The following is a 121,896-nucleotide window of genomic DNA, read 5'->3' on the forward strand; positions in this document are numbered from 1 at the left end:
CTTTAACTGAAGCAGGAAGAGTCTCCCCTGCTCAGTTCCATTGTTCAGTATGACAGGAGGGAAATAGCGTATTTTTTTATACATTAAACCCCGAATATTTTCTACTTTTTTCCTGGAATTGACACCGATTTTTCTCGATCCCAACACAGGCAAATTCCCTTTTTCCATACCAGATTTCATGTTATTATGGACGATTATTACCCGGCCACGTGGGCCATTGCGCTTATAGGAATATTCTCACTCTTACTGGCTCGCATACACATTCTTGTCTTCAATGAGTGTAATAGGGCTCAGCGCCAGGCTTCATTACGTGTCTGTAACACTGACCAGGATCAATAAGAGACAAGTCCTGACCTCAACCCCTTTCCTATTAGGAGGTCAATTTTAGGCCTCGTGGCCTGACGCTTGCTGGGCACCCTACCTGCACAGAAACGCAATAATCCCCCAACACGGGATGATGCCTGACCCCCATCTAATGAGCAGTGTGTGCTCCTGCGCAACCAACCTTTGATGTGTACATCTGACACGGCGACATGAAAGCTGCTACACGTCTATGCATCAAAGCTGGACATCCCTGTAATTATTATACATATTGGTGTCTAGGTATTTGCTTGCAGCTTTATTTTCAAGGTGGCCGTCCTAGTTAGTGCACAGCAGAGGTGCCTTTAGGGGGTTACAAAGAGCCAGGACCCTGCAGAATAAGAGTGGGGTATATGATACAGAATTACAGCTGCTCAACAGTTTGGGGTCATATGGGATACAATGGATGCCCCAGTGTTGGTGATTATTGACTTATAAGGAACAATTTATTGATCCAGTGAAACTTTGTGTTTTAGAATCACTTGATTTAACTGAAATTGTGGCTACTGAGATAAAGACAGAAGTGGTTAAGGCTGAGGTAGAGAAACCTCATGTGGTTGAAATAGACAATAACCCAGTGACCATTAAGGAGAAACAGGAGGATCGTCAAGAAGAAAGTAAGGAAGAGGAACGTCCCATCTCAATTTAAAAAGCAAAAAAACTGAAATAGAAGGAAAATAAAAATAGAAAGAAGAAAACAAAGCAGTAAAGAAATGAATGGAAATGATCCTTCCTAAAACAATGCTGAGGAAGTGAAGGAATACGGCACACTTAATATTTCCTATGCTGCTATTTGTGCCTGAGATCCAAAAGCCACTGCCTGCCCCAGATCATTTCCTATTCAGTTGAATGGGAAGCGGGGGTATCAGTCACCTATGCAGGGGACTGGGGTGGGTGCTAATTGGGGCATCTGGGGTGGGCAGTGGCTCTTTCGTTGCCCCCATGAGTAATGCTGATCAAAATGCAGTGTGTGCCATTGCACTGAGAAAGAAGTGAGGAAGGGGACAAAGAAGATCTAATGAACCCAAACATCACAGGAGCTTCCCCCAAACTCCTACAGAAAATTCTAATGTTATTCTTGGAATGAAAAGAAAGAACTCTGCCTTCTTTGGTTTATGCAATGGCGGAGGCAGATCTGTTAAACATGCTGATCTTCAGCCAAAAACTGAAATCTATCTTAATAAAGTAGTAAATTAGAGACCGAGTTATCAAGTCTCACCCCTAATTTCTACAACAGCCCCCTCCTTTTCTCTCACCCCTCCCTCTCTTTCCTTATATTATTTCATTTGTAATAACATTTATTTAAGTGTGTGTGTTTGATATATTAGATTACATCTTTGTCAATATATCAGATCATGGGAAACAGTGTCTTTTTAGAATATCCAAAAATGTATTTGAATTTCACAGCATCTTATCTACTACTACGTCATTAGATACCAATATAAAAAGATGATGGAAATTTGGTTCCATAATGTGCCCACAATATAGAAATAGCGTTTTCAATATATTAGCAGTTTTTACATCACGAATAGAAGGAATTTGAAACAATAGTGCCACCTGCAGTACATTTTGGACAACTGGAGGAAGGGGCTAGAAAAAGATAATGTTTGTGAGAATATGTCTTGTGACAATGGCTCTGCTCAGAAAATGCAGTCTGTGAGCAGAGAAACAGCCATTTTCCCGCTGAGTGCTGCGCAGAGTTACCTTTCCTCACAAACTCAATTTCCTACCTATCAGCCTGCAGAAATGAGCAGCAGCTGGGGTTTTTGTTTTAAATTCATTCTATTAGCAGTGTGAAAACAGATCAGATTTCACTTGGCCAGGGTTGGGTGGGGTGTCCAGGGACTACCGGGTCTGTCACCACAGGGGCCCCCCATCCCAGTCACAGACTTTCTCCTACCTAGGCACCAACCTCAACCCAACCTCAGCTTATGAGTCAGTGCCCCACAAGGCACAAAACGCGTTATGCTACTCTGTCTCTTTGTCCTAATAAATGGTTATTTGAATTATACTTCACTTTTTTGATAAATTATTTGATGGGCTGCTTTGCCTTTGTATGATTTAAATTGGCATTTTTAACCCCCGACTGAGGGTCTATGCAAACAGCACCATTTATGATCTACAGGTATGGGCCCCTTTATCCAAAATGTGTGGGACCTGGGGTATGCTGGATAAGGGGTCTTTCCGTAATTCAGATCTCCTACCTTAAATCTGCTAAAAACATTATTTAACCATTAAATAAACCCAATAGGGCTGTTCTGCCCCCAATAAGGGGTAATTATATCTTAGTTGGGATCAAGTACAGGTACTGTTTTATTATTACAGAGAAAGGGGAATCATTTAACCATTAAATAAACCCAATAGGGCTGTTCTGCCCCCAATAAGGGGTAATTATATCTTAGTTGGGATCAAGTACAGGTACTGTTTTATTATTATAGAGAAAAGGGAATCATTTAAACATGAAATAAACCCAATAGGGCTGTTCTGCCCCCAATAAGGGGTAATTATATCTTAGTTGGGATCAAGTACAGGTACTGTTTTATTATTACAGAGAAAAGGAAATCATTTAACCATTAAATAAACCCAATAGGGCTGTTCTGCCCCAATAAGGGGTAATTATATCTTAGTTGGGATCAAGTACAGGTACTGTTTTATTATTACAGAGAAAAGGGAATCATTTAACCATGAAATAAACCCAATAGGGCTGTTCTGCCCCCAATAAGGGGTAATTATATCTTAGTTGGGATCAAGTACATGTACTGTTTTATTATTACAGAGAAAAGGGAATCATTTAACCATTAAATAAACCCAATAGGGCTGTTCTGCCCCCAATAAAGGGTAATTATATCTTAGTTGGGATCAAGTACAGGTACTGTTTTATTATTACAGAGAAAAGGAAATCATTTAACCATTAAATAAACCCAATAGGGCTGTTCTGCCCCAATAAGGGGTAATTATATCTTAGTTGGGATCAAGTACATGTACTGTTTTATTATTACAGAGAAAAGGGAATCATTTAACCATTAAATAAACCCAATAGGGCTGTTCTGCCCCCAATAAAGGGTAATTATATCTTAGTTGGGATCAAGTACAGGTACTGTTTTATTATTACAGAGAAAAGGGAATCATTTAACCATTAAATAAACCCAATAGGGCTGTTCTGCCCCAATAAGGGGTAATTATATCTTAGTTGGGATCAAGTACAGGTACTGTTTTATTATTACAGAGAAAGGGGAATCATTTAACCATTAAATAAACCCAATAGGGCTGTTCTGCCCCAATAAGGGGTAATTATATCTTAGTTGGGATCAAGTACAGGTACTGTTTTATTATTATAGAGAAAAGGGAATCATTTAAACATGAAATAAACCCAATAGGGCTGTTCTGCCCCCAATAAGGGGTAATTATATCTTAGTTGGGATCAAGTACAGGTACTGTTTTATTATTACAGAGAAAAGGAAATCATTTAACCATTAAATAAACCCAATAGGGCTGTTCTGCCCCAATAAGGGGTAATTATATCTTAGTTGGGATCAAGTACAGGTACTGTTTTATTATTACAGAGAAAAGGGAATCATTTAACCATGAAATAAACCCAATAGGGCTGTTCTGCCCCCAATAAGGGGTAATTATATCTTAGTTGGGATCAAGTACATGTACTGTTTTATTATTACAGAGAAAAGGGAATCATTTAACCATTAAATAAACCCAATAGGGCTGTTCTGCCCCCAATAAAGGGTAATTATATCTTAGTTGGGATCAAGTACAGGTACTGTTTTATTATTACAGAGAAAAGGAAATCATTTAACCATTAAATAAACCCAATAGGGCTGTTCTGCCCCAATAAGGGGTAATTATATCTTAGTTGGGATCAAGTACAGGTACTGTTTTATTATTATAGAGAAAAGGGAATCATTTAAACATGAAATAAACCCAATAGGGCTGTTCTGCCCCCAATAAGGGGTAATTATATCTTAGTTGGGATCAAGTACAGGTACTGTTTTATTATTACAGAGAAAAGGAAATCATTTAACCATTAAATAAACCCAATAGGGCTGTTCTGCCCCAATAAGGGGTAATTATATCTTAGTTGGGATCAAGTACAGGTACTGTTTTATTATTACAGAGAAAAGGGAATCATTTAACCATGAAATAAACCCAATAGGGCTGTTCTGCCCCCAATAAGGGGTAATTATATCTTAGTTGGGATCAAGTACATGTACTGTTTTATTATTACAGAGAAAAGGGAATCATTTAACCATTAAATAAACCCAATAGGGCTGTTCTGCCCCCAATAAAGGGTAATTATATCTTAGTTGGGATCAAGTACAGGTACTGTTTTATTATTACAGAGAAAAGGGAATCATTTAACCATTAAATAAACCCAATAGGGCTGTTCTGCCCCAATAAGGGGTAATTATATCTTAGTTGGGATCAAGTACAGGTACTGTTTTATTATTACAGAGAAAAGGGAATCATTTAACCATTAAATAAACCCAATAGGGCTGTTCTGCCCCAATAAGGGGTAATTATATCTTAGTTGGGATCAAGTACAGGTACTGTTTTATTATTACAGAGAAAAGGGAATCATTTAACCATTAAATAAACCCAATAGGGCTGTTCTGCCCCCAATAAGGGGTAATTATATCTTAGTTGGGATCAAGTACAGGTACTGTTTTATTATTACAGAGAAAAAGTAAATCATTTTTAAAAACTAGAATCATTTGCTTATAATGGAGTCTATGGGAGATGGCCTTTCCGTAATTCGGAACTTTCTGGATAACGGGTTTCCGGATAACGGATCCCATACCCGCACCATACATGTGTGATATTCATATGAGCGCAGGCAGGGGGCGCTGCTGAGTTGTAGTGAGAAACTCGCCTCCAGTGGAAGTGTCCAGCAAGTTACAGGGGTAGTTCCCCTCTAAGTTAACTTTATAAAATGGATAATTCTAAGTAACTTTTCAAATGGTCTTCGTTATTTAACCTTTATAGTTTTTTAATTATTTGCATTTTTCTTCTGCCTCTTTCCAGCTTTCAAATGGGGGTCACTGACCCCGGCAGCCACAACACTACTGATCTGTGAGGCTACAATTTTATTGTTACTTTTTATTACTTATCTTTCTATTCAGACCCTCTCCTATTCATATATCAGTCACTCTCTCAAACCATTGCCTGGTTACTAAGGTAAATTGGACCTTAGCAACCAGATAACTGCTGAAATTCCAAACTGAAAAGTTGCAGAACAAAGAGTAAAATGATTAAAAAACTACCAATAATAAAAAATGAAGACCAATTGCAAGTTGTCTCAGAATATCACTCTCTACATTATATTAAATGTTAACTCAAAGGTGAACAACTGCTTTAAAGAGCCAAATTCCACTCCAGGTCTCTTTAATCACACAGCCAGTGCAATAGATTGCTAATCGCCCCTTTGATACCCTGCCAGCAACCAGGTGCTTTGCCAGTTTTCATGAAATATTTCCCTACATTCTCTGCTTGATAAAAGTCGATTTTAATTCCATGTTACAGAATCCTGTGTCCATGGTATCCAGCTCAATGCCGAAATCCCTGCTCAAATCTAAGCAGCCTGGTATATAATTATACGGAAAATGATCCATATACACTGATGTACCCACACTAAAGTGCAATATTGCTCTTTGCACTTTCATATAGTGCCGTTGGCGCTGCTACATCCGTCCCACCTCCTGTTCTCAATCGTATGTATTGACCCCTGGGAAGCCATGGCTTCTATAGTGGCCAGTGTCAATACGTGCCTTCAAAATTCCACTTTGCCCATTGCACTTGCAACATTGCTTGCCTTACCCTTTGCTAAGCTTTAGTTCTCCTTTAAATCACTAATGTTATTGCTATCCTAAAGCTTGGAGCCACTTGTCTCCCTTCTAAACACAACGCAGTCATTTTACTTCAGTTAAGGTGGCCGTACAAGGGCCGATTGTAGCTGCAGATATGGGTCCCTTGGACTGATTCGGCCCGTGTAGGGGCAGGAGCGAGGGGCCTGCCCGACCGATATCTGGCCTGAAATTGGCCAGATATTGATCGGGCAGGTTAAAAGATTTAGTCGGATCGGGGAACACATCGGCTCATTGATGCGGTCTCCGAACCGACTGTGCCCATTGCTCCCATTATACGATCGAATTAGCCTACATTTTCCTTATATCGCCCACCCGGTGGGGATATTGGGAGAAGATCCTAACGTGTATGGCCACCTTAAGAATTGGGTCCTCCAGGAGACTCGCCAATATTAAAACACTTTCCAAGTAATCCAAGTAAAGCCCAGGAAAATACCATTTATAAACAAGGTCAGACTGGGGGCCCCGCACCCCCCACAGGGGCCCCCGCCATCCTCCCCTGAGCGTGCGTAAGTAAAACATGTCAGGGGAGGGATACCGGTGGCTGAGGGAGCGCAGACAGGGATCAGGTCTGGGGATCGGTGACTGGTGGCCCAGTCCGACCCTGTTTATAAACGAGTTGATGAACTAGCCCTAAACAACTGCAGAGTTAAAGGGACAGTGTCTTTCTTGCATTAGCCCTAAATTGACTCCAAAGTAATGAAATGGGCTAGTGAATTGGTAATGGTTCTCACCTCCTGTGCACGACTTCACCCCCCATTTAGAAGGCAATGTAGGGGGCCACTGTTTGACTTTCTATTAAGGTGGCCATACACGCACCGATATTATCGTACGAAACCTCGTTTCGTACGATAATCGGTGCGTGTATGGCATGTCGGCGAGTCGACCGATATCGCAGGAAGCTGCCGATATCGGACGACTCGCCGATCGGACAAGTTTGAAAATTTTGATCGGGCGCCATAGAAGGCGCCTGACCAAAATTCTCCCTTCAGAGCTGAATCGGCAGAAGGAGGTAGAAATCCTATTGTTTCTACCTCCTTACCTGCCGATTCAGCCCTGAATGGTGTGTGGCGGATCTTACGATGTTTCGTGCGACCGATGGTCGTACGAAACATCGTCGGATCGCCACGTGTATGGCCACCTTTAGTCTGTATTACTCTGTAGATAAGGTGTAGCGTTCAATGTATTATAGCCTATCCAGCCAATTATAGGAAGGCATAGGCAACCCCCTCTAGTTTTACTTTGGCCTGTTAGACCCCCTACCATGCATTTATCTCAACCCCTAGCCCAGGTAATACGTTTGTGAGAGCTTTCTAGATAACAGGTTCCTGAATTCTAAGTTCCATATCTGTTCAGGTAGCAAGAAAATCATTGAGCCAAGTTGGGGCAGCAAGGTTTGGGCAGAAATAGGGGCAAGGTTAGCTGGATCAGATCATTTACAATAGAACTATCTTCTGGTGGATCCCAATAAGGGATCTTAAAACCAATAATTGCAGGGAACTATTTACCATCTTGGACTATTTACCATCTATATAAAATATCATCAGCCTAAAAGACTAGTTGTAAATCATCTCACACTCCCCCTCCTAACATTGCACTAAAAGCTCAAGGTAAACTGGCCCTTTACTGTTTCCTGCACCCAACTGAAAGTGAAAAACATTGCGTAAATCCCGCCCCATGTGACCGAGGCCTTGTCCATTTAGAAGGCAGCAATTAGTCAATGTTACGCTCGGTGATTGGTGCTATTACTCTAAAGAATGCACCTTTTCCGCACAAACACTAATAAGGGCCTCCTTATGGGAGAGAGAGATAGGGCCACACAAACCCGGCATTCATTGGCCGCTCCTCCTACAAACTGTTTGCCTTCTGCCTTTTTAACTGCATTCGTTTCCTTCACGTCACCAAGAGCTAAATATCGTTATTGTGCACAAAGCCGTATCATTTTAAGGGGAAATGTTCCCTTTGCGGGGGGTGGGGGTTATGTTCTAAATCCCATGGACAGCAACGCGGCTGAAAGCTGATGAACTAACACATGATGTGCGGTCACACATACACACATGGTGCCGTTTAGCCACGCTCCCCTCGCACTATATTCATTTCTTTTATGGTAGCCCAATTCATCATTGTGCCAACGCTATAAAACTCCAAAATAAAGAGGCCAATGTTACCCGCGGGACGTGAACTCTAAACATGAAAAGGTTCATATAGGGAACCGAATGGCTCCATGTGGTAATGATCTCAAGCACTTTCAGCCTGAGCCAGATCAAAACTAGTGTCAACGAATGCTCTCAGCCTTGAGCAACGTCTTTCTTCTGTTAAACCTTTCGCTCCCGGCTGCTCCACAAAAGATCGGGGCTCAGAGACCAAACCAAATGGGCTGACGAACAACTGCGCTAGTGACCTTCTTCTGCCCTCCATACGATGTCTTTGGCTTCACACATATATATAGGGAAAGAGCTGTTTTTATGTGGAACCGTACTGTCACGCTTGGTATCCCAAAACCCAGAACTAATGCTAAGGTCCAGGTCAGAGCTCACTCTTCTGCCTATAAAAACCGCCATTCACTTCGGGAGAAGCCCCACTCTACTGGTGCCAAGGGAGAGAACCAAGGCAGAAGTGGTTAGGCAACAGAGTCGGTGTGAGTTGCAGGAGTATCGGAGAAGAGCAGAGCGTAGTTGAGTAAATAGGCCAAGGTCGATAACCAAACTTGACATGACACCATAGTAGCCAATGGCATAACTAGATGTTGCTAAGGTCCACACCAAATACCTTCTTTTGGAACACCCATCTCTAAAATGATCTGCACAAACAGAAAAGACCTCCGACCTATAGTTCTCCGGCTGTTGTTGACCTCCCACCATCTAACCAGATCCCTGGAGTAAAAGTTCAACCAGAGGGTCAAGGTAGGACATCCCATGAGAGGTGACCCTCCTGGAAACCAATAGATGGACCTGACAGAAGAAGGAGAGAAAGACACAAAAGAGATGAAAAAATCAGTGAGGAAAGAAGGGACAGAAAAGTGAAAAATAGAAAAGAGAGAAAATGGAAAGGAAGGATTTAATGTTGAGTGAAAAGGTAAGAAAAAAAGAGAGCAAGCGAAATGTGTCAAAGACCTAGGCAAAACCTGGGCACAGTGAACCTTGACCCTACACAGTATTCCAAATGGCCATGTATAATAACCCAATATAACACTGCCAGTTATGGTATCATATTTATAATAGAGATACAGGATTCATTATCTGGAAAGTTTTGTGACCTAAAGTTTTTGAGGTAAGGGATCTCTCCATAATATAGATCACATGGTGACTTAAATCTACTAAAAATATTCACAAAAACCCAATAGTATTGTTCCGCCATCACCATAGTTTGATCAGCTTAGTTACAATCAAGTACAAGGTTCTGTCTTTAGTGAAAGGTCACCAGGTTGGGTGATCACCGTCCATTCCTGGCCCTGCTGGATAAGTGTATGGGAAGAGCTCTATGGCATTGAGGAGGAAGGAGAAAAGGCCATATAAATAAAGCTGTAGATTTCAGATCTCCGTTGGGCCACTTCACTGCCAGTAACAGTATCATATTTATTATAAAGATATGGGATTTATTTTGTGACCTTATTTTGTTTTCAAGGTAATATGGGTCACTGTGACCCAGTAGGATCACCATGGATTTAATCAGCTTAGTTACAATCAAGTACAAGGTTCTGTCTTATTATTTGAGAGGAAAAAGTAAATGAGTTGATAATGAAGCATCATTTACTTGATGACATTATGGGCCACACTTTGGTGCTTTCTGGAGAGCGGATTTGCTGACACTGGATCCCACATTATTAGTATTAAAACCAATAAATCAGAGCAATCTGTCTGAACGTCTGGAAGAAGGAGGCTAGGGCTCAGCGCAGAACAGAGATGGGTGGTAAAAACAGTGTACATAACCCCCATCTTGGCCTTGCCCCCACGCTGATCTGGAAACCATCAGGGAGTCATTTGCTTCGGTGGAAAGAGAGGCGGCCAAGAACAAAGCCCTGTTACATAACCGTCATTATTCAGCAGAAGCCCACTCAGCACTATAAGCACAAACTTATAAACTGCAGCCTAAAGAGCAGAACTACAGGCTAACAGGGAACCGCTTGTTTTTGGGGTGGTCTATACAAACAATGATGTGCGTCAGATTCTGTCGGCCTTCTGGTCTTCTGCTTAATGGCGCGGACGGAGAGTAAATAAATACAAGGGAAAGTGTTGAGTATTTCTGATTGTTTGTATTTCATTCATTCTCCGTGTTACACAGATTACTGCACATTCAACAACAACGATCCCACAAAGTCATTAGCAGGGAGTATTCATTAACAGGAGGAAAATGCCTGCAGAATAACAGGCCAAGTTGGCCACAAAGGTCACATAGGATACAAGTTAGATAAATATGTACATGGTGACATTACACTGATTTCATATCTGTTTAGTTACTATGCAGAATGAATGTTTATAAAAGCCAGAATGGGCAAATTGTAAATTGTTTCTATACTGGCCATACGTGGGGAGCTTTGGTGGAAGGTCACCAGATGGGATGATCAGCGCAATATGCCTGGTTCTGTAGGAGTAGTGTATGGGAATCACTCTATGGCCATATAAATAAAGCCAAAGATTTCAGGTCTCAGTTGGATTGAGACCGGGGCTGTGACTGGGACATTTTAGGACAATTAATTCTTCCTTCTGTTTCAACAAGATGCTCAGACCCTGATTATGAAAAGCAGCCCCACAGCATGATGCTACCACCATCCACTGTAGGTATGGGCCAACCTTATAAACACCTCCTGATACCACTAGCCTGTATGGGAGGTTACCACAAAAGAACCCAAGTCTGGAGTCTGTAACCCAGTGCAATGTTAGAAAAATGTTTTGTGCTCAGGAAGTGGGACAACAGAACCATCATTATATATTATGTAGTATAACTGGGTGTGTTCTCTCTGGCCAAACCCAAGTCATGCTAATAGTCTGATAGAGAGGACTATTGTATTGGACTCCAGGAGGCTGCCAATCTATATCCCATAATAATCTGCATGCACCGTGCCATATTATTCCACTAACTCCTTATCTGCACAAAATCCTGCCCATTTTGGGGGCAACTCTGACTGTTGCAGCCTGCTTACCCTCAACTGTTCCAGTACTGAACTGTGTTAATTCGATGCAGACGATGTGGCCAAGCAATGAAGAGTTGCTTCTTCCCTAAAGTACAAGTGCGTGTATTTTGATGCATCAGCTGCCGTTGCGTCAAGCACATTGCCACCTCGAGGCCACAATTATGTTGGAACTATGGACGAAATGCTTAATTGTGGGGAAAACTTGCACTCAAAATTGCACTTTGCACACTGCTCTTGTGTTTATAAATGAGCTTTATAATGCCTAGTTCCTTCCCTGCTATAAATTATGGGGCAATTAGAAAGACTTCTATGACTTGTAGGAAAGCACTTGACCTGTGGCCAGGACCATGGAGCTCTTGGCATAGGGTGCTTTTTTGCCTTCCCACCCAGTGTCTATTCACTCTGCCCCTCTCCATACTGGCAGAAGGCGAGGCGCCGGCGTTGAGCCAGTCCCCGGTGTCAAAACAGCTGCAAACCTTCTAATTATTAAAGCAAGATTTAATGGCGTGCAACACAATGCTACACATTGATCCGCTCCACCAGCCAACCAGGAAATCAGAATTTAAAGCTGTTAATAACCTTGTAATTAAATTGAGAGCCAGATGTTTCAGTGTGTAATCGCCCCATAAACTGACTTTCATAGGTGGACAACATGGGCCCTTTCAACAGCGCCGAGATACATCATTGCCACCGTGTGCGTATGAGGCTTATTTAAACCACATGTTCATAATGAAGTGCTTTGCAATCGCACACAACACACTGCTTGGCACGGCTGAGGGTCGGTAATTATGGGTTGTACCATAATATTTACATCATCACATTATTTGGCAATTTTACCAACATCAGAAGGGGAGGACGGGAAGTCACGTTCCCTTATTAAGTACCCTTAGATATGAGAAGAAACCTACCTACAGGATGAGCTTAAGACTGAACTATCATCTGTGGGAGGGCTGACTTGAGTTTTATAGAAATATATTACTCCCCCCAATGAGGATATACGGAACGGTCAAGATCTTTCCCCACATGGAGAAGAGAAGCGTCTACACCTGGCAGGATAGAGGATTTGGGAAGAGTCTAAAGCTGGAGTTTAGTTGGCCTTACATGGGCAGATTTAAGTTGCAGAGGCCTTCACACCGATCTGACAGCTTATCTGCCCATGTATGGGTCCCTCCAACTGGCCTCCCCAACCGATATATGTCCAAAGTCAGCCAGATGTCGATCTGGTAGACTTGATTTTCTCGTTGGATCAAGGACTGCATTGGCTTATTGATTCTTTCCTCACTCCAATGGCTTCTGTCCTCTTCATTGTTATGCGATCTGATTAGAACGATATTGGCCACCTCAGATGGGCCTATCAGGGGAAAGATCCGCTCATTTGCTGACCTTGCCAAACAAGCGGATCTTATAGTGTATGGGCCCCTTAAGTCAGGGAAACAGGACCCTGTGAATAAATTCAGTGCTCAGTTGCCCCAGGAGCATTAGATATAAAGGGTAAGAAAGCCAATCAGTCACTATAGGATTGGCAGTGGTGTTGGTTGTGGTGTGAGGGATACAGACAGCAGAGAACTTATATGTATTGGTAACACTGAATGGCATTGCTCTGTCATGGGGGTTGTAACTGGAGGGTCCAGGGGGAACCAAGTGCCAGTACCTGGGTTGTATTGGGTACCAATCTCTGTGCTCCCTACTGTGTCTCTGATACTATCTAATGAAGCCTGACTCAGTGATGGATGGATGACAAAATGGGTTCAGATCTCAAGACGTCTGAAAATATATAGTCAGTGATGGGTTCACTATAGCATATCAAAATGAAAAATGGGGGCACAGTAAGCACTGACACTAAACACAACTTTGAGCTTAAAAATATATCTGGGCTGTGCATCTCCACTTTGTCACTCTCTGTCATTGGGACTGAGAGTAAGAACCAGGCATCACTAGATCAGGAATAATAATGGGAATGCTCGAAAGTCACGTGATACATAAAGTGTGTCCGTATTCCGTGTAGTTTGGCAACAGCAGAAGAGAAGATAGCAAGCCTCGTAGGTGCAAAATGCCACCATTCCCCATGTTTTTCCCCCATAATTCCAATGTAACGGCACCCATCAACTTTTGGCTCAAGTAACGCTACAACACATGGTATGTGCATGGCCATAGCTCACAGACACAGTGTTGCACCAACAGACCAGTGAGTCTGATACACTATATGATATGCAGGTTCCTCTGGGCTGCGGGCAGCACAGGGGGAATTGATTTTCCTAGGAACACATTTTTGTAAGTAAAACTCTTTAAATACAGCCACAAATGAAACAGAACAGAATAATATAAAATGTTTTAATTCACAAATGTCATTAATAAAACAAATAGTTATATTACAAAAAGTAACAAAAAGCACATACTGTTGCGCCCCCCCCCCCCCCAAAGCATAATTGTCCAGAACTGAGGCAGAAAATAAAACACACGTACAGGCAAAAACATTAGGGGCTGTGGGTGCAGCAGCTGTGGCCCCCAAACTCAGAAAATACCCCCTAAGCCAGTGATATTTACCTAGTGACCCTCCAGCTGTGTTTGCACTATAACTCCCAGCGCCACTGTTGATGAATGCTGAGAGTTGTAGTTTGATCCCAGCTACAAGACCACAGGTTGTTTATATTAAAAATATAGTCTAGCAGAGTGCAAAAATGTTATCTTTATTGTATTTCTTACAAAATAAAGGTTATTTCTAAAGGGCTCCTGATGCAAATAGGGCCCAGGGCTGAGAGTAAGACTGGGCATACACTATAAGGTGGGTACCTGAATTTGCCTTCAATGTGCTGTGCCTAATTGGAGTATTTAGGCCATGGGTCAACGGGGCCCTTGGGAGACCTGTAGTGAAAGAAAGGGGCCAATGGGAGTCTCTAACCTGTCTCATATCGGGAAGATTATTAGAAAGGGCCTTCAGGAGGGCCCCATATTCCGGCCAATAAGCTGCTGACTGGAGGGACTAAATGTAAGCTTTTATTAAAGCATTTATGGCCACCTTAGCCGAGAGCTACTCATAACGATAGGAAAGATATGGAGTCACCATAGTACCATGATAGGATGGGAGAGAGGGTAATGAGAAGAACAAGAAGGGCAATGAGGGTGGGTTTAACACAAAGAGAGGGGACCAATCTATAGATAACTCTACTTGGCATATTCAGCTGAGTTCTGTGTATAGTTTACCCGCCATCTTAAGGTGGCCATACACTGTATGATCTGCTTGTTTCGCCACAAGATTTCATTACAATGAAGAGCGATAGGAGCGGTTGGAACAAAGACAGCATTAAAAAAGCCAATGCGGCTCTTGATCAGACTTGAAAAATCATTCCTGTCCGACTGACATCCCATACACGGGCAGATAAGCTGCCGAATCAGTCTGAAGGCCCCAAATGAGCAGCTAAAATCTGCCGTGTATGGCCTCCTTTACTTAGGTCTCGCTAATGTCAATCTGCAACTTGGCCTTACAATTATACAGAAGGGGGTAGCGTAAGTTGGGGGGGGATGTGTCTCCGAGGGAGATGTGTCTTGGCTCTGAGATGCTACTGTTGCTGGGCTCTACTGCTCTTTGGGCCAACCTGTGCAAGTTCGGAGGCAGCGCTATAGCAACAAAGATGCACAACTGTAACAACCCACTGGCTACAATAGACTGGAACTCTTCATATAAAATGAGCATCAATGTAGCCCAGCCAGTCAGTTGGCCAAACCAAAAGCCTTTGCTAATTCAGCACAAAAAGGAACGACTGTTCATATTCTCGCAATGCGCAACTATAGTGAAAAATATACTTCTCAGAAATACCTTTATTCGTCAAAGGCAAATTGTAACCTAAAAAAATTCTCTGCTCCCAGACACGGACCATCACGGATCAGGATAAAAACAGTGAATTTGCTGTACAGTGATTGGCCTATTAGATGCCTTATGTACAGTGATTGGCCAATTAGACGCCTCATTACTCATTGGTGACTGATGTGCTGTTGCTCTTGCATAAGCTTTTGTGGGCAGAATGTTCCACCCCTGCATACGTCCATGGCCAGAGATATGAGCTGGGGGCGCCATACTGCTCCCCTTAGTAGATCCTTTGCCCCCCAACACACAGGCCTAAGGAGTAGTATGGCTGCTTCCAATCACATCTAAAACAGCTGCCCTATTGTGTGCCAGTATATAGCCAATGCCTAGTTAAAAAAAAACAATGTAGAATAAAATCTCGTAGACCCCCCTTTTCCCCTGATTTATCCCATTGGGCTTGTAAAGTGAACAGAGTCAGGGGCCATCAGATCCCAGTAATGTACATAATTACACCCATTTACGTTAGGGCTCTACATGAACATTAAAAACACTGTTTGCAGTTTGTTGAACCGATGGCTTAACCAGATGTAATTGGTCCCTCAGAGACAAATCAGCAAACCCTGATGATGATGATCGACTCTGGGTGGTTTATATTCTGGCGTCTCCCACTAGGTGCTGTGTGTGTTACACCCTGTAGGAAGCTGCACTCTATCACACTGGGCGCATACATAGTTAGGGTGCGTATATATAGTTATACCAGTCGTTGGTGCAGGATCAGTCGGACAGCGAGGGGGACTTGATGGAGCGTCCGCTGGCAGGACTATTGGAGAAAGGGAGCAGCTCGCGCTCTTTCTCTTTGCTCTCGTGCTTGTGTTTGTGCTTGTGCTTATGCTTGTGCTTCTTCTTCTTCTTCTTGTGATCGTGATGGTGGTGGTGATGGTGGTCGCTGTGCTTTGAGGAGCTTGATTCCTTCATAAAGGCTGATAAGGGAACAGATGGCAGCGGCAGGTGTGAGTCCAAGCCGGACTGTTCCTTCCCTGGGGTAACAAAGCAGGAGATGTATGTAATACACTGTACCTAAACCTACAGGAGATGTATGTAATACACTGTACCTAAACCTACAGGAGATGTACGTAATACACTGTACCTAAACCTACAGGAGATGTACGTAATACACTGTACCTAAACCTACAGGAGATGTACGTAATACACTGTACCTAAACCTACAGGGGATGTACGTAATACGCCGTACCTAAACCTACAGGAGATGTACGTAATACGCCGTACCTAAACCTACAGGGGATGTACGTTATACGCCGTATCTAAACCTACAGGAGATGTACGTAATACGCCGTACCTAAACCTACAGGAGATGTACGTAATACACCGTACCTAAACCTACAGGGGATGTACGTAATATGCCGTACCTAAACCTACAGGAGATGTACGTAATACGCCGTACCTAAACCTACAGGGGATGTACGTAATACGCCGTACCTAAACCTACAGGGGATGTACGTAATACGCCTTACCTAAACCTACAGGGGATGTACGTAATACGCCGTACCTAAACCTACAGGAGATGTACGTAATACGCTGTACCTAAACCTACTGGGGATGTACGTAATACGCCGTACCTAAACCTACAGGGGATGTACGTAATACGCTGTACCTAAACCTACAGGAGATGTACGTAATACGCCGTTCCTAAACCTACAGGGGATGTACGTAATACACCGTACCTAAACCTACAGGAGATGTACGCAATACGCTGTACCTAAACCTACAGGAGATGTACGTAATATGCCGTACATAAACCTTACTTTTCTTTCTATTCAGGCCCTCTCCTAATCATATTCCAATGTCTCACGCACATCACTGATTGGTTGCCAGGGTAATTTGGACCCTAGCAACCAGATAGCTACTAAAATACTCTCTGCATCTTACTAACAGTTAACACAAAGGTGAACAACCCCTTTAAAGACTCGCTTGGGTGTCTAAGGACAGTAACACTTGTATGTACAGATAAACTCTGCTTGCTAACTTGATTGAGCGACCGACCCAGTAGGCTCTGAGGGACAGTAATTCATCCCTGTCGGCTCTGGGTCACTAACTAAGATGAATGGTGCCATTACTGTGTTTGTACAGGGTTCCTGCTGCAGGCCGACCCGCCAAACCATATTTCATGTACGTTATCAAAACCAGATGCCTCTCTGCACACACAGCTCCAGCGGCTTTTGGAACATCAGTGCAAATGATCTGACAGCAGAAAGGGTTATCAGTGATGCTATGGCGCAGGCCACACACAGACCTATTGTGTGGGCCAAATGGTACGTTGCAGGCCAGACTGGCCCCGTTATCTCTGTGTGTGGTCCAAATCCCTTTGTTTGATACCAATCTGTTAAGAATTGTTCAGATACAGACCTGCCTGGTTTAACAATCTGATTGGCCAATGATCACACTGGCAAATCACAACATCTGGGTATCCAATCAATCAACCAGGAGGCTAAAGAGTGAGATAAAGCTAATGGAATATAGGATATACAGAGCAATGCAGCCACTCAGCTTATTTAGAGAGAGGGGAAAGTAAGAGGAAACTGTATCCCTGTGTCTCTGTAATCCTCATCGGCGCCCCACTAAGGGAGCCCCACAGCTGCTGATGGTGTGTATGTGTCAGGGACGGGAGCCAATAGCTGTGCTGGAAGCCAAACACTGTCTCTTTGCAGCAGCGAATGAATCCAAAGCTTGGCGCACCGAGGCCCCCAGTGCAGAATCTGACTCCTAAATTCAGCTTTGCTGTGTCCTAAAATGTAACTAAATGGACTTCTGTGAGGGTCGGTTTTAGTTCTATTGCGCAGGATTTGGGGGTTACTCCACGCAAGGCGGCATCAGATGAACCACAAGGAATGTATTAATTGTAAGAAGGGCACTACAGGCATACAACTGGACAGGGGACTGCTGTTATCTACTGACTCCATGTCCCATGGGCCCTGATGGTACCTGGTGTCGATGGTCTCTCCAGCATGTTCAGATGGTGATATATGAAAGCCTGGCTGTCATGCACTGTGTCCATATCTATCTCCTCTTCTTCCTGCAAGAAAACTCAGGAATTAGCAAGAAAACACACAAATAGTAACATAATCCCAAGATCTCTGTGGGGGGGAACTGTACCACTCTATATAACAGATACATTATGGGCCTAAAGACACAAGTTCAAGCTACTCATTAGTATTAACTGGGGCAGGCCAAGCAGCTTTGGCATTCAAGGGATGGGTGTCAATCTACCCCCTGTCTAGCTGTGGACTCACCATACAATTAAAGGTGGCCATACACAGGCAGATTTAAGCTGCCAATTTGAGTCCTCTAGATCAATTGGCATCTTATCTGCCCATCTATGGGGCCCCCTTATGGGCCTCCCCAATTGATATTTGGCCAAAAATTAGAAAGGGGTCGATTAAGTTTGATTTTCCAGTCAGATAGGGGACCGCATCGGCTCGTTGATGCAGTCCTCGGTTCGATGGCTACTATTCCCATCCTTTTTATCGGGGGAAAGATCAAGTCAGGCAGATGGGGCGACATAGGAAAGTGAGAAGAAATTAGGAGCTTGTTTACAAATGAGTCTGCTGCTGTGCTGACTGCCTCCAACCAATCGGTACTTGGGTGGCTTGGAAAGGGTATTCCTAAGAGAGGGTTTCAGGTGCAGGTACATTTGGGACACCAGCAGAGATATTTTCATGGACTGCCATGGATTTATTAAGGTGTGTGTTGTCACTATTATGTGTAGTTAATTGGATTGGGACAAAAAAAAAAACAAAAAACATCAATAAACATATTATATGCAACAGTGACCCCCCCCCCCCCCCCACAGAAAAGGAAGCAAGCAGTGCAACAGAATACTGCTTCCCCCAGCCTGCTGCAAAAAAAAAAAACTTCAAACTTTGCACTGGAACAGGGATGTCAGAACTGCAACTCTGTTGAATTCTGTAGCTCATGATAACTGGAGGGCTACAAACCTGACTTACCTGCAAAGATCGTTTGTACCCTCCACAAACATTCAGGGCTGAATCATCAGATATGGTGGTAGAAACAATAGGAATTCTACCTCTATCTGACGATTCATCCCTTAACGCTTGCCTTTGCTCAGGCGCCCAATCAAAATCTTCTGTCCCACCCCATCGACGAGACAACAGATATCCAACGCTTCTGTGATATCGGTTGCCTCGTCAATCCACCATACACCCACAGAATACTGTACGAAACCGCTTACATACAGCATATTCCACTGGCGGCCATTCCAGCAGGGAACTGTATAGCAGAAGAGCTGACTGGCAGAAGCGTGGCCACTCACTCAGCAACAGGCCCTGTGAACCTTACCAAGAGGAGCCAAATAAATACACACTGATCCACGTTTATAATGAGGACTCCCCTTATCCTGATAAGGGAAGCAGAAGCTACATGTCCTTACTCTCATTTTCAGTTTGACTTTATTGCTGTCCTCATTCTTCTCCAGTACCTGCCCAGGCTCCACTGATGAGTCGAAAGATGCCTCCGCTTTCCGTTTCACCCCTAGGGACAGAACACTGGCCACGGCTTCCTTGGAATCTTCCTCCTTGTGAGAAACACAATGTAATGTTACAGTGATGGCCGTGACCAGCGGCAGAACTGGCAACTTGGGCTTCTTATCCGCTCCTACACTGGCTGCCATAAGAAAAGAAACCGATACAAGGTCCTGGTTGATTATAAACATGGAAATTTTTCTATCGGCTCCAAGCAGCAAACCCCTTTAATCAGAAGCCCACTGCAAAGCTGAAAGCCGATTTAGATCCCAGCAGCAGTATAAATAATGGCTTAGTCTTGATGTAGATTATTTCAGTTATTAGAACACAGTGTTATTTGTGCACTAAATTGCTTTTATAATAATCTTACATTGTTTGGAAATGCTGTGACTTGCCCATGCATGCCGGCACTTGGCACCGGGTCTGGGTTACTGGCTGCTGGCTCTGGAATGATGGTGGGGTTCAGCACAGCCTTCTTCTCCTTCAGATTAAGGACTAATCCGAGCTCTGGCAGCGGCAGGCATGAAGGTCGGCTGAGGCCAAAGAGGATGTGGTACAGATCGACAGCCCCGCACCGTAACCTCCAGTCATGGGACGTACCTAGGGATGAAATGAAACATGGCGTCTGATTATGCCAGGAAGGTTCCATAGACTGCAGAAGGTGAGACCCCCTTGCCACAGTGATGTTGCGGATGCCCCCATCTGCGTGGTACAATTAACGTAAACATAGAATAATATACAATATAAACCCAGAGTTAGCAAGCCTGTCCATATCTGTATTTCCCCTTTCACCTTTTCATTTAAGCAACTGTCCCCCCACAGCAGCCCCCTAACGACTCCCATTACATTAATATTCTGCTAACCTCCACTTGACAGGGTTTCTTTTCCATTTGTTTAAACAGTAAACACTGTAATGGCCTCTACAAGCACTTTCTAAGTGTGTCATAAATGGAACATAAGCCAGACACGCCGTTCCTTCACGCCGGAACCACACGGGATAAACAATATATATATATTCTGTGCTTCGGAGGGGACTGAAGGACGGCTCCTCGTAGGGATACAGCACAATCCTCCAGTCCCTTGTTTGAACATCTGGCAGCTTCAAAGCTTGGCAAGCAGGCTCCCCATTCACCCCCACCCCCTAGAGCGTAACAAAAACACATTGAATGGAAAAAAAAATAATCAAGTAACCAGGAGCTCAAATGCACAATAAAATCCTTGTTTCAAAGCTCCATGCTCCATTGCTGTTTTATAGCCGTGTTTCCTCCCAGTGATATTAAATGGCACCCACTCATCGGCCATTCTGCAAGCGCCTTGGGGGGAAGAGAACCAAAATGACTGTTTTTGATTCTAATGACTTACAAAGGTGCTCAGAGAATGAGGGGCACATGAACGTTTCTGTAATAGGCAGGAAGGCAGCTGTTTGTATGGAAATGACTTGCATGCCCTGGTAACCTTCCCCAGCTCTGAAACCCACCAGGATGGTTCCAATGGCGTATATTACCACCATGACACAGGGAAATGTTTGGGTTATCTGACCAATCAGCAAGCTGGTTGAAAAGATAGATATTGTGCCAACCCAAACAGATTTAATAAGCAGATCCCAAGGGAAGTGGGAAGGTGGCACTAGACAAGGAGAAGTAGACTAATGGCCATGTCATTGGACCACAGGGCGTTTCAACATAGCTTGTCCATACCTTAAGATCTCCATACCTTAAGTCTACTAAAAAACATTAATTAAACCAAATAGGATTGCCTATTGGCTATTTTATTACTACAGAGAAGAAGGAAATCATTTTTAAAAACTTTAAATATTTTATTAAAATGGAGGCTATGGGAGATGGCTTTCAAGTAATTTCAGAGCTTCCATCGGGAACCTTTAAACTGCAAGTTATCCATAACTTGCTTCCAGATAACAGATCCCACACCTGTACTAAGATTACAGAACTTTGTTATTATTCCATTCAGGACATAACATATCCTTTTAGATCTGAAAAAGATGACCAGGGAAATGACTGCCCAACTTCCCCTGGATTTAATACGTGGTAACGCCACCATTGCTTTCTACATGTCTCTTCTGACCATCAAACTAATCTTCTTTTGCATGGGACTCTAGTTTTCCCAGATTCTAAGAATTCCTTCTCCCAACTGCAGGTTTCAGATCCAGGCCTGGACTGGGATTCAAAATAGGCCCTGGAATTCCAAGTACCTGTCCATCTACTGGCCTTACTCCCAGAGAGATTCTGGCTTGCTTAGGTGTGTTCTGGTTATCTCCTGTTGGGCTTCCATGTTTCTCTGTTAGCAGCGGAGTATTTCTGGTTCTCATACATAGAGCCCCGTTTCATAGAGTTAGTGACTGATGATGTTGAAAACATTGCTCCTTGTGTCTGTAGGTCATCTTGAATCTGACTGCCAGCTGATCAAGGCTGTTTCACCACCAGACCGGCGAGATTTCCCACAGTGCCATGGGCCTCAAGCTTAACATCATGTACAGTGGGTCATCTTAAATCTGACTGCCAGTTGATCAAGGCTGTTTCACCACCAGACTGGGGAGATTGCCCACAGTGCCATGGGCCTCAAGCTTAACATCATGTACAGTGGGCACAGGAGTATTTAGGTTTCAGTAGTTGGATTTGAGATTGTCTATTCCTTCACTGATATTACTCAGCTGGAAGAGCCTAACTATATACATGTTGTAGGTGGCAGGGCATATCAGGGGCATAAGTTGGCGCCCCCCCTCCCTCCACACACAAAAGAAATTTGGAGGAGCCCTGAGCACAGGCACTCTTACCCAGCACTCCAACCACCCCCTCCCCGCCCCTGTCTGCCCACTTACACGCCCCTGACCAACCCCCGGCCATGTCCCCCCAATTCCTCCCAGCCCATGATCTCAGCTCCCTGCCCGCAGGTAAGAGAGCAGCTGGGAAGGGGGGATTTATTTTATTTTACTATAGTCTAACTTCTTAGCTATAGAGGAAGCAGATTCCCCCCCAACCACAGGGTCTGCTTCCTCTATAGATATGCCACTGATGGGGTTATATTTTACCATAGGACTGTTATGAACAACCTAAAATTGGGAACAGAATATTCATGAGTAAAGTACTTGGCTCCTTGGGGCAAAATGAATCCTGGCTCTCACTATAGCAATATGCTGGCCATGTGGAATCTAAATACACGCAAGCCTCTTATATTTAAAGGCCCTAAATCTCTTTCACACCTTCTGATGGAAATTCGAGTAAAAGAAAAATAACCCCCGAATGGAACCCAAAAGGGATAACACTAGCGCAGTGTGTGGGTGGTATCCGGTGAGATTTATTAACTGTGGCTACACGGAGATTACCCGGCACTTTGCTCGGAGTATAAGGGAACAATGAAGTAATGGGCTGATATTCTGCCTTATTTCATCTGTACACAGTCAGTAGGTTTGCGCCTCGCTAATGAAGGTATCACGTGTTCCAATTAGAGCGCAGGTGCAGGGAGCCCCGTTGTTTACATTTTTTGCAGCAGGAAACCTGGAAAAATTGCCAATAAAGGAGCCTCAATCCATTTAATGAGGAAAATGCTCTGACTAAAATACACTCAAATAGAACATTTTTGATTCGCACAGTGAACCCCTATGGATAACTGCACTGCTAATTTCCAAGAAGCCCAAAGTTCTGCACAAACTCCTATTTGCTCGACACTGAAGAGTCTCAGAATCTCCCAAACCCTGACATTGCTATCCCCTTTTCCTCTAAAAGGAACAGTAAAACCAAAAAATGAAAGTAAAATAAAGTAATTAAAATATAATGTACTGTTGTATTTTAAAAACCCCTAAAATGACTCTGTACAGTCTCCATAACAACATACCTTTCTCTCTGCCTGCAGATTTACTTTGTTATTACAAGCAGAGGAACTGCAGCTTTTACTTCCTTGTCTAGCGTGAATCTCCACCCCCTTTGGCTTTCTGAGTCCCTCCTCCTCTGACTAGGAAGACCTTAGAGAGGCTTTTACTTCCTTGTCTAGCGTGAATCTCCACCCCCTTTGGCTTTCTGAGTCCCTCCTCCTCTGACTAGGAAGACCTTAGAGAGGCTTTTACTTCCTTGTCTAGCGTGAATCTCCACCCCCTTTGGCTTTCTGAGTCCCTCCTCCTCTCTCTGACTAGGAAGACCTTAGAGAGGTGTCAGAGAGCTACAAATGCATTAAAAATTTATTTCAGGATGCTATACAAGGGCTGTGATTGGCTATTTGCCCAATGCCGACTTCCAACCTGCAGGAGGCTCTGCTCTGAGTAAACCTGTGTCTATGCCTCAAAGTCAGGAATGTAAAAATAGGCACCTATTACGTGGCCACTAGGATCAATATCAATGTTAGGGGGTCAGCAAAATGTTGCTTGTGAGCCATTGGTTGAGCACCACTGCTTTACTAGAAGATAGATCATGCATGATGAGTGAGGGCCATGCTTTGGAAACTGGGCACCTAGAGAAGAAGACCATAAAGAGTTATGCAAGCAGGTTACTACCCTGGAGTGGCTGCCCTACCTGAATTCATAAGCTTCCAAAGCTGATCGACTAGAGCTTCATTGCACAGAGGGGACTCCATGTTCTTGGTGAATGGGGGGTTCTTTGAGAGCATGTAGAAGATCTTGTGCCTAGAAAACAAGGACATGGAATGATGGGAGATTATGGCGCTCCAGCAGTTGACAAGACGTTTATTTTACGATAGAGAAATATTATATTTTTAAAACTGAATGGAAACAAAAGGTCAGGGCAAGGAATTGCCAAAGAACAAGCCGCAATAAACATCCTTGGGAATGCAGCTGCGAGATAAACAGACACGCGCAACGATAAGGAAATACGCCTTGCTACAAACACCACAATTACTCATTCTCTGCTATACAGATATTCTTCTTTATTTATAGCATGGCTCAACTGACCGCCAAAGATACTGTCAGATAATATGATTACTAGGGACCCAAAGGGCCTGGTATCTGCCTGAGGGGTGAATGCATCAGAAGAATTAAAGGGCTCTGATAAACTTCAGTCACACTTTACTGCTGCGCTGTGATATCCCCCCCCCCTCCCAGCAGCCAATCAGCAGAACAATGGGAAGGGAGAAACATAGCAGCTCTCAGTAGGTATCAGAATAGCGCTCAATAGTAAGAAATCCAAGTCCGGCTTGGGACTCCTCCAGTTACATGGGAGTAGGAGAAACAATAGGTTAGCTGAAAGCAGTTCTAATGTGTAATGCTGGCTCCTTCTGAAAGCTCAGACTCAGGCACACTTTACTGCTGTGCTGCAAGTTGGAGTGATATCCCCCCTCCCAGCAGCCGATCAGCAGAACAATGGGAAGGGAGCAAGATAGCAGCTCCCAGTAGGTATCAGAATAGCACTCAATAGTAAGAAATCCAAGTCCGGCTTGGGACTTCTCCAGTTACATGGGAGTAGGAGAAACAATAGATTAGCTGAAAGCAGTTCTAATGTGTAGCGCTGGCTCCTTCTGAAAGCTCAGGCACAATGCACTGAGATGGCGCCTACACACCAATATTACAGCTACAAATATATTTGTTGGTTCAATTATTTATAGCCAGAGTAATGGCACCATGCAACAGAACATACATACGTGCATACAAAGGAGACAAGGCAAGTATAACAGCATGGCTTCCCATAAGGGAACGTGGATTGTAATTACTGCCAGGTCAAGGCAAATGGATATTGTTTTTCCATATTATGATGCTACTGGCAGGGCTTCCCGGCACATGGTTTGGGTTTATTACTGGAAGGGGTGGGAGCTGTATGTTTAGAGAGTTGTGTTTGGGAGCATGAAAGGGAGGCACCATGCAGTTACTAGGAAAGTGCTAGCTCTGTGTTCACCTAAGAGACAGTGAGTGCTTTCTGGCAGGTATTTTATACGGTGAAGATCTGTGTTAAAACTTTTTTTTTGCATCACAACTCAGAAGTGTTTCCCTCAGGGTGATGCCACACGGGGCTGTGGAAAAACCCAGGCCAAGAAACAGCTTGGCCAAAAAAAACGATATCAGCTCGAAATGCAAACTCTCCTGTTTTGTTTTTTTTCTGCCAATATTCGCTGTGTGAGCCTGTACCTGGGCGGAAACCTTGCTTCCAGGTAGGCAAGGTAGGAGGCTGATGCTAGTGGCGGGTATGTCTGCAAAAAATGCAGGCCGAGAATCAGCCCTGTGAGGCATCAGCCTTAGCAAAGGTAAGACATTCACAGAGGCAAAAATGACCCATACAGGGGCAGATAAGCTGCTGACTCAGCCGGAATGGGCCAGGAGTGGACACAGAGCACGTGACACAGACCGAGCGAGGGCAGACTAGGAGCCGGCCTATTGACGGGCCACTAAAATACTGTGCTGCTGCACATACCACAACAAATACACTGACTACAACTCACCGACACCCCCATACACACAAACTTTAATGCAACAGAATCATGAAATCACTTTCCTAAATGTGTGGCTACTGGGCCTTTGCTACTGACAGGTTTCTGGGCAGAACCCACTTATCACTGGGGTTTGCCCTGTGCAGGTTTGTGATAGCAGAAATTACCTGTTACCTGTTACCTGTTTGATCTGATCCACTTTACTTCCTCTGTACCAGTTCTCTATGAGGATGATGGCTGCCATCTTTGGCTGCATTGGCGTTTGTCTCTTTAACAGCAACTGCCAACCCTTCATTGTTCTTCTTTAAAATTCTACCCCAGTGTGTGTCTCGCTGGGGTACAATTTGAGAGAAGAATGGAGGGTTGGTATTTGCTGTTGGAAGGAAGACCAATGACAACCAAAATCAGATCACATTCCACTGCTTTAAAAACAGCCACAGAACAACAAAGGGTAAAAAACCTCAAGCACAGCCCCAATGACTTTATATACAGATTTAGCCAATTAAAACACCCAAATGGCCGAGACGTAAAGATGAAAGGAAATCACAACACAAAACATCTGATGCTGTGACCCATCTGCGACTTGGCGTGTATACAGCGAATGCCAGGGATATAAGAGGAAACACACAATGCCCCTAGGCGGCCAATCATAACTCTCCTAGCATTAAGGGGTACTCAGTTACCCCCGGTGGCACCACAGGAAGCTAGCTATAGCAACCTGTATAATCCATGCTTTCTAAGCAAGAGGGAAGTCACAATGAGCCTACAGGTTTATAAAATAGACAAGACTTTTATTCTGATTTATATCATTGGGCTCAATAAGCAATGCCAGTAACAACATGGATTCTGTACTACGGAGACCCATTACAGAAGTTATAAGGAGAGGCTTTCCCTTTAAACCAAGCAATATAGGATGCACAGCATTTTCGACACTAAATACTTTTATAGGGTATAAAATGCAGCCCCCTGCTTTGTGCAATACTGTGCTCAGTTTGTAGCCAAGCGCATACTCCCTCTAGTGGCAGTGACCAGCAGCTGTGAGCCTGGGTGTGAGCTCCTAAACCAAAGCTGGAGCATTCATAGCATCCCCATACTGCACTCACATACAGGGAGCAAACCTGAGCCGCCTAAGCACATTACTAGTAAGCAAAAGGGAACTGAATAGGGGAGGAAAAATAAATAAACATTAAAGGGAGGGTTGCACCCAAAAAATATAATGAAAATGTAACTATAAGCAACTTTCCAATAAACATTAATGAAAAACTTATCATGGTTTTAAAGTCATTTGTAAATGTTATTGCGGGTAAAAGCAGTGTTTGTTTAGCCTTTGTTCTCTGGGTCTGACTCCAGAACCAGTGTAACAGGGGTCAGTTCTCGGCTGCCTTCTGCTACATTAAATCAGGAGGTAGATCCAGCAGGGCAGGCAATACGAACAGACCAATGCTGCTTTCACAAGTAACGTCAAATGTGTAATGAATGTATAATGGATAATTCAGTAAATGGATCCCAATACAAACAGCTGATGTTACTCTATAATAATCAGATCCTATAAAGAGCTAAAATGGATAATTAATGTGCTAATAAGTCAGTCAGTTCATTGGGGGAAGTGGAATTTAACATAGGTTTTTTAATTCATTGGGCGTCAGTGGAGTTTGTCCCAAGTTACGTAAGTTCATAGGCAAGTTATGTAGTTTTCTAGGCAGTTTTTGTAGAAGCTACGTAAATTGCGTAAGTTTTGGCGTAACTTGATGGCGCCCCTATGGAGGCATATAAGGTTGTGATTGGATGATCCATTACGTATATATAATGAATGGGTCACAGGCAACGATGGAGGGGGGGGGGAACTAGTTTAGAAAACAAAAGCAATCATTCTGCCAGTTAGGACTCATGAATCTGGATACCTTTAACTGTAAAGCCACACCCTTTATAAAAGCCTGGGATCTCCCCTATACCAGCCCATACATTTGTGGACATGATACGACCTACCTGCTGTGGATGTAGATAGTCCGATAATCACGAGATACTGTTAATTAAGTGCCAGCTACTACTTATGGAGGAAATGGATTACAAAGACAGAGGAGCAAGTGTCCATTAAAGGAGAAGGAAAGGCTAATAAAAAGTTAATCTCAAGCTGCAGGCATACCTTCAGTTCTCTCAGTAGTGCCCTTAAGTCTCCCCATATTTCTCCCATTCAGATGATAGAAGACAAACAGGAAGAAAAAACGCAGAGCTGTGTAAAGAAAGTTCCCATAATGCCTCACTCCTGCACCAAGAGCAAGACTGGAGTACATGCTCAGTTTGTAAGACTATGAGGAAGCTTCCTGCTGATTGGCTCAGATCCACATTCCTAAGGGGGGGGAGTGAGCTCTTAGCATTCTTGAGGGAGGGGGGAGCAGGAGAGGGGAGAGAGCAGAGAGCTGTGCGTCTCTGGCACAGGAAAACAGACACAACTAATCTTTTGACAGAGAACTCTTTCTGAAAGTGCTTATGGCTGTATTTACACAGACTTTTCTGATAAAGCTTACTTAGTTTTTACCTTTCCTTCTCCTTTAATGAAATGCTGCTGGCAAACATCTGGGCACTGCTTGGTATACCCTAACCCGAGGGGCATCTGTTAATGCAGGAAGAACATCCAGCACGCTCTTAGTTAACAGTTCCAGCCCCAGGCTGGGTGTGCATAAAGGTAATGTGGGCATCAAGCCTGAAGGGTGCATCCCAGCTTCCATACTGTGAGAGTGGCACCAAACATGGCACTGTCCTATCAGCAAGACTAACTAGGCTACTCATATACACGCACACAAACCAGCGCTGTTTTACCGTACTTACCGAATATACGGGACAGGATCATTCTGTGCCATGGTTAGCAGCCATTGCAAGTCCTCACAGCTTCTGTCAACTAACAAAACAATTGACGTTAACAAGGGTTTAATCCCATATTCCGACTGCAATGGTGCTGTTCCAGAGTAAGTGTGCCTTATTTCATGTTACCTTATTTCATATCACCCTTATGGCATGGAGTTATATAGGGGACATCTATCTACAAAGGGAAAGGGCCAGTGCTAAGCAAGAGGGATGTCACAATGAGCCGACAGGTTATAAAATAGACAAGACTTTTATTCTGATTTATATCATTGGGCTCAGTAAGCAATGTCAGTAACAACATGGATTCTGTACTAGATCAATTACAGAAAGCTCTTGCACAGGGATCAACTCCCAATCAACACTAGGCTCTGAAGGGGTGGCGCATTGTCCCTGAGGTTATGCAGACCCCCAAGCACCAATACAGGTATCGGACCCCTTATCCGGAAACCCATTATCCAGAAAGCTCCGAATTACGGAAAGCCTGTCTCCCATAGACTCCATTATAAGCAAATAATTCAGAATTTTAAAACTGATTTCCTTTTTTTATGTAGAAATAAAACAGAACCTTGTAATTGATCCCAACTAAGATAGAAATAATCCTTATTGGATGCAAAACAATCCTATTGGGTTTAATTAATGTTTTATTCATTTTTTAGTAGACTTAAGGTATGGAGATCCAAATTACAGAAAGACCCCTTATTCGGAATACCCTTGGTCCCGAGCATTCTGGATAATGGGTCCTATACCTGTACTATGTTTTTTTATTCTACAAAAATCCCCCACGCACCAATACCATGGTTTCATCTGGTCAAAATCAAACCTGCCCAATCGACATCTGGACAATTTTAGGTCAAGTAGGCCCATCAGTGGTCCCAGATCGGCAGCTGAAATCTGCCCGTGTATGGCCACCTTTACTCAAACATGTATAGCTGGTATCACTACATTTATTACAGATAAAATATATAGAAGACTAGCAGAGCTTAACAGAGATCAAGGGTTCTAACACATCAATCAGTTGTTATTTTACCTTTTGTATAATCGACAACGGCTTCTAATGCGGCCACTCGGACGTCCACAAAGTGTCCGTTCTCTGCATATGACTTAAATAGCGTCGGATCGCTGGGAACATGGCCGTTCTTTTGTAGAATCCGGATGGCTCTCAGGCAGCTATTACAAAAAAAAAGCCTCTTAAAAATGAACCTCCTGAACCTGACATGGATAAACGATTAGAATCTGAATACTGAGTGAGGCTACCATAACCTCTGGGCTAAGCACAAAGAGCCTACCTGACTGTTATAATATGCCTGTAACTGGGCAGAAGCTTCTCCATATTCAGAAAACGAGTAATTTCCTCAAGAATCAGGCGAACGTCGGCGTTCAGATTGTCCAAGGTCCGGGATTCGTTGTTAACACTCACTGCGGGCGTCACAGAGTTGGACAGCGCATCAATCAGCTCGGCTCTGTAGTAGTTGTCTGAAAACTGAAACAGGGACATTTGGATTTAGATCTGGAATAAAACTGCAATCAAATGGTTAAATTGCTTGTTTTTCTCTAACAAAGCAGCAATTCCCTGATGCCTTATGGTCGAGATACCAGCCTTCTTTATATGAGAGAATTCAGACCACTGGAATCTTCATCGGATATGAAATCCATTGTTACTTATAGTGCGGAGTAATGAAGACTAGTTAATTAGTAGAGGCACGGAGATAAGAAAGCTTAGCAGGCCACAGGGCAAACCACTGTAGCAGATTTATGCACATGATATTGAGTTACAGGTATGGGATTCATTATCCGGAAACCTGTTATCCAGAAAAGGGGATTTTGTATTACTCACCGTAAAATCCTTTTCTCTCTGAAGTCTGTGGGACACAGGGACCATGGGGTATAGCATCCACCACTAGGAGGCAGGACACTGTAAGTAAAAAGACTCCTCCCTCCTGTGCTATACCCCTCTGCCTTGCTGCCTAAGGCTCAGTTTTGTCTAGCAACGAGAGGTAACAGGAACTATTGAACTGAATTCAACTATGTACATAAAAAAACCCGGAATCAGGAAAACCAGAAGTTCGCTTCCAGGGAGGGAAGCCCTGTGTCCCACAGACTTCAGAGAGAAAAGGATTTTACGGTGAGTAATACAAAATCCCCTTTTCTCTGTTATGTCTGTGGGACACAGGGACCATGGGGACATACCAAAGCTGTCCCCTATATACTAGGGAGGGAGGAAGCGAGGCTTATTTGTGAGCAACTGCAGCCTGCAGTACCTTCCTTCCAAAATGTGCGCTGTCTGCCGCAAAGACCTCGAAATTGTAAAATTTGGTGAAGGAGTGGATAGAGGACCAGGTGGCGGCTTTGCACAGCTGTTCCGCGGAGGCACGGTTCCTGAATGCCCAGGAGGTGCTGACCGCCCTGGTAGAGTGAGCCCGCACTTGGAGGGGGGAAGGCTTTCCCTTGGCTATGTATGCCCTGCGAATGGCCTCTTTTATCCACCTGGAGATCGTGACCTTGGGTGCAGGGGAGCCTTTGCGTGGGCCTGTTGGTAGGATGAACAGGGACTGTGTGGTACGGATGTGCTTTGTACGTTCAAGATAGAATTTTAGGGCTCTAACTGGGTCTAAGGAGTGAAGTGCTTTCTCCTTAGGGTTTCGTGGATGTGGGCAGAACGTAGGGAGGGTGATCTCTTGGTTTAGATGAAATTCGGTTACCACCTTGGGAAGGAAGGATGGTACCGTGCGGAGGACCGCCCTATCGTTGTGGAAGGTCAGGAAGGGTCGTTGACATGACAGAGCGCTGAGCTCAGAGACCCGTCTGGCTGATGCGATAGCGACGAGGAATATGGTCTTCCACGTCAGCCATAGCAGCGGAATGGTAGCTAGAGGTTCGAACGGTGCCTCCTGCATGGAACGAAGAACCAGGTTGAGGTCCCAGGAGGGTGCTGGTGCTCTGTAGGGAGGAACTATGTGCGCTACTCCCTGAAGAAATGTGCGTACGTCGTGAAGCTCCGCTATCTTAGTTTGGAAAAGCACCGACAGTGCAGATACTTGTGACTTAAGGGAGGCGAGTGAAAGGCCCTTAGTCAGACCTGATTGCAGGAATTCGAGTAAGTATACCGGGGAAAACTGTTCCCAGGGGAGATGTGCCTGGTCGCACCACTCCTGGTACCGCTTCCATACCCGATGATAGTTTCTTGCGGAGGTTGTTTTCCTTGCTGCGATCATGGTGTGTATGACTCTTGGGGAAAAACCTTTCCGGCGAAGGACTAAGGATTCAGTAGCCACGCCGTCAAATGCAGCACTCCCGGATTGGGGTGCAGAATGGGGCCCTGGGAAAGCAGGTCCGGGGACAGCGGTAGAGTCCAGGGTCTCTCTTTGCTCAGACTGACTAGGTCTGAGAACCAGGCCCTTCTGGGCCAGTGTGGGGCTATGAGGATCACTGTGCAGTGTTCCCGTTTGATCTTTTTGATGACCCTGGGTAGTAGTGGGAGAGGTGGAAATACGTATGAAAGGGGGGAGTCCCACGGAGTTGTCATGGCATCCGCTGCCATGGCTAGTGGGTCCCTGTAGCGTGCTATGAAGGATTCCACCTTGCGGTTGTGCCTGAACGCCATGAGGTCCACGTGAGGTTGACCCCACCTTCGTGTGATGCTCTGAAAGACTTGGTGCTTCAGTGACCACTCTCCCGGGTCGAGTGTTTGACGACTGAGATAGTCGGCTTGCCAGTTCTCTAGTCCCGGGATGTAGATTGCTGACAGGGTAACGTTGTGGGTTTCTGCCCAGGACAGTATTAGGCCTACCTCCTTTAGTGCCGCGCGGCTTTTGGTGCCTCCCTGGTGATTTAGGTACGCTACCGTGGTAGCGTTGTCTGATTGTACCCTGATGGCTCGTCCTTGGAGCTGATTCTGCCAGTGGAGGAGTGCCAGGCGGACTGCTCTGATCTCTAATATGTTTATTGGGAGCTTTGTCTCTGAGGGGGACCAAAGTCCCTGGGCTGTCTGTGTTTGGAGGACCGCCCCCCAGCCAAGGAGGCTGGCGTCCGTAGTCAGGATTGTCCAGTGGGGGTCCCGTAGGGACTTGCCGACCGAAAGGTGTGTGTGGTTGAGCCACCAGCGAAGGGACAATTTGGTTCTGGGGCGCAGGGCAATTGGCTGCGCTAGGGACTTGCGTGTCCATTGATCCAGGATATTCCACTGAAGCTCTCTGAGGTGGAACTGAGAGAATGGGCGACCATTGACCCCAGAGCCCTCATGGCAAATCGGACCGAGGGTTGGGGCAAGGTTAGTAGCTTCCTGACTAGTGATTGGATTTTGGTTACCTTTTCTGGCGGAAGGAATACTCGTTGGATCCTTGTGTCGAATGTCATTCCCAAGAAAGTGATTCTTTGGGTGGGAGTAAGAGTGGATTTGGAAAAGTTTATGGTCCAGCCTAGGTTTGAAAGAGTCCTTAGGACGGTGTCCAAGCTGGATTGTGCCTCTGCGTGTGAGGGCGCCTTGATGAGGATGTCGTCTAGGTAAGGTGTTACAGATAGTGCCTGTTTCCGCAGGTCTGCCGTGACTGCTGCCATCACCTTTGTGAATATGCGTGGAGCTGTGGTCAGGCCGAAAGGAAGGGCCTGGAACTGGTAGTGTTGGTTTTTGAAGGCAAACCGCAAGAATTTCTGATGCGGTTGGAATATGGGGATGTGCAAGTATGCATCTTTGATGTCTACGGCTGTCATGTATTCCTGTGGATTCATGGCCGCTATTACTGACCGTAACGACTCCATCTTGAAGCGAGTGAATCTGATGAAGGTGTTTAGTTGCTTTAGGTCTAGAACTGGGCGATAAGACCCGTCTTTTTTGGGGACAATGAAAAGATTGGAATAGAATCCCCGAAACTTTTCCTTGACGGGAACCGGGGAGATGACCCGGTCGGCGAGCATGTGTTGTACCAGAGCTAGGAAGGCGTGTTGTTTGGAAGTCTCTTGAGGGACTCTGGACATAAAGAATCGCGGTGGAGGGAAGGTTTCGAACTCTAGGTGGTAACCCGAGGAGACGATTTCTCGTATCCACGGGTCTGGAGTGAGCTGGAACCAAGCCTCCCTGAACCTGAGCAGTCGGCCGCCCACTGGAGGGAGGGTGGATGACTGAGGTAGGTAGTCATGTGGAGGTAGGTTTGTCCGATGACTTGGGCTGAGGGCGCCGGGATTGCCAGTTAGATTTGAAGCGGTTCTGAGGGCGGTATTTAGGGCCCGTGTTTTGCGGGGAGAAGTCCCTGCTGGAGGTAGAAGCCTTGGAAGTTTTGGAGGAACGAAAAAAGCGGCCTCGGCGAAGGAAGTGCGTGACCGTGGTTGGGGAAGGAGTGTGCTCTTCCCACCCGTGGCCTGACTTATGATTTTATCAAGTTCAGGGCCGAATAGAAGTTTTCCCTTGAATGGAAGTGTGGTAAGTGACTTCTTTGACGAGAGGTCGGCGGACCAGAGTTTGAGCCAGAGGGTGCGGCGGGCCGCCACAGAGAGAGCCAACGTACGGCTAATCACCTGAGTCGCATCAAGTGACGCCTCGCATATATAGTCGTTGGCCTCTTTAATCTGTGAGGCTAAGTGTAGGAGGTCCTGTCTATGCATCCCGGAGCTGATCCCTTCCATAAGAGATGCCGACCATGATTGGACGGCTCTGCTGACCCATGCCGATGCTAAGACCGGTCGGAGGGACTCCCCGGACGCATTAAAGATGGACCTAAGAAAGCCCTCCATTTTCTTATCCATGGAGTCTTTGAAAGACGAGGCGTCGGGGACCGGTAGCGCTGTGTTTTTGGACAGTCGTGATACTGGTGCATCAACCGAGGGTGGTGATGCCCACTTGTCTAAGGCTTCCTGAGCGAAGGGATATAGGCGCTGAAAGCGTCGGTTGGTTTGGAATTTCTTCTCTGGATGTTCCCATTCCGCTTGTATGATACTGTCTAATTGTTGGTGAGATGGAAAGGCTAAGGAAGATTTCTTTTGCCTTTTAAAGAGAGAGTGTGATGAATCTGAAGGGGATTCCTGTTCTTTAAGATCAAGGCAGCGAAACACGGCGGAAATGAGGTTGTCAAGAGCCTCTGAGGACGGTTTGTTGAGGTCGTCCCCGCCCTCTGCCTGATCTGAGGAGATTTCTCCTTCGCTAAGGGATTGTTCTTCCCATGTATGGGAAGGCCCTTGTGACTCTCCCTCGCTATCCTCCTCCGTAGGGAGGGGAGCTGGTCTTTTAGGGTGTTTTGTGCGGGAGTCCCCTGAACCCTGGTCAAGTTTATCCAGCAATTTATCAAGGCATGCTGCTAGTTTAGGAATGCCTGTTGACAATTGTAGTGCCCATGTAGGGGGGTCTTGGCTGGGTGTGGGTGGCAGTGTTGAGGTCTCCTGGTTGGTCGCAGGAGAGGGGTCCCCACCCTGTGTATCTACTGAGGGGGGAGAGGGTTCCCGGGCCTGGGAAGGTGCCTCTGCGGGTTGGCTGGTGCAAGAGGAGCATAGGGGCTCTTTGCGGCCTGCAGGGAGGCGTTTACGGCATTTTGCACATGCTAAATATTTAACTTTAGAATGAGCAGCCCTGGAAAAGGGTCCTTCTGGGTTGTTATAGGACAAGTGCCTAGCTTAACTCCCACCGTGTGCACAGAAATTGCCCAAAGAAAACTATTAAGCGTTTCCCTTAAAAGTGCAGCAGGTGCTGCTTTTACCAGCTCCTGCCTCCCGTGGCTTGTGCTTTGCCGGGTTGGTGCTGCGCCCTTGGCTGATCCGGAGCGTGTAGTGGTGCTCAGGATCCCTGGATATGGCTGTGGCGTCTGACCGAGAAGCGCGCCCCAAGGGAAGTGATGCGCAACCTGGCGCGAAGTGAAGAGGAAGCGGAAGTGCCGCGATGCGGAAGAGCGGAGGATAAGGTCCCGCCCCGTGCATGCGCGCGCGTTTTTGGCGCGGCGGCTCTAATAGCGCTATCAGTAAGCCGGTGGGGGAGAGGCAAGGCGTATATGGCGTTAGGGCTTCAGGTGCCACTCACCAGTGTTTGCGCTGATGTCCCCTGCTGCATGCAGACAGGCAGGCAAGCGTGCGTGTGCTGGACAGACCACCCCAGCTCCTTGAGAGGAGCGAGCTTTCTGGCTGTGTGGCTTGCTTAATAAAGACTTATCAGCCCCTGCACTGCAGTCCCACGTAGGGGGAAGCCACATAAGAGACACTCCACATAGGAGAGCTCTGGGTCAACCCCTGGTGCCAAATAGTGTTGGCCGTAGTAATCAAATCAATGCAAGTGAGCATGAGATCCTGTCTCCTTGAGGACACTGAAAAAACTGAGCCTTAAGGTGGCCATACACGCACCGATATTATCGTACGAAACCTCGTTTCGTACGATAATCGGTGCGTGTATGGCATGTCAGCGAGCCGACCGATATCGCAGGAAGCTGCTGAAATCGGTCGGCTCGCCGATCGGCCAAGTTAGAAAATTTTGATCGGGCGCCATAGAAGGCGCCTGACCAAAATTCTCCCTTCAGAGCTGAATCGGCAGAAGGAGGTAGAAATCCTATTGTTTCTACCTCCTTACCTGCCGATTCAGCCCTGAATGGTGTGTGGCGGATCTGACGATGTTTCGTGCGACCGACGGTCGTACGAAACATCGTGAGATCGCCACGTGTATGGCCAGCTTTAGGCAGCAAGGCAGAGGGGTATAGCACAGGAGGGAGGAGTCTTTTTACTTACAGTGTCCTGCCTCCTAGTGGTGGATGCTATACCCCATGGTCCCTGTGTCCCACAGACATAACAGAGAAATTATGAGTAGGCCATCTCTCATGAACTCCATTTTAATCAAATAATTCAAATATTTATTTTAAAAATAATTCCCTTTTTCTCTTGTACTTGATCCCAACTAAGATATAATTACCCCTTATTGGGGGTAGAACAGCCCTATTGGGTTTATTTAATGGTTAAATGATTCCCTTTTCTCTGTAATAATAAAACAGTACCTGTACTTGATCCCAACTAAGATATAATTACCCCTTATTGGGGGCAGAACAGCCCTATTGGGTTTATTTAATGGTTAAATGATTCCCTTTTCTCTGTAATAATAAAACAGTACCTGTACTTGATCCCAACTAAGATATAATTACCCCTTATTGGGGCAGAACAGCCCTATTGGGTTTATTTAATGGTTAAATGATTCCCTTTTCTCTGTAATAATAAAACAGTACCTGTACTTGATCCCAACTAAGATATAATTACCCCTTATTGGGGCAGAACAGCCCTATTGGGTTTATTTAATGGTTAAATGATTCCCTTTTCTCTGTAATAATAAAACAGTACCTGTACTTGATCCCAACTAAGATATAATTACCCCTTATTGGGGGCAAAACAATCCTATTGGGTTTATTTAATGGTTAAATGATTCCCTTTTCTCTGTAATAATAAAACATTACCTGTACTTGATCCCAACTAAGATATAATTACCCCTTATTGGGGGCAGAACAGCCCTATTGGGTTTATTTCATGGTTAAATGATTCCCTTTTCTCTGTAATAATAAAACAGTACCTGTACTTGATCCCAACTAAGATATAATTACCCCTTATTGGGGGCAGAACAGCCCTATTGGGTTTATTTAATGGTTAAATGATTCCCTTTTCTCTGTAATAATAAAACAGTACCTGTACTTGATCCCAACTAAGATATAATTACCCCTTATTGGGGGCAGAACAGCCCTATTGGGTTTATTTAATGGTTAAATGATTCCCTTTTCTCTGTAATAATAAAACAGTACCTGTACTTGATCCCAACTAAGATATAATTACCCCTTACTGGGGGCAGAACAGCCCTATTGGGTTTATTTCATGGTTAAATGATTCCCTTTTCTCTGTAATAATAAAACAGTACCTGTACTTGATCCCAACTAAGATATAATTAATCCTTATTGGAGCCAAAATAATCCTATTGGGTTATTTAATATTTCAGTGTTTTTCTTTTAGTTTTTCTTAGGTTAAGGTATGGAAAGCCAAATTACAAATAGACCCCAGGGCACCCCAGATACGAAGCATTCTGGATAATAGATCCTATACCTGTATACTGTATAAAACTTGAAAATGATCCATCTCCTTTACATAGGAGGCTTATCCTCTACCTGTTTTCTTTATCATTCTCTAATGCAGTAAGAAATGGCACATAGTTAAAAAACATGGAGACCCACCCTACCTAGACTCAGGGACCGTTTTTGGGTTCCAGCCCATAGGTCATAGGACAAAGTATGTTAAAAATTGCAATAAAAAGACACAAGAAATACAAAGCATAACGCCGATTCAGGCTAAAACCCATATTGCGGTGCTACCTATACAAATTATATGTCAAATTGTGACACTGATTACACTGTAATAAACTCTACTCACATTATAAAAGCTTGCGCCCATGCTAAACTCATTAAAATAAATTTCCTGGCGCTCGATCACGTAAACCGAACGAGCCAAATGTCCTTCCAGAGAAGATGATTCAATGAGTGGGAAGAAGATCAGATATGGAGAGGAGCTTATAATGTTTAGCAGATCTGACAGAATGTTGTTTTCTATATACATGTTCATGTTGGAATGGGCCCCACAGTCTGGGTATAAAGGGGAACTTTTCTTGCCATTTTATGTTGTGCTGATGTAATGGAAGAAAAAGGCAGGGCAGGAACTCTCTCAGGGCTCATATCCCCAATGTTACTGGGGGGAAGCTAAACAAATGTTGTGGTTGTAACTGCGGTTTTGATGTTTAACACTATGACTCTGCTTCACTAAGAACTCCATACACTGTTAAGCTGTCAGCATATGGATATAATAAATCCCAAGCCAAGCCTAAAGGAGGAGTTCCATATAAAGAGATCTCTATACTGCATTACAGTAAGCTCACATTACAATTGCCCACTTAGTGTATGATGGTAACTACATAATGTTCTAATCTGGGTGGAAAAACATAATCATTGTGTTTAATTCTGTCCCTTAATTCAGTCAAGAAATTTTTTTTTTAAGTTTTGGGAACTGTAAACAAAATAAATTCCCATGTGGATCTTATGACATCGCCCATGTATGTCGTTTAGTTTCCCCTATGCTGGGATATGCATTTTAGCCGTATCTGTGCAACCAAAGATTGATGATCCCCGATTAATGGAGAAGTTCACCTTTAGACAGTGATATTCTGGGAAAAATTGCAGTTGGTCTTCATTTTTTTATGGTGTTTCAGTCATTTAGCTTTGTGCTTACCAGCTCTCCAATTTGGTATTTTAGAATACTACACGATTGCTAGGGTTTTATTTACCCTAGCAACCAGGCAGTGGTTTGAAAGGGAGACTAAATGTGAATAAGAGAGGAAATCAATAGCAGGTTAAAGTAGGAGGAAAAGTATAATCACTTACCTGATACCCCAGGTCGGTGCTCCTGTTAGCAGAAACCTGCACCGGGCCAGGGTACCTGCAAGTGAGTGTCCTCACTCAGGTACCCCGAGACGGTGCAGTTTTCTGCCGACAGTGGAACTGGCCTAGGGTAGTTACAATTACTGGGGGGTGTAACATTTGGCACCCCCCGTCATTTTACCTTTCCTTCTCTTTTAAGTAATAAAAAGTAAGAAGAACAAAAAAATTGTAGCTTCACAGAGCAATAGCGGTTTGGCTGTCGGGGTCAGTGACCCCCATTTGAAAGCTGGAAAGAAAAGACAATTCAAAAACTATTGAAAAAAAAATGAAGACCAACTGCAACGTTGCTAGGAAAAGGACACTTTATAAAATACTAAAAATTGAAACACCCCTTTAACATAACACCACTAATTACTAACTAATAACTAATTTAAAACAACGCCACCTGCTGTTCATTTTAGCAGAACAGCTACAGTCAGCAGAAAATTAAGTCAGTCTTGTGACGTCACTCTGATTAAAATTTATCAACATCAAACGATTCTCCTCTGCTTGCATTTACACTGCTAACTAACATCATAAGACTTTCCTCTTCTCACTAATGGTTAGGATGGCATACTGATAGCAGGCAATAGGGTAAGGCCCTGCTTGCAAGAGCTTACAATTAAAATATTATACACTCATAATACGGCTGAAAACTTACATAACATACCTTATTTTTCCTGTTGTCGTTGTACTTAATAAGGTCTAAAATAAAAGAAAGGACTTCCTTGGGACATAAATTGTGGACGTCTCTCAACAAGGCCATGGCGACTGGCATAGTCTGCAAGGAAAGAGATGGTGGGGTCAGACTCTAGTCATACAATGATTTGCTTACTGGAAAAGTATAAAAAAGATATGGTTGTACTTAGGGTCAATGCAGCTGTAGAATAAAACACATCAGGAGAGGACCCCCAAGTAATCTCACAACACCAGAGAAAACACAACGTATTTGAATGTGTCACTTTTTAGGGATAATTGAAAATAGACTGGAATCGATAAACACTAATGTCTGTTAGACAACCTGAAATAAAATTTTAAAATAATTCAGCATTGCCCTATACAGGAGCTAAGGGTATAATGAGGTTAAAAAATACCCTTATTAGGAGTAGTTACATACAGATATACATTAAATCTACTAGAAAATCATTTAACCATTAAATAAACCCAATAGGGCTGTTCTGCCCCAATAAAGGGGTTGGGATCAAGTACAGGTACTGTTTTATTATTACAGAGAAAAGGGAATCATTTAACCATGAAATAAACCCAATAGGGCTGTTCTGCCCCCAATAAGGGGTAATTATATCTTAGTTGGGATCAAGTACAGGTACTGTTTTATTATTCCAGAGAAAAGGGAATCATTTAACCATTAAATAAACCCAATAGGGCTGTTCTGCCCCCAATAAGGGGTAATTATATCTTAGTTGGGATCAAGTACAGGTACTGTTTTATTATTCCAGAGAAAAGGGAATCATTTAACCATTAAATAAACCCAATAGGGCTGTTCTGCCCCAATAAGGGGTAATTATATCTTAGTTGGGATCAAGTACAGGTACTGTTTTATTATTACAGAGAAAAGGGAATCATTTAACCATTAAATAAACCCAATAGGGCTGTTCTGCCCCCAATAAGGGGTAATTATATCTTAGTTGGGATCAAGTACAGGTACTGTTTTATTATTACATAGAAAAGGGAATCATTTAACTATTAAATAAACCCAATAGGGATGTTCTGCCCCAATAAAGGGGTTGGGATCAAGTACAGGTACTGTTTTATTATTACAGAGAAAAGGGAATCATTTAACCATTAAATAAACCCAATAGGGCTGTTCTGCCCCCAATAAGGGGTAATTATATCTTAGTTGGGATCAAGTACAGGTACTGTTTTATAATTACAGAGAAAAGGGAATCATTTAAACATGAAATAAACCCAATAGGACTGTTTTACCTCCAAGAAGGATCAATTATATCATAGTTGGGATCCAGCAGTGATCAAGTACAAGGTCCTTTTTTATTACATAAAGGAAATAATTTTAAAAAAAAATTGAATTATTGTATTAAACGAGAGTCTATGGGCCCGATTCACTAAAGTCCGAAATAAGGAGTGCTATTTATAGCATGCGTTAAAAATCTTATCACTTCTTATTTTTCGCTCGATTCACTAAAAGGACACGTCATAATTAAGAAGCGATGTTCTTGGCGTTATTTATTTTGCAATGACATATTTTAATGAAAAAAACTATGCGATAAGCGTTATAGGGGCCGATTCACTAAAGGTCAATAATGCTTATCGCATAGTTTTTTTCATTAAAAAGCATGCGATAATTAAGTACCGATTCATCAAAGTCATTTCGCATGTGTTAATCCGCATATCGCATGCACAAAAAAAACGCATTGCGTTAATTAGCGAATAGAAATAGTACTAACGCATGATTTACAAACACATATGAAGCGTTAAACGTGCAAAATATCGTGTTAATCTGTGTGAATATTAACCCTACTTGGGGCAGGCGGTACTTAAAGAAAATTGCGGTTCGTGAGCTATTGGCAACACAACATGGAGTTTGCAGTCGTATTTTTTCAAATATATGTTGGCCCCAGAGTGATGCATCCTCCAGTTTTCAGGGAAATGGTGGTTTTCAGAAAGTTATGGTTACGTGCGTAATATATTGCGCTCTGCGTAAAATATCGCACGCTGCGTAATATCTTGTGCGCTGCGTAATATATTGCTTGAAAATATGTCATCATAAGATAAATAACGCCAAGAACATCGCTTCTTAATTATGACAAGTGTCCTTTTAGTGAATCGAGTGAAAAATAAGAAGTGATAAGATTTTTAACGCATGCTATAAATAGCACTCCTTATTTCGGACTTTAGTGAATCGGGCCCTATGAGTGTATTAAGGTAAGAACCCACAGAACTCGCCCATGATAGATCTCTGCTATGCCAGGCGAGTAACCGCTCCGAAAAGACTTTCCACCAGCAACAATAGAAGTTGCCAGTGGAAAGCCCTTTTGCGTCGCTCCTGCAGGTCACTTTGCGTGACTTCGGAAACCAAAGCGATGCAAAGGGCTTTCCACTGGCGACTTCCAGTGTTGCCGGTGGAGAGCCTTTTCAGAGAGGTTACTCGTCTGCGATAGCAGAGGTCTATCATGGGCAAGTAACTCGCTCCATGGGTTCTTACGCTTATAAATGGCTAATGGATCCTTGTTTTTACCCTTATTCCTTGTAAGGAAGAGTTTGCCATGAAGAATCAGATAATATACCTTTTTTTTCCAGCAAGTGCTCTGTAGAACGGAGAGATGCAATAATGTAATGGGCGTGGGGGGTCTGTAAATGCATATAACTGAGTGCATAAAGGCAGCTCTGACTCAATTAACCCTAGGGCACAAGATTGGACAGGGGGTAAAGCAAGGCTTCAGCATATAACCTGGTTACACTGTGTGACCAACTAGGGGCACTGGGAAAGTCTAGTCAGAGAAATGCACAATTCAGCACCAGAAAAACAAATACATAACAGATTTTACCTTCTGTAGAAAGTAACTTTGGAAGTTCAGGAAGTTGTTCGTCTTGACAATGTTAGGGCAGCTCTTACAACAGAACATTCGGGTAAAGAGGGATTTCATAGCTGGAGGTCCAGTCCAGGTACTGACCATTGAGTTAGCAATCTATGCAGGATGCAGATAATAGAAAAAGAAAGATAATAACTATACTTTTCATTCCTAGCTGTATGCGAGATATAATATATAGTTAACAAAATATACAATCATGTGATCAGAATATATTTATCCTGTTTTCAAATGTACCAGGAAGTTCAAAATTCTACAGCTACTAAATTTCAGGCACAAACTAATAGAAAGCAGCTGTAAGGAGGCAGGAGTATAGCTAATATATTAGTGCTGCAGCAGAGCTAACCTTGGCCAGGCAGAAGCACGCCATCATTCTCACACGGTAGAAGCACTGTTCTTGCTCCAGGATGTCAGTCAGTGCTAAGCGCGAGGCAGGAGTGGGAAAGGTTTCGAGGGCAAGGATGGCTTCTTCCTGGGCAACCACATCTCTCTCATAACGCAGCTGGTACTGCCACATGAAATCGGCTTGTTCGAACTCTACCTTCCTTAGCACAGACATGTCCGGGTCTATCCTTATCCACAGCAATGGGGAATCAGCACTGCAGGAAACAAAACTTTAAGTCTGCTTGTATGCAACTAAAGGTGCCCTTACACATACAAATAGATATTCGGTGCGTGAATGTCAGACTGATGAGACCACTGATATCGCAAAAGCTTCAGATATGGGTCGTCTCGTCAAACAGGCGGCACAAGAGATTTTTAAATCTGCGTTTAGGGCTGAATCATCAGGTGGAGGTAGAATCCCTATTTGTTCTACCTCCATATCTGACGATTCAGCCCTAAACGTCAATGGAGGGAACAAATGGTTCCAGTAAAGATCATAATTGCTATGTGGTACGGGCCTTCAGCCCGATTCGGCATCTCAGCTGCCAGTGTACTGGCAACCCCCCCGATGGGCCTCCCCGACCTATATCTGGCTTAAACTGGCCAGATCTCGATCAGGCAGGTTTGACTATCTGTCGGATCGGGACCACCTCGGCTTGTGGATGCAGTACTAGGACCGATGGCGCCTATGCCCGTCACTGTAATTCAATTATTTTGGCTCTAGGGCCGAACGTCCCAAAAAATCAATGTCATATTGGTTGTGCACTCTTCTGTTGCAACTGCAACTTCTGCAAGTGTCTGCACCCCTGGCTGGGGCAGTGGCTCTTGGTGCAGGCACATCCGAAAGCTGATCGGAGCATAGTAGCTGCTTCTGTACCTGTGTTTATACGCAGGCAAAGAATCAGCCCTGTGTGGCTGTAGCCTTACTGTAAGAGGGCGTTGTAGTAACTCATGTCAGTGCTTGTAGTTTAAACTTACTCCATTGCAGAAAGATCCATATCAACTTCTTCTCCATTCATCAGTGGGATTTTCTTCTTTTTGTTTCTGAAATCAGTAAAAGTAAAAGAGCAGCTGTAATTACTGCAGAGATAAAGATCATGGCAGTTTATAATTATCTTGTAAATCAGAAAGGCAGCAGTTTAAAGGGCTGTACGTTTAGAAGATATTAAGCCTTATCACAAGACAAGGCTACCAAGCTGACAGGGAACATGCATGTTACACGCTAAGCATACAAAGCCAAGATGATCTAAACTTATCTTAAAAACAAAAAATAAAAACTGTCAAGTGAATAGACATTAACAATTTGAATCTGCCTGAATCCAAAGAATTGAGTAAAACAATGAAATGTCCTAGGGGCATAATTACTAATCCATGAACGCTCTTGAATGGTCCATGCATATTTTCGCTGAATTTTTCGACGCCCGCACAACTTTTTCGTACGCTTGCGCGACTTTTTCGTACGCTTGCGCGAAAACATCGGAAAGGTTTTCCCACAGTTTACAATCGTTCGGTACAAAAATTTCGTGACTTTCGGATCGCCAATACGATATTATCGTGACTAATACGATTTTTTCGTAAGCATTTTCGTGATATTTGCGATCTTCAGAAATTATCGTATCCAATTCGAATTTTTCCCATTCGGGATTCAAACTCATGTTTTGATAAATCGGCCCCTTAACGTTCCTAAGAACAACCTAATCTCGCAAACGGAGTATGCATTTATCAGTGGTCTGAAGATTTTCTTAAATGAAATGTATCATAATTTAAAGCAATGGAGGGCACTCCGGGCCAAGATACACTTGCCCTTAAAAAAAAACAATCAAACAATACATATAGATTTAGGTGCTACGGTTTCAAAAATCCCCCCATAAGAGGATTATATATACTAACAAAACCCACAAATAAACCCTGCACACCAGAAAAAGATCTATCAGGGAGGTACTGTAATTAAAAAAAATATTTACCAGGTTTATTTACCTGGTAAATAAAAATGTTTTTTTAATTACAGTACAGTAATGAAATGTATCATTCCAAGAGAATGCAGTTGGGCTCAGGTGCGCCCAAACATTACCAATGTGGGAGCTTATTCTTATGTCATGGCCAACCACCCTCATGAGTTACACATGTGGATAATGGGAAGTTTAGCTCCCAGAAGAATGATCAAAAATGGTTATTAGAGGACAATGAGGAGACGCTGAGATCTACTGGTCACCATCTAAACATCTACTGGCAGGTAACAATCTGCCCTTTTGGGCACCCCTGGATTAGCTCTTTCCTCTCCAGCACATCTGCTGGGTCATAAGAGATAAGAATGGCACGCATGACAATGGAGGGTACTCATAAGGTTGATTAATAGGGTGATTAAAAGCACAGGGATATCCAATAAGGGCTTGGCACACGGGGCCCTAAAACATTTAGGAGTCATTGCACTGTGACAAACGTTACCTTCTACTTTTCGAGTGACAAGGAATGTCATGCTTGAGGCTGTTCTCTTCAATCTGCAGTGTGTGGTTGAAAGACCCATCAAGCTCCTGAACAGTGACTTTGATTGGGCCCTGAAGTGAATAAAACACAGAAATCAGGTTATATGCTGTTGGCTTTGGAATGGGATGAATAATGGCAGCCATTGCCCCCCTCTAGTATTGGCTCTCATAGTGGCATGAACAACTTCTAGTAGCCTAATGGGCTACTGGGTTCCCAGGGGTCCAAAGCACTGGGTGTTTGAAGCGGGCAGGTCAGCATGAAGGCTGCAAAGACAGAATGATATTTTACCTAAATTCTCATTTATATACTATTTTAGTATAGACACCAAGCTGCAAGGGGCTGCCATTGGGTTAGGGAGAGAATTGGCAGGGAGGCACTGTCATTGGAGGGCCCTAGGTGGCCCTGTCATTGGTGGGCCCAAAGAGGCCCATGTCATTGGTGGGCTCTAGGAGGCCCTGTCATTGGTGGGCTCTAGGAAGCACTGCAAAAAGAGTTGACCAGCACAACGAGTGTAATGCAAGCGGGGCTTAGCCCTGCGACTTTATTCAAAGCATAGCAGCAACATTTCGGGGCCGGTCAACTCTTTTTGCTGGACTGTACTGGGAGTGCCGACTCTCTGGGCTGTGCGCCGAGTAAGAATTAGGTAAGGGTGTGCTGGTGGGACTTTCTTTGCCCTAGGTGGCCCTGTCATTGGTGGGCCCTAGGTGACCCTGTCCTACATTGTATGAGATGTTAATGAGATCACAGAGTGGAAAATGTAAGTAAGGTTCTCTCCTATCCCACAGCTCGGCTGCAGCGAAACCCTCATTTTTGAGTATTTCTAGAGATGAAGGTTTCACGCTCTGTGCACAAATACAGCTGTTGAAGCAAGGCCAAAGGCTTTGGCAGAAAACCATTAAGCAAACAACAGGGGAACTTAAAAACCCCTTTGCTGGGGGTGAAAGAGCCTTTACCTACGCAGTGATGCTCACAGAACGTTAGCTCATTTGTACATTAGATACAATCAGTTCTGACGAACATTTTCCATGTAGGAGGCCAAATATTTCCATATGACATGTTTATGGAGCCTTTGGGCAGTTACTGGGTCACAACAAGACCACAGAACTCAAAAAATAATTGTTGGATGCAAAACCAGGCCTCATTGTTCAACCTACAACAAACTGTGCACATTTAGTAGTTTAGCAGGGATTTGACTGCACTGCAGCCGCACAGATCAGGGTTTTACATAGTCAAACTGGGTCACAGAAATCACCGTGGGGCCCTAATCAAACCACAGAGCTTGGCCAGCATGGTTCCTTCCCTAAAGCCAATGAAATGATCAAGCTGTGCTGGGCTTGCTAAGTACTATGCACAATCAACTAAGTTCATAAAAAGGTAAAACTACACAATGGTTATGAATAAAACTTAACCAGCACTTTTTGAATGACTAAATTATTGACAAATACCTTCCCTCTCACAGTAAGCTGTCATTTTAAACCATAACTAAATCTTTAAAGAATCAGGCTTGAAAAACAATGAATTTAGGTTCATATTATATAGCATTTTAAGCCAGAGCACACTGAGCATGTGCAGTGCCACTGACACACAAAATATGGCCTAACAGGATCCAAGATGGTGAGCTGCTGGGGACAACTTTGCAGTCATTGCTGTTACAGGGCTGCTGAACCTCTGGGCTGGTACAGTAAGTTCTGTATTTAAAATACAGAATTTCTAGCCTTAGGCTTTAGTCCTCCTTCTTGGGCAGCTTGGATTCACCGACTACCCGCCTGTACCCATGTTATTAGCAGTATAATCCATTTACCAATATGTCAGGTTTTAATTTTCTGTTAACAAGGAAGCTGGCTTGTTACTGTCCCATCTTACCACATATTTTTGAGTTCCCAGAGAGGTGTAGTCTTGTTTTATCTCCAGTTCTAAAACATTTCGCTTTCTGTTAAACGCAAAGCTGCCATAGAACTTAACCACGCCGCTTTGATCTCTGCAAGACTGTATTAAGGCTCTAATAAGAAGTGGTCGGATGCTTGATGCTAGGCGTGTTTGTAAGGAACTCATTGCTGCTTTACAGCTGCCTTCCGACTGCGATTGCTTGTTCATCAGAGGCCATCGGACTGTCTATTACAGTAGAACAGGGAGGCCCCTGGGAGGGATTTTGGGAGGAGGTACAATTGCTTAAGGTGGCCATACACGCACCTCGTTTGTACGATATTCAGTGCGTGTATGGCAAGTCGGCGAGGCTATCTGTTAGGTTAGAAAATCTGTGTGTGTAGTGAAGTGGGTAAGCAAAATAGTTACTAATCCTGTGCATTCAAGGGGGGGTTCTATGCCCCTGTCACCCTGATACAGTCTTTCCAATGCTTCTTACCTTTTGGAGTGGGTCAAGAGGGATAGGGCAAGTCACCAGTGCAGTGAGCTCAAACGCACTCTCTATTCCAATTTAAAAACAGGAATTTTGGCTCTTGGTTACCAGGAATGGCTTTTTGTCACCCCCAAAAACCTGCTGTCTGAGACAGGACTCATGGTAGCAGTGCCCCCCTGTGTATGCTCAACATTCGCCATTGTGTACTGGCCTCATAATATATGTGCAAGAGAGGCACTGACAGCCAATATGGCAGACTGAGAATTTACAGTGGTGATGGAAAGGCACAGTGCTACATATTATGGACAACCCTCCAACCTAGAATAAAACATGGTCTCAAGCATTCTGAATAATAGCTCCGATACGTTTATATAGAAAAGCTTGTATCCCAGATACTGATGCGGCAGGCAGGAATAAAAATATAAAGTAAGTAGTAAGTAAGTAAGACCCTGGCAAGGCTGGAGGGCTGAGAAGATATAGGGGACCAGTGGGTCCCTGACTGATAAGCAGTTTCCAACAAAGTTACCAAAGTTTAGGTGGACCTTCTAGTAAAATCTGATATACAACCACTCCCCACTATATTTAGCGAGGAACTGTTTACATGTAACAAGCATGTTGATACTCATATTCAAGCTCAGTCAGTTAGGAACTACACTGGGCAAAGATCAGCAGTTGTTATGTTTATGATATCTTGACCATATGCTTCTATTTGCAACTGCCCACAAGTGGAAGCTACATACTACAAAGTTTATAATTAAATAAGTAAATGGTGCTTTTGCTGAGGCTGTCTATGGAGCATGTCTCAGCACAGGCAAGCAATATGGCAGCTCCTAGTCACATGTAAGTGCAAAATATATAACTGGATGTAATTGCAGTGCATTAACATTACCAAACTGCACCGGATTACTAAGCAGGCATAATTTCCCTTGAAATATTAAACGTCTCCACAATGTTGTGTAGGTAACCAGCCCCCCACTGAGCGTGCTCGTCACATACTGAAAGGATACACCCATTGTTTTATTAGAGGTTGGATGTCTTTTCCAGAAACATTGGAGATGGATTTTAAGAAGCCAGATGTGGAAACCAACATCTGACTCCACATGTGGGACTGGAACTTCTGAGATGAAGCCGTGCTGGCCAGGCTTAAAAGCTTGTTGAAAACCTGCAATGAAAAAAGCACCTTGAAGCAACAAAGAACAGTTATGAGATGTTGCAAAGGAATGAGCGAAGAAGAAAACCAATATAAAAGATACTTTATCTTATGGCTGCAGATGAACATTTCATTGGTTGATCCTGCACACTGCACTGTAGGATAGGAACCAATCAGCAGCTAGGCTGACCTGATAGGGGACTGATATGTGTCTTTGCTTGTGTGAGTGCGAGGTTGTGATTGGCTATCCCCCTCCTGCTTCTGGCAGGGACTGTTAGGACACACCCACCCCTCATTTAAAAGGACAGGGACCTGAGAGGCTCTATAGGGATCTCCAATAAAGGGGCATTTTTACAAACAGTATTAATTTTTAAACCAAAGTGAAAACATATATTTTTCATAATTGCCTCAAAGATAAGAGGGCTTCTTTCATTCATTCTATATGTCTCCTTTAATTCATGCACATTGGAAAGTTCCATGGAATTAAATTTTAAGTTTGTATGTTTACATCCCTTATAACGATGCTAGGCTACATCACACAGGGCATTTTGATCACCTCTAACTACCTACAGGGGTGGCCAAAACAACCACAACTTACCATAAGGTACTTCCTCTGTACATGAGGAGTACCAGGGTGTTCTGATCCCAAGACTATTAACCAGGAACACAGCACTGCATTTCAGGCTCAAATTACTCCTAATGGGCGACTGGAGGCACCGGGTAACACTGAAAATCCCTGTGACATTACCTTAGGGTCCTATCTATGTACTGATGCTTTTTACTGGATGAAGAGTTAGAATTAATTATTCTGTATGTTATATCTGGGAGCCAAACCCAAGCGCAGAACTGAGCTGTAATGTCACGTACTGTCACATGGTTCCTGCTAACTGAAAGGGATATTATGTATAAGGGGACCTACTGGGGTTAATGGCTGTAGGAAAAGTCTGACCAGCGGACTTCCTTTCTCTGTGCCCGCTATAAACACACCCGGAGGATTACGCAACATGATTGTTAGCAGATGGCGGGCATTTTCACGAGCCGCTGGCAGGTTTATTGCTCTCACTAGATTACTTTGCAGCACACCAGCAATCTGTGGGTACTGAGGTTTCAGTGAGAAATCCCGATTTGTGTCCAAGGTTTTACAATTAATGGGACACTAAGCATGAAACACTAATATAATATATCATAATAGTATTATGTGATACCATTAACTCATATGTGTGTGTAAAAATATCCCCTGGAAGGGATTTGGCATGTTTCAGAGACAGCGCTTGCTGTACCCTTGTATATAGTGAATAAAGTACCCCAATGTAAAATAAAAGGATATTATAAGTCACCAAGGGGTTCCATCACCATATAAAAGTGCAATGCCAAAAGCAGAGTGCTTTTATACAGCTCATGGAACTCCAAAGTGACTTCTAACATCCTTGTATTTTACAACAGGGGCTACATTATTTATTATAATACACAAGTTTCAGTGAATCATGTGACAGAAATTACATCTCTAAACACGGATTATAACTGAAGACATCACTAAGGGTATAATTACAGCATATTCCTGGCTCTTGTGCATTATACTGGAACATCCACTAATGCCATAATTGGCTTCCTAACAGGAACGTACCCATAAGCTGTACACCCATTTTTAACAGTGTGCCTGATCCACCACACTATGACAGGTAGGAGCTAAGAAACCCCAACAAACCGACAAATTATCTGAAGGTAAAAAGCCTTTGGTCTTTCCCCCTTTTGTTTTCAATCTTCTCAAGCTAGGGTTAACTTCAAGGGAAACAATATTTTATTGAAAAAAATCCAGTGTTTCGAGCAGTGCCTGTGCTCTTCCTTAGGGAGGATTTCAATAAATTGTTTCTTTTTCCCTGTATAATATATATATTATATAGGGACCCCATGTTGGGATATGGACACCTAAAGGTGGTCCTAATTGTGTGTGTCCTATAACTATTCTTTCCAGGTTAAAGAGAGTTTCACCTGTAGTTCAGTAGTGACCACTAGGTGGTAGGGTTCTACAATAAATAAATAAATATATATATATATATATATATTAAATAGGTATTTAGTTGGGCAGCTTGAAGCCCCTCCGAGGAGATCAGTAAGGTTATCACCTTCCGGCATTACTGGCTGTAGTCCAGGGCAATTCAGTGGCTAGCTCAGGTCACAGCATATTCCCAAAGAGGGGGGATTATCTAGACAGAGAGAAGCTCCTGGTTTGGATATTGGGGAGAGATACCTGAATCCGCATATAATACCACTGAATGCTGTTTGGAATAAATAAAGAAGTTTGTTTGGTTAATCAGCAATCTCAAGTCTCCTGGTCATTTCCTCCCCAGGCGGATCACCAGCAACCGGGTAAGCACTCACCCAAGGGGCAAGGGAGTTTGCCAAGTTGAGGCCTACACAAACCAACACAGCAAAAATAGCTCAAAGATACTTATAGCCAACACTCACGGGTGTGCTACACAGTAGGTTTCACACAGAAACCTTCATCTGGCCAAAAGCAATTTGATTTCCAGAAAGCAATGGAAGTAAAATGGAAATGAGTGCTCGTCAGTGCTAGGCACTGTGTATTTTACAATGGGGATCACCGGTGTTGGGGCTTTATTGTTATTTTAACTAATGTAACTTACCTGAAGCATGAACTCCATACTGATACGGTTTTCAATCAGCCTCATGACCAAATGAGCTTTGCACTGGAACATATTGTAGTATTCCCACGACAGAGTGTGAGGGTGCTTGATGGAGAAGTGCAGATAAGAAGCGGGGCTAAAAACACAACACAGAAATCAATCCCAAATTTCACAGTCATTTACAGAGGAAGATAATCTCAGTTCTACATATATCATTCAGGATTTGAATGAGAGCCTGTAATATGAATAGAAGAGCGCCTGAACAGAAAGCTAAGTAATCAAGAGTAACAATTACAATAAATCGTAGCCTCACAGAGTTTTTTTGGCAGCCGGAGTCCGTGACCCCCCCCCCCCCATTAGAAAGCTGGAAAGAAGAAAGTAATACAAAAACTATAACAAAAAAAAATTGACACCAAATTAAAAGTGGCTTAGAATTAGCCATTCTATAAGGGCTCTGGCACACAGGGAGACTAGTCTAGTACTGAATTGTACCAGTGCAGGAATGGCTGCCCCCGGGGCTACACAGCGTGGTATTTATATAAACTATAGTAGGGTTTCTGTAGCAAACACCCCAGCTGTACCAGTGCAGGAATGGCTGCCCCCGGGGCTACACAGCGGGGTATTTATATAAACTATAGTAGGGTTTCTGTAGCAAACACCCCAGCTCTACCAGTGCAGGAATGGCTGCCCCCGGGGCTACACAGCGTGGTATTTATATAAACTATAGTAGGGTTTCTGTAGCAAACACCCCAGCTGTACCAGTGCAGGAATGGCTGCCCCCGGGGCTACACAGCAGGGTATTTATATAAACTATAGTAGGGTTTCTGTAGCAAACACCCCAGCTGTACCAGTGCAGGAATGGCTGCCCCCGGGGCTACACAGCGGGGTATTTATATAAACTATAGTAGGGTTTCTGTAGCAAAAACCCCAGCTATACCAGTGCAGGAATGGCTGCCCCCGGGGCTACACAGCGGGGTATTTATATAAACTATAGTAGGGTTTCTGTAGCAAACACCCCAGCTGTACCAGTGCAGGAATGGCTGCCCCCGGGGCTACACAGCGGGGTATTTATATAAACTATAGTAGGGTTTCTGTAGCAAACACCCCAGCTCTACCAGTGCAGGAATGGCTGCCCCCGGGGCTACACAGCGTGGTATTTATATAAACTATAGTAGGGTTTCTGTAGCAAACACCCCAGCTGTACCAGTGCAGGAATGGCTGCCCCCGGGGCTACACAGCAGGGTATTTATATAAACTATAGTAGGGTTTCTGTAGCAAACACCCCAGCTGTACCAGTGCAGGAATGGCTGCCCCCGGGGCTACACAGCGGGGTATTTATATAAACTATAGTAGGGTTTCTGTAGCAAAAACCCCAGCTATACCAGTGCAGGAATGGCTGCCCCCGGGGCTACACAGCGGGGTATTTATATAAACTATAGTAGGGTTTCTGTAGCAAACACCCCAGCTGTACCAGTGCAGGAACGGCTGCCCCCGGGGCTACACAGCGGGGTATTTATATAAACTATAGTAGGGTTTCTGTAGCAAACACCCCAGCTGTACCAGTGCAGGAATGGCTGCCCCCGGGGCTACACAGCGTGGTATTTATATAAACTATAGTAGGGTTTCTGTAGCAAACACCCCAGCTGTACCAGTGCAGGAATGGCTGCCCCCGGGGCTACACAGTGGGGTATTTATATAAACTATAGTAGGGTTTCTGTAGCAAACACCCCAGCTGTACCAGTGCAGGAATGGCTGCCCCCGGGGCTACACAGTGGGGTATTTATATAAACTATAGTAGGGTTTCTGTAGCAAACACCCCAGCTGTACCAGTGCAGGAATGGCTGCCCCCGGGGCTACACAGCAGGGTATTTATATAAACTGTAGTAGGGTTTAAGAAGCAAACACACAACTTTTACCAGTGCAGGGCAATAGTACATACTATATTAATTATTTTTATACACTCTCATTTTTTGGTGTTGCGGTTCCTTTAACTCAACAAGTCAACTTATGTAAGGGCTCTGGGACACGAGGAGATTAGTCGCCTGCGACATATCTCCCTGTTTCGCGGGCGACAAATCTCCCCGAAATGCCATCCCACCGGTGAGAATGTAAGTCGCCGATGGGATGGCATATGCTGCGCCGCAATTTCCCCGAAATCGCTGAAGTTTCCTCTCAAAGCAACTTCTGCCGCGTATGCCATCCCACCGGCGAGTTACATTGTCGCCGGTGGGATGGTATTTCGGGGAGATTAGTCACCCGCGAACAGGGAGATTTGTCATACGGCGAATAATCTCCCCGTGTCCCAGAGCCCTTACATAAGGTGGCTTGTTAACATGTGCCCTTCTTACAATTCAGTAAATGTGCCATTAATGTGGAGATGCCTGTGGCACGGGGGTGACTTTACATGTAGGAAAGTAAAGCCCTGTGCCCAGCAGGCGTGCGTTGGCTATGAGTTAGTAGTGCCAGCAAGGCTGTTTCCATGCATTAGACTGGGGATTTCATCGGAGCCTGATACTTTAAGAAGCAGCCAAGAAAGCTTTGTAAACAAGTGGGGACGGCCACTCGGTTTCTCCCCCATATTTATAATGCAGCCCGATTATTTAATGGCCAAAATACACAGAGTTTATAATTACTGGATACTTGACTTTGCGTCGCTTGTGCTGGTAAATTTCGTCACACCCTGGCAGCAGCACTGAGCATTCATTTAGATTTAGACTGACATCCCATAGCATTACATAAGGCCCCTTGAGCAATGCTCCACCAGTTAACCCTTTCAGTAGCAGCCTTTTGATTTTATCTTATTTGCAGTGCCTATACCAAAAGGTACAATAAAATATGTTTTGTGCAGTCACTGTACAGGTATGGGACCTGTTATCCAGAATGCTCGGGACCTGGAGTTTTCCATATAAGGGGTGTTTCTGTAATTTGGATCTCCTACCTTAAGTCTACTTAAAAATAACTTAAACTTTAACAAAACCCAATAAGATTGTTCTACCTCCAATAAGGATTAATTATAGCATAGTTGGGATCAAGTACAGGTACTGTTTTATTATTACAGAGAAAAGGGAATCATTTAACCATTAAATAAACCCAATAGGGCTGTTCTGCCCCAATAAGGGGTAATTATATCTTAGTTGGGATCAAGTACAGGTACTGTTTTATTATTACAGAGAAAAGGGAATCATTTAACCATTAAATAAACCCAATAGGGCTGTTCTGCCCCCAATAAGGGGTAATTATATCTTAGTTGGGATCAAGTACAGGTACTGTTTTATTATTACAGAGAAAAGGGAATCATTTAACCATTAAATAAACCCAATAGGGCTGTTCTGCCCCCAATAAGGGGTAATTATATCTTAGTTGGGATCAAGTACAAGTACTGTTTTATTATTACAGAGAAAAGGGAATCATTTAACCATTAAATAAACCCAATAGGACTGTTCTGCCCCCAATAAGGGGTAATTATATCTTAGTTGGGATCAAGTACAAGTACAGTTTTATTATTATTGAGGAAAAGGAAATCATTTTTTAAAATGTAAATTATTATGTTAAAATGGAGTCTATGGGAGATGGCCTTCCCGTAATTAAGAGCTTTATCTGTATGCAGCTAACTTAAGGGGGCTAAAAGGTGGATAATGATCACTATGTGCATCCCCACAGTTTACTATCTGCCTAAAGGGAAACTGTCACAAAATAACCAGTGTTTACCTGACATTTATTGGACACAAGCACCAACCAATTAATAAGAATAACGCTAATCAAGGTGATATCTCCAAGTAACATCAGGAGGACCAGTGCTAGGTGTATAATAAACAATATAATGAATAAAAAAAGAAAAAAAAACACCTCCAGGAGAGTTGTCCTTAGGGGGGAAGCAAAAAGGGGCAGCTGCCATGGACCTTCCATTCATAATCGAGCCCTTAAATCTGTTAAGCCCACAATATGTTCTCTAATGATCATTTCATCCATTTTTAGAGCACTGGGCTGTAAGCAAAGCCTAAGGTTGCGGCAAACATCTGGGAATATGTCATTTCCAACTCTATCATTTTTCTTTTACTCTTGAATTACACCAAGATTTACGGCTCGATGAAAACCGTACAATAACTTACTTGTCCTTCTCTTTCCCCGATGAGAATATTGGATGCAGTAAAACCCCACCGGTCTTCAATTCGTACGCAACAATCGTGTCGAGTTCCTGGCAAAACAAAGCAAGCGGAGAATATATTAAGGAAACGGTGGAATTAACTTTATATGTGATTAACGCTGATCTAGAAGTTGGAGTATATTCTACATGGGGCAGGGACCTTCCTTATGTGTTTTACTAGGGATGCACTGAATCCAGGAATCGGCCTATTTCAGCAGATCCGGCCAAATACACGTGCCTGGCCAAACAGAATCCGAATACTTTAAAATCACATGAAGTTTTGTCACATAAACACAGAAGTTGAAATTTATTCACCGCAAGGTTCTCATTAACCCCTCTGTGGCCTAACTGGCATACGGAAATTAGGATTCTGATTATTCATGTGAATCTTTTACAAAGGTATCAGTATATTACCTGTGTGATACTTCATTGGGGGTTATCTAATAATAGACACTTTGGTTCATTTATATACACTTGGCAAATTTGTGCCTGGGCAGTAACCTATGGCAACCGATTAAATCTTTACTTTTACTGTTCAATCGGCAGCTGCCAGAAAATAAAAAACATTCATTTATTGGTTGCTATAGGCTACTGCCTATGTGCAAATTCACCCAATATTTGTATGCTCAGTATGCCAAGGTGCTGTAACTCATAGCAACCAGTTTCATTTGTGTGTTTTTATAGGGGATATTCATCTTCGCACAATAGTCTGCATTTGAACAGCTCCTTTCAGAAAAAAACATTTTTCTAAATCATCTTTATTATATTAAATATTCAGTTTTGAAGATACACACCATAAAAGCTGTGCCCCACCGATGCTTAAACTGAGTGGAGGTCATTAATTAACAGTGGGCATATTTGCCTGTGGGCAGTAACCCATGGCAACAAAGCAAATTGTTGCATTCATTGTTCTACCTTCAGCTGGCCGAACAAAGCCAATCACTGACTGATTGCTATGGGATACTTTCATGGGCAAATCTGCCCAGTGTTGACAAATAAGCCCCTCTTTGTTCCCTCCACAGGCAGGGGATCTCTGACCCAACTGACTGTATGACATGCAGGGAACCCAATATAGAAGTTCAAAACAAAATCGGTACTGCTCATGCCTTTCCTCTCCCGCTTCATTTTCATATCTTTGATATGACTGGCTGGTAATGGAGTTTCAGGGCTCTGGCACACGGGGAGATTAGTCGCCCGTGACAAAACTCCAGGTTTTCGGGAAATCGCGCCGCCGCGTGTGCCATCCCGCCGGCAACTTACATGTTCGCCGGTGGGATGGCAGGTCATGGCAACTCGGCGAGATTAGTCGCCCGAGACAAGGGAGATTTGTCGCGGGCGACTAATCTCCCCGTGTGCCAGAGCCCTTAGCATCGGTGGGGCACAGTTTATATAGTGTAAATCTTCAAAACTAAATAATTCAAACAATAAAGATGACTTACAAAAAGGTTTTCTTTTTTATTGACAGGGACTGATTCAATTCTGTTTATTGTCTGAAGGTGAATATCTCCTTTAATGTTTTCTTTTTTTATGTCGTGCATGACGAATCCTGGCAAACCCTACACCATGGGGGGAGCTGGTTGACATTCTGACAAACTGTAATGTCCCTAGCAGTCTCTGGTCTTTTTTTTTTTTATAAAAAAGACAAAAGCAAGTTCAAGTGATGTTCTCACATCTTTAATCCAGTGTCGGTACTGATTTACACCGAATGTTTTTTTCATCCAAAGTCCATAAATGTAGCCAGATATCCCTTTCAAAACCCATTCATCAGACCTGCAAATACAAACAAAAAACACAGTTAAAAAAAAAAAAAGCCAACAGAAATAAGAAGTTAGAATTTTTTTTCTTTTTAGATTGCGTATACCATTTAATCTAATTTATACATTTAGGGGGAGAGTTGCTAGGAAAAGAGGCCTGGGGCTGTGACAAGATGAGACTTTTTACGCCGTTATTTTACGTAAGTTCCAGTGGAAGAAAAAAACGTGTAAAACAATTACGCCGATTTTACACCGTTTTTTACATGGCGAAGCCTGTGTGGTGAATTTTCTCGCTGTTTTTTTACACAGCATAATAAATCTGCCCACAAGTGTAGGCATGTTCAATCCATATTAATATTGATATTGCGCCGCTCTACTAATGAAAAGAAATTTGTCTAGAACTGAATGTTCTTTGCTTACCAGGACATCCTTGAAATAAAGCAGCCAAAAAACTGCTGGGCTAAAGAGTGTGCCAAATATCTCCTGGTCACTGGTGTCTGATCAATAATCATGGAGCTGTGCAAAAGGTTTGTGCTACGGAAACAAAGAGAAGGGACAAAAAAAAAAAAAAAAATTAAAAAAAAAAAAAGAAGTGATTAAGACTATTAATGCCTCTGCTATGATTCTGTTCCCAAGGATAACGTGTGTGAAATAAATGAGGGAAGATAATCTTTGCAATTAGTCTCTATGGGTGGCCTAGAAGCCCCTAAAGTGTGTTAAGGCCCCACAGCCTGACCATTTGGGGCAGTAATTCATTATACAGTCTGCTCTTTCCATAGAACAATGGCTCTGTGGTGCTACCCACCCCTAGAGGGATCCAATACAGTAGAACTGGGGGCCAACCCTGAAGGCCAACGATGGTGGCCATTATGTATCTGCAATTATATTATAGGCTTAGGGGGTAGGTGCAAAATTTTGAACTAAGCACAATAAATGTGAAAACATCTGCCCTAGAATGGCAGACTGCAGCTAACTCATTTAGGCACTTATCATCTCGCCCTACAAGCCGACCCACAGCTGCAATCTTGGCAGCCAAAACATTGAACTGGGCATGCCCTAGAATTATATGCCTAAGCATAATAGAATTGCAAATGCCTATTTAACTAAAGGAACACCTGTTTGGGAAGAACATTTTGTAACCATATTTTTTTTAGTGGTATCTATTGTCTCCCCACTTAACCAGGGCCTTTTTTTAAAGCCACATGTTTAAAAATAAATGCAAAATACACTGAGGAAACAAACTGTGCCCTCATCAACCATAAATATACAGTATACCCTCCTTGTTCAATAATTAGGGCTTGTGTTTTACATAGATTTTGCTTAAAAATGTAAGTTATTTCTTAAGTGAAACAGGGCAAACACAGAATCTGAAGTTAAGGTGCCCATACACGGACAGATCCGAGCGGATCTTCACCCGATATCCCCACCTATGGGTGGGCGATATCGGGGAGCGTTTAGGTAAAAAAAAAAAATTATATCGTTTGGCCCCAGGGCCGAATTATGTTGGCGGCAATGGGGCAGTTGGTTTGAGGATTGCATGAACGAGCCAATGATGTCCCCAATCCGACTGAATTTTCTAACCTGGCCGATCGATATCTGGCCAATTTTAGGCCAGATGTCAGTCAGGCAGGCCCCTCGTTTCTGCCCCTACACGGGCCGATAAGCTGCCAAATCAGTCCAAGGGACCCATATCGGCAGCTACTATCGGCCTGTGTATGGGGACCTTTACTCCATGTTTGGTCCTTGCATGGTAGATTACCAATATACAACACCCTTCCTTCACCCTATGCTATGACTAAGGTTGCCACCTTTGTCTACAGGCTTTGGGAAGTAGAGCAGACAAGGGAAATGCAACAGAGAGGCAGAGTTGTGACATTGCAGGGGCGGAGTTGTGATGTTTTGTGAGGCAGATTAGGCAAGTAGGCAGATTTTGCACTGGTAATCCAATGCTCTCCCTTGCAAGAACCAAAAATGGAGTAACTTCAGTATGTTCAGTACAAGCCCTGTTCATTGAACTCATGTTGAACTAAAGGGAGCATATTACCCCTTTCAAGGCAAAATAAATGGGAGTTAAACATTTTAACATAGTTATAAATATTTGCAATAAAACATAAATAATACCACAACAATATTACCGCCACATATTTATAAACATATTCCGAAGCACCTGGTTTATTTTGCTTTAAATACTGAAATAAAAAGTATATGTATAGCAAGAAGCAAGTGTAGGTGTAAGGTAGGAGAATATTTCATACTAACCTGAAAATACTCATGGATGCATAAGAAGCCACTTCAATATAAGCTTCATCAACAAAAACAGTTTTAAAGCAGGAATACGGATACCGGCAGGTCAGTATTTCTTCATAGAACTCGAACACTTCGTGGAGGTAGGCGGTAGTGTGCTTCAACAGCGGTAACAATTGAGGTAAACAAAAATGGGTCACCTGGATGGAATGAATAATTACTCAAATTAAGAAAAATTGTTAGAAAATATTAACCCCCTACCACTTAGTAGGCAAAAATATTCTCTGGAACACTAAAGTGATACTGAGTATCACACATATATGCATTCCATTAGATCTAATCAATGACCTTACAAGTGTATTACTTTACTGATATATGAAACATAATGCTTACAACTAAATACTTCAAATCCTGATCATGCATTAAAGGGGTTGTTCATCTTCAATGAAAGTTGCAATTGGTCTTCATTTAACATATAGGTGAACCACCCCTTGAAGATTCCCCTGTCTATGTCTACGGCAACCTTCATTTTCTGCTTTTGCTGCGGACTACTAGCCACTAGCTCTATGCCAGCCTTGTAGCTGTCTGCACCAAACTTTTGCTGTCTGTCATCTACTTTAAACATGCACTTGTTTGTCTGCTTGACAGCTTTGAGATTCTTGTGGTGTTTTTATATTTGAAAGCACACATGTGAATGTATGAAAAAAGCAGTGGTGCCTGCTCAATAGGACTAGTATTCTGGAGAAATGCTGGAGAGCTGCTGAACAAAAAGCTAACTAAATCAAAAACTGGATATAAAAAATAAAGAACATTTGGGGGGGGGGGGGGGTTCCACCTTGCTCACTCATTTAAAATCACCAGAAAGCCTCTCTTTCCATGTGCAGAATCTGTGCCAAAGTCAGTTATTTTGTTGGATTTTGCTTGTTTTTGAAATCAGTTATTTGAGTTAGCTCTAATACACCTCAGAGGAAAGGGAGCCCCCTAAAAGATATATTAAAGGAGAAGGAAAGGCTAAGTCACTTGGGGGTGCCAAAATGTTAGGCACCCCCAAGTGACTTAGATCGCTTACCTTGTACCCTGGGCTGATGCCCCTGTTAGGAGAAAAAAGCACCAGCCCAGGGTACCTGTAGCGATGCGCTTCCTCCTTCCTTTTTCTTCTGCCGGCGAAATCCGTGGGCCGGCGCATGCGCAGTAGAGTTAAAAAAAGCCGACTTTCTTGTTTAAGTTCGACTTTTCACTCTACTGCGCATGCGCACGCAAGCGAATAGGAAGTAGGAAGCGCTCGCTGCTACCCCGGGCTGGTGCTGTTCTCTCCGTACAGGGGCAACAGCCCGGGGTAAAAGGTAAGCTATCTAAGTCACTTGGGGGTGCCTAACATTTTGGCACCCCCAAGTGACTTAGCCTTTCCTTCTCCTTTAAACCTAACTGCCAATCACAATCAGACTCCAGACAGCATAATGAGACAGATGCTAAGAGAGGAAGTGTGAAGAGTAACAGAAACAGTAGAACATTCTAATTTATTATATTTAGAAAGTTTCTTAAATCAGTATGATGAAGTTCGTATTAAATGTTCATTTTTGTTATAGTTCCCCTTTAACAATTGCACGCTATCTCTAATCACTTCAAATGGGTGAGGGGCTGGAAGGCAGCATGATAAAACTGTTGGGCATTGTTGTGCAAATTAAAGCTACAAAGCCTGGTCTCTGCAGGAAAAATGTATTGGCATATATATATATATTATATATATGTGTGTGTGTGTGTGTGTGTGTGCGTAGGCATTAAAGTCAAACAGAGTGTGGGCATCTTACCTCATGCATGTACGGATCAACAAGAACCTCAAATGGCCCAACAGCAAGAGAGATATTAGGGGCAGCAGTTGGAATGGTTAGTGTATAACGAAAGGTCTTCTTTCTCATGTCATGGGTATACTCTACTTCTACTAAATCTCCATTGGAAACAGCCACCATGGATGCATCCACGGTAAACTCCAGCTTCCACGTGCACAGCTCTGAATAAGAATCCACACAAGGGAACCAAAACCTGCAATAAAGGGAAGGTGGGAAAAAAATTAATCGCAATACAGATAATCCCTGATAAATATGAAGAACAAGTCACAATCCTACTTGAAATGTCTCTTAAAAAGGACATTAGTTAAGTAGTTTTACCTGGAGGAATTCTGGTATCCATAGGAAAACAAATGAGCCCCTCGTTCTGCCATGCTGCCTTCCACATTAGGCACAACAAAATGGAGTCCACCTTTTGGCTGATCCAAAGAGAATTCAATGTATACCTTTAGGCTCTTTAACTCTGCAGATATCACAGAAAAGTAGATTTAGGAGCAATACCCTCAGACAGTAAAGCTAACACACTAATATATCCCGATTAAATCATATTTGTCTCATTGATTAACTCCAGCAGTTCAACCTTTCACAATAGCTTTTACTGAGCTAAAAGAAGGATACAGAGAGTTGCAGTCAGTTGAACAAGCATGGCAGTGCACTCACTGTTAGATTTTAAGAAAAAATTATAAGAACTGGACCCCCTTAAAAAAAATCGTTGAACAGTCAGTGTCCCTCGCTTCCCCCCCGATCCATGCGCACAGGTAGGAGAGGGGCTGGGGAGGGGGTGATTTATTTGCAACTATAGAGGAAGCAGAATTGCAGTCCAGGCTCCTATCCCCCAAGCCCTCCCCACGGATGCTGAGTCGCTTCCTTTATAGTTCTACCAGTGATCTGTAGTCCATTATGATAACATACCATCTACTTGTTTCCACAATTCGGATGGAACTTTAATGCAGAGTTCTCCATTCCCAGCATCGGGATCTACTGCAGTTACTGCAGCTGCATATGTATTGGAAAAATAATTAAGGTTCCTCCTATAATAATAGAGAGAGAGCAAAACAAAATAATCGTTAACACATATTAAGATCATTAACTGTAAAGAAGAAAATTACATACAGAGGCAGATTATAAAATCTTCTGCAAATGCCAAAAAGCACCGCTAACAAGCCCTGTTCTGCCTGCCAATAAGCAGTATAAAGGAGAACTAAAGCTTAACAAAGAAGTAGGGTAGAAATGTCTTATGTTCTAGGGTTCTGTACCAGCCCAAGGTCCTTTTGCACAGAATATCTGGGCCCCTGAAGATGCCCCAGTAGCTCCCCATTTTTTTTTCAGCAGATGCACAGCACATAGTCTGGGCTGCTGTCACTTACTAACCAGGGGAAGGGGCACGCTCAGTAATACACTCATGTATGTGCATAATGAAGGCTTAACCTCTAGCAAAAGCAGCAATGGTACCAACCACCACCAGGATTTAATTCCAGGAGCAGATACGGTACAGGTACAGCCTTACAATTCAGAGCCTTATATTTCAACTTGCAGGCAGTCTGTCTGGATTAAGTTGGAGCTCATTAATCTGGAGATATTGAAACATGGGTTAATTTAATGAAAGGGCGATATATGGGTCACTGATCCCTTTTTGGGCAGCCACTGTTTCCTTACCAATACTGTCGGCATAGCCCTATCCTAATAAGATCTCAGTATAAATTAAGTCTGCCTTCTGTGATTACTTTGTAATAATCTTGGCTTTCTGCATACAATCAGTGAAGACAACAGATGCAAGAAATATAGTGAAAAGAGATGTAGTAAAATAGCAGGTTCTGACAAATGCCAGAGGGGCTGCTGTAAAGTGCCACAGACAGTCACTATTTATTGGGCTGGGGGGGGGCTATTTGGGCCTCTGTGTACTTGGAATGTCAGGGCCTGTATTGACTCCCAGTTCAGACCTGGTGACCTTCTTTAATTACTTTAATTACTGCTTGTATGGGAACATGAGAGAATTCCACACCTTATACAAACAGGCTTTATGATTGCAAATTGGTTTAATAAAATGTACCACATCCTGCCATCACTCTATCAGCGCCTTGGCTGAACATTAATCAGTGCCTATATTAATGTGGCCACATCTGGCTGGGGGTTCAGTCCCTTAGGAGGGACCCTTGAAGGTTCTTTGCTTGGCCAAAATATGTAGCAAGAAAGAGCATAAACAGGCCAATGCCACGGGAGATGAGTACACTGCTAGTATACAGGCACACACAAGTGCACTGTTGGAGCCTGGGCTGCTTAGGGAGGGTTCTGGCAATGTGTTTGCTACTTTCAATGTTGCTATAGAATACCCAGCTTGAGTCAGACCTATTATGGTAAATCTGTTATGAAACCAAGGGGACTGGAGTCACTCCAGGCAAAGTCAAAAGCAGAATTATAAATTAGTTCTCAGAAAACTATCGACTGCCGTCCAGCAAGCACAATTTTATAGGCTGGTAAATAGAATATTGGCCTGAAATCAGCACATTTGGAATAAAATACCATATGCTCTGCTAGACAGCAACCCCAATTGCTCTTCTATGGAAATCGGCATTAATGGGCGGGGCTGCATCATTCTTTTGCTGTTCCTATAAACAAAAGCCGCTTGATAATAATAACACCAGAAAGTTTTCTTTATTACAGAAGTATCGGTATCTCAATCTATTTGACAAGATTAAAGCTGGCCATACACGTACCAATAAGGTTTCATACGATTTGCCGACCGTGTGTGGGCTCAGGATTATCGTCCTGATAATTTTCGTACCATGGAGATCGGTTGCTTAGTCAATCAGCCAGGTTAGAAAATTTCAGTGGGATAATGATACACAATACATGTGCAGATTGCATCTGACTTTATCCTACAGCTTCTGTCCGAATGTTAGTTTTTTAGTTAGATATTTAAACGTACAACCAATATCCGAACGTTCGTCGGAAGAAGACTAAAATCTTAACATGTATGGCCAGCTTTAGATATATAAAGACTCAATGGTGAAAGGCCAATGAACAGCCAAACTGACAGCCTGCCTAATTTATATCTGGGAGGGAACTGCTGATGGATTTGTATAGGCCCTTATTATGATTTGATATTCAGCCTTGGGGCTAAATTGTCAAATCACTCATATTACCCACCCCAGGGTGACAGGCTGCTCTTGAAGGCTATCAGTTACACAGCACACAGTTCTCATTTATATTATATATACATATATACACACACACACACACACACACACACAGTAGAACAAATACATATAGTCAGTGTGTGTGTGTGTGTGTGTGTAAATAAAAGGTGCTCAATGAACAGTAAGCACCCACTAAAATTCTTGTGTTAATGCGTTTATAAAGTTTGCAATGGAAATAAATTCTGGTTAACTGCTTTTCCGCTATTCTGTGCTGCCCCCTTGTGGTTCAGATAATTATTGTCGCATGTATGAATGTATGACGCTCATATAATGCAACACAATAAAAGACAGAGAGCATTGGCTCAGATTAACCAAATATGGAAGCGTTTATAAATATACCTTTAAATCTGTAACATAGGTGTGGGTGCTGTGTCCCTAGCTAGGACTGACACATATACAATACAAAATTAAAAACAGACGCAAACTGCAAGTAATAAAGTTGTCATTCAAAGAATCAATAGTTTCTCTATTTTTAATTTCATTTTACTAACTTGCTATTACTTCAGATTGATATAACCAAGTACAGGATCAGTTTTTAAATTAGTACTTGTTGTATGTTTCTTGTTTATGTATGTAAGACTGTATGTTCAATGTATACAGCCATTTATTGTACAGTGCTGCAGACTATGTTGGCACTTTATAAATATGCGGCGATGATAAAATATATATATAGTACAGCTGCACATTGGTGCTTAGTACTTACTGGGAGAAGAATCTAAACCAGGGATCTCCAAACTTTACTACTCATGAGCCTGGTTCAGATGTAAAAAAAAAAAAAAATCTTTTGGGATGCCAAATAAGGGCTGTTATTGGCTATTTGGTAGCCCCATGTGGACTGGAAGCCTACAGGAGACTCTGCTTGGAGTAAAACTGTGTCTCTGGGCTTTCAAAACTTGTCTCCAAACCAGAAATGTAAAAATGGCACCTACTTTTTGGCCACTGGGAGCAACATCAAAGGGGAAGGTGAGCTGGCACATTTGCACCTGGGCAGTAATCCATAGCAACTAATCAGATATTTGCTTTCAATACTCTACCTGCAGCAGGATGAAAGCGGCTAATCACTGGTTGCTATAGGTTACTGCCCGGGTGCAAATTTGCCCAGCTGTTATAAACCACCACCACAGTCTCTTCTAATACACACTATAATTGAGGTTACAAAGACAGTACAGCAGACATTAAGAATACACACGCAAGCACTGCCTTAGTATCTCAGTATGGAGTGGTCCTGGGAAACTCACTGTTTGGACTCATGGTGGCAGATTTCCAGGGTTGGGTCATTGTATATGAAAGCAGCTTCCAGGTCGTTCACCCGCACTCTGTATATTCGGCACTGCTTGCTGTTCAGCTTGATCCTGTTCAGGCTGGTTACCATGGGGCATATGGTTAGTTCCACATAGCCCTGGGATGTGCAAAGGAACATGTTAGAATGAAATGGATTATGAGAGAGAAATAAATCATTTTAAACCAAAATCAGATCATAAGGCTAGTGTCATATAATGACTATTCTTATGAAAAACATGTTCTGCTGCTTTCCACCCCCACAGAATGCACTGACCTACACAGCATCCACCTATCAGTGCACAGCGCAACATGAAAAATACACCCAAATTATAGATTTTTGAAAGGTAGCAGAATGGTGTTTACTGCGTGTTCATCTATGGAAAAGGAGTTTTAGACCTAATCCTTATGAGCATGAAATCAGTAGCAGCGCAATAAGAAAGGCAGTGACTAAACGCTGTGTAGCGGCTCCCTGCAGGGGCAGCGGGAGGATGAGGCTACAGCTAAACAGCACATTGGCCGCTGCTGGGATATTCCTGCCATTGAATGAAACAGGGCAGCTGTATGTGCCGGGGAGGGCTGGCGTGCCATGGATAAGGTACTCCTGCATGTACTTACTATCACGCACTTTCTCTGGAAGTTGACGTTGTTGATGCAGACTACCTGGTGGGTCGTAAATGATAAGAGAAAGAGAAGCGGTTACTTTATATCTGCTGGTAGAGCCGGGCGTGTTCCTCTTCAGCCTAAATGTGGCACAAGGAAATCTGCACAATAAGCAAAATATAATAAAGCAGAGACAGCACGCTCTACCCGGAATATGCCACACACGTGTTCCCCATACACGGGGAGGCACGGGCACGAGCGGGCACGGGCACAGGCACACGGGGGGGGGGCACAGCCACAGGCACACGGGGGGGGGGGGGCACAGCCACAAACACACGGGGGGTGCACAGGCACAGACACACGGGGGGGGCACAGACACACACACACGGGGGGGGCACAGGCACAGACACACGGGGGGGGCACAGGCACAGACACACGGGGGGGGGCACAGGCACAGACACACGGGGGGGGGCACAGGCACAGACACACGGGGGGGGGCACAGGCACAGACACACGGGGGGGGCACAGGCACAGACACACGGGGGGGGCACAGGCACAGACACACGGGGGGGGCACAGGCACAGACACACGGGGGGCACAGGCACAGACACACGGGGGGCACAGGCACAGACACACGGGGGGCACAGGTACAGACACACAGGGGGGCACAGGTACAGACACACAGGGGGGCACAGGTACAGACACACAGGGGGGCACAGGTACAGACACACAGGGGGGCACAGGCACAGACACACAGGGGGGCACAGGCACAGACACACAGGGGGGCACAGACACAGACACACAGGGGGGCACAGGCACAGACACACAGGGGGGCACAGGCACAGACACACAGGGGGGCACAGGCACAGACACACAGGGGGGCACAGGTACAGACACACAGGGGGGCACAGACACAGACACACAGGGGGGCACAGACACAGACACACAGGGGGGCACAGACACAGACACACAGGGGGGCACAGGTACAGACACACAGGGGGGCACAGGCACAGACACACAGGGGGGCACAGGCACAGACACACAGGGGGGCACAGACACACAGGGGGGCACAGGCACAGACACACAGGGGGGCACAGGCACAGACACACAGGGGGGCACAGGCACAGACACACAGGGGGGCACAGGTACAGACACACAGGGGGGCACAGGCACAGACACACAGGGGGGCACAGGCACAGACACACAGGGGGGCACAGGTACAGACACACAGGGGGGCACAGGTACAGACACACAGGGGGGCACAGGTCACTGCTAGAGGAAGATTTATAATAAGAGGGTGAGACTCAGATGCCCCCCCCGCAGGTATGTAAGTATCACACAATAACACAAGACAGCACATACTGACAGGCACAATAAAATGACCATAAAGGAGAATACTTATAATTTGTAATGTCGGGGGCTCTCAAAGCCCTTGTCCCCTTTCTTCCTATTCATTGTGCGGGTTTGAGCAGTCCTGCCTCACACAGCTGCCAGCCGATTCCCGGCTTATGTGAGCACTCGCTTCATGCCTCCGAGCCCCGGCCCGGCTGCCCCACAGTTGCTATGGTAACGGGAGAAGCGCTGCGGCGATCAAATTCCTCTCCCGCGCTCCATCAAAGTCCCGGCATGTACCTCATCCCCAGCACTTCCGCCTTCCGGCGCCTCAGCTTCAACTCCCGGGTTCTGCACCGGAAATGACGCTGCATGCTGGAGTGTGAGTAGCCATCTTTATTGTGGGCAATGCTGCACAAATCGGATTTGTAACGTCGTGGTGTATGTTCAGAGAAGTTCAAAGCTTTTTAAAAATACTTTTTTTGTGCAATGAAAGGGTTCTAAACAGCTTTCCCAGGTATAGTAAACATTTTCAGTAGTTTAAAAGTTATTAGAAAACACAGGTATAGGAACTGTTATCCAGAATGCTCGGGACCTGGGGCTTTCCGGATAAGGGATCTTTCCGTAATTTGGATCTCCATAACTTAAGTATATTAAAAAATAATTTAATAATAGTTTAAGTTTAATAGATCAAGTACAGGTACTGTTTTATTATTACAGAGAAAAGGGAATCATTTAACCATTAAATAAACCCAATAGGGCTGTTCTGCCCCCAATAAGGGGTAATTATATCTTAGTTGGGATCAAGTACAGGTACTGTTTTATTATTACAGAGAAAAGGGAATCATTTAACCATTAAATAAACCCAATAGGGCTGTTCTGCCCCCAATAAGGGGTAATTATATCTTAGTTGGGATCAAGTACAGGTACTGTTTTATTATTACAGAGAAAAGGGAATCATTTAACCATTAAATAAACCCAATAGGGCTGTTCTGCCCCCAATAAGGGGTAATTATATCTTAGTTGGGATCAAGTACAGGTACTGTTTTATTATTACAGAGAAAAGGGAATCATTTAACCATGAAATAAACCCAATAGGACTGTTCTGCCCCCAATAAGGGGTAATTATATCTTAGTTGGGATCAAGTACAGGTACTGTTTTATTATTACAGAGAAAAGGGAATCATTTAACCATGAAATAAACCCAATAGGGCTGTTCTGCCCCCAATAAGGGGTAATTATATCTTAGTTGGGATCAAGTACAGGTACTGTTTTATTATTACAGAGAAAAGGGAATCATTTAACCATTAAATAAACCCAATAGGACTGTTCTGCCCCAATAAGGGGTAATTATATCTTAGTTGGGATCAAGTACAGGTACTGTTTTATTATTACAGAGAAAAGGGAATCATTTAACCATTAAATAAACCCAATAGGGCTGTTCTGCCCCCAATAAGGGGTAATTATATCTTAGTTGGGATCAAGTACAGGTACTGTTTTATTATTACAGAGAAAAGGGAATCATTTAACCATTAAATAAACCCAATAGGGCTGTTCTGCCCCCAATAAGGGGTAATTATATCTTAGTTGGGATCAAGTACAGGTACTGTTTTATTATTACAGAGAAAAAGTAAATCATTTTTAAAAATTAGAATTATTTGTTTATAATGGAGTCTATGGGAGATGGCCTTTCCATAATTCAGAACTCTCCGGATAACGGGTTTCCGGATAATGGATGGTGCACGTAGCGCAGCAATTTTTGACCATGCCCATTTTTGTAACCACACCCCCTAAATACCACTACCATTTGACTAAATTTGGCAGGTTATTAAAAGTTTGAACATATTTCTGGGGGTTTTGGGGTCTTGTTTTATGTGTTATTACAGTTTTGCTGAAAAAGGTGAAATTGCCCTTTAAGCTGCAAGTCTCAGTTCCCCCAAGAGTTCTGTTTAGCTTATTGGTTACAATTGTATCTCAGTGCTGGGGGGGCTTTTTACCTTTTTGGGCTCTATGCCAAAAGCCCACTTATTTAATTAAATGTAAATAAACTGTCAAAAGAGGGACTGTTCCGCAAAAATTGGAACAGTTGGGAGGTATGTTACAGTAATGCTGCACTACTGAGTCCTCTATCAAAAGAAACACAGAATTTCTTGTCTCTTTTTTTGTAAACATGATGTTCCAGTGTCTGACTTCCTCTCTCAGAAACATCCTTAATTCCCGGGGCCAGAGTCTGCACAGTTCTCTCCCCTCTCCTGCTCCCCCCTCCCTTAGGAATGTGTTATTGTACAGCGCTGCGGAATATGTTGGCGCTTTATAAATAAATGTTAATAATAATGATAATGTGTGATCTGAGCTATAACAGCTAGAGACTGCAGGCAGGAAGCTACTTAAAATGGCAGCTGCTATCTTAAGCAAACAGAGAAAGCTTCTAAAGCTGTTTACTTGGGTATGGTAATGTTTTCAGCAGAATAAATATAGCGTTCTAGGTGGCACTAATGTGGCGAATCTATTGGTAGTAACATGCCAAAATGACTTTCCTTCTACTTTAAGAAGGAAACTGGAGTAACAATATGCCCCAAGAAGCAGACACCTTTCTGGCTCAGCTGAAATATGCACAACTCCAACACTGGATAACAGATCCGGGTAACAAAAAAATGACAGACCTCCCTCTCACTCCCTTTGAGGAATTATGTTCACAAACAACTCCTAAACATCTGATCTCTATAACAAATAAGCTACTTGCTACTAACAGAAATATTACCTTACATACATTTACAAAGAAATGGGAGAAAGAATTACAAACTCTATACAGACGACCAATGGGCAAATTGATTTTATCTTACAAATTTTCTATAGTATGTAAAGCCCAAGAGACAAATTATAAGGTAATTACGAGATGGTATAAATGTCCTCATAGGATACACAAAATTTATCCTGCTGTTACGGACCAGTGTTGGAGGTGAGGGGTTGAAGTGGGGACCCCCTTACATTTTTGGTGGTCATGTCATTTATTGACTCCATTCTGGGAACAAATATTCAACGTGAAAACCTCTTGCACTGGCCTAGATTTGAAACCAGACCCCTCAATAGGCATTTTACTGTTTAGGGGCTGCTAGGACAGTGATACCCTGCCATTGGAGATCCATCTCCCCCCTGACTATAACTAAGTGGGTCAAAGAGATGGGGAATGTTAAGCGAATGGAGGAGCTGATCAGCAGTGTTCAAGGGACACAAGACAAATTTGTAAAGACGCGGTCACCCTGGGAGATATTCCTGGAAACATATAGAGGTTAATAAACAAGAACGGACTAGGAGCTTTATTTTCTTTTCTGTTTCTCTAGTGCAGGGGTGAGCAAACTACGTCCCGCGGGCCACATCCGGCCCCTTGGCCTTTTTAATCCGGCCCGCCGACGACGCCAATTCTCATCACGCAAGACTTGGTGTCATTGGCGGGACGGAATTAAAGAGACGAAGGGGGCTCAACGCTGGCCTGGCCCTGGCCGGCCCGGGGGTGAGTAAATGTGGCCCGTGAGCCAAAAAGTTTGCCCACCCCTGTTACAGTGTCAGAAGTTTTTATTAAAATAATGTTTGCAATAGGAGATATCACTGCAGAAGTATAATTATGTAAAGTATGTGGCCACTGTAAATGCGTCAGGTGGATTGAAATAGATTGATATTGAAATTTCTGTCCTCCATCCTGTTGAAACTACCTTAAATAAGCTTGACTTAAGGTGGCCATACACGTTAAGATCCGCTCGTTTGGCGAGGTCGCCCGATATCCCCACTTAGGGGTGGGTGATATGGGGCAAATTTAGGCTAATTCGAATTATAATGATGGCAATGGGTGCAGTCAGTTCGGGGACTGCATCAACGAGCCGATGCAGTTCCCGATCCGACTAAAGGTGGCCATACACGCACCGATATTATCGTACGAAACCTCGTTTCGTACGATAATCGGTGCGTGTATGGCATGTCAGCGAGCCGACCGATATCGCAGGAAGCTGCTGAAATCGGTCGGCTCGCCGATCGGCCAAGTTAGAAAATTTTGATCGGGCGCCATAGAAGGCGCCTGACCAAAATTCTCCCTTCAGAGCTGAATCGGCAGAAGGAGGTAGAAATCCTATTGTTTCTACCTCCTTACCTGCCGATTCAGCCCTGAATGGTGTGTGGCGGATCTGACGATGTTTCGTGCGACCGACGGTCGTACGAAACATCGTGAGATCGCCACGTGTATGGCCAGCTTAACCCTTTAAGTGCCAGCCGAATTCGTCATTTCGGTTCCCCCCAGTGCCAGACGTTTTTTAAGCATTTTGTACTCATTCACTTTAACAATGTTTTTTGGTAGGAAAACCTCCATGAAACTAGGGAAATTATATATCGTTTTTTTCGTCACTAATTGGGCTTCGACATACATATCAAATTTTATAACTTTTCTGGAGATATGATGTGTATTTTGGGTGAAATATGTAAAAAAAAAAAAAAATTATGAAAAATTTCTGTATATTTTGAGGTTTTTTTCCATAGAAAAGTTAATTTTACACACTTTTTTTTGTCGTTTGTAAAAGCCCTGATACTCCCAAGTCCAACGATACCAAATATGTGGTGGTACCCCACAGTTCCTGTCCAGAAGTAACCCCCAAACTAAAGCAATACTTAGTACAATATCACACCAGAACAAAGCGGAAAAGCGCTTGTAACAGTTGATGCAGCATAACTTATATGTAAATCTAAAATATCCCCTCATGTTCGGTATCTTTAGAAACTACAGACCTTCAGGTTTCTAGGTGCAATGTAGTTTTCTCTCAAAAGCCAAATACTTTTTGTCAGTGCATTGTGCAATTTGGAGCTTTTTTTGACATTTTTTTTTTTTTCTAAAACGTAAACTTGGACGCATGATCAAATGTGGATTTGACAAAAAAAAATCTCATAAAAATTTTCTAACAAAGGCAAATTTGAAAGACAAACTTCTCCTGAATAAAATGATGCCCCATATGTATGGGTGCACATAAAGACATGGGCACCAAACACTCCAAAGCAGGGGCAATGCCATAAAGGCAATTACAGCTAAAAATTTGGGGGCTGCGCTCTATGTGCACTACCTGCAGTTTTTCAGTGTTAACCCCCCCTACCTGTGAAATAACCCCCACAAACTATATATTTCTGAAAAGTGCACACCTTCAGCTATTCAGAGACACCACTCTTCTCTTTCTACATGGAAAATTGTGGATGCAGTCCCTTGCAGAAGTCAGCGCTTTGGTCAGAAATCAAGGAAAAAAACAGATACAAACCTAGATTTCTCCCCAAAATCTCCATGGCAACTACCAAAAACTTACTAAACATCAATCTGCAAGTTCCCCTGAATAAAACGATACCCCATATGTATGGGTGCACATAAAGACGTGGCCACCAAATGCCCCCAAACAGGGGCAATGCATAAGGGCAATTTCAGTTGAAATTTTGGGGGCTGCGCTCTATGTGCACTACCTGCAGTTTTTCAGTGTTAACCCCCCCTACCTGTGAGATAACCCCCACAATCTATATATTTACGAAAAGTGCACACCTTCAGCTATTCAGAGACACCACTCTTCTCTTTCTACATGGAAAATTGTGGCCGCAGTCCCTTGCAGAAGTCAGCGCTTTGGTCAGAAATCAAGGAAAAACCAGATACAAACCTAGATTTCTCCCCAAAATCCCCATGGCAACTACCGAAATCTTACTAACCATCAATCTGCAAGTTCCCCTGAATAAAACGATACCCCATATGTATGGGTGCACATAAAGACGTGGCCACCAAATGCCCCAAAACAGGGGCAATGCATAAGGGCAATTTCAGTTGAAATTTTGGGGGCTGCGCTCTATGTGCACTACCTGCAGTTTTTCAGTGTTAACCCCCCCTACCTGTGAAATAACCCCCAAAATCTATATATTTACGAAAAGTGCACACCTTCAGCTATTCAGAGACACCACTCTTCTCTTTCTACATGGAAAATTGTGGCTGCAGTCCCTTGCAGAAGTCAGCGCTTTGGTCAGAAATCAAGGAAAAACCAGATACAAACCTAGATTTTGGTCAGAAATCAAGGAAAAACCAGATAAAAAACCTAGATTTCTCCCCAAAATCTCCATGGCAACTACCAAAAACTTACTAAACCTCAATTTGCAAGTTCCCCTGAATAAAACGATACCCCATATGTATGGGTGCACATAAAGACGTGGCCACCAAATGCCCCAAAACAGGGGCAATGCATAAGGGCAATTACAGCTAAAATTTTGGGGGCTGCGCTCTATGTGCACTACCTGCAGTTTTTCAGTGTTAACCCCCCCTACCTGTGAGATAACCCCCACAATCTATATATTTACGAAAAGTGCACACCTTCAGCTATTCAGAGACACCACTCTTCTCTTTCTACATGGAAAATTGTGGCCGCAGTCCCTTGCAGAAGTCAGCGCTTTGGTCAGAAATCAAGGAAAAACCAGATACAAACCTAGATTTCTCCCCAAAATCCCCATGGCAACTACCGAAATCTTACTAACCATCAATCTGCAAGTTCCCCTGAATAAAACGATACCCCATATGTATGGGTGCACATAAAGACGTGGCCACCAAATGCCCCAAAACAGGGGCAATGCATAAGGGCAATTTCAGTTGAAATTTTGGGGGCTGCGCTCTATGTGCACTACCTGCAGTTTTTCAGTGTTAACCCCCCCTACCTGTGAAATAACCCCCAAAATCTATATATTTACGAAAAGTGCACACCTTCAGCTATTCAGAGACACCACTCTTCTCTTTCTACATGGAAAATTGTGGCTGCAGTCCCTTGCAGAAGTCAGCGCTTTGGTCAGAAATCAAGGAAAAACCAGATACAAACCTAGATTTTGGTCAGAAATCAAGGAAAAACCAGATAAAAAACCTAGATTTCTCCCCAAAATCTCCATGGCAACTACCAAAAACTTACTAAACCTCAATTTGCAAGTTCCCCTGAATAAAACGATACCCCATATGTATGGGTGCACATAAAGACGTGGCCACCAAATGCCCCAAAACAGGGGCAATGCATAAGGGCAATTTCAGTTGAAATTTTGGGGGCTGCGCTCTATGTGCTCTACCTGCAGTTTTTCAGTGTTAACCCCCCCTACCTGTGAGATAACCCCCACAATCTATATATTTACAAAAAGTGCACACCTTCAGCTATTCAGAGACGCCACTCTTCTCTTTCTACATGGAAAATTGTGGCCGCAGTCCCTTGCAGAAGTCAGCGCTTTGGTCAGAAATCAAGGAAAAACCAGATACAAACCTAGATTTCTCCCCAAAATCTCCATGGCAACTACCAAAATCTTACTAACCATCAATCTGCAAGTTCCCCTGAGTAAAACGATACCCCATATGTATGGGAGCACATAAAGACGTGGCCACCAAATGCCCCAAAACAGGGGCAATGCATAAGGGCAATTTCAGTTGAAATTTTGGGGGCTACGCTCTATGTGCACTACCTGCAGTTTTTCAGTGTTAACCCCCCCTACCTGTGAAATAACCCCCAAAATCTATATATTTACGAAAAGTGCACACCTTCAGCTATTCAGAGACACCACTCTTCTCTTTCTACATGGAAAATTGTGGCCGCAGTCCCTTGCAGAAGTCAGCGCTTTGGTCAGAAATCAAGGAAAAACCAGATACAAACCTAGATTTCTCCCCAAAATCTCCATGGCAACTACCAAAAACTTACTAAACATCAATCTGCAAGTTCCCCTGAATAAAACGATACCCCATATGTATGGGTGCACATAAAGACGTGGCCACCAAATGCCCCCAAACAGGGGCAATGCATAAGGGGGGGCTGTGCTCTATGTGATCTACCTGCAGTTATATAGTCTAAACACCCCCATACCTGTGAAATAACCCCCGCAAACTATATATTTCCAAAAAGTGCACACCTTCAGCTATTCAGAGACACCACTCTTCTCTTTCTACATGGAAAATTGTGGCCGCAGTCCCTTGCAGAAGTCAGCGCTTTGGTCAGAAATCAAGGAAAAACCAGATACAAACCTAGATTTCTCCCCAAAATCTCCATGGCAACTACCAAAAACTTACTAAACATCAATCTGCAAGTTCCCCTGAATAAAACGATACCCCATATGTATGGGTGCACATAAAGACGTGGCCACCAAATGCCCCCAAACAGGGGCAATGCATAAGGGGGGGCTGTGCTCTATGTGCTCTACCTGCAGTTATATAGTCTAAACACCCCCATACCTGTGAAATAACCCCCGCAAACTATATATTTCCAAAAAGTGCACACCTTCAGCTATTCAGAGACACCACTCTTCTCTTTCTACATGAAAAATTGTGGCCCCAGTCCCTTGCAGAAGTCAGCGCTTTGGTCAGAAATCAAGGAAAAACCAGATACAAACCTAGATTTCTCCCCAAAATCTCCATGGCAACTACCAAAAACTTACTAAACATCAATCTGCAAGTTCCCCTGAATAAAACGATACCCCATATGTATGGGTGCACATAAAGACGTGGCCACCAAACAGGGGCAATGCATAAGGGGGGGCTGTGCTCTATGTGCTCTACCTGCAGTTATATAGTCTAAACACCCCCATACCTGTGAAATAACCCCCGCAAACTATATATTTACAAAAAGTGCACACCTTCAGCTATTCAGAGACACCACTCTTCTCTTTCTACATGACAAATTGTGGCCGCAGTCCCTTGCAGAAGTCAGCGCTTTGGTCAGAAATCAAGGAAAAACCAGATACAAACCTAGATTTTGGTCAGAAATCAAGGAAAAACCAGATAAAAAACCTAGATTTCTCCCCAAAATCTCCATGGCAACTACCAAAAACTTACTAACCATCAATCTGCAAGTTCCCCTGAATAAAACGATACCCCATATGTATGGGTGCACATAAAGACGTGGCCACCAAATGCCCCCAAACAGGGGCAATACATAAGGGGGGGCTGTGCTCTATGTGCTCTACCTGCAGTTATATAGTCTAAACACCCCCATACCTGTGAAATAACCCCCGCAAACTATATATTTACAAAAAGTGCACACCTTCAGCTATTCAGAGACACCACTCTTCTCTTTCTACATGACAAATTGTGGCCGCAGTCCCTTGCAGTAGTCAGCGCTTTGGTCAGAAATCAAGGAAAAACCAGATACAAACCTATATTTCTCCCCAAAATCTCCATGGCAACTACTAAAAACTTACTAAACATCAATCTGCAAGTTCCCCTGAATAAAACGATACCCCATATGTATGGGTGCACATAAAGACGTGGCCACCAAATGCCCCAAAACAGGGGCAATGCATAAGGGCAATTTCAGTTGAAATTTTGGGGGCTGCGCTCTATGTGCACTACCTGCAGTTTTTCAGTGTTAACCCCCCCTACCTGTGGAATAACCCCCACAATCTATATATTTACGAAAAGTGCACACCTTCAGCTATTCAGAGACACCACTCTTCTCTTTCTACATGGAAAATTGTGGCTGCAGTCCCTTGCAGAAGTCAGCGCTTTGGTCAGAAATCAAGGAAAAACCAGATACAAACCTAGATTTTGGTCAGAAATCAAGGAAAAACCAGATAAAAAACCTAGATTTCTCCCCAAAATCTCCATGGCAACTACCAAAAACTTACTAACCATCAATCTGCAAGTTCCCCTGAATAAAACGATACCCCATATGTATGGGAGCACATAAAGACGTGGCCACCAAATGCCCCAAAACAGGGGCAATGCATAAGGGCAATTTCAGTTGAAATTTTGGGGGCTGCGCTCTATGTGCACTACCTGCAGTTTTTCAGTGTTAACCCCCCCTACCTGTGAGATAACCCCCACAATCTATATATTTACGAAAAGTGCACACCTTCAGCTATTCAGAGACACCACTCTTCTCTTTCTACATGGAAAATTGTGGCCGCAGTCCCTTGCAGAAGTCAGCGCTTTGGTCAGAAATCAAGGAAAAACCAGATACAAACCTAGATTTCTCCCCAAAATCTCCATGGCAACTACCAAAAACTTACTAACCATCAATCTGCAAGTTCCCCTGAATAAAACAATACCCCATATGTAGGGGTGCACATAAAGACGTGGCCACCAAATGCCCCAAAACAGGGGCAATGTATAAGGGCAATTTCAGTTGAAATTTTGGGGGCTGCGCTCTATGTGCACTACCTGCAGCTTTTCAGTGTTAACCCCCCCTACCTGTGAGATAACCCCCACAATCAATATATTTACGAAAAGTGCACACCTTCTGCTATTCAGAGACACCACTCTTCTCTTTCTACATGGAAAATTGTGGCTGCAGTCCATCGCAGAAGTCAGCGCTTTGGTCAGAAATCAAGGAAAAACCAGATACAAACCTAGATTTTGGTCAGAAATCAAGGAAGAACCAGATAAAAACCTAGATTTCTCCCCAAAATCTCCATGGCAACTACCAAAAACTTACTAAACCTCAATTTGCAAGTTCCCCTGAATAAAACGATACCCCATATGTATGGGTGCACATAAAGACGTGGCCACCAAATGCCCCCAAACAGGGGCAATGCATAAGGGGGGTATGTGCTCTATGTGCTCTACCTGCAGTTATTTAGTCTAAACACCCCCATACCTGTGAAATAACCCCCGCAAACTATATATTTACGAAAAGTGCACACCTTCAGCTATTCAGAGACACCACTCTTCTCTTTCTACATGGAAAATTGTGGCCGCAGTCCCTTGCAGAAGTCAGCGCTTTGGTCAGAAATCAAGGAAAAACCAGATACAAACCTAGATTTCTCTCCAAAATTTCCATGGCAACTACCAAAAACTTACTAAACATCAATCTGCAAGTTCCCCTGAATAAAACGATACCTATGTCTGGTTGCACATAAGTACATGGCCGCCAAACCTGAAAATGCATAATATTGGGGCTGCACTCTATGCACCCCTTTTTTTTTTGCCTGCACCCGAATGAATGGAATACGCTCGGGTGCAGGCACATGTAGCCGATATACGCATGAAAACGCGTGAGAATGCAAAGTCTCGCGTTTTCATGCGTATATCGGCTACATGTGCCTGCACCCGAGCGTATTCCATTCATTCGGGTGCAGGCACAAGTAGCAGGCGTAGGGCTGAATTTTCGGCAAGCGTTTTTCCACTTGCTGAAAAAAATCAGCCCTACGCCATGTGTGGCATCAGCCTAACCCTTGGCAATAGAAACTACCAGAACAATCTTAGCCTTTCTAGAACAACTGAAATCAAATGAAGTTAAAATGGAATAAAACCACTAAAAGCAATCAAAGAACAATAATTGCAATGAAATCGGTGGTCAGAGCCCTGGATCCACCAATGTCACTGCAAAAGCAACCTTTTTGGGGGCACTAAACACACAATAAAGAACAATGCAAAGATAAAACACCATAAAATCAGTAAAATCCAATAAAACCACCTAAACCAACAGAAGAACAATAATTGCAATGAAATTGGTGGTCAGAGCCCTGGATCCACCAACGTCACTGCAAATTCAGCACCCAATAGCAATAAAAAAAGTTACAGTGCAATAGAATAATAAAAAACAGAAATCAATTATGAAAATGCCAAAAAAACACTAAAATGCAACCAAATAAATCAGATAATTATAGAGCAAGATCAGAAATAAAGTTTTAGTAAAAAAAAAGACTGCCAAAGAAAGCAAAGAAAGAAAGAAAAGAAAAGAAAGATAGAAAAAAAAAAAAAAAAAAAAAAAAAAGTGTAAGTGTAAGTGTGTGTGTGAGTGTCTGTGTGTGCTTGGGAAAGTTGTAAATAAGTGTGTATGTGTACAAAAGTGTAATAATGACAAAGATAGAAGAAAAAATTGAAAAAAAAAAAAAAAAAAAATTTTTAGACAGTTGAGATCGAAATAAGCAAAATAAACAGTGGTAGAGAGTTGTAGTTCAGCTTACCCAAGGCAGGCAGGCGATCAGGGGCGACCAATCTGGCAGGAAGGCAGCAGGAAGGCAGCAGGGGAGCTCCATCAGGTCCGAAGTGCGCAGCAGGAATGAGGAGCCGACAGTAGGCGGCGCTATTTAAAGGGACAGCAGTGGACACGTCATCATCGCGTGTCCACTGCTGTCATTGGCTGGCGACGCGATCGTGGGACCGGATCGGTGAGTATGACTGTCTCTGCTCGTTGCCTAGGGGGTTGTGAAGGGTTTACAAGCGCTGCGCTGCTTTAAAAGCGAGCGCAGCGCTTGTAAACCTGATAGTGCTGTAGGACGTAGATTCTACGTCCTGTGGCACTTTGGTCCTTTGCTACCCAGGACGTAGAATCTACGTCCCATGGCACTAAAAGGGTTAAATCTTTTAACCTGCCCAATCGATATCTGGCCAATTTCAGGCCAGATATCAGTTGGGCAGGCCTGCCGTTGCTGCCCCTACACGCACCAATAAGCTCGCAAATTGGTCTAAGGGACCCATATTGGCAGCTACAATCGACCCATGTATGGTAAAGTGTGGCTATTGGTGAGATTTCTCCTGTCTTATTATGTATTGATTGTAAACAAAAAAACCCTGAAAAATAAAGAATATACAAGAAAAGAAGGAAGCTGGTTTGGAGGTCTCCGCTAGGGTTACCATCCAGCAAGTATTTGACTGGTCCAGCTGTTAAAAGAGGCACTGTCCCGCGAAAATTGGGACAGTTGGGAGGTATGTCCTACAAATCCCTTCCCTGACCCTCTCCGCTGTCAGATTACCCCTTATAAGGCCAGACCTGCCTATATTCTGCCCATTTCCCTGCCCACTCCACTCGTTTCCTCACCCCATGTAATGCCCCTCCTGCTCCCCCAACCCAAAGACCAGTATAATTGTAAAAAAAAATTGGCTACCCTAGTCTTTACTTCTTCTCTAAAGGTTGTATGTGTATTCCTCCACCAGGCTTGTATATGTGAGCTAAATAAATAACTTTTTCACTTTTACACAGTGTTGGACTGGAAAAAAAACAAGAAAATCCCGATGGGCTACTAGCGTCATCCCCGATCCCTGCTGGCGCTCACCCAGGCTGCAGATCTCCGTTCCCTCACACGCTGAAGGTTGGAATAAAGTATGCTCGCTCAGGGAAGGGGGTTGGGTGGGCCGAGGGGGTTCTCAGGTAGGTGTGGGGGCTCCTTGGGGGGTGCAGGGACCCTGGGGCAGCAGCCCCGGTGAGCCTTGCACCCCTCAGTCCGACCCTGCCTTACAATATCAAGTGCTGTAGTATTGCTTCTTCTACAGTATATAAATAACCTCTGGAGGTCTCCACTTGAGCAATGTTTATTGTTTCAGAGATACCCATTCAATGCCATTCCTAACTAAGTTCAATCAAAAAAACAATATCCAGTATATCTAACACAAACTAAGTTGATTTTTTTTTTTTAAACTTATTTCTTTTATTTAACATTTTTAGAATAAATACAAAATTCAATTTTCAACCTTCGCCATTGCATAAACATTTTGGAACACAGGTACAAGAAGCGGCATACAAAGTATTAAGCGTGCCGTATTACTTCACTTCCTCAGCATTGTTTCCCGAAGGATTAATGCCATTCTGTTCCATTCTTTCTGTTTCTTTTTCGCTTTGCTTTTTTCTTTTTCTTTAGATTTTCTCTTTCATTTGCCTTTTTATTTGAGAAGGAGGAATGATCGATTTCCTTCCTTTCTCCTTTTTTCTCAATCAACTGTGGTATTTCAACAATCACAGGGTTATTTTCCTCTTTATCCACATGAGTTTTCTCTTCCTCAGCCTTAACCACTTCTGTCTTTATCTCAGTAGCCACAATTTCAGTTACATCCAATGCTCCTAAAACATAAAATTGCACTGGATCAACAAACTGTATCTGATAATTCAATAATCCCCAACACTGGGCCAGCCAGCGTATCCCATATCTGAAACCATGAACACATTTGCGCACAGACCTTATTGTAGCGCCATATTTGTATTATGAATATGGATATGCCGTGCTGTTAGTGATGCATCAACTCAAGACTGGGTCAGGATTCAGCTGAATCCCAGCGCTAAATGTTGCCAACATAGGGCTCTGGCACACGGGGAGATTAGTCGCCCGCGACAAAACTCCCTGTTCGCGGGCGACTTATCTCCCCGAGTTGCCATGAGCCGCCATCCCACCGGCGAACATGTAAGTCGCCGGCGGGATGGCACACGCGGCGGCGCGATTTCCCGAAATCGCAGAAAAAGACTCGCGAGGCTTTTTCAGGGAAATCGCGCCGTGGGCGACTAATCTCCCCGTGTGCCAGAGCACATAAAAGCACAGGATAATGGAAGGCAACAAATGGCTGATATGGGTTTAGATAAATCAGGTGTATTTGCAAATATATAGATATTTTCTATATCACATTATAGATATCAATTACTTTTTGCAGACTGTTCCATACTGAAAATAGGGGGCGGCAATCAGGTTATTATTTCATGTACATTAAATTAAGGTATTTATATTAAGGGATTAAAGACAGTAATATGTATGATCTTGAGGAAATACTTACCTGGCATAGAGATAACAGTCTGCTGCTCTCTGGGAGATTCCACTGCAATAAAAGAAAAGCATTTTACTTATTTACTATTTTATTTTTACTATTATACCCATATTACTGTGTATAATAGGACACACGCTAAAGTAAGTACAGGGAGCATCATGGCCTTAAGGGTTCCAGGTAAAGTGCTGCTTGTGTTTCAAGCTAAAAGAAATATATGTGAGAATAGTCTCCTTTGATGGCAGTTTCTATGTTATGAGAAGTAACTAGAATATTCAGACAGAATATTAAGCAATTTATTTGAAGTGTTTAATTACCAAAACAACCATTACATATTCATTATATGATATGAAATAAGGGAAATTAGGGAAACATAAAGGCGATTAAAGATTCTCTGTGCCCCCTACAGATGAATCCATACAATTATATCATGTTATGCTGTCTCTCTATATAGGCTATGGGGCAAATCAGGGCAGTGCCTCTGCCTTCCCTATGCCGACTCCCTGCCATTCCCATCCTGCCCCAATATATGTACATGTTACACTGGGAGGGAAAATACACTTTCCTTCATACAGAAACCCCTCACTTTTAACTTACATAAATCATTTTCATTCTTCTCCAGATCTTTTTCTTTTCTCTGTTTTTTAATGATTTTCCTGTTAAAGAAAAGATAATAAAAATGATAAAACAAATAAACCCTCTACTGAGAATTCTTACTGTATGTAACATAGAAGGCACATGGATAACCACTGAGATATTTGTTTGTATCATTCAATAGGATTAAACCAGTAAAAGCCTGTTGTTCATTGGTTGAGTGTAATATTGGTGTAGGGAGAACTTTGCCTCACTTACTATATAAACCAATTAAAGTGGTAAATGGAACAATTATCTGTATTGCATTATAGCAAGTTGTTTGGTTTACTTTTCTGATATACACTGACATATTGCACTGTAAACAGATAATTATTAGAAATCCCAGTAAAGTTCTGAAACAAATATATATATACTGTATATACTATAGACTATAAGGGGCATATTCATTATAGTGTGTAAACTAACATGCCGTAGCAACCAATCAGATTTGAATGGTCCCCTACAAGTAAGAAAACAAAACCAAAGATCTAATTAGTTGCTATGGGCAACCTAAATGTATATTACACAATATATTAACATGTGCTGATGGGATATATTTATATGCAGAGATATATTGAGCAACTATGGAGCAAATATGGGATGGGACATATTTATATTGCTGTTAGGAACTCACCAGGCACAATAGAATAATAAACCTATTATAATCTGGATGCCACACGCTATTGGGATTATTATCTTCCATGGGAATATTTCAGCTGCAGAAAGAAAGAGAGAGATAATATTAGTGAATAAAACCCCAATAAGTCAATTTGCCCAGAAGGAGGAGTCTGTAATATTATGGGGCAACATAACGCTGCCCCCCAGCCTGGGCTACAGCCTCCTCTGGGCACAGAACTAAAGCTAAACTCATATAGAAATAACTGACTTACCTATAAAACTGGCCTGAACAGCAAATTTGCTGGGCTTAGTGATCATTTCATAAGCTGGAGTCTCAGACTCTAAATAAAAAAGGAAAAAAAATGTTATGTGAAAAAAATAATAAATACATCCCCATATACCAACAACTGCGAAATCCAGCGCCATCGAAAATCAGTTACAAAAACTCTGTGTAAGATTTGCGATGTTAAAAGTAAAACGATTTATTTTCAGTTACCTTTAGCTGGTGTTATTATAGGCAATGCTCCAGATAATAAATACATAAAAAAGTCAACACTAAGGGGCACATTTACTAATCCACGAACGTCCGAAAAGCGTCCAAATGCGTTTTTTTTGTAATGATCGGTATTTTGCGACTTTTTCGAGCGCTCAATACGAAAAAGTCGCGACAATTCGCGAAAGTCGTAACGGCTATGAAAAAGTCGCAACAATTCGCGCAAGTCGTAACGGCTACGAAAAAGTCGCGACAATTTGCGCAAGTCGTAACGGCTATGAAAAAGTCGCAAAAAATACGAAAAAGTCGCAAAATGTTCATTTTCCAATCCAAATTTTTCGGATTCGTGGATTAGTAAATCAGCCCCTAAGCATATTGCCCAGGAACCCATAGCAACCAATCCCAGTTAATTATGTACTGGTGTAAATCACAAGCACAACATACACTACAGCTATTTACACAAGATATATATATATATATATCATTGTTTACGTGGTATTAGTAGTATTACACATGTTAACATAGACATATTAAATGAATGCCTGTGTGGGTGGAGCTTAACTTATAAGCATACATACACACACACATTTGACATGAGATAAAATACAGGAAAGGGATTTATTCCACAGAATGCTTGCCATCTGGGGGTTTTTCACCTGTGTCTTTCGTAAAACTCAAGTAAAATCACAGCACTTTATATAATATTAAAGCTTATGGAGGAATAATCTCCCAGGGCTTCCCAGTGCACTTACAAGTCATATATAAAATAATATCTGGGTAACATTTCTGATGTTATGAATACAAACCACTAAAGCCCCCCTTACCTGTTGTTATTGTAAGAATAGGAAATGCTTTCGCAATTGAAAATACAAGGAATAAAGTAAAAGTTAAGAAATAGCTCAGCAACATGTTGCTTCACTCGCTGTCAGATGACAACTGAACTGGATTTCTGCTGCTCAAGGGAAACGGATTCCCCAGCCATTGTGACTTCATAGCTGCTGCAGTGACACTGCCACTGTGACATCATCAAGATGGGAAAACTATAGCTTTGTTTTGATCACATTGAATGCAGCATTTCGTTAACTTCTTATATTGAATCATCTTTTTAGTTAATTATTAATTGGTAAACAAAAAACAAGTGTAATTTTCAGTTTTTGTGGATTCTGTAATACCCAGTCGCAGATTCACTCACAGGCAGTTCGGTGCCTTTGCTGTTGACCATAGCAACTATCCAAATTTTTGCTTTCATGTTCTAACTTAGCAGACTGTTCATATATAATTGCATGTTTCTAGACAAATCCGGCTCTGTATCATTCAGACACATGAACTGTCCCAGGTCACTTGCTTACGTCTGTGTCCCATATTGAGTCAGTACGTTTCTTTTTACTTTGTGGCCGTACCATCTGTCTGTAACATTAGTGCATCCCTGGGCCTGTATGGACTTGGGCAATGGGCTCACTATATTGGATACATAGGTCGGACATTATTAGAGGAGGAACAGTTTCATGATGTCTGTGTGTGTATTTTATATATTCCTCAATAATCATACCAAGGTACATGTGTTGTCAGAGGATGCAGCTTATTTGGGATGGTATCTGGAAACCTGTTATCCAGAAAGCTCAGAATTATGGGAAGGCCATCTCTCACAGTCTGCATTTCAATAAAATAATTAAATATTTAAAAGTTATTTCCTTTTTCTCTGTAATAATAAAACAGTACCTGTACTTGATCCCAACTAAGATATAATTACCCCTTATTGGGGGCAGAACAGCCCTATTGGGTTTATTTCATGGTTAAATGATTCCCTTTTCTCTGTAATAATAAAACAGTACCTGTACTTGATCCCAACTAAGATATAATTACCCCTTATTGGGGGCAGAACAGCCCTATTGGGTTTATTTCATGGTTAAATGATTCCCTTTTCTCTGTAATAATAAAACAGTACCTGTACTTGATCCCAACTAAGATATAATTAATCCTTATTGGGGCAGAACAGCCCTATTGGGTTTATTTCATGGTTAAATGATTCCCTTTTCTCTGTAATAATAAAACAGTACTTGTACTTGATCCCAACTAAGATATAATTACCCCTTATTGGGGGCAGAACAGCCCTATTGGGTTTATTTAATGGTTAAATGATTCCCTTTTCTCTGTAATAATAAAACAGTACCTGTACTTGATCCCAACTAAGATATAATTACCCCTTATTGGGGGCAGAACAGCCCTATTGGGTTTATTTAATGGTTAAATGATTCCCTTTTCTCTGTAATAATAAAACAGTACCTGTACTTGATCCCAACTAAGATATAATTACCCCTTATTGGGGGCAGAACAGCCCTATTGGGTTTATTTAATGGTTAAATGATTCCCTTTTCTCTGTAATAATAAAACAGTACCTGTACTTGATCCCAACTAAGATATAATTACCCCTTATTGGGGGCAGAACAGCCCTATTGGGTTTATTTCATGGTTAAATGATTCCCTTTTCTCTGTAATAATAAAACAGTACCTGTACTATTCGGGCACCGGACTGCAACTGCCTTGAGAATGTTTTTTAAATTCTAGGAATGGAGCATTGCAAAGATTATTGTTGTTGCCCTCAAAACTGCAGGTTTTCTTATTAATAAATCAAGACATGACAAATATTAGAGGCTTCAGTTTGGCCTTTGCACAATCAACGCTGGTCTGTTACTAAATGAGCAGCCACTAGAGGGAGCTGCAGCTCCTTTTCTCTTCTGCCTCTGGAGGTATCAACTTAAAATTTGTTTCTGGAGCCGATGTTCCCGGGTCACATTGCAATGTGTAACCAAGCATATAATAAAAATGTCAAATAGGCAAACTGTTTATTAAGGAAAAAAAATATATTTTAATTTTAAAAAAGCAAACATTTACAAATTGTATTTATAATATACAGCTCATATTATCATATTATTCAAGGAAGCCAAAGTGTAATAAGGAAGTAGGTTACAGTAAACACTGCTTTATCATCCTGGCCTGACTCACCATAGGAACATAACAGTGTGACTAGGGGTACTGGGGTAACATCACTACTCGGCTGGTTAAACATGCAGGGGTCTCCTCTGCTTCACATCTACTTGGAGTGCAGATATATTTTGGGTTCTGGAGGGGATGGGGTTCCTATTTGCAGTGCTGGTGTCCATTTACCCCTGACTGCTTTGTATATTAAATCAGGCTTAATACTTATATACAAATAAATATGAAGAAGATTAAATGTGCATAATTGGTCCTCCCTCCTTGTGTTACCCCTGTGCTCTCAGAGCTCTGCACCTCCACAACCCTACATTGCAGTAGTACGGGAAGGACAGAGGATTCTTGGGGTTATTTCTTCTTTAGCTTGTCCAGTTCCCACTGAATCACCTATGGGGAGAAAGAGGGAGAAAATGACTCATTGCAAGAAATTCTAAACAAGAATGAGGCTGTTGGAAAGGGCAAAACATTCACCTATAGGTTTTCAAAGGCAATGTAAAGATTTAATTTGCTATCTGTTTCCCCCAATTCACATACCTGCCTATTCCACCAATGAGACAAGCACGCAGTGCATTGTAGTGTTAAACAGGGGTGCAGAGGATGGTTATGCGGTTTATTAGCAAACCTGATGTGTCTCCCAGGCAATGCTGGATACAGGCCGCCTACCTATCTGCCCAATGACAATTTGACATTCTGAAGTATTGGGGAACTTGTCGGAACAAGCAACTCTAGCTTAGCAAGTTGCTAAGGTAATTTGGACCCTAGCTACCAGGTAACCTCTAAAATTCCTAACTGGAGAACTGAACAAATAATAAAATAACTAAAAAAAAACACAAATAATGAAAAAATGAAGACCAAAGGCAAATTGTCCCAGAATATCACACTCTACATTATACTAAAACTTAATTCAAAGACGAACAACCCCAGTCAACACGGATATCGTGCTGACTATGATACTCCTTTAGGATCCCACCTGTTTGGCGTTGTTACTTGCAGCTTTCTTCATTTCATCTAACAGACCTCTTGATGTTTTCAGATCCTATGGGGAGAACACATTACAGTGTTACCAAACGTTAGCACCGCATACCAACTGGAATACCTGCAACAAAACTGATAACTGGCCTAGTTTGTTTCCCCCAATAATCATATGTGGGTATGGAAACAGGGCTCTGTTCCCTGCTCCTAATCCCATTCATGGCGGGGTCCACATTTGGCAAAGTTCTACCAAAGGGACATGCCCTTTACGTTAGTCAAAGACTTTCTGAGAAAGGGATTGAACACAGAAAGGAAGCCCTGGAAGTAACACTTCTTAAGGCTGAAATTACTGCCAGAGCCCCCCTGTGCCCATCAGCCCTGTACTTGTACCTTATGCAGCAAAGGGGACTTAGCCAGCAGTCTTTTGAATAGCTGCGCACCACAACTTTGCAATTCATGGCCTGTTGGATGGCTCATACACAACTACAAGATACCAGTTTGTCAATTACCTGTAGGCGGTTTGCTTGTAGCAGCCATGGCTTCAATTCCATGTGATCAGAACACAATTATTTTAATAAAAAACAAAGAACATATATCATACCTTTAAAAAGAACTTTGATATATCAAACAATCTCTGGTTGCAGGCTGCATAACATGGATGTTCCACGCCAATGCCATATTTCTGAAGGGTTTTTGAAACCACTTCTTTCAGCATCTGAAAAGCCAATAAATACACCTGTTATAATTGATGGCAGTTTTACCAGTGTAATGCTGGGTCAAATACAGAATGCAACTTGAGAGGGAGGCTTTACCCCATGTTATCACTCTGCCCTCCTACAATCTGAGAGAAATTTATAGCTACTGGTTACTACCACAAGGGCTGCACTGGCAGCCTCCAAATGAGCTGTTGTGAGATAAATAAGAGCGGATTATTAATAGCAGAAATAAGCTAAACAATATGAATTAAAATGCTAGATAAGTATTGCTGTTGCTGCATGTCCCTTTACAAGCTACGGAATGAAAACTTTGCAGCTAACACATTACCCGATTGTGTTTTTGGGATCTAGACTCCTTCTGTTCCAGGTCGGGATGAGTGCTTTGCTTTGATTGAGCTGGTACACTTGGTGCCATTTGGACCCTTGCGCTAGGTGGCTGAACCGCTGAAGTGGATGAAGCTGCTCTTTCCGGCCGCAGTCTTGTGGCTCTAGTCGGCGGCTGATGCCCACTACCTTCGCTTGCAAGTGACACCAAAGAATCAGAACTTCCTGATTTTGCAAGTCTACAATCCAAAGAGAAGATCTTTATGAAACAAGGGCATGTAGTAAATAAGTCAGGGCAGTTTAAGGGGCCCATTCATTAAAGCACGACTGACCACGAATGAGAAAAAAAATCGTATTTTTTCTAATTGTTAGAACTTTTCGTATTGACCACGATAATATTGTTAAAATAGTACTACAACCATTTCGGAATTCATTCAAGCTTTGGTATAGTGACTATCTTTTGGCCAGAGAGTGGTATTCTAAGACAATTTGCAATTGGTCTTCATTTTACTTTTTTCAGTTCAGCAGCTCTCCAGCAGGAATTTGGTTGTTAGGGTCCAAATTACCTTAAAAAAACAGGGAGTGGTTTGGATGAGAGACTGTTATATGAAAAGGAGAGGGGCTGAATAGAAAAGAAAGTTACAAAGAGTAATAACAATAAAACTGTAGCCTCACAGAGCAATCGTTTATTTCACTGCCGGGGTCAGTGACCCCCATTTAAAAACTGCAAGAAAACTGGAAGGTGGTGGCAAATAATTAAAAAACCATAAAAAATAAATAAAAAAACCAATTGCTGAAAAAGTTAACTGAAAAGTTAACTTTAAAGGTGAACCACCCCTTTAAGTGTCAGGCTAGGTACACAAAAGTAAAAAAAAGACGCTGCAGAAGCAATTTTATAAAAGGGATTAATGACTTGGAAATGTGGCCCTAAATTGTGCTCACAAAGTAATCCCTACACTCACATAGTCTTATGGTATCTTCCTGTACAGGGAATTAAACGGCTGAGGGGGGTGTAGCTATAGAACTGTGCTTAGTACAAGGGAATACTTACAGTTATTTATGGTAGTAAACCATAGCAGCCAATAAGTGATTAGCTTTTTTCAGCCAGCCACAGGCAAAACAAAGAAAGCAAACATCTGGCTGGTTGCCATGTGTTACTGCCAAGGTGCAAATTTGCCAAGTGTTTATAAATGAGCCCCACTGTATACTTCACTTCAGAGCATCCATGCTAATGCCGTTTACCTCTTGCTGGCATACAGTCCATCTAAGTCCCTTGAGCGCCGTTTCAGCAGTAATGGCTCTCCCCTAAGCTCAGTTTGTATGGATTCTCCATCAGGCACACTGCCTGGCTCCGAGAGGACAGCAGGGGAAGGAAGGGGGCTTAAAGCAAATGGAACAGGGCAGCACTCCCTTGTGCAAGTCGTCTGGGTTTCATAGCGAATAAGGCGGGACTGTAGTTCGGAAAACGCCACATCTCGATCAAGGGCCTTTCTGTTGTCGAGGCAATATCTAAAGGCATAGTAACATAGTAAGTTAGGTTGAAAAAAAGACGTACGTCCATCACGTGCAACCATAATGCCTATATATAACCTGCCTAACTGCTAGTTGATCCAGAGGAAGGCAAAAAACCCATCTGAAGCCTCTATAATTTGCCGCAGAGGGGAAAAAATTCCTTCCTGACTCCAAGATGGCAATCGGACCAGTCCCTGGATCAACTTGTACTGAGAGCTATCCCCCCTACCCCTGTATTCCCTCACTTGTACCGAGAGCTATCCCCCCTACCCCTGTATTCCCTCACTTGTACCGAGAGCTATCTCCCCTACCCCTGTATTCCCTCACTTGTACTGAGAGCTATCTCCCATACCCCTGTATTCCCTCACTTGTACCGAGAGCTATCCCCCCTACCCCTGTATTCCCTCACTTGTACCGAGAACTATCCCCCCTACCCCTGTATTCCCTCACTTGTACCGAGAACTATCCCCCCTACCCCTGTATTCCCTCACTTGTACCGAGAGCTATCCCCCCTACCCCTGTATTCCCTCACTTGTACTGACAGCTATCCCCCCTACCCCTGTATTCCCTCACTTGTACTGAGAGCTATCCCCCCTACCCCTGTATTCCCTCACTTGTACTGAGAGCTATCTCCCCTACCCCTGTATTCCCTCACTTGTACTGAGAGCTATCCCCCCTACCCCTGTATTCCCTCACTTGTACTGAGAGCTATCCCCCCTACCCCTGTATTCCCTCACTTGTACTAAGAGCTATCTCCCATACCCCTGTATTCCCTCACTTGTACTGAGAGCTATCCCCCCTACCCCTGTATTCCCTCACTTGTACTGAGAGCTATCCCCCCTACCCCTGTATTCCCTCACTTGTACTAAGAGCTATCTCCCATACCCCTGTATTCCCTCACTTGCTAAGAATCCATCCAACCCCTTCTTAAAGCTATATAATGTATCAGCCAGTACGACTGATTCGGGGAGGGATTCCACAACTTCACAGCTCTCACAGTAACAAACCCTTTCTGAATATTTAAATGGAAAAGCAAGATAAAGCAAATCGGCATTTTAGAAACACACTATAAAAGACAGTAACTAAAGAGCAGAGCGAGAAAAAAAAAATTCTTAAAAGGGACTTACTCTAGACCGTGATAATGGCACTCAGCAGCTTTTTCAAAGGGTAAACCTTTTAATTTCTTTGGGGTAAGTTTTGGAGTTAGAAGGAATGCATTGTCACTGCAAAGCAGAAGAATTTAAATCAATGGACTTTTTAAGTCATCCCAAGCAATTGTAGTTTCTGCCTCTTAACGGGCCAGTAATGTCAATGTGCAACACACATATTATATTATATATATTTACATTTAGAGTTTGTATAAGTTTATCCAGCATCTACAAGAACAATTTTTTTTTTAAATTGGCAACAATTTATGCAAGAAAGGTTTTTATTCTTTTATCCTGTATAGAGCTATGAATATAAAACACATATCTTTTGGCTCCTTGGCTAACACTGATTTTCTTTTTTAAACTGGTCAAACAAGAGACAGGGTTAAGCAATTTGGTCACTTCTGTGTAGGCTACCCATACAACAGTCCTGTAATGATTGATGTGTTCTCCTATTGGGCCCCAGATATTCTCTCCCGATTGGCTATTTTGCAACGAGAGTCTCCCATCAGTGCATGTGGGAGCTGCTGCTGTGTAACAGTTATCCATGACAGGATCAGAAATTGAATATAAGAAGCCATAAGCCTAACTTGCAGCTTTATGGACAGCCATGTAATGCTTCTATAAAGCAAGGAAATTGCTATACACACACACATGTATTTTGCTTTTGCTTACCCGCGTTGAACTTGTAAAGGCTGCAGCTCCCCAACAGCAATACCTTGTGGAGTAAAATATTTCAATAGTTCTTTAGCATCGAGCAAAGTCATTCCTTCCTTCAGTCCATCCTTACGCCCAAGCAGCTGTTCTGCTGAACTGGAAAGTATGGATGCCCTGCAAGGCCAGAGCTTGTGGTTACAAACGCTGTTTCTAATAAATTGATCGTATTTAATTTCTGATATGCAGTCACCAATTCAATTGTTTTATGGTTTCACTAAATGCCAAAATCTCCAGAAGCTAAAATAAGCAAGCATAATTTTGCACATTAAAATTTAGTGACAATCAACAGCCTTGATCATTAACAGTATAAATTCCATACTCAAAAGCTGCAGTATAAGGTGGTAAAATAAACCATATACAGCTGCAAACTGTCTTTAAATATCCCTATGCTAGTCATACTAAACACAAAACATACAGTCTGCTGGTAGAACAGAATTATAATGAAGATCTCACCTTAACCTCTGTTTTACTTTTTCAAAATTTTCCAAATTCTGAAGAACATTTCTTTCAGGCCAGTCTGCAGGGTTAGATATCATTGCTTCCGATTCTGAAAGAACAGAAATAATAAGACTAAAATAAGAATAAAACTTCTGTAATTTTTATTAGTAAGACTTTTGCTAAATATGCATGGTTTCCCTGGTAATGCAGCACCATGTAAGTAGAACAGAGGGTAAATAGGATTGAACAGCTTTTATTGGATAGTGATGCTGTTCACGGAGAATAGTGCTTTAATGTTAATATAAAAAAACAGTATCAAACTGGATTTTTAGTTGCCCTATATTTCAGAGCAAAGGAGACATCTACACGAGACACCTACCTGAAACAGTTGGTGTAGAAACAGTGATATTCTGCAGATTTTTGTAGGATACACCATCTAACCTGCTCTCACAGTCTCCAATGACACGTTCCCTTGTAACTGCTAACAGTGTCCTGAGATTGTTAACATGAGACACTGACGGATGCGGCAGGGCTTCATGTCTTTCTTGAATGGGAAAATTAAAAAAAACAAAAAAACCACCACACTAAAGTAACATCTGAGGCTATTGGGCCCCACAGCAACATAATTTGCCCCCCCCACCCCCACGCTTAAATCAATTTCAACCTTTTTGATTTTTTGTGCAGCACATGCAAAAAGTGTCAGTCATAAGGGGGGGGGGGGTGATAGCAGCCCTGGGGAAAGCGGATCTTGCAAGTGAGGGGGGGGCGACTGGTAGAGCAACTGACAAACATGAGCTGTGTACTAGCCAATACGTGCTTGTCCTGCTACCTGTAGTAATAGCACGAGTATTGGTTGTGCAGAGTCTCACACTGGGTCATGTACAAAGTACTCATATATACTACAAGCATGCGATACTCAATGTCCCAGAAGGATCCAGAATTCAGGAATGTAGGTACCAACACTTACTTAGATACTCATTCACAGCTAGTGCCTGAGCCCGAGCTAGTATTCGCTCTCTCACAGCAATCTGCTCTCCGCGAAAATGGGGAACAGAATCTAAAATCTCTGAAGTTCCTTCTGAAACAGATGTACAATACTTTATTGGTTTTAACTCAACAGATCATCGTCAAACCAACATTTTACAATTACAATTTGAACGCTCTACAAAACATTTTGCCCAACTGCAGCCTTACTACTAGCAATTCTCATGCCCTCACATGTGGTACAAATGGGTGGTCCCTTGATTATCTGTAGACAGCGAGTCAATGACTTACCTGGTTCTGAGTGCAGTCAAAGGTATACGGTTATAACAATATTACCCACTTTAACTATAATATATTAACACAATTTGTGCAAACTTTGTTATCCTTCTTTATGTTATTTTTCTGTAACACTAGGACAAAAGAGCAATCATGGTTTCTTGCTTGTCATTTTTAGTAGCTCAGGTAACAGCACCAAGTTGTCCCCCATTGCCTGAACTGATCTGAAAGCACCAGAACTTGTCAGTCCTTTAAAAATTCAGATTTCATGTTTTTCTATTAAGTAGTCTGGCAAATTTAGAGATAGAATGTTCAACAAAAGCCTAGAACAGCAGAAAAGTGATGCCTGTGTTTGCCAGTATAAATCAGTGATTATATGCACGTATTTATATGGTAAGCAACTGAACATATTTACAAACTTATCCACATACAGATGTCTGCTGGCATGGTTAGAAACTGGGTGATTTAATCTGCTAATTTGTATTTACACAATCTAAAAACGTGGTCACCAACACAACATCTATGTATAAGCAGAGATGTGGTCCATTTGCTCTTACCTGCCATATTGCCTGGTTGGTAATTATTCAACCTCTGATGCAACAAGACCAAGGAAGCTGCCCCGCTGATCTGGCTGGCGGAATGTAACAATGTTGCCTTACAGAATCCGGAGCCTTTGCCTTGAATTAAGAAGTAGTAACTGCAATACTCTCCTTTTAACTCTACTCCTGGAACTAAAAACAATCCCATGTTATTGGCGCAGGTTTAGTTTATGATAGAATTCTGCTATCCCAGTATATATCCTTTCATATTATACATGCACATTGTACAAGTATGGTATATAGAAAGACAGTTTGTAGCTAATTTAAACAAGTGGTGTTTTAACATCCTTGCCAGCAAGTTGTACTGTTACTTACATTGCTTACATGCAAGAATGCACACAAAGTGCTCCATGGTTTTTATATCACCTTCAAAACACAGAAAACCGCATATTACCCTAAGTAATATCCTTTTTAAATATCCTAATATGCATTAAGATATTTACAGACTGTCAGATGGTGCTGGCACTTTCCGCTTTAGCCGGTGGGGAAGCAATCCCTGGAGATTTATTGAGATTCCCTTGGCTTTTTGGTTTCGGCTACTAAGCATACAGAGTGCCAGAGCCCTTTTCCTACACCACGTGAAAATTATAATACACAAGAAACTTGCAATCAAAGACTAGAGCGCCCACTCCTGCCAAAAAGGCCTTTGCATAGTATCGCACATGGTACTGTCCCTGTTAGATCACCAAACGCAAGACATAAAAGTCATTAAAAGCTACTGTAAAAGCAGCGCTGCGTACCCTTGTGGCGCTTTATAAACAAAGTTATACATACATACATACATACTATGTATTTCAGCTGACATAGAAGGGTTTATCTGGGGTCTATTAGTTTGGTACTTCAGGTGTGGGAGCTCTGTTCATTCTTATGTCTTGTGGATTGCTTGCCCCAGTAGACATTTATTTATATAGTTTTATTTTATATAGAGTAGTCTTGTAAGAATCTGATTAGCAAGTCAGTGCAAAATGAAAATCTTGTAAAGAAAGTGAGATCTAAATAAACATGACGTTATGGTGTAAGATACTAGAAAGACGTATACAAAATAAAAGCTTTTCAAGTTGCTGACACAATAGAAAATACAGGTGTATAGTGCAAAAGTATATAAAGCCCAAGAGCAAGACACAGCTGTACATGTTACTTTGCTTACAACACCCATATGAGTATGTCCTAGGGCTGTACCTTTAATGTCTTTAGGTTTCCTAGACATATACTCTCTCCATTTCTTTGAGCTGCGTTGAAGTGCCGGTGGATTTGGCAGGCTGCAGACATTGCATGATAACATGAATATAGCCCCTACCTATAAAAACAAGATTACATTTTACATAGTTAGTCATACACTTAATTAATAATAAGAATACATCTGTTAAGAGTAATTACAAAACTAGGTCTCTTCAACGGATTCTAAATACACACATTACCAAAATAACTGGGGAAAAGAGAAAAATGTGTTCTATATATCTGGTCTAGCTAAGAGCAGTTTCCAACTAAACACTACTTTGATGCATGAGAAAACAAACCAATCAAAGCACCTATTTTATAATGATAATTGTCCCTAATTGCCAGGAGCAATACCCTGATTGACACAATGTTACTAGAAATCGTTCTCCCTGATAATGTCTCTATTGCTATTTGTATGCGTCTATAACCTATGCATATTGCTTAAAAACATCAGATGGCAATAAGGAGCCACTTAAAATTATTTGAACCTTATAGTGACTTGAGACAAACTTACCTTGTCAGTCAGGGAGCACAGCTGGTCCAACATCAGCTTAGATTTTCCTTGCAGAGCATTCCTTGTTATACTTCTGTTTAATGTGAAGGAAACTGGTACGTGACTGCATAAGTTGCTCCCCTACATTCACCTAACACAGGTTCTTTCTAATTAGGGAGCTAAAATAGTTAGATATTTATAGTATTTTTAGATCAGGTGCCCTGGGCTGTTTTTAACGGGCAAGAAAATTGCTATCATTTACAGCAATGATAAGGGAAGGAGAATAAATTCCAGAAACAGATAGTAGAACTGAAAACAGGACATGGGTGTTAACTAGACATTACAAAGCATAAAAGCAAAATCTTTTGAAGCCCTGTAAGTGTGGACCTTCTCTACAAAACTTCTATTGCACCCAGGACATTATATCTGACTCATCTGATGCTTCTCCGGTCAGTTCTAAGCAGAGCAACATCACAAGGTGTTCCTCTATCTTTGCTTGAAAACTGTAAATTGCAAAAGTTTTCTTGACGGAAAGATACATGGATAGATAGATAGATGGATTCATAGGTAAAAAAAAAATAAGAAACCACTAAAAAGATTGATTTTTAGCAATTATGTCTCGTGCCAGAAGCTTCTTACTTTCTTCTAATGAACCAAAAGAAGGATACAGTTCAAACACAGAATCCGATACAAAGTAAGAAGGGATCTCTGAAAGCGCCACCATCTGGACATACTCCAGCGATGTACCGTAGTAATGAAAAACCTATTTAAACGGAAAAAAAACCCTATGATATCTGACCAAAAATAATGGACAGAGTGCTGCCATGAAGTCAGGGTGAAATTTGGGGCTTAATAATTGTCACTCATTGATTCAAAAATATGCCTTATATGAAAGGCAGGGATACAGTGTTAAAGGACCAGTAACATCAAAAAAGTGAAAAAATATTTATTTACATGTAAAATTTGTATTAGTTTGTATTCCTGTGTAAGAACCATACCTCTGGTAATAACACAGCCTTGTTTTTGTCATCGCCATTATGTTCAAAATAAGGAAACTTGTCATCAGAGACAGATCGTAAACAAAATTCTGGAAATTCAACTTCAGATGTAAACTATGGAAAACACAAAAAATGTTTTAGATTTAACCGAGCAAATGTGCATTTATTATTGCTAGGTCTGCATACATCAGATTATGTTGCTACTAATGGATACTAATGTATCAGCAAAATAACAGATGCACGAATACAGGCTCCTAGTGCTTTGTCACGACATACACAAGGCTATCATGTATCCTACTTATATTTGAATATTTAATCAATTACAATTTTATATGTACAGGAGCACAAGCCATTTAGCAATACATATTTGGTATCATGGATTATGACCATAAGATCTGTTCTGTGTTTTGGTGTTATCTTTAAGTAAGAAGCTTATACCTTTCTCTCACTGATCTCTATGTTTCCCCTCCATAATTCATGCGAGTCAATTAATTCCTTAGGACAGGCTGATTCCACAACATTTGCTGAGAGAAACTTCGCTATCTTCTGCCATCTGTAATCATGACAAAAAAAAAAAAAAAAAAGATGAAGAATTGGAGAGGGGAAACATGGAAATAAACCAAAAATACATCATATTTGCAGATCTGCCCTTTAGTATCAGATTCCTTCAGGGTCAGGCTAGTACTTGGTGTTGCCAACATTACTGGCTTTTATAGACTCCTAAGTATACACAGCTCTTATACTCAGAATCTGCTTTCTCACTACAAGCGGCAAAGCACCACAAGTTGTCAAGTGGCAATACTTTACATCCGACTTATTGTACAGCGCTGCGGAATATGTTGGCGCTTTATAAATAAATGTTAATGTCAATAATAATAATCTGCCATTCACACAGAGAGTCTGTAAAAGCAATGACACACCGGGGTGCCACAGAGCTCTGTACTTTGTCCATTATTCTCCCTATACACTCTGTCTTTGGGAGATCTCATCCTCTGTATGTATGTATGTATGTATGTATGTATGTATGTATGTATGTATGTATGTATATCTGTATTCCGATATATCCAAATATTTTCATCAACTCCCTAATTAACAGCTAAAATTGAGACTGTCTGACTGCCTCTTAGCAATCTCCATCTGGATGAATTAACAACACTTCAAACAGCACCTAATAAAAACTAAACTGATGATCTTTCCAACTAAACCTGGTGTTTCTCTCCTTTTTACTATTTCTACAGATAGGAAGGTTTTCAAGCCTGTCAACTTAGCACAATGTCTAGGGGTAATCTTTGACTCATCTTTCTCTTGCTATATTACCACCACTCAAAATCTGTCACTTCTTTTTACACAATATTGGCAAAATCCAACCCTTTCTTTTACAAGCAACAGCTAAGACACTCATGCATGCTCTCATCCTATCCCGACTTGACTACTACAACTTGTCACTAACTGGCCTTCCTAGCGCCTATCTGTCCCCCACACAGTCTTTATTAAATACAGCTACCAGAATTCTCATCCAAGACAGTACAGGTCCCTCTCCTGCTGAAGTACTTATATTATCTTTCCATAAAACAAAAAATAATTTATGAACTCTGTCATACCGATGCACCTCACTGCATCTCTTCTCTTGTGTCCCCATAGATTCCTGGCTGCCTCCTCCACTCCTCTCAGAGCAACCGCTTGGTCACACTCCCCACTACTACAGCTGTTTCTTCTGGAATAACATCCACGATTTCCCCTATCTTAAATATGACCCAGTTCTGGCACTTATAATCCAGTGTAACTGTACTTTGTATTGATTTATTGTTCTGCTGTAAAGCGCTGTGTATATAAGCAGCGCTATATAATTAGAAATAAACATGCATACCAGAAGGTTTATCAAAGTGCAAATGATTTAGTGCTGTACATAGCTTATTTCACATAATTCAATGCTAATTTTTTTGGATGAGAAGGGCTGTGTGTGAAGCTCAAAAAAAGTGATACGCATGTCTACTCCCACATTTTGCAGAAATAAGGGTTAATTTCTTATTTGCTTATTTTTATGGCACTCCCTGTGTTTAGGGAAGGCAGATACAGTATTTATAAAGATGTGGAGAGGTGGCCAAGAGATTTCCATATAAACATTTTAGTAGGTATAAAATAAAATGTTACCCTTTGCAATCCTTTGAAACAATGGTTATCTTGGCTGAATGCCATTCTTTCAGGTGCTTTATGGCCCCAATTGCAGACAAACAGTCTTTTAACTTTGGAGCCTCTGGAGTGAACAGCAGAACATCCACCAAAGCTCGACCTTTAAAAAAAAAATTGAAACTGAATGTACTGTATTATGTATTTATAAAATATAACAAATGGGTTAATTTTGATTAACTACAATGGCTATGGTAATTTTCTCAAATCCCAGCATTCCCTGTGGTTTCCACAACTCTTCAAATTACTCAAATGTTTTTAAAAAACTGAATATTCAAATTTACAGTATACATTTCCCTTAGATTTCAATGCTAACTTGATAAATCTAATCTGGTAAAATTAAGCTAACGATCGATCCAGTTCTTTAGAACATTAACTTTCAAAATCTTGGTTTCTACACAAAGGCTTGAATATCACAAAATCGATTGCCAAAATCATGTTTCATTGAAGTTAATTTAGGTTTTATTGCTTGCCAACAGGAAAAATGTTTGCCAGTGTAAATACACATACTAAGGTCTCAGATAGGAGGACTATGATCTCAGAGCCTAAAGGTGAAAATATCAATATAAATTGTTAAAATGTCTTCCTTGTTATTTTGCTTATGTTAAATTAATGATAAATGCACCAAACAAGCAGGTTACCCAGTTTGCTAGTTTAGGATAACACTGGTGTGTATTTAATACCTTTGTTGAAATGTGATGTGACTGCATATACGCCAATTGCACAATCCAGAAAATCTGAGTGTGTGAGGGTGGTGGGTTCACTTGGAAGCAATATGAACCCCATATATTTGGACAAAATGCCTAATTAAAATATAATGGCAGTCTGACCCTAAGTAATACTATGTTTAATAAAAAAAAAAAAAAAAAAACTTCAAAACTTACCAGGTGCAGGAAGTTTGTCTGACAACTGGTGAAGTAATTCTGCAGCTTCTTCAAATAAACTGAAAAATATGTATGGATTAAAAACTATCTTCTTTTTTCAAAATGAGTTTTAAACATTTTTTTGTTAGTTTTTCTCAGGGTTTTACACCAAACACTAAAAGGCACAGCTAAGGTTAGTGTCATTCGAGCAAATGATATGACACTGGGGATGACATGTACATTTTTTTCACCAGTTTATATAGGCTGTGTTTTTTTTCTTGATTTAAACTGCAAAGAGCGAACAAATGAAAACAATGCTACAAGAAAAATAGTTATTCCACTCCAAGCATATGGAGGGGCCAGGGGGAAATATTCTTCTCTGCCCGTACTTCGTTTGAGAAATGGAGTCTCTGCTGTTGTCATCTTCCCCATCTGGGAACTGCAGTGCTTCTAAGCATTCATCTAGTGCAGTCTGAACAGGCTCTTCATTATCTTCTGTTGTAACTGCTGGACAGAGGTCATCCCAATCTGAACTGCAGAACTGAGACAAAAAGAGATAAAAGTGTTACATCAGGCATTACTCTACTGTGCAGGACTGCGAGACAGAAAGCCAGCACCATCTACATCCCAGAAAGCAGGTCTGTCTCTAGCCAATAGAAGAGACAGTACTTTTATGAGCATATGGCATATCACTGCAATGTTATGGCTTCAGAGTATTTTTATTAAATAGCATTTTTTTACCATTGGATTCCACATACTGTCTTCCAGATACAGATCAAGAACTTGAGAGTAAATGGATTATATGTGACTATAGCAAGGTTGGTGTTAGTAGTACCCATCAGAACCAAAGGATGCAATTGGGGTACCTTTATATATTTGGCCTGTTAACCCATGATTGCTAATCAAACCCCTCTTACAGCGAAGATAATATTAAGTAGTAGCATTTTTTTTTTTATCTGTTACCCTTTCTCCCATATTCCAATAACATACAGGTAGTTTAACTGGCTGCTGATTAAATTAACCCTGCTGTGTGTGAATGTGATAGGGACCTTAGATTATAAGCTCCACTGGGGCAGGGACTGATGGGAATGTGATAGGGACCTTAGATTGTAAGCTCCACTGGTGCAGGGACTGATGGGAATGTGATAGGGACCTTAGATTGTAAGCTCCACTGGTGCAGGGACTGATGGGAATGTGATAGGGACCTTAGATTATAAGCTCCACTGGGGCAGGGACTGATGGGAATGTGATAGGGACCTTAGATTATAAGCTCCACTGGGGCAGGGGCTGATGGGAATGTGATAGGGACCTTAGATTGTAAGCTCACTGGGGCAGGGACTGATGGGAATGTGATAGGGACCTTAGATTGTAAGCTCCACTGGTGCAGGGACTGATGGGAATGTGATAGGGACCTTAGATTATAAGATCCACTGGGGCAGGGACTGATGGGAATGTGATAGGGACCTTAGATTATAAGCTCCACTGGGGCAGGGGCTGATGGGAATGTGATAGGGACCTTAGATTGTAAGCTCACTGGGGCAGGGACTGATGGGAATGTGATAGGGACCTTAGATTGTAAGCTCCACTGGTGCAGGGACTGATGGGAATGTGATAGGGACCTTAGATTATAAGCTCCACTGGGGCAGGGACTGATGGGAATGTGATAGGGACCTTATATTATAAGCTCCACTGGGGCAGGGGCTGATGGGAATGTGATAGGGACCTTAGATTGTAAGCTCACTGGGGCAGGGACTGATGGGAATGTGATAGGGACCTTAGATTGTAAGCTCCACTGGTGCAGGGACTGATGGGAATGTGATAGGGACCTTAGATTATAAGCTCCACTGGGGCAGGGACTGATGGGAATGTGATAGGGACCTTAGATTATAAGCTCCACTGGGGCAGGGACTGATGGGAATGTGATAGGGACCTTAGATTATAAGGTCCACTGGGGCAAAGACTGATGGGAATGTGATAGGGACCTTAGATTATAAGCTACACTGGGGCAAGGACTGATGGGAATGTGATAGGGACCTTAGATTGTAAGCTCCACTGGGGCAGGGACTGATGGGAATGTGATAGGGACCTTAGATTGTAAGCTCACTGGGGCAGGGACTGATGGGAATGTGATAGGGAGCTTCGATTATAAGCTCCACTGGGGCAGGGACTGATGGGAATGTCATAGGGACCTTAGATTGTAAGCTCACTGGGGCAGGGACTGATGGGAATGTGATAGGGACCTTAGATTGTAAGCTCACTGGGGCAGGGACTGATGGGAATGTGATAGGGAGCTTCGATTATAAGCTCCACTGGGGCAGGGGCTGATGGGAATGTAATAGGGACCTTAGATTGTAAGCTCACTGGGGCAGGGACTGATGTGAATGACGTATAATCTCTGTCAAGTGCTGCAGCAATGTGCTGGCACAATATAAATACCAAGTAATAAATACCTGAAAAGAACCATAAAGTGACTGAAGCGCAAAGAACCACTTCCTTGTTCCTGGGTTACCGGTCAGTGAGCAGGCTGAAACATAGAAGTATGAATTATATGAATAGATTTCTGAACAGCCTGAGATCTGCCAATTCTGTGTTTCTGTCTACAATGCTGAATCCTATGGATAAGTTACAGCTTCTGAATTAAAGCTCTGTCTACTTGTCAACTGCATCAGTAGAAACTATTAATGGCACTTAGAGGTTTCAGGACTTCAATTCCTTGACCCAACTCCCCACAAACCCTGTTGATATCTGTGGGACACAATAAACAAATGAGTTAGTTACCTGGAAAAGTGCTTGTATATTTTGTGGAGTATTCCTTCAGCTGGGTGTATATATCCTGAGCATAGGCCAAACCTGTATAAAAGGAAAAAGTGAGGCAATTAGTGACTACAGGACTATCTACAGAGGGCGATAAGAAAGCCAATATGCTCACAGGGCTGCCGTCGCAGGTTTGGTGAGGAGAATGAGAGCATGGTGCAAAGGAGATTGGGGCCGCAGTGCAAATTTTGCAAAGGCTTTAGTTAAGCAACTGTACGGCTCCCAGTATACGTGTGCTCTGGGCTGTACTGAACTACAGCAAATATTGTATTTCATGGCCCCCAGCATGATAGAGCCCATATAATGCTGCCTACTGGATCCTTTGCACTCTTTAGGGGTTATGTAATAAAATACACTAAGTTTGCCCAGGTGCTTACTGCATAGCAACCAATCAGCAAATAGCACTTACCGGTCACCTGTTCAAAAGTGAAGATCGTATTGGTAGCTATGGGTTACTGCTCCTGGGCAAACTTAGGGGTGTATTTATCATGCTGTGTAGAAAGTGAAGTGAAACATTACTGATGATGTTACTCATAGCAGCCAATCAGATGCTTTGCTTTAACTAACTGTTGGAATCTAATTGCTGATTGGTTGCCCTGGGTAACATCACCATGCTTCACTCCACTTTTTACACAGCATGACAAATATACCCAAGTGTGTGTTATTACAAATGGAGGTTTATAATAGGCAACAATAGAAACAAGTGCAATACATATCACCATTTAGGGAAAGTAGATAACAGTATGGACTAAAACTCCCATTCCCCCTCCATGCAAACGGCCTGCATTAACCCCACCAACACTGAATTGGAGCAGAACCCCCAGTGCCCCCACACACAGCATTATGGGAGATGAACCTTGGGGGACTCGGTGCTGCTCAGCGCCACTCTCCGCCCTCCTCTCCCAGTGAATGCACAGCACAAAGCGCTCCATACACCAGGGGACGCGGCGAGTTGTTCACCCGGGGCTGTCACTGAAATCCCGGTCGGGATGCCAATATCAATCCAAAAAAACCCGCCTCAGTGACGCACTTCCGCTCTGTGGGACACATACACACCGGGCGGAAACAGAGCCTGGAGCTAAAGCGTTCCTCAGTGTGAAGCGATCATGGGTTCCGTGCTGCTAGGGTACTTGTGCATTATGTTGGTACCGCTGTGCCCCAGCTGGAAGTGGCTTTTATGCACCCTGCGTGTGGGGCGGCCTAAGCACTACTGAGGGCCCTTCTGCCCACTGGCAGGGGAATGGCGTTTATGCCGGGCTAGTGCTTTAGGGTCATTTAGGGAAGAAAGAGCGTTTTGCGCTGAAAAAAAGACCAACACCTCCAATACCTTATGTGCAATATAGTGAGGGTGCTTATTTAATAAAGCAAATGTTCCCTGGCCATTACAGTTATGGGATCCCTTATCCGGAAACCTATCTAGAAAGTTCTGAATTATGGAAAGGCTGTAGCCCATAGACTCCATTATAAGCAAATAATTCTAATTTTTATAAATTATTTCCTTTTCTCTGTAATAATAAAACAGTACCTGTACTTGATCCCAACTAAGATATAATTACCCCTTATTGGGGGCAGAACAGCCCTATTGGGTTTATTTCATGGTTAAATGATTCCCTTTTCTCTGTAATAATAAAACAGTACCTGTACTTGATCCCAACTAAGATATAATTACCCCTTATTGGGGCAGAACAGCCCTATTGGGTTTATTTCATGGTTAAATGATTCCCTTTTCTCTGTAATAATAAAACAGTACCTGTACTTGATCCCAACTAAGATATAATTACCCCTTATTGGGGGCAGAACAGCCCTATTGGGTTTATTTAATGGTTAAATGATTCCCTTTTCTCTGTAATAATAAAACAGTACCTGTACTTGATCCCAACTAAGATATAATTAATCCTTATTGGGGGAAAAGCAATCCTATTGGGTTTATTCAATATTTAAATGATGTTTAGCAGATTTAAATTATGGAGATCCAAATTACAGAAAGATCACTTATCCGGAAAACCACAGGTCCCAAGCATTCTGGATAACAGGTCCCATACCTGTAATGCAGTGATCCCCAACCAGTGGCTCGGGGGAAACATGTTGCTCCCCAACCCCTTGGATGTTGCTCTCAGTGCCCCCAAACCAGGGAGTTATTTTGAATTCCTGACTTGGGGGCAAGTTTTGGTTGAATAAAAACAAGATTTCCTACCAAATAAAGCCCCTGTAAGCTGATAGTGAGCATAGAGGCCCCTAATAGCCAATCTTAGCCCTTATTTGGCTCCTCCATGAACTTTTATGGTGCTTGTGTTGCTCCCCAAGTCTTTTTACATTTGACTGTGGCTCATGGGTAAGAAAGGTTGAGGACCCCTTATATACTGTATCATTGTAGTTCTTATATTACTTTTGTATCTGTGTGTTATGTACAGCAGTATTCCCCAGTACTACAAGTCAAGGGTGTCAAGGGTGGGGACAGACTGAAGTTCCAATCAAGGTGGGGTGCCCGGACTGTGCTTATAGAGACAGGACTTCCTGCTAAAGGGGTTTGCTGGATCAGGGGCAAGGTTATGTAGATAAAAGAAAGGGCCCATGATTCCTAATGACAGTTCTTGGCATCTTCCTAGATCAGTTTTTGGAAATGGGGGGGGGGGGGGGTGAAACTACAGAAGATGAGGGGTCATTGTTTAGAGCACAAATATTCCTTAAAGGAACAGTAACACCAAAAAATGAAAGTGTATAAAAGTAACTAAAATATAATGTGCTGCTGCCCTGCACTGGTAAAAGTTGTGTGTTTACTTCAGAAAGTCTACTATATTTTATATAAATAAGCTGCTATGTAGCCATGGAGGCAGCCATTCAAAGGAGAAAAGGCACAGGCACATAGCAGATAACAGATAAAACACTATTGTATTCTACAGAGCTTTTTGTTATTTGCTATGTAACCTGTGCCTTTTCTCCTTTTTTCCAGCTTGAATGGCTGCCCCCATGGCTACACAGCAGCTTATTATATAAATTATAGTAGTGTTACTGTAGCAAACACACCAGTTTACCAGTGCAGGGCAACAGTGCATTATATTTTTATTGCTTTAAAGCTCTTTCATTTTTTAGTGTTACTGTTCCTTTAATGTGTCCACAATTGCAGCAGTAAATCCCTGTTCATTGGGTACCAGACATCACCAGTGTCAGACAAGGGGGGAGTAGTGACACAATGAGGAGTGTTACATATATACTGTGGTTGATACCAAAACAGATATAACTGCTAAGTGATTGGGCCCAGGCCCTCTACTGGCCACACTCTACTATAACCATTCTTTCTCCAGGTGGAGCTGCAGAGTGCCGGGGTCCTTAGAATAAATAGGCAAAAGGGACATTTACCCAGAGCCCAGAGAGAATAGGGGGCCCACCATGTGAGATAACTTTTGGCAGAAGCATCCTGCAGAGATGGCAGACCCCTCATTTCAAACAACTGTTGTCTTTGGTGTAAGTGCCCAGCCGATGGGTGAGGTGTTAGCACAAGTTCAAACTGCATTTTAAACTATAACTCTCTTACTGTCACTAGTCACCTAATTATTTGTAGGTGGCCATACACATGTAGCCATGGTGGTCAAGCCAAGGTGGCCATACACATGTAGATTTCTAAAAGATCTTTTTGTTACCTTACAACCAAGCTTATCGTGGAATGATCGTTTAAAAATACCAATTGTCCTTTATCAAAAGTCACCATTTTAAGTGATATTGTCTAGTTGAAGCCTAAACCAGAAGAGTATGTGATATATATGCTTTTGTATACAGGTTTCAAGCTGTACTTGGTCCTGCAAAAACCTTTGTAATGTCCTATGGATAATTTAAAAGATAATGTATCATGTATTGTAGTTTCCTCTTGTCAAAAAAAGTTACAAAATGTTTAACTTATATTTCTTTGTGATTCCTTTTTCTTTGCATATTTACTGCAGTCATTTATTGAAATGAATAGTCATACCATAGAATGAATGGTTGGTACATGTGTAGTTTCCAAACATTTCATTGTTTAATGACAAAAATATTTATACCTGCCCAATCAATTTTCTGGCCAATGTATGATCGTTCAGTGCACATTAACCTTATGACAATTCAATGTTTTTGTTGAATTTCACTGAAAGGAAAATTTGTTATGTTTACGGCCAACTTAAAGGAAAGGTAAAAACTATGTAAAGCTTTATCAGAAAGGTCTCTGTAAATACAGCCATAAGCACTTACAGTAAGAGTCCTCTATCAAAAGAAACACTGGATTGCTCGTCTCTTTTTTTGTAAACATGATGTTCCAGTGTCTGACTTCCTCTCTCAGAAACATCCTTAATTCCTGTGGCCAGAGTCTGCGCAGCTCTCTCCCCTGTCCTGCTCCCCCTCCCTTAGGAATGTGTGATCTGAGCTATAAGGGCTAGACTGCAGGCAGGAGGCTACTTAAAATGGCAGCTGCTATCTTAAGCAAACTGAGAAAGCTTCTAAAGCTGTTTACTCAGGTATGGTAATGGTTTCTGCAGAATAAATACAGCGTTCTAGGTGGCACTAATGTGGCGAATCTATTGGCATTAAAATGTCAAAATGACTTTCCTTCTCCTTTAACTGTTCTCTGTTGAAGGGAGGGAGAGAGTACAACCATGAAATGTTGGCATGGTGCACTGGTGGCTTGATTAAATGGGGTGAGCTCCCCTTGCAGTTATTTTCGTGTGCAACCCCTGTATTTGAGATTGGTACAGAATACTTCAATGCTGTTTTGAATGCACCATAGTGCTTCCCTCAGGCGAGTCTTTCCCTATACAGTTACAGTTAACTACTAAGATTCTTGTTGCTACTCATACAGAAGAATGCTGACAAGTAGGGCCACAACCATACCCAAGCTAGTATTGAAGGGGACCAAAAGAGAAAAATGCAGTATGAAGGGGCCAATGCACAGGAGTGAGAGCATTGAGACTAGTGGGATTTGTGAGCTATTAGAAGGTTGCCCCCAATGTAAACAATAAGTAAACCATTGTTAATCTCTGTACAGCCCCCAGAATAACATACCTTACTCTCTGCATCCACATTTATTTCATTTCTCTATTACCATCAGTTCAACTGGTGCCTATTGTGCATGCCTGCCTGGCTGATTTTAACTGGAGGCCCTGAACATACCCAGTAGGCACCTCTTTGAACTATTCATAGTTGGAGAGAGAAGGCACGGGGGAAAAAAGCAAAAGGGGGCAGAGCTTCACACAACACATGGAAGGAAAAGAGCTGCAGTTCAGCTGCTTGTAACAGAGAAACAAAATGAATCTGTATGCAGGGTGAAAGGTATATTATTCTGGGAGCTGTTTGATGTAATTTTAGGGAATTTTAACATAAAAGGCTTACTTATCCTTTAAGGGCTGAGAGAATGCATTCTGGGAACATAACAAGTTATGCATTCATACTAAGGGGCCCATTAATGAAACCACAAATTTTTTTTTTTCAGAAAAAAACTTATTTTTTCTAATTTTTAGAACTTTTCGTACTGACCACTTTTTTGTGGTTTTCGTTAACTTCCGACTTTTTCGTGGATTTTTTGTATTGACTACGAACATTTCGGAATTCATTCAGTATCGTGACTTTCCTTTGGCCGGGTTGGATCTGTACAGTGCCATTGAGTCCTATGGGAGCTTCCAAAATTATGCATTGAAGTTTCAAAGGCAGAAAGGTTTTTGCGCCGTTTACGATCGCTTGGATCCGAAAATTTTGTGACTTTAGTATTGCAACCACAATATTTTCGTATGACCAAGAAAATAATTTTCATGACATTTTCGAACATCAGAAATGATTGTGGTTACTCTGAATTTTTTCCAGTTGTGCTTTTAACTAGCGAAAATTCATGCTTTAATGAATGGGCCCCTAACTGTACTTTCTATTTAAGGCACAGATTGCCAAACTTTTTGGGTTCCCCCTACAGCTCCTAGCATTGCTACAGATGCATGGAACCTCAGTACAGTACCGCAACAGAGGTTGGAACTGTATGATATGTTTATCTGTTGCTATCTCACGCTATACGTTTCATGCCCAAATTAAGAAAGCTATTGCATTTGTGGAATTCATTTTATGAACTACTGTTGATCAGGGCTTTCATTGGAGGGGACACAGTGTAGCCCTGTCGCCTTAGTACGAGACCCCATGATTTCTAATTTCTTCAACCCTGCATTTGATGAAGCCATCTGTGAGGGCCCCTTGGTTTGACTGGGCCCCTAAAAAGGATTTTAGCTGAAGGGGCCCTTATTACTGTAGAAACAAACATCTGATCTTCCACCACTTGCACGCCAGCTGTTGCTGAACTACAATTCTCAGAATCCCAAAGTTTGCAAACAGCTTTTTTTGGGATAGTGGGAGCCGTAGATCATCCCAGGTTGAGAGTCTGTTCCTTAGGACAATGGATCTCTTTATAGTTAACATGTATAAAATGCAGCTAAAAGCAGACAGCATATAAACAGTTACATACTTTATATATAAAAACTATGGACACAAATTCTGTACAACATTCAATTAGGAAAGGGGGCGCCGAGAATTATAGAGCTTAATTCCGTTTTGCATAGACGACCGTGCGTATTTCGTGAGTAGCGCTCCGATGGTTTGCTTCTCTCCGCACAGATCCCTAGGGAACAAGGGCAGAGGTCATGTCATGTTTACAATATCAAGAGCAGAAGGCAGCACAGATATTCTGTATAATATGTGGTTGATGTTATTCAGCTGTTTTTTTAGAGCATCCTCTCAGTATTGCGTTTACTACTCAAACTATGAGAATACAACTGTGCATCATAAGCCGCACTCTCCCCACACACAACACTACACTCATTATATCAACACCCGTATATATACACAGCCTTGGCTGGCCTAATATTATATTACTACTATCATAGTATATACTATGCCAAAGTACAGCTATATCCTGACAACATCATGCCTTACTATACACACTCTACCATGCAGTTACAACACCGCCACCTCACCATCTTGGCTTACTCATACACATTATACAATGGTTTTAGAAAAAAGCAGAAAAATGCATGTTTAAAAAATGCATAGCTTGTGTTTTGCTGCATTCTGTATGCATTTGTAGAAGAGCACAGACACATCATGCCTATGCATACTATCCAACAGCTACAGCAGTAAGAGAGAGAACTATAAATTGTGCATTTAAGTGAACTTTAGTGCCAAGGTTGCATAAAATGCATCCAAATATATCCTGTTGGCAGTTGCAGGAGGAAACTACCAGCTGGACCATTATAAACTGCATCCAATCTGATGTATAAGTTACCTCCTAGTTTCTCAGCCACTAGTCCTGGGGTTACATATGATAAAAAAATAGCCTTAGTGTATGCTTATGGTTTACTTTAATCACAAGGGGCCCCAGAAATACAAAGGAGTTCTGTGAGGAAGAATGTTGAGAAAGAGAAACTTACTTGATATATGGAGCAATATCTGCTTCTGCCCATTTTTCTCGCATTCCAAATAAAGTATTGAATCTCTCCTGGGTATCTTCAGGCAAATCCTCAGTTTTCAGTAAAAAGATGGTCTCGGGCCTAGATGTTCGGTCCACCAAGGCTAAGCCCTAAGTGAAAAGCACATGTGGATCTATGAATCATTCTCTCTGTAGTGTAAGTTTTCATTGTCTCTGAATTGCCAGAGTCCCATTGAAAGGGGCAATACACACCTATGTTCAACATGACCTTGATAAATAGGACTTTTATAAAAGTGATGGTTCACCATTAAGTTAACTTAATTTGTTTTCATTTTTTTCCTTTTTATAGTTTTTGAATTATTTGCTTTACTCTTTTGCCTCTTTCCAGCTTTCAAACAGGGGTCACTGACCCCGGCAGCCAAAAAACGATTGCTCTGTGAGGCTACAATTTTGTTGCTACTTTTACTTTATTATTATTTATCTTTCTATGCTGGCCATCTACTATTCATATTCCTGTCTCATGTTTAGTAAATAAAACTCTACCAAACTGAAGAGCTGCCAAACACAAAGCTAAATAAAAAAAAAATGAAGACCAATTGCAAATTGTCTCAAAATATTAAATATCTATATTACATTGAAGGTTAATTTAAAGGTGAACTACCCCTTTACAAATGTGTCATGGCTATAGTTTTAATTACATAAAAAACAATATTTTCTTTATGTTTAATTATAAAGCAATAGTGGATAGGATTGTTATTTTCCCTTATTTATGTCCCCCTCTGTCCTCTTAATCAAATAATGAGCTCTGTATAAACAAGCTTTTCCACCTCCTCAACTGTTGCTGGTGTCTCATGTTTACAGATAAGAAGGGGTTCATGGTGGGTCTAAATGTGACTGGAAAGAACTAAAGGATCACAGGGTGCACATTGCATTAACAAAACTCTCATGCATAATAAATGAAATAATAAATTGCTGCCTGCCTTTAGCTGGTCCAACCTTGTGTTCATTCCCTCAGGAACACTTTGCTGCCACACTTCCTGAAACTCTGCCAAATTAAACTTCACTGCATTCTGTAGAAGCATAAGGGCTGTGGCTCTGCAGATCTTGTCCTCGTCTAGAGCAAAAAAGTCTCCTCCTGTACCTGGCAAAAGATAAGGGAAACATTTAATTACTATCCCTTAGCATTGGCAGAGTACCTCTATGGAATGTTTTATTAGATCTGCAAAAGGAATTTGCAATGTTATTAGTTGTTGCAAAATGTTGCCCGCTGCATTTGTAGGCAGAAAATGCTCAAACTTCAACATGTTTCCCTTTGAAGTTAATAGAAGCCGTAGATGCTGGTCCACGGCCAATTGTACCTTGTATTCTGAAACCCAGACATGGCAAATAAAAACTCACCCTCATCAATCAATCTTTTCCCGTAGCAAGTCAGACAGTGCTCGATCATTTCCCTGCAATGAGAGAATGCACAATACATTGGATTAATACCTTATAAGTATTAATAATTTCATTAACTAAATACACCACAGTACCATGGTATTACCATATAAATAAATAAGTATTAATAGTATTTATGCATTTAATAAGAATTTATGTCTACCTCCATAGACATATATAAGCTATTAGGCAGTGCAACAAATCAAAAGTGATTCTCCACTTCCACATGTGGGACTTGGGTGCTGGTGCATGGAAAGAGAACTTTGGCCAACACAAATGGTGGAAAGGAGGAAAATACTGAAGAGTGCTTTTAAAGTTTGAATACTGAAACAGACAACTACATTCTATGTCTAGAAATATCTAATTCCAACAAAAATATCTAAATTAGTCAGGCTTGCATGTTTAGCAGAAATGTTCATACTCCCTGTGTTTAAGCTCCCCATTGATGATTTTGACTGGGCCCCCGAGAGCCCTTTACAAGGTTAGATAACCTTTTTAATACCACTCCAGGAGTATACTGAGCAGTAAATCTCATTCTGGCTCACATTTAGGGCTCTGGCACACGGGGAGATTAGTCGCCCGCGACAAAACTCCCTGTTCGCGGGCGACTAATCTCCCCGAGTTGCCATCACCTGCCATCCCACCGGCGAAAATGTCGCCGGTGGGATGGCACACGGGGCGGCGCGATTTCGGCAAATCGCCGAAAAAGCCTTGCGAGGCAACTTCATCGATTTGCCGAAATCGCGCCGCCGTGTATGCCATCCCACCGGTGACATTTTCGCCGGTGGGGTGGCAGGTGATGGCAACTCGGGGATATTAGTCGCCCGCGAACAGGGAGTTTTGTCGAGGGCGACTAATCTCCCCGTGTGCCAGAGCCCTCAAGCTGAAACCACCAATAAAGCTCTACTTCATTATATGATTTGTAACCTAAGTAAACCTGTATAGAAACAAATTTCGTTAATAAGGGATGCCACATGGGTAGATTTTTGACTTTCAAACGGCTTCAAAAGAACAATACTATAGTCCAGTCAGTGCTGGAAATTAACGTAATTAAGTATTAGTGTTTGAAGTGGAAGCTTGAATTACCAAATTTGATCTGAATGCTAAACCTTCTGGTCAACTGTCTTTTTAACAGACGTACATTAATCTAGAATGGCAATATTTTTATTATGGAAATAGAAATTCAGTAAGAGATTACAGATGATTATGCTTACTCTGGTTCCAGAGACCGCAGTTCCTGAAGGCACACTGGCAGAGGAACTTTGCTGAAGGACCAGGACTCGGAATCAATCAGTTGAGTAATGTGATTCAAAAGCTTCATTTCATAGTCAAAATCAAGAAGCCTCCAGAAACCTGGAACACAGTTTCAGCAAACATATATGTTTAGAGTCTAATAACGTAAATATGCAACCATGTACAGCAGAGCCCAGTGGGAGTAGTGGGATAAGCTCCTAGAACACAACCGAGAGTGGCACTTATGCATCTCTAGAATGAGATTTGAAATAGGCCCTGGCATTTTAAATGGGTTGTTCACCTTTACAATAACTTTTAGTATGATGTAGAGAATGCTATTCTGATACAATTTGCAATTGATCTTAAGTTTGTATTATTTTTATTTTTTTTTTTTTTTTAAATCTTTAGCTTTTTGTTCAGATGCTCTTCAGTTTGGAATTTCAGCAGCTATGCGGTTGCTAGAGTCCAATTTAACCTAGCAACCAGGCAGTGATTTGAAAGAGAGGCAGGGATATGAATAGAGGAGGGCCTAAATAAAAAGATAAACAGTAATAAGAAACAATAACAATAAAATTGTAGCCTCACTCTGCAATAATTTTTTGGTTTCTGGGGTCAGGGACCCCCACTTGAAAGCTGGAAAGAGTCAGACGAGAAAGGCAAATAATTAAAAAAACTATACAAAATAAAAAGTGAAGACCACTTGAAAAATTGCTAAGAATAGGTCATTCTATAGCATTCTAAAAGTTAACCTAAAGGTGAACCACCCCTTTAAATGCACAAAGGCCCTAAAAGCTCCACACATGCACAATAAAGCGCCAGTCTTTGATAGTTTCCAGAAGACCCTTTGGCATATGCCAGAGTTTCCAGCTTGCCAGCCCAGGACTGGACATTCACTACAGTAAAATGAGCTACTCTCTATAATAAGGGACATTCTTTAATCCCTCCCATTCCCCTAATGCGTAGCACATGCTCTTGAGAAAGTTAAAACTATATAAGCTCTATGCAGGGTTCCATAAAAAAACAATGATTTATTAGCAACAAATATGCTATACATTTTCAGCATTAGTGCTTTTATACCGGACTTTACCTTTAACAGTTAGTGCCACCATAATGACATCTTTTAGCATAAAATGCGACTGGCTAATAGTTGTATCTATACATTTGTGTTGTGAACAACTGCATAATAATATTGTTTGCTATGCATGTACTTATGGGATTTGTGTATACCAACACAACCCATGCAGGGTGTATATATTACATAAACGTTGCAAAAAGAAAAAGACAGATGGGTACTCACTCTGTATAACTATGCATTCATGAACTAACTCCCAGATTTAATAAAAGGCACAAAGTTTGCACAGGTGCAGTAACCCATAAAGATCAAACAACATGTTTGCTTTTAAACAAGTAACATGTAAATGATACCCAGTTGCTGTAGGTGACAAGACCTGTAAACGTTGCACCTTTTTATACTTAATACCATAAAACAACACCATATATATTCTTGACCTTTAATGTAACAGGAAACTCATAATTTAAACACTGATCAAAATATCAAACAGGGATGTTGAATACATTGTGATGATTGTACCCCCCCTTCTAGTTCTACAAATGCTTTATGTGCAACAAATAATAATTTACCGTTAATACTGCATGCATGGATTGCTTTTAGGTGGTCCACAAGTTCTTCATTGCTTGCTTGAATCATATTAAGAAGGTCCTCTGTTGTGTGCTGGTAAAAAGGATTCATATAGTCAATAATTAGATGATTTTACTTTGAACTTTGAAGTTTTTTTTTTTCAATTATCTTTCTCACTTTGCCAGCAGTCTGCTATAAATCTGTCAGTTTGTCACATAAGGCTTCACAGGGCCCCCCATTTATTTGCTGGTATAACAACAATACACATTGAGGCATATTTATTATAGTGTGTTAGAAAACAACACTGGTGATGATGCCCATAGCAACCAGATATTTGCTTTTGTTTTCTAACTTGTAGGTACATGTTAAATTGTAATTGCTGATTGGTTGCTATGTGCAAAATTGCCAATGATGTTGGCTTACACACTATAATAAATATGCCTCATAAAGTGCCATTTCCACACTTAATCTTTACTTGCCCTTTAATCACATACCAGGGAGTTATCTTGGCTTTCTCTCTCATTTTCAGGTCCATTGTAAGTATTTTCCATTAGAAGTTTCTTTAGCTTCTTGAGTTTGGGCCGGCACCTTCTCAGTTCCCAGTAGTGATTAGAGAACCCAGCAATCTGAAATACAATGGTGGAAAATAAAAAAATTGGTATCCTGCACTATAAAATGACACAATAAATACAATGCCTGACAGCACCTAAAATCGCCTGTGCATCTTTGCCTTTAAGGCTTCACCATACACACTGTAAGGACCCTTACAGTTCTCTTGGTCGAGGAAAGGTGAAACAATGAGCACCCCGTGGAAAGATTAGTTTTTGTAATGGTAGGCAAATGGGATACTGATGCAGAGAATGAGAAAGGGACACCAAAAATGCAGGAAAAACAATGCTTTGCCTTTAATTAATTACAAATTCAAAACAAATTAACATGGTGCTTGTCTTCATATAGCATCAAAATGCCTCTCAAACATGAGACTGTAGTCTTCCTGACTACCCCAGGGCCTCTCCCAGACCACTACAAGGTAAGCACCCTGTTAGGACAGTGGCAGACTGGAAGATTGGTTTCCCTGTGACAAATCTTTGTTGCCACGGGCGACTAATCTCCCCGCAATGCCATCCCACCGGCTAGAATGTAAATCACTGGTGGGACAGCATGTGCAGCGCTATGATTTCCCGAAGTCGCCCGTATTTTCCTCTCAAGGGCAACTTTGGGAAATCTTATCGTCGCGTTTGCCATCCCACCAGCGATTTACATTCTTGCCGGTGGGATGGCATTGCGGGGAGATTAATCGCTCGCGGCAACAAAGATTTGTCACAGGGAAACCAATCTTCCAGTCTGCCATTGCCCTTACTCACAGTTCAGAGATAACCTCTCTGTCAGACAGGCCACACAGCCTGAAGTCAGCTTCACTTTCTCCAGGCACAGTGACAGGCCTCTTGGCCCTTGCTTCCTCTCATAAGCTCAGGCACTCTGTCTCTCTTTGTCAAACACATCCTGTGTCTCAGGCTCCACGGTTCTCTCTCGGGTTTCCTCTCACACACCAGGAACAACTAGGACCATGTCTTTCCTTCAGACACACAGGACAGATCTCTTTCAGGGCTCCAAAGGGCCCTGTCTCCTCCAAACATCCAAGGAAGAGCCCCCAGATGTGGGAGCACACCTCTTTTACTTCTACAGGCAGCCCCTCTCTCAGCTGCCACTTAATTACCTGAGAGGGAATATTAGCCCTATCTGCACTAGGAATCCCCCTGCAGTTCCTATAATGCACCTTAAATGCACACTTTCCTGTACATTTTTAGGACAGACAGCTGTGTTTTCTAAACAGACTGTCAGATCCCACAAAAAAAGGATCATTATTGCCCTCATCTGTTTTCCATTAGCGATGTGCCCAACTATACAATTATTAGGGGGGAGTGTTTATTGGCTGTATTGGCTCCCTAAAACAGCAAAGCAACTTTTAAGGGCTTTGATAACCTTTTCCACTACTTTCCAGTTACCCCCCCCCATTTCTGCCATTGCTAGGGTGTGATTAGCTTTTCCATTTTTGTGTCAAAAATTACATATTAAAATACATATCACATAATTATATAGTGAACCAGGCACAACCAACAGGAATAAACAGAGCTATAATTACACTTGTACAACGAAAAGGAATAGCCTTACCTCACAGTTAATTATAGTGAGTGGCTGCTGGTCAGCAGGGAGCTGGTCTGGGGTTTTGCAGCCGGGGATAAACAGGAGTAAGTTGGAAGTATCAGCAATTTTCAGATCATATGTTTTGTCCTGGCTACACAGTACAGCATGATCACTTTTGTCACCCCGAATCACAAGACTACAAAGGCAAAAACAAGATGTTTAGATATTTGTATTCTGATGACTATCCGGATACAACCCAATTGACTGTTTTCATTGTACCTAGATCATAGTTACAAACAGGCTAATTACTTCCTTGCTGTGGAAGCAGAACCTAAGGATAATGCCAGACGATGTGTTTGGCGTATATTTTTGGCAAGCCGAAAATAGCGCCACACACCTCCTACCTGGGCCTGCATCCGAATTAATGAAATACACTCAGGTGCAGACACATGTATCCGATATCCGCTGAAGATATGAAGTCTCACATTTTTTGGCAGATATCGGTGTTTGCCAGACGTGGCGTATGGTGCTATTTTCGACAACCGATTTTTTGGCTTGCCAAAAATATATATGCCAAACGCCACGTCTGGCATTAGCCTAAGGTGCTGCCAGGGAAAGTGTTATAGTCATGTGACTATTCAATTAGGCAAATCCAAACCCTGGTTTTGGTGCATCACCAATAATTAATAATTAGAATTCTAAATCAGTGTCCCTTTAACTAGCCTGGACATTTATCCATGTGCAACAATGGTTACTTCCAGGCTGAATGCTGACATATACGCATTGTCTACCATCCTCCGCAGTTCTACCTGTCTCCAGCTTCAATTTGCTTGCAGAGTGTATCATCCAGCTCCATTAGGCTGTAATCTCCGGAGGTGAAGTCACTGCTGAAAGTGAGGCAATGAACTGTGTTACGCAGGTCTTCTAGATCCACTTTAGCAATCTGGAGAGTAGCCTCCACTTCTTCCGCGGAACGACTCATCAGGAGAGGCTTCTAGACCAATTACTAAGGTGTATAAACTACAAAAGAAAGTTCCATACGGTTAGTGGCTATTTAATAATACTGTCAGGGCTGACATTTAGGACAGGTTGAAGAGGCATGTATTTAAAATGCAAGACAGCTTCAAACAGGAGTTCAGAAAAAGTAATACGAACACTGCTGCTGTATTTCTGATATACTGATTAAATGTTTCCATGAGTATCTATTCCCCAGCTACTTAAGATGGCCATACACGTTCCGATTCACTCATTTGGCAAGATTAAGAAATAAGCGGATGTTCTCCCAATATGCCCATCTAAAAGAGCAGGCATAGGCACCATCATGCTGCATCAACAAACTGATGCAGTCCCCAATCCGACGGAAAAATCAAACCTGCCTGATGGAGATCTAGCCAAATCTAGGCCAAATGTCAGGTGGGTGGGCCCATTGGGGATGTCCATACACAGGCAGATAAGCTGCTGTATCGATCTAAGAGACTTAAATCAGCAGCTGAAATCTGCCCATGTATGTCCAACTTTAGGGCTTGATTATGAGCTCTGTATTATTATTACTGGTATTGGTAATAATGGCCATAGCTTGAACCGAGCACTGTTCTCACACAGACAGGTAACCAGAAATACAGCTGCAGGGGTTATATCTTGATCCCAGCTCTAATCAAAATCAAAATGCATGGTCTGATTCTGCTTAATAAATGTGATAAGGTGTAACATATTGTCTAGAATTGTTTCAAACATATATTGACCCCTCTGTGATTAAATAGTGGCAAGACCCAATTAAAGTGACCATAAACAACTGCCGGGGTTCCAGAAAAATAAAAAATAAGCCATGTCCAGTGTTTCAGTCACTACAGTGTGACCTTTCTTTCCACTTACATAGGCGAATATATAGGTCACACTGTAGTGACCGAAATGTTGGACTTAACATGATCACAGACCCGTGAGAGCAGAACTTTTTTGCTTACATTTTTTCAGGTTTGATTTAGTGTGTGCATGTTATGTAGTGGCAGATATACACTATACATATGTAATACAGTAGCTGCAACATGGGCATTTTTATTTTCTTCCCTACCATAAAACTTTGACTATATGTGTCGGGCAGTTTATCTGGTGTAAAATAAGATCTATGAACCCTGTGCCAAGGTTTAGTGAGTTTATGATCCCTTTCATCCCACTGACAAGTAGTCACAGGTAAAACCATTAATGCTGGTTTAAATGTAAAAAAAAAAAATGGCATTTGCCCTTGCACAAGAGGGAGCCCATTCGAAATGAAAGTCAGTAGGACTGATTGACTAAGATAGGCATTAAACTGTACCATGCAGCTGTGCTTAACAACCAATCAGTACGACCCATTATCCAGAATGCTTGGGACCAAGGCTATTCCGGATAAGGGGTCTTTCCGTAATTTGGATCTCCATACCTTAAGTCTACTAAAAATTCAATAAAACATTAATTAAACTCATTAGTATGGTTTTGCATCCAAATAGGATTAATTATATCATAGTTGGGATCAAGTACAGGTACTGTTTTATTATTACAGAGAAAAGGGAATAATTTAACCATTAAATAAACCCAATAGGGCTGTTCTGCCCCCAATAAGGGGTAATTATATCTTAGTTGGGATCAAGTACAGGTACTGTTTTATTATTACAGAGAAAAGGGAATCATTTAACCATTAAATAAACCCAATAGGGCTGTTCTGTCCCAATAAGGGGTAATTATATCTTAGTTGGGATCAAGTACAGGTACTGTTTTATTATTACAGAGAAAAGGGAATCATTTAACCATTAAATAAACCCAATAGGGCTGTTCTGCCCCAATAAGGGGTAATTATATCTTAGTTGGGATCAAGTACAGGTACTGTTTTATTATTACAGAGAAAAGGGAATCATTTAACCATGAAATAAACCCAATAGGGCTGTTCTGCCCCCAATAAGGGGTAATTATATCTTAGTTGGGATCAAGTACAGGTACTGTTTTATTATTACAGAGAAAAGGGAATAATTTAACCATGAAATAAACCCAATAGGGCTGTTCTGCCCCCAATAAGGGGTAATTATATCTTAGTTGGGATCAAGTACAGGTACTGTTTTATTATTACAGAGAAAAGGGAATAATTTAACCATGAAATAAACCCAATAGGGCTGTTCTGCCCCCAATAAGGGGTAATTATATCTTAGTTGGGATCAAGTACAGGTACTGTTTTATTATTACAGAGAAAAGGGAATAATTTAACCATGAAATAAACCCAATAGGGCTGTTCTGCCCCCAATAAGGGGTAATTATATCTTAGTTGGGATCAAGTACAGGTACTGTTTTATTATTACAGAGAAAAACCAAATCAGTTTTAAAATTCTGAACCATTTGATTAAAATGAAGTCTATGGGAGACGGACTTTCTGGATAACGGGTTTCAGGAGAACAGATCCCATACCTGTAATAAGTTTGTATCAACCTACTACCAGTTAAAAAATGAAATAAAACAAATCTGATTGGTTGCTATGGGCAACGACACTGGAAAAAAAGTAAATTTACTCCAATGTATATCATGCGACAGTTGTTCTACTTTTATAACTCAGTATTTAGCTGCATTCCCCAACCTGCGACCCTCCAGCTGGGGCCCCACAGTACCCACTCTGTATCTATCTCCCTTGCCACCCCGGGGGCCCCCCTGGCAAATGTCCCAATGGCTACTTCCAAACACTGCAGTTGCCCTTACCCTCACTACAACGCAATAAGTGCAGCCTACGGGATACAGATCGCTCTCCTCTTCCAAATTGGCGCGCCGGCTTCTTTCCCCGCCCCTCCCACAGGCATGACGTCACTAGTGTGCGCCCGTAGCGCAGCCGCAAACTTGTCAGGGAAATGTACGGCGCGCCGTATGGGGGAAATCTATACGGTACCCGACCGCCAGCCTTGGGGAGGGAATTGGCCTGGGGCCCCCAGTATTATAGGGGCCCCTTGGCAGAGCTTTCGACCAACCCTATGTCGTGAGGGAAATTGATAGCTCTGCCTTGGGTAAAGGTAGTTAGAAATGCACCCTGGTACCATAAGGCTAATTCAGGAGGTGCTGGGAGACATGATAAATAATATGTAATAATAGTTTCATTACTTCTACTATAAGGTGACTACAAACTTGACTTGAAAATTCATGGCCATGTCTAATAAATACACGTTGCAGGGCAGCGCTGATTGCATTTAG

The 121,896-nt window shown here is 42.3% G+C and overlaps 3 protein-coding genes and 1 long non-coding RNA gene across 6 annotated transcripts; 1 reads left to right on the forward strand and 3 right to left on the reverse strand.

Moving 5' to 3' along the window:
• Nucleotides 1–13,681: 13,681 nt before the first annotated feature.
• taf2 (TATA-box binding protein associated factor 2) lies at nt 13,682–68,719 on the reverse strand. 2 transcript variants are annotated; one of them, XM_018095172.2, is made up of 26 exons: nt 68,417–68,719; nt 67,030–67,084; nt 66,372–66,532; nt 62,849–62,967; nt 62,258–62,399; nt 61,901–62,132; nt 60,108–60,292; nt 58,269–58,382; nt 57,765–57,864; nt 56,060–56,145; nt 51,951–52,086; nt 49,163–49,317; nt 47,663–47,777; nt 45,761–45,870; nt 44,294–44,359; nt 43,278–43,530; nt 42,890–43,030; nt 40,036–40,146; nt 30,252–30,445; nt 29,993–30,132; nt 28,930–28,999; nt 24,243–24,352; nt 20,093–20,322; nt 19,680–19,775; nt 18,167–18,257; nt 13,682–16,203 (listed from the first exon to the last, which is right to left on the reverse strand). In XM_018095172.2, exons 1-26 carry the CDS (start codon nt 68,467–68,469, stop codon nt 15,941–15,943), a joined length of 3,528 nt encoding a protein of 1,175 aa, XP_017950661.1. In that variant the 5' UTR covers nt 68,470–68,719; the 3' UTR covers nt 13,682–15,940. The 2 variants fall into 2 exon arrangements, with proteins under 2 accessions (XP_017950661.1, XP_012820635.1); XM_012965181.3 differs by having other exon boundaries at nt 19,632–19,775.
• Nucleotides 68,720–68,766: 47 nt separating this feature from the next.
• On the forward strand, nt 68,767–99,834 carry LOC116411527. The gene is made up of 3 exons (XR_004223166.1): nt 68,767–68,863; nt 81,285–81,393; nt 99,600–99,834. It is a non-coding gene; the product is annotated as an uncharacterized LOC116411527 (long non-coding RNA).
• Nucleotides 87,401–104,869, reverse strand: mtbp (MDM2 binding protein). Of its 2 annotated transcripts, none has more exons than NM_001114218.1 (22): nt 104,679–104,819; nt 103,787–103,858; nt 103,459–103,532; nt 101,398–101,549; nt 101,030–101,088; nt 100,110–100,248; nt 98,397–98,511; nt 97,959–98,072; nt 97,629–97,723; nt 96,982–97,054; nt 96,429–96,546; nt 95,208–95,381; nt 94,358–94,468; nt 93,770–93,934; nt 93,406–93,499; nt 92,911–93,066; nt 92,215–92,310; nt 90,818–91,084; nt 89,580–89,814; nt 89,137–89,250; nt 88,534–88,599; nt 87,401–87,950 (listed from the first exon to the last, which is right to left on the reverse strand). In NM_001114218.1, exons 1-22 carry the CDS (start codon nt 104,752–104,754, stop codon nt 87,912–87,914), a joined length of 2,604 nt encoding a protein of 867 aa, NP_001107690.1. In that variant the 5' UTR covers nt 104,755–104,819; the 3' UTR covers nt 87,401–87,911. The 2 variants fall into 2 exon arrangements, with proteins under 2 accessions (NP_001107690.1, XP_012820321.2); XM_012964867.2 differs by having other exon boundaries at nt 87,413–87,950; nt 96,982–97,051; nt 104,679–104,869.
• Nucleotides 104,870–110,270: 5,401 nt separating this feature from the next.
• Nucleotides 110,271–121,453, reverse strand: dscc1 (DNA replication and sister chromatid cohesion 1). Its single transcript, NM_001004834.1, has 10 exons — nt 121,414–121,453; nt 118,509–118,719; nt 117,727–117,895; nt 116,049–116,180; nt 115,557–115,647; nt 113,897–114,035; nt 112,644–112,696; nt 112,226–112,386; nt 111,247–111,395; nt 110,271–110,438 (listed from the first exon to the last, which is right to left on the reverse strand). The coding sequence occupies exons 2-10, from the start codon at nt 118,679–118,681 to the stop codon at nt 110,330–110,332; spliced, it is 1,176 nt and encodes a 391-aa protein (NP_001004834.1). The 5' UTR covers nt 118,682–118,719; nt 121,414–121,453; the 3' UTR covers nt 110,271–110,329.
• Nucleotides 121,454–121,896: the final 443 nt, after the last annotated feature.

This window comes from Xenopus tropicalis, chromosome 6 (genome assembly GCF_000004195.4).
Source record: "Xenopus tropicalis strain Nigerian chromosome 6, UCB_Xtro_10.0, whole genome shotgun sequence".
Taxonomy (NCBI): Eukaryota; Metazoa; Chordata; class Amphibia; order Anura; family Pipidae; genus Xenopus; species Xenopus tropicalis.

Bases quoted from the DNA above. Each gene is read 5' to 3' on its own strand.
- taf2 (XM_012965181.3), bottom strand. From the start codon at position 68,469: ATGAATAGGAAGAAAGGGGACAAGGGCTTTGAGAGCCCCCGACATTAC. The intron at 60,293-61,900 runs GTAAGATGCCCA...CATTCCATCCAG, and splicing joins TTGATCCGTACATGCATGAG to GTGACCCATTTTTGTTTACC. The intron at 58,383-60,107 runs GTTAGTATGAAA...TTGTTTCCGTAG, and splicing joins GCATCCATGAGTATTTTCAG to CACAAACCTTTTGCACAGCT.
- mtbp (NM_001114218.1), bottom strand. From the start codon at position 104,754: ATGGAGCGCTTTGTGCTGTGCATTCACTGGGAGAGGAGGGCGGAGAGT. The intron at 101,089-101,397 runs GTACGGGCAGAG...CATATTTTTCAG, and splicing joins GACTCCATTTCTCAAACGAA to TTTATTTGAAGAAGCTGCAG. The intron at 93,935-94,357 runs GTAAGTGTTGGT...TTCCCATTCAAG, and splicing joins AGCTGTGAATGAGTATCTAA to AAAGACATGAAGCCCTGCCG.
- dscc1 (NM_001004834.1), bottom strand. From the start codon at position 118,681: ATGAGTCGTTCCGCGGAAGAAGTGGAGGCTACTCTCCAGATTGCTAAA. The intron at 116,181-117,726 runs GTAAGGCTATTC...ATTGTATTTCAG, and splicing joins TCACTATAATTAACTGTGAG to ATTGCTGGGTTCTCTAATCA. The intron at 111,396-112,225 runs GCAGGCAGCAAT...CTTTTCACTTAG, and splicing joins CAAGGTTGGACCAGCTAAAG to GGCTTAGCCTTGGTGGACCG.